The following is a 143,188-nucleotide window of genomic DNA, read 5'->3' on the forward strand; positions in this document are numbered from 1 at the left end:
CAAGGCAAACACCTGTACTGTCTCTTCAGCGCAAGCATTCTTAAAAATGGTGATATATTTCATGAGTTATAATAATTAAGATGTATGAAAATTTCTTTGGCATGATGATCAGCATGTAACAGATTTAACAAGCAGTATTTTAATCTGACCATCCTCATTCCCCTGATACTGAAAGAGCCCCCAGTATGCCATCAGGCTACACTAGCATACAAAGGCTACACTAGCATACAACAGGGATGAATGGCGCCCGCTCGAGCAAATTGATAAACAACAGGATGACAGTGATACAGTGATTTTTAATCTGAATGATACTTTAGAATCTAGTTTTCAGAAACAAAATGAGTCTTCAAGCAGTAGTTGAGTCAGTATATATTTTCAAGAGCTGCTTGTTAATATTTTTCAGAAATTTTGTGAGCTGGTTGTTAGAACACCATTAAAAATTAAATCACTAGGGGCTGGAGCCATAGCACATCAGGGAGGGCATTTGCCTTGCATGCGGTCGACCCGGATTCGATTCCCAGCACCCCATAGTGTCCCCCGAGCACTGCCAGGAGTAATTCTTGAGTGCAGAGCAGGAGTAACCCCTGTGCATCACTGGGTGTGACCCAAAAAGCAAAAAAAAAAAAAAATTAATTACGAGGCCAGAGAGATAGTGCAGGGGCTAAGGTGCTTCCTTTGCATGTGGCTGATGTTGGTTCCATTCCCAGCATCCCATGGTCTCCTGAGCATTGTCAGGGTCAATCCCGGAACCAGAGCTGGGAGTAGCATCTGACCATTGCCAGGTGTGGCCTCACGTTGCTTTCACCCTCCATAAATAGTAAATGATCTATGGCAATGGAGAGATAGTTCAATGGGCTGTTTTGCATGCAGAAGGCTCAGATTTTATCCTTGGCACATGATTCCCTGAGCACAGAGCCTAGAGTAGCCTGAGCACCAACTGGGCATGACACAAAAACAAACAAAAATTATCAAAACTTATAACTGACTGTTGTACTTAAAGATAGCAAATAGTAAATTTTTTTTTTTTTTGCTTTTTTGGGTCACACCTGGCGATGCACAGGGGTTACTCCTGGCTCTGCACTCAGGAATTACCCCTGGCCGTGCTCAGGGGACCATATGGGATGCTGGGAATCGAACCCGAGTCGGCGCGTGCAAGGCAAACACCCTACCTGCTGTGCTATCGCTCCAGCCCCTAAAATTTAATTTTTTAATTGATTTTTTACTATTATCTATGCTCATAAGGTTATATTGTTCTTTTCTCTTTCAGTTTAAGTTCACTAATTCTTTCCTTATGTTCCATGGAGTGCTAAGTCCATCAAAGCCATTCATTTAGTCCTTTCATTTATGGAATTCCTTTTCATCTCTGCTTACATTAGTCATCCTTTCTTGCGTGCTGTCCACCTTTTTAATGTTTTAAGCAACTAGTATTTTAAAATCCATTTGATAATTCAGAATTTCTCTTATGAGTCTATTTTTGAGGCTTGGTTTGTCTCTCCAGATTATATTTTTCACCTTTTAGTATGTTTAATAATTTGTTTTATGGTTATTAAAAGTCAGACATAATGTACTTGGTAGATTGAACAGAGGTTTTATATTTGGCTAGGAGTAAAGCTATGTTTAGTTAATGTTAATAGGTTTCTCACCTTATAGGTTTCTGTAGAGTTCTAAAATAGTATCTGAGCTTGTTTTCAGTTGTAAACCTGTTACCATATAGAAGTCCTACTAATGATACAGGTAAGATGATGGGGGAACTGTTAGGGAAGCCCTATTAAGGTCTCAATTTTTTGTTAACATCTCAATTTTCTAATGAGGCTGCATCCTTGGACTTTCACTTTCACAAATGCTGCTTGGCTTCCCCCCCACCCCCATCCTTAGGTGAAAGAAGGCTGAGAGGATACTGAGTCCCCAGTCCAGTTAATTTTTTTTGGGGGGGAGAGAGAGGGTATCCACAGGAATACTCATAAGTGTTTAGGGACTAATATTAGCTTCATGCTCAGGAGTCACTTTGGGCAGTGCTCAGAGACTCTATGCTATGCCAGGGATTGAATCTGGTCAGCCACATGCAAGGCACATTTACTCCCGTCTGTTAAATATTTTGTCTCCTTTTGGGTTTGGAGTAATAGTATGGCAGGTAGGGTCCTTGCCCTGCATGTGGCAGTCCTAGGTTTGATCCCCAGCACTGCCAGGAGTAATTTCTAAGTGCAGAACCTGGAGTAAACCTTGAACTTTGCCACGTGTGCCTCTCTCCCCTGCCCCCCCCCAAAAAAAAAAAACCCAAGAAAAATATATTGTTTTCTTTGAGAACAGCCCTGGTTAAGAACCGATTGCTGTGTATATTTCAAATGACTACCTTTCCATCTCCCCTACATTAATTTGAGAGGATTTTTCTCCAATAAGATCTGTTGGGCGCACAAGGCAAAAATTCATTGAGATCTGGGGTAGGGGGGATGCTTAGGGAAGGGAGAGGGGGGTTTTAAGACTAGGTTTTGAGGTTTATTTTTCCTTTTTCTGGGTCACACCCAGGATTGCTCAGGGGTTACTCCTGGCTCTGCACTCAGGAATTACTCTTGGTGGTGCTTGGGGGACCATATAGGATGCCAGGGATTGAACCCAGGTCGGCCACGTGCAAGGCAAACGCCCTACCCGCTGTGCTATCACTCCGGCTCCTTGAGGTTTATTTTTCAATCTCTCCATCTAACTCAATTTTAGTCAATTGTCCTTTAAGTATTCCTGTCAGTGGCTGTTCTAGGAGTTCTGCTCTGAGAAACCATTATTCTCTGTTCTGCTTGTCTTTCCCATTTCATGACGATGCTCTGATGGATCTGTAGAGTTTTCAGTTTTTCCAACTTTTTGCTATTGTGAGGACAGCAGGACTTCCAAGGTCTTTACAAGTTGGACCAGGGTGCTTGGGAAGACAGCTCTAAGGGCAGGTATGCATGGAAGTTGGTTTCATCCCCAACAATGCATAGTTGTCCCTTCAGTGTTGCCAGGAGTGACCCTCAAGCATGGAGCTGGAGTAGCTTCTGGGCACTGCCAAGTGTGGCCCCCAAACCAAACAAACACAAGTGAGAGTGAAACGTTAAATCCCTGTTTTTACCTATTTAGAGAAAATACTATGTGATGGTGTGTTTACTTCTTCTTATTTATACAATTAATGTTATACCAGTAGCCTGAATCTAGCACAGTGGAAGAATTCACACTATAGAAATTGGCAAATACTGCAAAAGCTTGTTTTTTTTTGTTTGTTTTATCATTTAGACTTAAGTGATAGAGAATATGTAGATGAAGTTTAAAAGTGTATCTTTTTTTCTTGGTGTTGGGGAATAGAACCTAGGGCCTCAAACATGTACTACAAATGTTCCATCACTGAACTGTATCCTCAGCTCCCCAAAATGTATAATCTTGTAGCTTCTGTCAACAGTATAAAAAATTGAAATATTCTCCCAATATAAAAAGTATCCAACTTGGAGTGAATAGTACAGAGGTTAAGGCATCACATGGTGAGCCTGATTTGATTCTGGAGAAGACTTACAGCCTTTCTGAGCACCACCAGAAGCAATCGATGGGCACAGAGCTAGGATTATGTTCTGAGCATAGCCAGGTGTGGCGCCCGAACAGATATCAAAACAAAATAAAAAATAAAAAAATAAAAGACAATCTGCAAGTGCTGAGAAAATGGTTTCAAGGGCCTAAAAGCGGCTGTCCCCTTGCCCCCCAGAAGACGTATCCAACTTAGCAAAGATGTTGCTTAAGCTATTAATAACACGTCTCCATATCTCTTTTAATGAACATAAAGCAACCAATATTTAAACATTTATATTCATTTGTCAAATAAAGGGTTTTATTTTGTTTTGGCAGGGCCTCTTAAATGCAAAACATTCACTCAGCCACTGAGCTACAGTCCCAGCTCATGTTCTTTTTTTTCAGTGGAGGAAGGAAGAGTTTGGGACACACCTGGAAGTGCTGGAGGAATTGTCCTCTTAGTAGTGGCAATTTTTGGGGACCATGTGCTGCCAGGGACAAAACTGGAGTTGCATACAAGAAAAGTACACCCTGTACACTCTGAGGGCAACTCTCTGGCCCTCAAGAGTTTGAGAAAACTCAAGAAGCCATTCTGGGAGACTCATATGGCTATAGGAACTTACAATGTATTTTACATATGTGCATATATATGTGTGTATATATATATAAATTATATGCAACAAATCCTTTATATAGCAGTAATACCTAACACATATATATGTGTGTGTATATATATATACATATACATATACATACAATTATTTATTGTATTTATTGTGGCTTCGCGGCCGCGCGGCCTCGAGACCTCTTATAGTATAGCTCACTGATGTGCCTAAAGCAGCACACGTGTTTGGTTTTAACATACTTGCTTGTATTCTCTGATATACATTCTCCATCCCTCTGAGAGCTCGGCAAGCTACCGAGTGTATCCCGCCCACATGGAAGAGTCTGGCAAGCTCTCCATGGCATATTCAATATACCAAATACAGTAACAATATCAGCTCTCATTCCCTTGACTCTGAAAGAGCCTCCAATCATTGGGAAAGATGAGTAAGGAGAGGCTGCTAAAATCTCAGGGCTGGGATGAATGGAGACATTATTGGTGCCCACTTGGGCAAATTGATGAACAATGGGATGACAGTGATACAGTGATATAATTATTTATTAATTTACCAGTACACACAATTACAAGCTTTCAGTAGTGTCAACAAATGTGGAGTTAAGGAAAATAATAGCACAACAATTTTTAATATTTTAATTTGGAGACTGTTAATATTGGGAGAGAACTGTTTTAACAATATTCACGAGGCAATGTTTGCTATGGCTGAATTATACCTATATGTACAATGTAAAATAAGATCAACCATGAAGTATATCAATAATATACCCCAAGCAAAACTAGTCTAGTGAATATAAAAACTAGCCTAACAGACGTATTTTACAGAAATAGAGACCTAAGAAAAATTTTAGGGTTAAGATGTGTTAAGATGTCGGGGGCTGGAGTATAGCAGGTAGGGCATTTGCCTTGTACACAGCCGACCCAGATTCGATTCCCAGCATCACATATGGTCCCCTGAGCACCACCAGGAGTAATTCCTGAGTGCATGAGCCAGGAGTAACCCCTGTGCATCGCCAAGTTTGACCCAAAAAGCAAAAAAAAAAAAAAAAAAAAGTGTTCCGATGTTAAGGCTATCTGAAGGCTAACGTTATTTTGACAATAAACATGGATTGAATACTGATGTCACAGGTGTTCTGCCAGGATGCAGAGATGTCATTTAAGATCACACAGCCAGTTGAAAGACTGGCTGACAATTTTGAGGACATATACCAAGTGAAACAGCAAGTTCCAGAATAAAAAACACTGTCTGAGTCCACTTACATGAGGTATCTCAAACTCTCAGAAAGAGAACGTTAGAATTGTTGGAGGGGCTGAAGAGATAGTATAGCAGATCAAGACACTTGTCTTGGAAGTGGCTGACCAGGATTTGATCCCTGGCACCCACCCCTGATGGCTCCCCTAGCTCACCAGAAATTACTCTGGAGCACAGAGCTGGGAGTAAACCCTGAGCACTGCCAGATGTGCCCCCAAAAAACAAACAAAAAGTCAACAAAAAAAATTATCAGGGCTGGGAAGGTAGAAATAGGGTAACTTACAACTGCTTAATGGGCATATGTTTTCAGTTGTGCAAAATTAAAAATTCTACGGTACTATAGCACAGCGGGTAGGGCGTTTGCCGTGCACACGGCCGACCCGGGTTCAAAGATTTCTCCATCTCTCTCGGAAAGCCTGGCAAGCTACCGAGAGTTTCCTGCCCACACGGTGGAGCCTGGCAAGCTACCCGTGGGGTATTCAATATGCCAAAAACAGTAACAAGTCTCACAATGGAGACGTTACTGGTGCCCGCTCAAGCAAATCGATGAACAAAGGGATAATAGTGACAGTGTTACAGAGTAAAATAAAAAATTCTACAGTACTATTGCATAACATTGTGAATGTAATTGACACTAACAAATTATACACTGAAAAACGGTTGAAGGGGTCAGAGCGATATCGTAGCAGGTAGGACTTGCATGCAGCCAATCGGGGTTCGATCCCTGGCATCCCATACTGAGCACCACCAGGAGTAGTAATTCCTGAGTGTAGAGCCAGGAGTAACTCCTGAACCTTACCAGGTGTGGGCCAAAAAGCCCCCAGTCCCCCTCCCCCCACCAAAAAGTCGACAGATTAGGTCAGAGTTGAGCACATCTGGAGCGATAGCACAGTGTGTAGGGCGTTTGCCTTGCATGCAGCTGACCAGGTTCGATTCCCAGCATCCCACATGCCCACATGGTCTCCAGAGCACTGCCAGTAGTAAATCCTGAGTGCAGAGCCAGGTGTAACCACTGGGTGTCACCGAAAAAGAAAGAAAAAAAGAGTCGAGCACATGTTTTGCAAACAGGAGGCCCAGGTTAGATCCGGGGACAAGAAGCTATCACTAAGCCCAGAACCTAAGTAGTTCCCAAGCAATGTCAGATATGGCCTCAAAACCCAACACCCCTTCACTAAGTCAAGAGGTTTAAAAAAAAAAAAAGCTGGAAATAAGTGGGGATGAGTTGACAGTGGGGTGGGCTGGGTACATGGCTCAGTGGTAAAGCACTCATCTAGTCTGTGTGGGTCCTGGGTTTGATTCCCAGCACTGGAAAAAGAAGCCTAAACTGAATCTAGGACTGATTCAAAAAAACATTTAGCAATTAGATTACTGTTGCCTACTTTCAAATAATTTCATGTTCAGCTAAAAATAAAATTCCTTTTTTAGATTTTATCAGGTTTTCTTCTTCTTTATGGCAGGGCAGCAAGTCAGCTTCCTGAAGCCTAAAAATACCAGAAACTTTTCTTGCATTTAGTCAAGATGTTAAATTCAAAATGGAGTAATCAGGAGCCATATAGCACAGTGGGCAGGGTCCAATCCCTGACAACCCATATGATCCCAAGCACTGCCAGGAGTGATTCCTGAGTGCTGGCTGAGCCAGGAGGGAGTAAGCCCTGAGAACTGTTTGGGTGTGGCCCCAAAACCAAGCCACCCTCTCCCTACCCCACCCCGCAGAAAAACCACAGTAATCAACCCAAGAGATTTAATGGAGGGGGTCAGAGGATAGTACAGTGGGTAGAGCGATTGCCTTACACATAGCTGGCCCAGGTTCAATCTCTGGGACTGCCCCTATGAGCCCCCAAACCACCTCAGTGATCCCCTGAGCACAAGGCCAGGAGTAAACCCTGCGCATCTCTGGGTTTGGCCTCAAATCCAACCTCCCTCCCCCAAAAAGATTATATGGAAAACCAAAAACCAGTCAGAAACAGGAAAGAGAGGGAGAAATACTTTTTCTTTTTTTTTTTTTTTTGGTTTTTGGGTCACACCTGGCGATGCACAGGGGTTAATCCTGGCTCTGCACTCAGGAATTACTCCTGGCGGTGCTCAGGGGACCATATGGGATGCTGGGATTTGAACCCGGGTCGGCCGCGTGCAAGGCAAACGCCCTACCCGCTATGCTATCACTCCAGCCCGAGGGAGAAATACTTTTGACAGAAAAAGTGCTCATATATTAAAAGAGAAAGTGTGATGAAAGTTTTGTTTTGGAATAACATCCTGTGGTTCTCAGAGCTTACTCTTGGATCTGTGCTCAGGAATTATTCCTGGTGGCACTCAGAGGAACGTACATAACTGTAAGATTAAACCTGGTTCAGCTTCATGCAAGGCAAACACCTGAAAGCTTTAAATAAGTTTTTTAAAATGCTAAAATGAGGTCATTTATTTCTTAACTTCAATTTTTCTGGGTAAAATGGACCCTCTGGGAGAACCTGGCAGATACTGGTTTTTTTTTCTCTCACATGGGAGAGCCTCACAAGGTCCCCATGGTGTATTAATATGCCAAAACCAGTAACAAGCTGGGTCTCATTCCCCTGACCCTGAAATAGCCTCCAGTACAGCATCGTTGGAAGGATGAGTTGAGAGAGGCTTCTAAAATCTCAGGGCTTGGACGAATGGAGGTGTTACTGAGACCACTCGAGAAATTCGGCGATCAACAGGATGATGATGATAATGATGAAAATGGACCTAGTGCCAACTGTACACAGTATAAGACAGAGAAGAGCCTGAAATGGAGGGAAACCCTGAAATATGAAATAGAATCAATACACTGAACAAACAACTCGAAATATTACACAAGACAGGGAATTTTACTTCAAAGAATTTTAGTATCTTAATCAAGTGAAAGTTTTCCAGAAAAGCAGTAGTATGTGTGAATGGAAAACAAATGGAATTATCATTGACTTTATTATCTATACATGGAAGTGATACAGTGTAGGGCAATCTACACCCACCAAGTGTCTCATTTCGTTTGGGCCTCACCTGGCCAGAGGTTAGTACTTAGCCTGCAGGCTGGCAGGGCCATGAGGTGTCTAGGCTCAAACTCAGAGTCGGCCCCTCAGTTTATCAAAGGCACCTGCTAGCTTTTATTGACTAGTAAGGTCTGACTTGTACTAGGTTAAGAAAGGGGTACAAAATAAGGATTTTTTTTTTTGCTTTGTTTTCAATACAGTGTAATAAATACCAGGATAATTTTGACTAGCTAGGAAAATATGTGCCAGGTACGTTATAAAAGTTTAATGAAATCTTCTCTTAATTCTTCTCACAACAAAACGATACCATTTATCATTTACTTGCAGAAGAGGAATACAAAGTTTAAATAGCTTGCTGGGGCCATCTAGCCCTTGGGCCTGACAGAGGGAGGACGAGGTGCCAATCTGCAGGTGGTAGTTTTCTACACTTAACGGCCAGTTTTATTTAGGCGGAATGCTGGTAACGGAGCAGGGCTGCAATTGTGGTACTGTGCCGATTCGATGGAACGGTGCATCTAAGCGGAACTGTCTGCAACACGGCCAACACTACGCTGATACTGTACGCGAGTGTCGGGGCGCTCTGAAGCGGGCAGTTCACACTGCTACCGACAAAAGAAAAGTCCTACTCTATGTTGAAATTTAAAACAGCCCTACTCTTCGATCACTTTTCCAGCTGGGTTCCGTTTCGTTTTGTTTGGGGTTTGCGCTTGCTGCACTCGGGGATGACTCCGGGGGCTCGGGGCCGTCTGGGGCGCGAGGACGAACCGCGTCGCTGCGTGCGAGGACACCGTCCGGCCCGCTCGCCCGCTGCTCCGGCCCCACGGATTCCGCAGCTGAGCCTCACCTCCCTACTTTGCCCGCCAGGTTCCTCGTCGACCTCACTTGACGATCTCACGCCGCTGCCACAAGAGTGGCAGGACAGCCGGTAGTCGCGCCGCCATAGCGCTCCTCGCGCTTCCCCGCCCAGAGCGCGAAGGCGGAGCGCAGTCCTCGCGGGAAGATGCGGGGATTCGAACAAGGACTTCCCCCCCCGCCCCGCCTCCCGGGGTCACATGACCGGCGCCTGCGCTGAGGCCGCAAGCTCTCTCTGGCCGCCTATTGGTTCTTAGCTCGGCTACGGCTGGCGCGAGGGCCATTCCGGAAGCGCAGCGCTTTAATTCCTGGGCGGAAGCGTGTCACAACCTAGCCGTCCACTCTTAGCGGAAGTTCGTCACGTCGTACTTGCCCCCGCACAGCGGATGTGTGTCGCCGCTTAGGTGACGCTGGGAAGTGCTTGCACCCTTCGCCGCTGCCTTCTGGTTGAAGCAGTATGGAGGGAGAGAGGAAGAACAACAACAAGCGATGGTATTTTACTCGAGAACAGCTGGAAAATAGCCCGTCCCGTCGCTTTGGCCTGGACCCAGATAAAGAACTCAATTATCGCCAGCAGGCGGCTAATCTGCTCCAGGACATGGGACAACGACTTTACGTGTATCCTTGCGGCCTAGGCCCTCGGCCTGGGGATCAGCCCCATCTTGCCCGTGCCTCGCTTTGGGCTGTGTTGGGACCGAGCGGGGAGGACAGCGGGTGTCGGCCGTGTGGGTGGGAGGCCCCGCGGGAGAGCGGCCCGAGGTTCGGTGGCCGCTGAGGGGAGCGACGACGAGTTCATTTCCCGCTTGCGCTGCCGGCCGCCGGCCTTGCCGGGAATTCGTGTCCTTCCCGGCTTTGTTTCAGCCCGGCCTTTGTAGTTCCTTTTCGAGCTGTCGCAGCTACTTCCCGTGTCGAGCTTGAGACTTGGGCATCTCTGCCGTGCCCCAGAGGCTCGTGGAAGGTGCTACGGCGGGCGCTGTCCCGTGAACTTGGTGTGTCAGGGGAGTTTGAGACGTCAGTATCCGAAAGTCTCAGCTAGCCCCAGTTTGCTTCAAAACCTGTAGCTCCCGCTACTTGCTCTCTCATCGGTCGGACTCCTGTTTTTCTCGTCTGTAAAATGGTGTGACACGTTTGGTTCTATGCCCGGCACAGCCTTTGGCCAAGCTCAGATGTTCTAAGAGGAATTTCTTCTGTTTCTACTATTTCGAGTTCTACTGAATTCGAGGAACGGTGTCAGTTTGGATTGTTAGGGAGGTAGCGCTAGAGCTGTTTGTTTTTAAAAACAAACGTTTACCGGGAGGGACCCGTAAAGGTACCCGTGCTAGAGCATTTACGTGCATGTTTGAGGCCCTAAGTTCCGTCCTTCTGCAACACACAATAAGTAGAAACGTTTACAAACTATTAGGATTTTAAGTTACTTTGGGTGCTGGTGTATATATTCCTTTTCTGGTGTTACAGAATGAGGTAGTTAAGTGATTTTTTTTTTCCCCTCTAAGTTTTTTTTTTTTTAAGAAAATAAACTCGTTTTGTAGCAGAGAAAATACTTTTAAAGTTTTTTCCATTCTAGGTGTGAAAAATTATTCTTGGATGAAACTGTTGCTATCTGTACTGTCTCTAATGTTTGTGTTTTGATGTGCTTACCTCAGAAGGGGTGTTCTTTTAGTAGCCAGTATTCTCTTGTTTCCTTGGTATATGATCAGCACTCAATTCAAGCCTTTTTGCTTGAAATTCTCTTTTGTTATATCCGAGCCTTTCCCTTTTTATGTAACGGGCCGTTATTAAGGCCGTTGCTACCCTAGGGCTGCCTTATCTCTCTACATGCTTCCCCCCATTGTCTTCTGAGTCCTTAAAAGTTTACACATTTAAAAGTTTTCTTTGCAGTAAATATAAAACCAGTTCATAGTTATTTATTGCTGTTCAACATGTGAGAAAACTTGGTTGCCAAGAGTAATGGAACAGAGTTAATGCTGAAGTTACATGTTTGAGAGACAAATCTAGGGATCAAAACAAGGAGAACATTGTAAATAGTGTGGATTTACAGTCTGACCTAATGAATCACGAGTACTGTAGGCAAGTGACAGCAAGGTTTACATCTTGTATTGTTTTCTATTTATATTCCATGTTGGTATATAAGCAGAGAAGTTAAGCAAGTAGATACTGAATATGTAATGTACTGAGCTATCAGTATGTTTAATGGTTTGGTGGAAGAAAATAGACCTTTTTAATTCAGGGAGAGGTGAGTATGATTTTCATTGAGGATCTTCTACACTACATTGTCTTTTGGGGAGGCTATAAAAATGGTATTTTTGGAAATTATATGTGTTTTCTTGTTTTGAGGCCTTAACTTGAGCATTTTAGCTCACAATTGACTATCAATACTGCTATAGTTTATATGCATCGATTCTACATGATTCAGTCCTTTACACAGTTTAATCGGATTGTAAGTATAACTTTTCTATGTTGTAATCCTTTTGTGATTGACTTTAATTCATTTTATTTTTCTTGGGGTCGAGGATTAAGGGTGATTTCGGTCACACCTGATAGTGTTCAGGGCTTTCTGCTGGCTCTGTGCTCAGGGGATCAAATGTTATGTTAGGGATTGAACCAGGATCAGCCTTGTTCAAGGCAAACACCTTACCTGCAGTTGTATCTCTCTGTTCCCTCAATCCCTCAGATTTTCTTAAACTTTAGAATTTGGGGTTGTTTTTTTTCATTGTATTATACTACTTTTTGAAAACTTGCCTTCCAGTTTTTCCTGTATTTAGCCATAGTTTAGCACATGATTCAAGTAGATGGCTTACCTAATAGTGTTGAACTCTATTTAAAACATTTTTGTATTCAGCATAATATGTTGAACTGTATTTAACATTTCTGGGTGGGAGAGTAGTGTGAATGGAAAAACTGCTTCATTTGAGTGTTTTTTTTTTTTTTTTTGCTTTTTGGGTCACACCCAGCTATGCTCAGGGGTTACTCCTGGCTTTGCACTCAGGAATTACTCCTGGCGGTGCTTGGGGGACCATATGGGATGCCAGGGATCGAACCCAGGTTGGCCGCGTGCAAGGCAAACGCCCTACCCGCTGTGCTATCACTCCGGCCCCCCATTGAGTGTAATATTTGAACTGATAAATATGATTACAGGAAAACAAATATATATGAGTTCAAGTTTTTTCCCCATAAATCTGGTAAAATTAAAATCACTGGCCTGTTGGAGTGAGAAGGTATATTATGTTATTGTCTGATGGATTACTTTTAAGATAGGGAAAAGAAAATAATAGTACTAGAAAGGGGATTTTTTTTTCTGGACAGAATTGTAAATGGTGCTTTTTTCTTTGCAAAAGTAAGGTAGATAACTTTCTAAGATCCCAACAAAGCTTGATATGCACTCTAAATAAATTTGTGTGTCAAATATTATATTTTGGGGTTTTGTTTTGTTTTGTTGTGCCACACCCAGCAGTGCTTTGGGCTTACCCCTGACTTTCTGCTCAGGGGTCACTCCTGGTGGGTTGCGGGTCAGCAAGGCAAGTGCACTCGACTCGCTAGACTACTGCTTGGGTCCAATATTTTAAAAGTTACGCTTGTGAAGGTAAGTGTTCAGACTATTTTAAGGTGACAGGGTCTTTGTTTATTTGTTCTTGGGTCATACCCACAGTACTTTGGGGTCACTCCTGCCTCAGGACCCAGGATCATTTCCTGGGTCCCGGCACCTTGAGTAGTCTGGGATCAAGGTGCTGTGCACAGAAGCACCTCACTATACTGTTTCTACTGTTTCTCCAGTTCTCGGGATGCTTTTTATAATGAGGCTGCACCCAGCGGTGCTCAGGCCTTACTCCTGATTTTGTGCTCAGGGATCTCCTGGTAGTGCTCAGGCTGTGTGTGGTTTGGGAGATTGCCTTACCCCCTGTACTATTTCACCAGCCCGAACATGATGGAGTTTGAAGTTATGTTTTTTGTTTTTGTTTTTGTTTGCCTTTTGGGTCACACCCAGCGATGCACAGGGGTTACTCCTGGCTCTGCACTCAGGAATCACCCCTGGCGGTGCTCAGGGGACCATATGGGATGCTGGGATTCGAACCTGGATTGGTTATTGCTCCCGCCCCATGAGATTATTTTTTTTCAATGCCCTGGAGAATTAGTCTGTGAAGTTAGAGAAAGCGCTTGTGAGGTATTGACAGACTTTAATATTGAAAATAATTGTCCAGGGGCTGGAGCAATAGCACAGTGGGTAGGGTGTTTGACTTACACGCGGCCGACCCAGGTTCGATTCCCAGCATCTCATATGGTCTCCCAAGCACCGCCAGGAGTAATTCCTGGGTGCAGAGCCAGGAGTAACCCCTGTGCATCACCGGGTGTGACCCAAACAGAAAAAAAAAAAATAATAGTAATAATAATTGTCCAAGAAACCCTTTAAAGTGGGTGAAATATTCCCAATTTTGCTTTTAATTCAGTTTGGTTTTATTTTATCTTTATGTACCTATTTATGCTGTAATGTGTACATCCTTAAGAAGAAATAAGTATTTAATAAAGCTTTCAGATACTCTAGACTAGCAGGTAAAGAATGAGGTAGGGCTGGGGAGATGGTTGAGAGTGGAGTTTTATGCTTTGCATGAGGAAGCCCCTGGTTCTGTTTTTGCTATACATTTCCCCTGAGAACAAGCAGGGAGTAACACTTGAACATCAGCGGGTGTGTTTAAATAAAAGACAGTGAAATTTAAAGAGGAGGTCTATAGTGGTCATACCAATTCTGGAAGTTTTCTCTAATTTTTCATTTTTCTATTATGAAGATTTGAATCCAGATATATTGTCAGTTTTTTCCATGTATATATGTATTCTCTTAACTTTAAGATATTTATGTTTTTCCTTATTTCCTATGTATTAAGTTTGTCAAGAACAGATTAGATGTTCCTATTTATCTTGCAAAGCACCTTCAATATGATCTAGTTAACTAGCCCATGTTGAGATACTCTTGGATGTCTTGACATGTTTCCAAAGTTCAGTGGCTCTTAATTTGTGTTGATTTACTAATAGATTTTAGGCACATTTGAAATTAACATGGGGGGGGGAATCATCCCTTTACTAAGCAAATTCTGAGAGCTTTGTTGCGATGAATTCAAATTCAGACTTCAGAGGATTAAAATACATTGTGTGGCTTTGCTGTCTCCTATCAAGGTCCTGTGAGGGTTTTTTTTTTTTTTTTTCATATTAGTACCAAGAAAGTAATTATTCATGGTAAAAATTTAAGCAATTTGGGGAAGTGGAAAGATAGTGCAGGGTTTTTAAGTCCCTTGTATGCAGCTGACTCGGGTTTGTTCCTTCGCACTATATATGATCCCTTGAACACCATATGTGACCTATAGGCAAGCCAGGTACCCCACCTAGGTTTGATTCCCCAGCACCCCTTTGAGCCCTGCTAGGAGTGATCCCTGAGCACAGAGCCAGGAGTAAGCCCTGAGCAGTGTCAGATGTCACCCAAAAATAATTAAAGCAATACAGAATACATACTTGATGTAAAAAATAAATGCTCCTCTTTATCTTACCTTTCAGAGATAACCATTGACAAACTGTGGCATATTGTATCCCAGTCATTTTCAGCGCTCTCCTCGTATTTATTTCTTCAATATTGGACATCTTATCATGTTACTTTTTTTTAAGATGGTCATGTATTTTCTTGTATGTTGCTATAGCTTATCTTATCAATACTCTTGATGATATTTGGTTTGTTTCTAGTTTATTATAAATTTTATTAATAAGGTGTTGGGAAATAGCTCAGAAAGCTGGAGTTAGGGGGTACCCAAAATTGATAGGTTTGTTTGGTTTGGGGCCATACCCAGCTATGCTCAAGGGATACTTCTGGCTCTCTGCTCAGAGATCTCTCCTGGGGGGTTTGGGGAAACTACTGAATATCAGGGATTGAACCCGGGTCGGCTACATGCCAAGCAAGCACTCTGCTCACTGCACTATCACTCTAGCCCTCCAAAGTTGATTTTTGATTCTTAATTTTGTTGTTCTGTTTACTTGTATCACTTCTTCACATATATATGTGTATATGCATATTATATATTTATGTGTGTATATATATATATATAAAATCTCTGAGTATTTTGCCATTTTTATTTTGCCTTGGGTTTCACACATGGAAAGCTTGAGCACTACCACTGCCACATCCTCAGGTTGAGTTTATTTTTTTTCTGGTGTGGGGGTTGGCCGTCCTCCTGCTCTTTGCTCAGGGATCACTTTTGGTGGTGCTCAGGAGGCTGTATGTGGTGCCAGGATTGACCCTGGTTGGCTGTGTGCAAGGCAAGCTCCTGACTATACTATCTCTCCGGCCCCTCCTAAGCTGGCTTGTAACAATTTCATAACTTCTTTTTTGTTGATTGTTGGTTGGTTTTAGATTTTCAGCATTGCTTGGGGACCATGTGGTGTTGGGGATCAAACCTGTGCCTCTTGCATGCAAAGCATGCCATCCAGTCCTTTGAGCTATCTCTTCGATCTTTTAAGTATTATGTATATGTAGAACAAGTAAGTTCTAAGATCAAGTCATAAGTGTATTTAGTATATTTCTAATATCCTGGAAGGAAAAGAGCTTGCCAGGTATATGTGTATTGTGGTGGGAGGCAGCGTTTTGTTTTTTGGGAAAACTGGGGGGTGGAGGAGGCACATACAAGGCAATAGGGTCTGTGCTCTGTAGACCATGTACTCTGGGGGAATTGAACCCGTGTCTCCCACATGCTATACATGCTCTCAGCCCATTGAGTTATTGCTCTGACTGGGTAAATTTTATTTCTTTAGTGGTCATGTTTAAATAATTTGTTTCCACATCTGCTATGCTCTGGGCTACACCTGGCTCTGAGCCCAGAGGTGATTCCTTCAGGGCTGAGGGACAGTATTGGGATGCTGGAGAAACCCGGGTTGACCGTATGTAAGACAAGCACCCTATCCACTCTCCTATCTCTCCAGCCTGCTTCCACATTTTATTTTATTTATTTATCTGGGTTTGGTTTTGGGGTCACACTTGGCAATGCACAGGGGTTACTCCTGGCTCTGCACTCATGAATTACTCCTGGTGGTGGGTGCTCAAGGGACCATATGGGATGCTGGGAACCGAACCCGGGCCAACTGTGTGCAAGACAAATGCCCTACCTGCTGTGCTATCGATCCAGCCTCCCCGTTTCCACATTTTAAATGCTTGCACTTTTAAAAAAATGCATGTCTTTTCAAAAAGACAAGTGCTTGTATTTTAAAAAATGCTTGTCTTTTAAAAAAGAAAGCCAATTATTAATTACAATTTTGTTTATTATATTTTTGTTTTGATTTAAACATAAAATTAACGATATATGTGCATATTGTTTTTACATATTTTTAAAGTCATGCTCTATTTTAATAGTTTGACTGGGTATATTAGTTAACTTTTAAAAGGCCAAGTGTAATGACTAAGAGGATGGACTGGGGCTGGAGGGATAGATAGTACAGCAGGTAGGGCTCTTGCCTTGCACAACCTGGTTTCAATTCCTAGCAACCTGATGTCCCAGGCAGAGCCAGGAGTAGCTCCTGAGCACCACTGGGTATGGCCCAAAATCCAAACCAAAACAAAACAAAATACAAGAGGAAGGACCTCAAGTATTAAAACTAGATTTGAGTCTTCGTTGCAGTTTGGTTTTGTTCCACTAACATAGACTTCAGATTTCTTTCTCTGTGTTGTTGGGGTAATTTTGTTGTTGTTGTTTGCTTTTGGTCTACATTGGGTGTTGTTGGATACTGCTTACAGCTTAGCACTATGGTACTATGGTACTATGCAGTGCCAGTGGCACACTAGCCCTTAGCTTTCTCTGATGTCAGTAAAAGTCCCTGTCTCATAGAGTAGCTCACAGTTAATTTATATATTACTACTTGTACATAGCAAGTAAATACTACCTGCTTTCCTTCAAAATAGAGAATATCTTAAGATCTTTGGCCTAAGGTCTTTCTTAGTTCACCTTCTGCCAGCCTACTCCTGTTTAGCAATATGGAGTCTCCTCTCTGCCTCCTTCCCACACACTACAGGAAACACCAGTTTTTGCTGTAGACATAAGCTTAGCATCCGTCCTCCATCTCTCTCACCTTCTCCCCTGTTCTGGGCTTTAGGTGTAATGGGGGTTTTAAGATTATTATAAACAGAGCTGGAGCAATAGCACAGCAGGTAGGGCATTTGCCTCGCATGCGTCCGACCCAGGTTTGATTTCCAGCATCCCATATGATTCCCTGAGCATCGCCAGGAGTGATTCCTGAGTGCAGAGCCAGGAGTAACCCCTGTGCGTTTCTAGGTGTGACCCAAAAAGTAAAAAAAAAAAAAAAAAAGAATTATAAACCAGTAAAAGAATTTTAAAAATTATAAAGGGGGGGGCTTGAACCTGCCTTTGATGGGAAAATGAATTTAGTTTGAGATTGATTGCATAAGGAGCAGTGAGTCAGTTACAGAAAATTATATTGAAATAACTTGTGGTCTTTCACTTAATTAGATTCATCTTGTTTATTAGCCATGGTTTGTATGCCATACTCTCAAATTTTTTTATAGCCTCTTGACAGTGCAGTTACAGTCTTTCTCAGTAAAGTAGTTGAAGTGTCCTTGTGGTTGGTAGTTGAAGTATTCTTTTTCTTAACCCCTTTGCCCAAACAGTGACAGATTCATGATGATTTTATAGTGGTACTCTTCTCTCTAGCAATATATATTGTGATATGGTTAAAAAAGGGCAGAAAAAAGATTATGCCCCTGTATAGCTTACTCTTCAAAGCCAGTATTAGTAGTATTTTGGAGTATTTCCCAGTGGATATTTTTATTTGCGTGCAAATATATAAATAGAAAAACCCTGTTAATTTTTCAAAGTAATGCTTATCGATCCCCTCCCTTACTGCTAGTTCCTACTGTAAACTTTATTTCTGATGTTTGACTTACTAACGTTTTCTCTTTGTAAATAATTTTCTGATCTTGGACCACACCCAGTGGTGTTCTGGTTATGCCAGGAAAAGTAGTGTTCGGGGATCGCTTCTAGTGATGCTTGGCGGAGCCATTCAAAGTATTAAGAATTAAACTTGGTCCTCTCTCATGCAGTGTCTGCTCCAGTCCTTTGAGCTATTTCTCTGGTCCATAAAATGAACTTTTTTTGCAGGGAAGAGGAATACTAGGCTGTGCTCAGGGATTACTCTGGGCTCTGTACTTAGGGTCACTCCTGATGATGCTCAAGGGCGATATGCCAGGATTAAGCTGAGGTCAACTGTGTGCATGGCAAGCACTTTAACCCCTATACTATCTGGACCCTAAAATGAACTTTTTAATGTATCCTACTCTTTTATTTTTAGTTTGTTTTTAGGTCACACCCAGTGATGCTCAGGTCTTACTCCTGGCTCTGCACTCAGGAATCACTCCTGGTGGTACTTGGGGCACCATATGGGATGCTGGGGATCGAACCCAGTTCAGCTGCATGCAAAGCAAACACCTTAACCCACTGTACTATCTCTCCATGCCCTAGTATCCTAGTGACGCTTGGCGGAACCATGCAAAGTATTAAAAGTTAAACCTAGTCCTCTCTCATGCAGAGTGTCTGCTCCAACCCTTTGAGCCGTCTCCGGTCCATAAAATGAAAAGAGTATCCTACACTTTTCCTTTTGCTCCTTCTCAGTTAATTTTTCTAAATATTGTTTCAATCTTTTTTAATTGGGGTTTGGAGGTATTGATCCATATCCAGTAGTACACAAGAGCTATTCTTGGCTTTGTGTTCAGGAGTAACTCCTGGCTATGCTTAGGAAACCATGTGTGCTATTGTGGGTTGAAGCTAGAGAGTCATGGCTGTTACTGTCATGTGCAAGATAAGTGCCTTTCTGTACTACCTTCTCTAACCTAAATTTTTATTAAACTCTGCTTTTTTTTTTCTCTAAAATCTGTAGTTGCACTGATTTTTTTCAAATACATATCTTATGTCTTATTTTTGGGCTAGAGTGATAGCACAGCGGGTAGGGCGTTTGCCTTGCATGTGGCTGACCCGGGTTCGATTCTTCCGTTCCTCTCAGAGAGCCTGGCAAGCTACTAAGAGTATCCTGCCTGCATGGCAGAGCCTGGCAAGCTCCCCATGGTGTATTTGATATGCCAAAAACAGTAACAAGTCTCACAGTGGAGATGTTACTGGTGCCCACTCCAGCAAATTGATGAGTAACGGGACTATAGGGCTACAGTGCTACATCTTATTTATAAAATTAGCTTCTTTAGTGTTCAGGATATTTTTATACCCTTATTCCACTTTATCTTCATTCTTTTTTTCCTCTGGCTCTTCTTGCCTTACCTTAAAATCTAGGAATGTGTATGTAACAAGCTCCATATGTAATAGTGGCAGCAATTAGAAAGGAAGTGAGTTGTTACTATGAGATAGATTGTGGAGAAAAACTTAGCAAGGTACATTAAACAGATATTGTAAGAATACAAATCATATTAGAATGCTGCTCAGTACCTGTACCTGTCACTGTCATCCCGTTGCTCATCGATGTATTCGAGCGGGCACCAGTAACGTCTCTCGTTGTGGGACTTATTGTTACTGTTTCTTGCATATCCAATACACCATGGGTAGCTTGCCAGGCTCTGCCGTGCGGGCTCGATACTCTCGCTAGCTTGCCGGGCTCCCCGAGAGGGATGCTCAGTACCTGTAGATATTTTAATTCTGCTTCACATAAAATTACTTACTTTTATGTGTAAGTAATAGTGCTTATTGCTCAGGGTTTATTCCTTTCTCTGGGCTAAAATTATTCCTGGCAGTGCTTGGGGAACCAAATAGGATGCCGGGGATTGAATCCTACCCGCTGTACTGTCGCTCCAGCCCTAACAGTAATCTAATTTTTTAAATTTTACTTTTATAAAGTAGTTTACATTTACATTTAATACTCAAACACCAATCCCACCACCATTACACCTTCCCACCACTTTATTTTGAATGTTTCCATCCTGAACCCCAACCCCTGCCTCAAAGCAGAACCAAAGTAATTTATTTTGTATTGTTCATTATGAGTAAACTGCTGAAAATGCTCCAAAATACTTTCCTTAGGGGACAGTGTATGAAGACTGTTGCATTTCATTCAGGGGCCATTAAGCCTTTCTATAAGAGATTACTAATATGTTGTTAAAGGTTGAGCCCTATGTGCTTGTGTTTGTGTGTGTACATATGTATATATATATATACACACACATATGTAAAAATATATTTCCCTCTAAGATTGGTTGCCTCCTACTTTAAACCCCGTCATATATGGTGCACTACTCTTGGAGTATGAGTGGTGGGAGGTATAAGATGTCTAGGGATGGGTTTACTCATGGGTGAGGCTCTGCCTGAGCGTGAGAGTGGCCGTGAGCATGGCAGTAGTTGAGTTCAATAATTCATTTTTTGAAATACCTGTATGGGGGTGCCCGGAGCGATAGCACAGTGGGTAGGGCGTTTGCCTTGCACGTAGCCGACCCAGGTTCGATCCCCGGCATCCCATGGTCCCCCAAGCACTGCCAGGAGTAATTCCTGAGTGCAAAGCCAGGAGTAACCCCTGAGCATCGCTGGGTGTGACCCCCAAAAAGCAAAATAAAATAAATGAAATACCTGTATGGATTTGCTTTTTCTCCATGTCTCAGTTTAATCCTTTTAGAAAAGAGCCAGAGGGGGGCTGAAGCAATAGCACAGCAGGTAGGGTATTTGCCTTGCACGCGGCCGACCTGGGTTTGATTCCCAGCATCCCATATGGTCCCCTGAGAACTGCCAGGAGTAATTCCTGAGTGCATGAGCCAGGAGTGCATCACCTGAGCATCACCAGTGTGCCCAAAAAGCAAAAAAAGAGAAGAAAAGATAAGAGCCAGAGAGAGAGCTCAGTGGACTGGAGTGCATGTTTTGCATGTAGGCAGCATAGTTTGATCCCTAACATCTCCTGGTCTCCTGAGTACCACCAGAAGCAACCCCTGATCATTGAGCTGGAGTTTCTCTTTCTTGGTTTTTGGCCACATCCCATCCCAGTGCTCCCGGCCAAGGGTCACTCCTAGTGGTTTAGTGGTACTGGAGGAAAGGTGCTGTGTTAAGGATCAAATCTGGGCCTCTTGCATGCCAAGCATGTTTGTCTGGGGCAGGGTGGTTGTGAGGGCTCCCAAGCAGTGCTGAGCGGGGTTCAGGGACCACTCATGTGATTCTTGGCCGTCCAGGCTAGTGATTCATTGTGAGTGTCTGCAGTGTCAGGGCTCACCTGGGCCATTCCGGTGGTGCCCCAGAAATTCAACTAAGGTCTGCTATGTGCACTTATGTGCCTTAACCTCTGTACTGTCTCTCTGGTACCTGCTTAGCTTTTTGTGTTTATTTTTTGGGGCCACATTTGCATGTGCTCAGGGCTTATTTCTGGTGCTGAGCTAGGGATCACTCCTTGTGGGGCTCTGGGGACCACCTGTAGTGCAGGGGATTGAACCTTGGTTGACCACATGAAAGCAACTATCCACTATGGTACCTCTGACTCCTGGCTGTGTACAGGGCTTACTTCTGGTCTGTGTTCTGGAATCACTCCTGGAGGGCTGGCAGGGGGAGGAGGAGGGGAAGGATGCTGGGGATCAAAGCATGGTTGGACAGTGCAAGGGAAACACCCTAACCTCTGGCTGTCTCTCCAGCCCCCTGCTTAGCTTTTAATGAGTATTGGAGAGTTGATTTTTGGAAGTGGATTAGATTAATAGCTGCGGAACTTTATTTAAAATAGAATAAAAAATCATGAGAGGGGGCCGGAGTGATGATACAGTGGGTGGGGTGTTTGCTGACCCAGCTTCGATCCCTGGCATCCGGTATGGTCCCCTGAGCACTGCCAGTAGTAATTCCTAAGCAGAGCCAGGCAGGAGTAACCCCTGAGCATCGCTGAGTGTGACCCAAAAAGCAAAATAGGCCTGTGTTTTATGCAGTTTGTTTTTTCTCCATGCAGTCTGTGGCTCCGGCAGCCTTATTTCTAGCAGCTAAAGTAGAGGAGCAGCCAAAAAAACTGGAACATGTCATCAAGGTAGCTCACGCTTGTCTCCATCCTCAGGAATCACTTCCTGATACCAGGAGTGAGGTAGGTTTTTGATAATACTTATTGGTCTTTCTTGGCTTAAGTCATTATTGATTTTATAAGCTGTTGCTGAGGAAGGGTCGTTACAGAACCTTTTTGGTTTTGTTTCTTCTTTACTAATATAATACATCATAAATTTTGTATCAAAAGTTAATTGATACAAATTCATTGTAATAAAAGAAAAATATAGAAAAATAGATACAACTTACCTAATAAACCATTATTATATGTGACTTCTTTTTTCTGTGCCTGTATACATGTATATATTGGGATTGTAACTTTCGGGTTGGGTTTTTTTTGTATGTGTGTGGGTGGGGGATAGAGTTGGGCCACTCCTAGTGGTGCTCAGGCCTTACCCCTAGCTTTGCACGCAGGAATCACTTCTGGCATAGTTCGGGACTATAGGGTGCCAGAGATCAAACCCATGTCAGCCATATGCAAGACCAATACCTACTTGCTGTACTATCTCTCCAACCCCTAGAAGTTACTTTTAATAATAGGGTTCATTTAACTCTTAAAATTATTAAATATTGGGGCTGGAGAGATAGTATACCAGGTAACACCTATAAGACGCTTGCCTTGCAAGCTTCTGACCTGGGTTTGATCCCCAGCAGCCCATAAGATCCCCCAAGCACTACCAGGAGTAATTCCTGAGCACAAAGCCAGGAGTAACCCCTGAACATCAAGTGTGACCCCAAAATTAAAAAATAATTTTGTTTTTTGGTTTTGTTTTTTGCTTTTTGGGTCACACCTGGCGGTGCTCAGGGATTACTCCTGGCTCCGCACTCAGGAATCACTCCTGGCAATGCTCGGGGGACCATATGGGATGCTGGGAATCGAACCCGGGTTGTCTGCGTGCAAGGCAAATGCCCTACCCACTGTGCTATAACTCCAGCCCTATAAAATAAATAATTTTCTAAATGATTAAATATCATTAATTAGGACTCTTTCACATTAGTTCACATTATTTTTCTAATTATTTTTAAATCACTGTCACTGTCATCCCATTGCTCATCGATTTGTTCGAGCGGGCACCAGTAACGTCTCTCGTTGTGAGACTTATTGTTACTGTTTTTGGCATATCCAATATGCCACAGGTAGCTTGCCAGACTCTGCCGTGCAGGTGCAATACTCTTGGTAGCTTGCCGGGCTCTCCGAGAGTGGCGGAGGAATCGAACATGGGTCGGCTGCGTGAAAGGGGAACGCCCTTCCGCTGTTTTATCGCTCCAGCGATATAAAGTCTTCATTTATTTTTAAATAAAGACTTTAAAATCTAGTGTGCATTTACGTTTATAGCACATTTCAGTTTGAACAAGGTACATTTCAATTGTTCATAGCCATACTTGGATTGTGGCTATAGCAGTATTTCCTGGAGTGGACAGTACTAACACCTCTGATCCCTGAGGAGTGCTTGGGGTAGGCGGAGATGGTAGCTTTGTGAAGATTGTTTTTTGTGGGTATAGCGGGGGCTACTGTTTGGTATAATAAGGTAGACTGTGGAGAGAGGCTGAGTGATTTTCTCTAACATTCCCTCCCTCCTAAGGGGCATTATTAATTAATTAGTGTGGGACCCTCTGGGTTACAGTACTGACTAATCCAAATCTGAGAGAATTTCTGTTTTTGTTTCCTTTGAACTCCTATTGAAAAAAAAAAAGGTATAATATATTTAAATGCTAAAAATGGCCTATTTTAATACTTAGTACAGAAACTTGCAGATGTCTTAATGTTGTTTTTTAAAAATGTATTTTTTGGGCTGGAGTGATAGTACAGCGGTAGGGCATTTGCCTTGCACGTGGCCGACCCAGGTTCAATTTCCAGCCTCCCCTAGGGCCCCCCAAGCGCCACCAGGAGTGATCCTGAGTGCAAAGCCAGGAGTAAGCCCTGTGCATCTCTGGGTGTGACCCAAAAAAGCAAATAAATAAATACATACATACATACATAAATAAAATATATTTTTAGGAGTCCAGAAAGATAGTATTGGACAGGGCAAGTACCTTGCATGCAGTGGGCCTACCTGGGTTCAATTCCTGGCACACCATTTGGTTCCCTAAGCCCAACAGGAGAAATCCCTGAGCACAGAGCCAGGAGTAAACCCTAAAAAAAATCTTTTAAAAAAATGTATTTTTTAGGGGCTAGAGTGATAGTGCAATGGGTAGGGCATTTGCCTTGTATATGGACAACCCGGGTTCCATCCCCAGCATCCCATATGGTCTCCTGAGCACCTCCAGGAGTAATTCCTGAGTGCAGAGTCAGGAGTAACCCCTGAGCATCGGCAGGTGTGACCCAAAAAAAGCTGCCCCCCCCAAAAAAAAAAGGTATTATAGTTTGTGCATCATATGAACTGTAAAGTCTCATCTGATACTTTTCTGTAGCCATTTATGAATAAACTTACTTTTTCATATACTAGTTTAATTTTTATACTTTATTTATTTATTTATTTATTTATTTTTGCTTTTTGGGTCACACCCGGCGATGCACAGGGGTCACTCCTGGCTCATGCACTCAGGAATCACCCCTGGCGGTGCTCAGGGGACCATATGGGATGCTGGGACTCGAACCCGGGTCGGCCGCGTGCAAGGCAAACACCCTACCCGCTGTGCTATCGCTCCAGCCCCCTAATTTTTATACTTTAAAAGAATCTGTATTGAGGGGCCGGAGAGATAGCACAGCGGGTAGGGTGTTTGCCTTGCATGTGGCCGAACTGAGTTCGATTCCCAGCATCCCATATGGTCCCCTGAGCACCGCCAGGGGTGATTCCTGAGTGCAGAGCCAGGAGTAACCCTTGTGCACAGCCAGGTGTGACCCAAAAAGCAAAAAAAAAAAAAAAAAAAAAAGAATCTGTATTGAATAGAAATAAAGGCTGGTGTTGGGCTGGAGTGATAGCACAGCGGGTAGGGCGTTTGCCTTGCACGCGGCCGACCTGGGTTCAATCCCTGGCATCCCATATGGTCCCCCAAGCACTGCCAGGAGTAATTCCTGAGTGCAAAGCCAGGAATAACCCCTGAGCATCGCTGGGTGTGACCCAAAAAGCAAAAAAAAAAAAAGAAAGAAAGAAAGGCTGGTGCATTTTATATCATACCCTACTTTTTGCCTTTGGTTTCCTTGGGAAGGATTGTTTATATTTCTATGTTGTACCTTTTGGAGGATTAACTGATTTTTTTTTTCTACAGGCTTACCTGCAACAAGTTCAAGATCTAGTGATACTAGAAAGTATAATTTTGCAGACTTTAGGTATGTTAAAAATTTTAAATGCCTATAATGGAGTGATCTGGTTTTAACTGGTTTTGTTTTCGTTTTTGTTTTCTCTTCCCCCCTTTGTTGTTATTGTGATGATTGGGGTCTCACACACTTTGTTGTGGTATACCAGAGATCACACACTTCGTTGTGACACTGGACATCATAAATGGCAATGGCAGTACTTCTGGATTGCCTTTATAGAATCATAATTACAAAGCACTCTACTACTGTGTCATCCCTGCGCCCTTATATAATTTTAAACATGTGTTAAGTAGGAAAAATGAAAGAAAATATCTTGGGGAGGTTTTAGCAGGAGGTTGCAGTAAAGTACTCAGAGCTTAATCTGAATACTGTATTATAGAGAGAATTCAGGCATAGCTAACCATTGAAATAACAGTAAGGGTTTGGATTTTGTTTTTCCTTCTATTTCAGGGTTTTGGATTTGCTTTTTAGTTTGACAGTTTAAAATTTCTGTTAGGGGTGTAAACTATCTAAAAAGCTCTTAATGTTTTGGGTTTTGTTTTCTTTCATTGTTGTCTTTGGCCAAGACCCAGTGGTGCTGGAGGTATCTGGGTCTCCTGGTAGCGCTCCTGATAGTGCTGGGGTACCGTGTGGTCTCAGGAACAGAACCCAGGGCTCCTGCATACTTAGCCCTTTAAGCTATGTCTCCAACCCACCACATATTTTTATAGTCTTATTATAGTTTTGGCAATTAGGGTCTGGAGGGATAATACATACATCTGGTATACATTTCCCTGGAGCATGGTAGATCTGGGTTCAATCCCCAGCATACTATATGGTCACCCCAACCCTGGCAGGAGTGATCCCTGAGCACAGAGCCAGGAGTAAGTCCTAAGCCTTGCTGGGTGAGATGCCAAAATAGAAACTAACAAAAAACCTGGTAGTGTTTAAAGCAGCTGTGTAGAAGGTGGAAAAATTCATGTTTATGGCTATTGATGAGTAACCCTAGTGATCTCTTATTATTTTCATCAGAGAGACTGTCTTTAGAAGTTTAACAAATATGGAAAATAAGTTTTTCCCTGGACTAGAATGATAGTATAGTCCCAAGTTTGATTCCTAGCATCCCGAATAGTCGCCCAAACACTGCTAAGAGTAATTCCTGAATGCAGGTCCTGGAGTAACCGCTGAGCACCACTGGTGTGGCCCAAAAACAAACAAAATAATACTCTTCCCCCTAATTCTTTGGCTTTCATTTCTTCTCTAGGTTGGGGAGGATTTCACTAGTTTTTTTGGAAAGTTATTGGTACAGGTACATTTTATTGCATACATATATGCCCTAGTTCCTAAAATTATTTCTGAAGTTAATTCTGCTAATTAACCTTTATTTAAATTTGTGGTAGCCATATTTAGTGGCCAGTGATACTCTTCTGGCAGAATATATTTTTACTATTTAATGTGAAAACCAATTAGATACAGTTTTCAGGAATTGGTTACCCTTCTAAAATAATTTACATAATACAAACTTCTCAGTAGAAGTTTTTTATATCTAAAGAATGTAAGTTTGTATATATACGCATATATCAAATGTTTATAGGCACTGATACTCTTAGTTTTGGTGAAGAATATTTGGAGTTGGATAAGATGATCAGTAATGCAGTTAAGATGATGAAAAGGAATAAACTGGGGTAAGAGGGAGGATACACTTTGAAATGTTTCTTTAAGATTAAGCTTTAGAAATAAATAATCATTTGGGCTAGAGAGAGAGCCCAAAGGACTGGAGTGTTTGCTTTGAATTCTGGAGTTGCTTTGCTGCAGTTTGAATGCCGGGTTCAACCCTTGCACCACATGGTACTCAGGGAAGCACCAGTGGGGGCAGCCGATACTGAGCCAGGTGTAGCTCCTCAGTAGCACCCTTGTGGGCCCCTCAGAAGAAAATGGTAATCATTTGAGGGAATGCTTGCTCAAGCTTCTATTAACCCTGTTTTGTTCGTTTTTATTTTGGGGGCCATACATACCCATCAAATGTGGGTAGGATGTGCTAGGGGATTGAAACTGGGCATCTCACATATAAAGGATAAGCTTGGGGCCGGAGCGATAGTACAGCAAGGAAGGCGTTTGCCTTGCATGCGGCTGACCCAGGTTGTATTCCTGACATCCCATATGGTCCCCCAGCACCACCAGGAGTAATTCCTGAGTAAAGAGCCAGGAGTAACCCCTGAGCATCGCTGTGTGACCCAAAAAAAACAATAAATAAGTAAATTAATAAAGGAAGAGCTCATCCCATTGAACCATTTCTCTGGCCCCTCTGTTCTTAAAGATATGTTGTAGGACAGACTGAGCTTTGCATGCAAGAGGCTCAGATTTAGTTCCCAGCATCACAGAGTACCCCTAAGTACCGAACCAGGACCTCTCAGGACTGCTGTGACCCAAAATAATTTTTTTTTTTTAAATTAAAACATTGGTTGGAGAGAGAGTACCACAGGTAGGGAATTGGCCAGAGAGATAGTACAGCATGGAGAGTGCTTGCCTTGCATGCAGCTGACCTGGTTGTATCCGCAGTGCTGCATATGGTCTTTGGAGTACCACCAGGAATGATCCCTGGAGCACACCCAGGTTTGGAGGCCCAAGCCCCTATGCCCCCCCAAAATTAAAACACTTTTAGAGGTTATTTATTTCTGAGGGTTCTTGAAACAGTATTGTATGTATTAACAGTATCTTGTACCTCAATATGTAAACAGCTTTGGACTTAACATTAGACGAGAGTATTTTTTTGTTTTGTTTTGGCACCATACCTGGTGATGCTCAGGGGTTAATTCTGTCTCTGCACCCAGGAATTACACCTGGCGGGGATCATAGGGGATGCTGGAGATCGAATCCAGCTTGGCTGTGTGCAAGGCAAATACCCTACCTGTTGTACTATATAAATCCAGCCCCAAAATGTGTTGCATTTTAACTCAGCCTCTGAACAGCAATTTTAGGAAAAAAGAATGAGGGGGACCTGGAAGTGACTTGGATAAAAAGAAATACGAAAAGCCTTTAGAATCTTCATCTTTTTAACCATATGCTTTTTTCTTTAAGGTTTTGAACTCACAATTGATCACCCACATACACATGTGGTAAAGTGTACTCAGCTAGTTCGAGGTAAGTAATTCCACTTGGAGTCTGATGTCTTAAAATCTTAAAACATTTCTTTTTTGCATATTTGGACCATACCTTATAGAGTTCAGGGCTTACTCCTAGCTCTGTGCTGAGAAGATTTATTGTATGTGGGGGGATAAACCTGGGTTGGCCAATGCAAAGCCAATACCTTAACCCGCAATAAGATCTCTCTGGCCCAGTTGGTTTAAGGTTTAAGACTATGACTTGCTGTGAACAAATAAAATAGTACAACTTTGAAATAAAGTGAGCGATTCTGATTTAAGGCAGGTTGGTGTCTTTCTTTTTGGGGCCATACCAGAGTAAGTGCTCAGGACTTACTCCTGACTCTGAACTCAGCAGTTACCCCTTGGCAGTTCATGGGGGCACATAGGGGGTGCCAAGGGTCACGTGCAGGGCAAGCACCCTGCCCATTTTACTACTGCTGTAGCCCCTGGTTTTATTGACATTTATCTAGGAAGATGTGAGGGGAGAGAAAGAGAAAGAGGTGAGGCGAGAAAGAGGGGAAGTGTGGGTAAAAGATAACACAGGAAGCAGCATAACAGCAGTGAAAAGCAAATAAATAAGATACCAAAATGTTACGTTTTCCCTTATGTTTTCTCAGGATACTAGGTTCTTATTCTAAAAAACTTGACTATGCAGTTTTTGTTTTTTAAAAGTTTGGTCTTTAATATTTATGGATTAAATGGTGACTAATCAGGAAACTTAGAAATGTTACCTGAGCAGATGGGTTAATAGGTGTACGATGCTGAATACTGAGTCTGAGCATAGAAAATCAGAATCTCAGGTTGTTTATTAAAAATGCTTGTGTCACCGTCTCCAAATACATTGTGTCAGACTCTGAGGAAGATGCTCGAGAATTTAATTTTAAAGTTAACCCTGGTAAGTACCTAATGTACAGAACTAGGTTTGCAAATAGCATAATTATTGTTCCAATTAAAATTTGCTAGTCTTTGTCCTTTGGTAGAATGTGAACAGTAGATGTTGAGGGACCATGGAGTTTTTAAATACGTAAAAATATTTGGTGCAAATTCACAGAATTAATGGCTTTTCCCCTCTTCCCTTTCCCCATTCTCTCTTCTCTCTTTTCTTTTTTTTAGCAAGTAAGGACTTAGCACAGACTTCATACTTCATGGCAACCAACAGGTTTATATTTTAATACTTTTCTTGGTTTGGGATAAAATTTCACTTGGGTTGGAATTATTTTTTGAGGGGGGTCTTTGGGAAGTTGTCAGGTTGGCACTTAGTAAATTAGAACTGAAAGACCCCCATGTGGATCTCTGGTAGTAAATGTTACATTTCTTTGATGAGTGTTGATTTTTCTGTTTTTGGTTTTTTTTTCATGTTTTGCCTTAAATTTTATGGTACCTTTTAATTTACTAAGATGTCATTATTGATAACTTACTTGAATTTGCATGTGATTGATTAAAATATCCAAGAGTATAGTTCTCATTGTTGACAGTGACTACAAATCTAATTTGGAGGATTCTGCAGTTTATAACTTTAAAACTCCTTTTTCTTCCCCCACTCTCAGATAAGTGAATATTTACATGTGTAAGGATTGGGGTTTTTTTCCTTCCCTTTAAGAAAAATACAATTACAACTTGTATTACCAAATAGCTTGTTCATTTTCATTTTCAGTCTATTGATTGTTTGTGGAAACCTAACATACTCCTAATGATTCTCAAGGCTAATTGACTTGTTTTTATGGCCAGATGGCAGACATCTGTTTTAATGGATCATTCATTCAGCATATTCACATTTGACAAAATAATTATTCACTATTTTAATGGGCTTGCAGGAGACTAGGTAAATTTTAGAATATTTTCTTAAATATTTAAGAATTACAAATACCAGAATGTTAACATTTTCCCCTTATGTTTTGGGCTTCTTCTCAGGACAATAGGTTCTTATTCTAAAAAACATGAGTACTCAGTTTTTGTTTTTGTTTTTGTTTTTAATTTTGGTCCTTAGTAATTTATGGATTGAATGGTGACTAATCAGAAAACTTAGAAATGTTACCTGAGCAGATGAATTATTGCGTGTATGATGCTGAATACTGGGTCAGAGCATAGAAAATATCTTGTCCTTCTTGCTTTCCAGTGTTTTTTAAGTTTTTTGTTTTTTGTTTTTTTAAATAATAGAGAGTTTTAACTTTGGGTTCAGAATTGAGAGCTCATGACACTCTCTTGTTTCCTCCCCTCTGATGCCAGCCTGCATTTGACCACATTTAGCCTGCAGTACACACCTCCTGTAGTGGCCTGTGTCTGCATTCATCTGGCTTGCAAGTGGTCCAACTGGGAGATCCCAGTCTCAACTGACGGGAAGCACTGGTGGGAGTATGTTGACGCCACTGTCACCCTGGAACTTTTAGATGGTAAGTTTTAGAGTAAGGGACCCTTAAAAGCACTTGCCTGTCCAGCCAAAGGTTCCTGATGGTTCAGATGAAAACAGTTACTTGAGGTTGTTTTCTTTTATCAGTTCTGCCTGATTTGATTTTTTTTTAATGTCCTTTTTCATTTGTAGAACTGACACATGAATTTCTACAGATTCTGGAGAAAACTCCCAACAGGCTCAAAAGAATTCGCAATTGGAGGGTAAGAATTGTTACGAGGAGCTTGGGAGACAAAACCATTTTTTTTGTTTTTGAAAAACTCATTTGTCTTAGAAACTTCTCTTTCCTCTACTCCTTTCCCTTTAGTTATTGCAGTGTTGAGGATCATTATGGTTCTAGGATTGCACATATGAATTCTGGGATGGTAACAGGAATTGCATCATAGTCAGATGTGGAAGGTACCAGGATCAAATTCATAGCTTCATGTATTCTGGACAGGCACTCTACCACATACATCCTCAGCCCCATCCCTGGATCTCACCATATGTTTTTGAATTGGATTTGTGCTTTATGTTTGGAATTTTCCTTTTTCTGTGTTGCAGTATTCACAATTTCTAATTCATAGCTTGACAACTGGTCAGTGGTCATAAATGCTAGCAGAATTTGTTTTATAAGTATTGCTACTTTTGTGAAATAATTGGTCATCTCATAATAAGTGAAATCTTGTAGCATATGCAAGTTCTCAACATTGAGCCATATCCCTGGGCCGATATTCATCTTTCTATGTCTCATTTATTTCACTTAGTAAACTGTCCTCCAGGTTCACTAGTGAAAATGGCAGGAAGTTTTTGTTTGCTGTTTTGGGGCCATACCTAGCAGCTCAGTGTTTTAGGAGATTATTCTAGATAATCCCCTGAAGTGTCCTTCAGTAGTGTTCAGACCAAATCCTGCCATGCTGCATGCAAAGCATGTACTTTAGCTTTTTGAACTGAAGGTTTATTTATATTTCTTGTTTTGTATTTTTGGGCCTTCCCCAACAGCGCAGAGGGCTTACTTGTGGTTCTGTGTTCAGGGGTCACTTCTGTTATGGCTTGGGAAAACCATATGTAGTGCTGGGGGATCAGACCTAGGTCAGCCACATGAGGACAAATGCTCTACCATCTGTACTATTACTCTGGCCTTGAGCTCTGAATGATTTTCTAGCGTAGAGTTAGTTACAGTAGTAAATTCATTATTGTGGTTATCATTACTGTTCATCCTCCTTTCATCTTAAAAGAGTATATCCACTGAATAATATTTGGACCTCCTGCCCTCAGGTCAGTATTATATTCTGTGTCTTAAAAATACTGACTCTTGGGGCTGGAGCGATAGCACAGCAGGTAGGGCGTTTGTCTTCCACGAGGCCGACCCAGGTTTGATTCCCAGCATCCCATATGGTTCCCTGAACACTGCTAGGGAATAATTCCTGAGTGAGCCAGGAGTAGCCCCTGTGCATAGCTGGGTGTGACCCAAAAAGCAAAAAAAAAAAAAAAAAAAAAAAAAAAAAGTACTGACTCTTCTGGGCTGGAGCAATAGCACATTTGCCTAGCATGCAGCTGACCTGGGTTCGATTCCCAGCATCCCATATGGTCCCCTGAGCACCACCAGGAGTAATTTCCTGAGGGCATGAGCCAGGAATAACCCCTGTGCATTGCTGGGTGTGGCCCAAAATGGGGAGGGGGGAGATACTCTTCTGAGAACCTCAAACAGATGGGATTACTTTGTCTCTTTGTGACTGACTCATTTCACTTAGCACAGTGTCCTCAAGGTTTCCCCATATTGCCTATATTGTGGTCCCAGGGATCAGACTGGGGTCAGCTGCATGCAAGACAAGTGCCTTATCTGTGGTATTGTCTCTTCGACCTTAGAATTTTGTACCTTTCAAAGGCTGAATGTTATTATTTGTATATTCTACATTTGGCTTATATTCATCCATCAAGCTACAGTTAGTTTTTACATTGTCACTAGTGTGAATAATATTTTCATGAACATTGGTACATAAATATTTCTTTGAGACCCTGCTATTGATTCTTTGGGGTATATACCCAGAAGGAGATGATGGATCTAGTTTCGGATCCATTTTTAATTTGTTGAAGAACTTCCACAGTATTTTTCACAGTAGTTGTACAATTCTACATTCTTACCAGTAATGCACAAGAATTATGTTTTCTTTGTGTCCCCACCAACCCCACCAACACTTAAAAAAAAATAGTAACCAGACTAGTGTGTATAAGGTGGTATCTCATTGTAGTTTTAATTTACATTGCCCTAACCATTACTCGTGATAGGTATCTTTTGTGCGCATTGCCATTCCTATCTAGAATGTCCATTCAAATTATTTTGCCTTTAGTTGTGTTTTGGAACACACCTGGTGCTCAGGGCTTACTCCTGGCTCTGTGCTTAGGAATTGTTCCTGGCAGGGCTCCACATACTCCAATGAGGTACTGGGGATTAAACCCAGCCCCTACATACAGCTTTCTTAACATTTTATGAACATATAACTTTATTTATTTATTTTTAAGGCCTTGAATAGCTTTATTGAAATCTGTATAAATAAACATGCACATTTCAAATGTAAACTCAAGTGAACTCAAGTGCAGACAAAATTTTAACCTCTGTCATGCAGGAGGTTAGTTTACATTTAAAAAAAAAGAGAGAGAAAAGAAAGAAAAAAAAAACTCAAAGCAGCTTTTAAAATACCAGGATGAAAAACCAGCTTTAATATCAAGGTATAAAGCAAAGCCATGAGCATATAACTTAAAAAAAAAAAAAATTCCGGGGGCTGGAGCAATAGTACAGCGGGTAGGGCCTTGCACGCAGTGGACCCGGATTCGATTCTCATCATCCCACATGATGAGCACCGCCAGGAGTAATTCCTGAGTGCAGAGCCAGGAGTAACCCCTGTGCATGAGCGAGTGTGAACCAAAAAGGGGGAAAAAAAAGATTTTCTTTGAATTCTTTAAGGGAGTTAAGTCTTTGTCCAGTAGATCTAGATCTGTCAGTTCTTTGTCAGGGACAGTCTCTGTTCTTTATTGATTGATTTATTTATTTACTTTTTTTCCCCCTGTGTGTGTTTACACTAAATATTTGAGTAATGTAGTAACTCTGGAAATTAGAGCCTCCACTCTCCTCCCCAGGTTTGCTGGGATTTTTTGGATAGGGGATGTTAATGTTTTTATTTTTGAGGGACATAGTTTTGTAGGGTGTTTCTGTAATAAGGATTAGCTTGAGGTGAAAACTTAGGGCTTCCTCTTTTCTGAGTTTTTCCTGTACTTCCTAATTTTTGTGATTTCTCCTGTATATCAGATGGGGAACATCCAGCTTGTGGCTTATATATAAAGGCCTTCAAAGTCATGGGTCTGGCCCTAGTAAGTGACAGGACTTGGCCAGGAGAGACACATTATATTCCATGTCAGCTGCTCATGGCTTGTGAATGATGGTTACAAGTAATCCAGATGGCTCTTGGCAGAAAAAGGTTCCCCACCCCTACTTTGTTACTCTAAAGTGCTTTCCCCATCACCTCATGGAAGGGATGCATGAGTTCTGCCAGCTGTGGCTCATAAAATCCCAAAAAGGAATGTCTTACTCTGTAATGTCTGACTTCTTACTCTGTAATGTCTGACTCCTGAAATGGAATAAAGCACCATCTACAGGAAAGAAAGAATACTAGCTTTTGAGTTTTCCTGAAAGTCACTCAGCCAGAGGGGATCGTCTTAAAACAAGGGAGATAGTTGAGTAGACTATCCATCTGCCTCTTTTGTAGTACCTCTATGATTAGAGACAGCAGTCAGCTGTCAGCGTAGATAGCTGACATTTGGAGGATAGAGTGCTTTTTTTTTTTTTTTGCTCATTCTGGCTCCCAATAAGCTGTGGACAGACTACTATCGGTATAATTGCAAAGCTGCTTGCTATGTGACTGAGGTTGGGGTCAGTGGGCAGGTGCTACAGTGCTCAGAGCTGAAATTAACCCTAATTTACTGTCCAAGTTTTACCCTGGAAGCTGCACATAGAATGCAGAGTTATATCAGATGCAATGCATTTCTTGTGGAGGTATTAGAAACAGATTAATAGTACTTCCTACTCTTCCATCTTCTCAGAATCATCCTCTTTCTTTTTTTTTTTTTTTTTTTCTTTTTGGGTCACACCCGGCGATGCACAGGGGTTACTCCTGGCTCATGCACTCAGGAATTACTCCTGGCGGTGCTCAGGGGACCATATGGGATGCTGGGAATCGAACCCGGGTCGGCCGCGTGCAAGGCAAACGCCCTACCCGCTGTGCTATTGCTCCAGCCCCCATCCTCTTTCTTTTTGAAGGTTAGAGTATGTTTTGCTTTTGTGTTATATTATTTTTGTTCAGGGGCTACCTTTGGTTCTGTGCTCAGGAGTCTTTCCTGGCAGTGCTTAGGGGAACATACAATGTCTACGATTGAATCCAGGTCTCCTACATGCAAAGCATACACTCAACCTGTTGAACTTTCTATCCAGCTCTCATAAACTTTTAAATTCATCTGTTGTTGGACTCTTAGATCACTTCATTTTCTTAGGTGTTGCAGATGATGCTGCAGTAAACATGGGAATTCAGGTCTTTCTTTAAAATAAAATTTGTGTGACTTGATTGAGGTTTTATAGTCTTTGAATATTGAAGCTGGAGATAGCTCAAAGGGCTGAGTACATGCTTCGCATGCTGGGGACCTGGATTCTGTTCCCTGAGCACTACCAGGTGTGACAGAAAAAAATATTAAGAAGTAGTTTGTTTGTTTTTTCTTGCTTTTTTGGTTTTTTTTTTCTTGCTTTTTTGGGTCACACCCAGCGATGCACAGGGGTTATTCCCAGCTCTGGCAGTGCTTAGGAGGACCATATGGGATGCTGGGAATCGAACCCAGGTCGGCTGCATGCAAGGCAAACACCCTACCCACTGTGCTATCGCTCCAGCCCCAGAAATAGATGTTTTTTAAAGGCCAGTGTTAATTATAAGACGTTATTTTAGAATAGCTTTATAATATGTCCAAAAATGATATAATTTCAGTGTTTTTTTTTTATTCCATTTTGTAAATTATCTGAAGTTTAGAGATAATTGTTTGCTTCATTCTAGGCATGCCAGGCTGCCAGGAAAACAAAACCAGATGACCGAGGGACAGATGAAAACACCTCAGAACAGACAATTCTCAGTATGATTTCCCAGAGCTCTTCAGACACAACTATTGCAGGTTTAATGAGCATGTCAACTTCTACCACAAGTGCAGTGCCTTCTCTTCCAGCCACTGAAGAGTCATCTGGCAACTTAAGCAATGTAGAGATGTTGCAGAGTGAGCGCTGGCTATCCTCCCAACCTCCGTTTAAACTAGAATCTGCTCAAGGTCATCGGACTAGTGAGAATTTAGCACTTGTAGGAAGTGTTGATCATTCCTTACAACAGGATGGTTCAAATGCGTTTGTTTCCCAAAAGCAAAATAGTAAAAGTGTGCCATCAGCTAAAGTATCATTAAAAGAATACCGTGCAAAGCATGCAGAGGAGTTGGCTGCCCAGAAGAGACAACTGGAGAACATGGAGGCCAATGTGAAGTCACAATATGCATATGCTGCCCAGAGTCTCCTGTCTCACCATGATAGTCATTCTTCTGTCATTCTGAAAATGCCCATAGAAGGCTCAGAAAACCCTGAGCGATCTTTTCTCGAAAAGGCTGATAAAACAGCTCTCAAAATGAGAATCCCAGTGACGAGTGGAGAAAAAACTGTCTCTTCAAAACCAGAGGAGATAAAAATGCGTATTAAAGTCCATACCGCAGCTGACAAGCACAATTCTGTAGATGACAGTGTCACAAAGAGCCGAGAACACAAAGAAAAGCACAAGACTCATCTCTCTAACCATCACCATCATCATAATCACCACTCACACAAGCACTCTCACTCACAGCTGCCAGCCGGTACTGGGAACAAACGTCCAGGTGATCCAAAACATAGTAGCCAGACAAGTACCTTAGCACACAAAACCTATAGCTTGTCCAGTTCTTTCACATCTTCCGGTTCTACTCGTAAAAGGGGTCCTCCTGAAGAGACTGGAGGGGCAGCATTTGATCATCCAGCCAAGATTGCCAAGAGTACTAAATCCTCTTCTATAAATTTCTCCTTTCCTCTTCCTACAATGGCCCAGTTGCCTGGGCATAGCTCAGATACAAGTGGCCTTCCATTTTCACAGTCCAGCTGTAAAACTCGAGTTCCTCATATGAAACTGGATAAAGGCCCTGCTGGGGCCAATGGTCACAACACAACCCAAACTATAGACTACCAAGATACCGTGAATATGCTTCACTCCCTTCTCAGTGCCCAGGGTGTCCAGCCCACCCAGCCCCCTTCATTTGAATTTGTTCATTCTTACAGTGAATATCTGAATCCACGGGCTGCTGGAATGTCTTCCAGATCTGGCAATACAGATAAACCCCGGCTACCACCTTTGCCATCAGAACCTCCTCCACCACTCCCACCACTTCCTAAGTAAGAAAGAAAAAGAAGAGAAAAAATACTTCTTTAAAAAACATAGGGTTTAAAAAAAAAACAAAAGCCAAAAAAAAAAAAAATTCCAGCCCACAAACGAAACCCCACACACACAAAAAAAAACTACTGAGTGAACTAAAAAAGTTACTTCCCTTTTGAAATATGCTGGTGTCACCTTCGTGGACTAGGGAATGAGTTGATAGGGAGAAGTAGGTGGGAGGATGGTAGAAGGCCTTGGTTATTGTATCTGCTGCCTCAGAAATTTAACTATTTTGTTATAGTTTTTATTGGTATTAGAGAGCTGAGTGTTGAAGCTGTGAAGGATTAACAATACTTTCTCTATTGGCCTCTCCACCTCCTTAATAAGTTCATTAGAATTGATAGCTTCCCTCTTCTTGCCAGGACTGAAATATGAGGGCTTGTTTTATCAAAAACAGTTGTGGATCCTTTTGGTTTTTAATATAGAAGAGAGGAAGTATTTAAACGTCAAAATCTTTTAAGAGACTTAAATAATTTAAAGAAAGTAAGTTATCTGTTGAGTTTTTTTTATATATAATTGGGGAGGGGATAGGGATTTTGCTGTGTGTATGAGTTACATAGCAATGACTCCTGGGGGATTGGAGGGGGGTGTTTTGGGGGGTGGGAGGGTAGGCTTTTGGTCATGAGTTCTGAGATAGGCTCCGGCCACTTGAAGTGTTGAGACCTTTAAGTGTGTATGTGTGGGTATGTGTGTTTTTAAGTGTATATGTTTAAAAATCATGTTTTATCTTTTCCTCCCTGTCCCTCACCACCTTCACTTCCCAACAGTTCACTAGAGAGAATGTGGTATGGTTTTAGAACATAAAGGCAGGAAGAGGCATGTATTTGACCTAGTATTTCCCCCTTTGTGTTGTAATCAAATGGTAGCCCTCAATTCTAGTTTGGACAAATGTAGCTGATGTCCTGACCCTGGACTCCATTATAAATCTTCCCTTTTAGCTACTTTTTTCTTTGGATGCAGACAAAGGTGGGGGGTGAGGAAGAGGGATTGGAGATAAGGCCAGCTTCAGCCCTATAGAATCAGGTCTGTTCAAGTTGGGCTTTGGGAAAGTGTTCAAGTGAGAGCAGTCTCAGGGACTCCATATGTGAAAACCGAGACCATATGAGAATAGTTCTGGGAGAAGCCATGGAGCTAAAGGATACTAAAAAAAACAATGAAATTGTGATTTGGAATTTTTAAGATGTATTTTAAATTACATTATGAATGTAAGATTTGCTTTATCTGTACATCTGAAAGGAAACAGCTATATCCTCATATTTACAACATACGATTTCAGAGATTGGAGCTTGTGATTTAATAGTACTGATGCCATGAGGGTGAGCAAGCCAGCCCATAGATACTATTATATCTGAATTTTCCATCATTGGTTTTAGCATCTAGACAGAACTTCCTTGGGAAATTTTTAAGAATTTTTAAAAACATGAGTTGGAATCCTCTTCATGTGGGGCCTGATCATCCCACATTTTAGGAGTGAAATTTTCTATTGAAAAATCTTTGAAAGAACGAGCTAGAAATAATTATAATTATAGGCCATGTTGATTGAAAATGGCAGTGTGCCACAGATAATTTGGTATAATAATCTTTGGTTTGTGACTCTTTTTTGCTATTAAAAAAAAAACTAACGGAAAAGCAATTTGAATTTGTTTCTTGTGATGCAGCCTCCTTCACAAATATTTTTAATGAAATTGGGTTTTTTTTTTTCCATTGGAAGCAATTGGGAAGCCAGAGTTACACATTTGTTGCTGCTTCCCAGGAACAGTTTAGAGAGAAAGCTGAGCATTGGAACTGACATTGCACTAGCTTAATATAGAAAGGAATTTGTAGAATAAACCTCAACGAAGGTGAAGTGTCCTTCTCTGCAATATGTTTCTGTTTAGAGTGCCTGCCATTGCTGCGTAAAATGAGCTCTCTGCTAACCAGTAATACTTTTGACTTGGAATGTCACTCTAGTTTTATAAGTGACATTTTTTTTCTTTGTCTTTGATATTCTTTATATTGTACTAAGTAATTGGTAGATGTGTGGTATGTTTATTATAAATTTGAACTTTGTGTTTGTGTAGATTTAATTTCATGAAATCTGCTTTCCTGACCTTCCAAAAAAAGGTTATTTGGTTGTATCTATATCTTTGTGTAATTGACAATCACTGATTATAAAAATGTCTTTTCCAACTCTCAGTTTTTCTTACCAAATGTCATATTTTCTAATCATATATACCTTCTCACCACAGTGACATACATATCTTCTTGATTCATACCTGCTCTCCATGGCAGTCTATAATTTGTTCTTGAGTACTTTGTCTGGAGTAAACTAGAAAAGGCTTTTATGTCACATAATCTGACCATTGGCATTAGATGATTACTGATAACAGGTGATTTAGCTGCTTTTCTATGTTACTGTCTCCCGATAACTAAAATAACTACAGGATATGCTTTTAGATCGATGTATATGTCTTGAACCTCTTATGTGTGTGAAGCTGCTGCATTGTCTTTGGAGTAACATGTGCCTGTCCACCTAGCATACGTGTTTGTCTGAATTCCATAAACTTAGGTTTCAAAGAGTTCTGTTTCCTCTACCATCACACCTTCAAAGTATAAGAAAAGGGATTTACCTATGTTCCTTTAGTGAATATTATGACTTCTCCCCTTTTTAACCTTTTGCCCACGCCCCTGCCCCATTTCCTTTCTAACCTAGACTATCAAGGATATCCGTGGTAAGCAGGCCTGGAGCCTCAGGTTCTATAAATCTCATTTCTGAAGGTTGCTTGAATCCCATGGTGGCTAAAATAAATACCTGTGGATTGTTCTTGGGATTTTTATATTAGATATTGTATTGCTGTTAGCTGATCTCTAGCGAAAGCATTAATGTAAAGCTAAATTGGTTTTCTGAAGTATCAGTTACCCTTATGGGGTTTAAAAAATATGTAGAAATTAGTCTAGTCTTCCCACTAATGAATCAGTGTTTCCATATCTGAGACACTCAGTTGCCTTAGTTGTTTTTTTTTTATTTTAATGACTTTTAGTGTTTTAATATATCCTTTTTCATACTTCTGTATTACTGACTTCAGTGTTGATAGAAAAGAAATTTTAACTCCAGTAGCAAACAGCAGTGGATTAGGACATAGGAATAAAATCATGGAAACAGTTGGATTTCTTTAAGCCTCTACTACTTAATTCCCCTTACTGAAAATGTGTATCCTTATACATTGCTCCGAACAAAGGCAATTTGGAGGGTCTTTTCTCAGAATGGTTGGATATTAAATATATCTGTTTCCCATCTTTCGGAAACAGATTTTTAAAATACATTTGTTGAGCTCTTTTGATACAGTGCTAGGAAAGAAGAGATTCTAGAGGATCTTGAAATTGGAATAAAAATATTGTCTTGGGTTTGGGAGAATTTAACAGCCTATGCAACCCCATCACAGTGAGCTCTAAGCCCTCTGCTGTTCCACAAAGCTTTCACTGACTTGATACCTCCCAGATTCTTGTGTGCTGCTTGTTAATACCCAGTTTTTAACTGATGATGTAAGAAATGTTCGTCTTGTACCACTGTCAAGTTTTATTTTTGTCTTTGTCCCTCTGTGGATTTTGAGTTTGAAACAAACACGGTACTGTAATCCTACCTGGAAAAGTATGGTCTGGATCAGAATTATTTTTTAGTGAACCCTCTCCATTTTAATGTTTCTAAAGTTTTTAATACGAACTTGTCATTACAAAAGGAAGGGAAAGAAAAAGAATGTGTGCTAAAAGCAGTGTCTGCTCTTCCCCTTTATGAGTGTGTATTCTTGAATGGTTGAATGAAAAGAGAAGAAAGACTTTTGGGTTTTCTCTTGCCATATTAAGCATGGAGAGGGATGCTTGACAGCATACTAATTGAAGCCAGAACAAGTATATATCCATCAAATTATCAGGAACTCTTCAGTGGAAAGCTGAGGATTTAACTGATTAGTGGTTTGATCACATTGGAAATTGGTTCCAAAATGGAAGTACTGGCTGGGTTAAGTGCCCGAAGAAAAGAAAGCAGCAGCCTAACTTAGTGTTACCCTAGGTTTCTAGATTGGAAACTGGCCTTTTGACCCCACCCTAATTTACACATGCTAAACTGTCCGTTTTCTTATCAGACCAAAGAGCAAAGAAAGAAAAAAAAAAGTAGTAAAACACTTTTTCAATTTATGTCACTCAGGTACAATTTTGTGGTGATATTTTTGTCTGTTTTCTTTGTATTGCTCTTAAGAGTCCTTTTTCAGCATATTCTGCTGTTGCCTCTATCTGCCTTGGGGCACCTCAGTTCTGGATGCTAGCTAGCCCTGGGATCTCTACTGCTGTTATGTGAATGATAGGATGTAAGTGACCATTACAGTAAGGGCTCTTTGTAAAAAAAAAAAAAAAATTAAAAATTAAAAAAAATTTTTTTAAGGATGTTGTATACATTTTATAGTCTGGCTATCAGTTTGATATCTTGCTGTCAAGTATGTTTCTCGACCTGTATTTATCCATCCCATCAATAAATATTAATGATAAAACACTCATTGTTATGGATGCTGAGTCTTTTAACTGTCATTTAATTGATATTACAGTTTTAGTATTACAATATGTGCCTTATTACTGCACAAGCTCTTTTGAGAATTGAGTCTGTATGGTCAAATCAGTGAACCTAACTGGATAAAATTATGATGTCATCAGAGAATAAGGAAACCTTATTTTTTTATGAATACCTGGAGTAATGACTAGAAGAAAAAAAAAAACAGTTCTGATGGTATATAATAACATACACCACTTGTCTCACAAGCACTACTAACATTCATACTGTATATATGATTCTGTGAAAAATCAAAAATGTTGATAGAGCTATTGCATTCCTTTTGTTTTAATTTATTTGCTTTTTGGGTCACACCCGGCATTGCACAGGAGTTACTCCTGGCTCATACACTCAGGAATTACTCCTGATGGTGCTCAGGGGACCATATGGGATGCTGGGAATCAAACTTGGGTCGGCTGCGTGCAAGGCAAACGCCCTACCCACTGTGCTATCACACCAGCCCCTATTGTTCCTTTTGGAAGAAACAATGAAGAACATTCTTCATGGTACCTGGGAAAGTTAGTGAATATTAGCCCTGTTTCAGGTCATAACAAAACTAGACATTGGCTAAAAAGGTAGCTCAATGGGACGGACACATGCTTAGTTTGCAGGAAGCCCAAGTTCAATCCCTGGGGCTTGCATGTTCCCCCCCACACACACACTTCAAGCACTGTACCAGGAGTTCCCTGAACAATGCTGGCTGATGACTTCCGGTTTGGGGGGAGGGGGTGTATAAACCTGCAAGTCTTGAAAGGATTTTGTTCCGGGGCCGCAATCCAGAAGTGGTCGGATGCTTCTATCTCTGCTTGGGAATTTCTTCTGGTGGTTCTTGGGGAGCATATGTGCTGGGAATCCAACCTGAGCCTCCTGAGTGCAAGTTATGTGCTTTTTGCCTATTGAGCTATCTCTAAAGCTGAGGAACCGATTTTTAGGGTAAAATACTAAAAAAAAAAAAAAAATAGTTCAGTGCTCTAAAAGCAAGATCAATTTAGCAGAATGATAAAACACTTCTAGAAAAAAGTGTTCTTGAGTTCTGCTAAATTCTTTGTTTTTAAAATAAGACAAATTGGAGTGGGGAGGCACACCTGGCATGGTGCTCTGCTCGGGGTCACTCCTGACAGATTTGGGAGGCCTTATGGGTGCCGGGAATTGAACCCAGGTCAGCTGTGCACAAGGCCCTACCCACTGTACTATCTGGACACTAGGTTAACTCCTTTCTGGAAAAGGAGTTGTTTTAGGCATTCTTGCTTTATTTATTCATTTTTACAGAAATTAGTACCTACTACATGCTGTGTACTGTTCAGTAAAGCAGTAAGTAAAACAAGCATTCTATCCTCAATTTATATTGTGTGTAATGAAGACAAAACTGTTAGATCATGGCTTCTTGAAACTTTATTCCTTTTTGGTTTTTTTTTTCTTTTTGCTTTTTGGATCTCACCTGGAGATGCACAGGGGTTACTCCTGGCTCTGCACTCAGGAATCACCCCTGGCAGTGCTCAGGGGACCATATGGGATGCTGGGACTCAACCCGGGTCGGCCTCATGCAAGGCAAACGCCCTACCCGCTGTGCTATTGCTCCAGCCCCACTTTATTCTTTTTTGCCTGCAAATTTTTTATGCAGTCTCATACAGGTTATAAAATAGGAAGACGAATAAAACATTTACTGATAATCATAAACTATTTTGTATAGGTTATGTGATCTCCATATGGGGATAAGTACTTTTGAGATCTGCAGAGATACTATAGATCAGGAGAGAATGAACAGCTGTGTGTGTAAGCACTGTTGAAATTGGAAATAGGATGGGTAGGAATGGTCTCATGAAACTGCAGTTCAGACTTGAAGGAGGTAAGAAATAGGGTTGAGAAAGGGTGATTCCAAGCAAACAGCAAAGGTTCTGAGTTGAAACTAAGCTTACATGTTTTGAGACGTAAGTTTGAGAAAGCCAATGTAGTGAGTATGGGAATAATGAGGAAAGTGGAACATGATGCAGAGGGAACATGATGTATAGGGGGTAGGGTCTTGCTTTGCACACAACCAAGCCTAGTTTGATTCTTACCGTGTGATCCCCCCAAGCACTGCCAGGAATGATCCTAGAGCACTTACTTCCAGGTGTGGCCCAAAAGTCAAAATGAAAAAAAGTTCATTTGAGAGTCAGAGAATACAGCAGGTAGGGTGCTTGCCTTGCCTGCACCCAACCGGCTCTGATTCCCCAGCACCCCATCAGGAATAGTCCCTTAGCACAGAGTCAGGGATAAACCCTGAGCACAGCCAGGTGTGGCCTCAAAACAAAAATTTTCATTTGGGCTGCTCTGTTGAGAATGGATTTTAGGAGTCTCAGAATAGAGACAGTGTAAGAAATGAGAGTGGCTTGGACTACATTCAAAGTGTTGAGGGTAAATTATGTATCAAAGTTGAAACTATAGAGTCTCTTACAAGGTCGAAGAAAAATTCAAGGATGACTCCCTGTTTGGGGCCTTAACTGAATGAGTTTTCACATTACTCTAACCTTACTCGGTAGTCAACAAAGTGCTTGGTGGATTAAAAACAGCTATCTAGGCCCAGGGGCATAGGTCAAAGGAATAGAGCATATGATTTGCATGGTAGAGACCTAAGTTCAGTCTATGGTACCACTTAGTTAGTTCCCTTAGCATTGCTGGTATCACCAGTGCTGCACAGCCATTAGACTAACAATTAGGCTAAGTATTACCCTGGACCTATTGAGTACTCCCTCCCCTGCTAAAAGAACAACAAAACTTAGCTATCTACTTTTTTTTTTTTAGTAATTTTTATTGAATCACTGTGAGATAAACCCTTACAAAATCTGTTCATGATTAGGTTTCAGTCATACAGTGTTCCAACACTCATCCTTCCACCAGTGTGCATTTTCCGCTACCACTGTTTCCAATTTTCCTCCCTTCACCCCCACCCCTCTCCCTGACATACACACACATACTTTGTTAAACAACATAAAGAATTTGCCAATGTTTTGATACTTTAATGTCAGCTACTTTCCAAACTAAGTTCTAAAATTATTTTTGTGTCAACCAAGATCTTAAATCCTTTAAGCAGATCTTTGTTTCATTCCTACCCAGCCCCTAATGCATCTTTTTGTTGCTCACTGTAGTAATTTTTAAATTTTGTTATCACATCTGATTGCAGATTCTGATTCCTGATAATGTGAATGCCTGCATGTAGCTTTGAGTTTGCTTTATTATTGGGGGGTGGGGGAGAGGAAGGGTTTGTGGCTAGGAGGAATGGGGCAGAAGGACCACACCCAGCAGTGCTCAGGACTTACTCCTGGCTCTGCACTCAGGATCTCTCTCTCTTTTTCTTTTTTATTAGTGAATCACCATGAGGTACAGTTACAGACTTAAGAAACTTTTGTGCTTGCGCTTCAGTCATACAATGGTGGAGTACCCATCGCTCCACTAGTGCCCATTCTCCACCACCAATGGTTCCAGTATCCCTCCCACCACCCCCACCTCGTACCTTCCACCCCACCCTGCCTCTGTGGCAGGGCATTCCCTTTTGCTCTCTCCTTTTGGGTGTTGTGGTTTGCAATAGAGGTATTAAGTGGCCATCATGTTCAATCTATAGTCTACTTCCAGCCCGCATCTCCCATCCAGAGTGGGCCCTCCTAGCACCCTTTATTTGATGGTCCTTTCTCTATCTGAGCTGCCTTTTCCCCCAGTATGCGAGGCAGGCTTCTAGGCTGTTGAGTAATCCTCCTGGTACTTATCTCTACTATCCTTGGGTGTTAGTCCCTCATTCTGTTACTTTATATTCCACAAATTGCACTCAGGGTCTCTTGAGAGGTCATATGCTATGCTAAGGATTGAACCCAGGTCAGCCACATACAAGGCCTTACCTTGCTATACTCTCTGACCTTTTGTGTTTATTATCTTATTTGGGCCACACTTGACAGTGCTCAGGACTTACTCCTGGCTCTGTTCAGAGATCACTCATGATGGGCTCAGAGGTCTATATGGGTGCCAAGGTTGGAATCTGGCTCGGCAGAGTACAAGGCAAGCACCCTACATGCTGTATTCTCTCTAACCCCTGAGTTTTAGTGTTTAGTATTTTAGTTACAGTGTATGTTTGGGTTACATCAGTGGTGCTAGGGGTTACTCCTGACTGCACTCAAGAATTAGTCCTGGAATTACTTGGGGATGCTAGGAATTAAACTCAGGACAGCAAGGCAGGTACCCTACTCACCGTACTATTACTACTGTCCTTAAAAAATTTTTGAGGGGGAGGGGCTGGAGCACAGCGGGTAGGGCGTTTGCCTTGCACGCGGCTGACCCGGGTTTGATTCCCAGCATCCCATATGGTCCCATGAGCACCACCAGTGGTAATTCCTGAGTGCAGAGACAGGAATAACCCCTGTGCATCTCCAGGTGTGACCCAAAAAAGCAAAAAAAAAAAAAAAAGTTGAGGGGGAGTCACCCCTAGCAGTACTTGGGGGTTACTCCTGGCTCTGGGCTCAGGATCACTCCTGGCAGGGCTTGGAGAGCATAGGGGTGCCAGGGATCAAACCACATTCTAGGTCAGCCACATGCTAGGCAGAAGGTGTACCTGCTCTGGCCCTCAAGTTTTAGTGTTATTTATTTATTTATTTATTTTATTTACAGTTTTTATTTGGCGGTTTTGAAGGGAAGGAGGGGAGAGAAAGTGGGAGAGAGTGGAGAGTAACATGCTCAAGAGAGAACCCGGGCTTCTCCAAGGGTGGAGAGAGTCCCTATACACACATTCCAGCATTAGACATGAAAGCATGAAAGTCCCCATCTCAAGAGGGGAGATGCTGGCGACACAGGCTCAGCCACCACGTGCTCAACCACATGGGCAGAAGCAACACATGGGCTCCAGCAGCATATGCGCGCCTTTAGTGTTTTTTAAAATACCCCTCCTATGAGTTGGAGTTTGCTTTCTATATGGTTGATGCTGATACTATGTACTCTAGTCATAGTGTCAAACTGCTCTAGAATGTTCAAGGGAGCAGGGTTGGGATAGAGGAGATACGGGCACCATCATTACTTTTCAAGGACACAAGTTCTGTCCCTGTGGCTCTAGCGGCGCCAGCACAGATATGCTTGAGCCTCTGTCCTGGTGGATATGAGTGACCTGTGAGTCACTGAGGGCTGTTAACCCCCCCCCCCCACACACACACCCAAATAAAAAACACATCATTATCTTGTTCTCTCTGTATATCTGCCTGGTACTGCTAAATAAATACTTGTTGAATGAACGAACTTCAGGAAAGGACCTTTCTTTTATAGTTACCGAAACTCGTGGAATGGTACCCACCTCTGACTGCCCATCCCTCTTGTGCTGGGGATGAGCCCCGCGTCTTGCAAATGCCTCACCACTGAACTCCATCCCAGTCAGATCCTTATAAAGTTTTATTTTGATTTTTTTAATTTTAATTTTACTTGGATTTGGGACCACACGCGGCAGTGCTCGGGGTTTACTCCTGGCTCTGCACTCAGGCCGGGCGAGGAAGGAGACCAGAGGAGGGTTTTGCCCCTTGGCGGGCCACTGCACTATGGCCCGGTGGGACACTCAAGACTCACCCTCTCCCCACTAACCGAGTGTGAGCCATCCTGTCCTCATTGTCGTCGTTCTGTTTTCACGGCTTGTGGGCCACGTCTGCCGGTGCCGGGTGCTTGGGGAGCTGGGCTGGAACCGGGGCTCCCTGGGCGCCAAACGCCTGCTCCAGCCCGCAGGCCCCTCCCCGGCGCTGCTCCTTTGCCCACAGACGAGCCGGTCCCACCAACTCCGCAAATACTCCCGAAATGTTCCAGCAAACGTTTCGCTCACAAAAGGAAACGAAACCACTTCCTTGTGTGAACAGTAAAACCGTGTGCACCGTGAATCTCTGGCTCATCAAAGCACCCGCTGTGTAGGGCTGGTGAGGCAGCGGCGGCCAGAAAATGAGTCACGGCGAGACCGACACGCCGCCTCAGAGCCTCAGCGGGCGAGCGCGGCTTCCCCCCCCTCCCCCGCCACTCAGCGCGCATTTCCGCAGGGCCCCGCCCCCCAGCCCGGATTGGTAGTCGGCAGGCTAAGGGCCAATGGCGACCTAGCGCCGTCGGCGCAGTATCCAATCAGCGCTGGAGGCCTCGGCAGGCTGCGGGGTTGAGTTGGAAGCAGCCAGAGGGCAAGCGACGCGGCGCAGCGGCGGAGGTAAGATGGCTGCGGCGCTCGCTCTTCGCCTTTGCAGTTAGGCTGCTGCTTCGCCCTTCCTGCCCCTTTGGAAACCGCTGCACTGCCTCAATTGGCGTCGGGGTCGCTCTCCTCCAATATGTTCCTAGGTGGCAGATTTTCCGGTACTCGGAGACTCAGGACAAAATGGCGCTTGCACGGGCCGCCGAGGACTGGCGGGGCCCAGCTGTGAGGTCTGAGGCGGGCCGGGACAAAGGCGGCGTGCCGGGAGGCGGGCTGCGGCGTGGCGTCCCCCGCCATGCCGCGGCCGTGCGAGTCCGGGAGACACTCGGGACGTGGCGGGCCGGGGGCGGGGCGGCCGAGGCAGACGCCGCGGGAGGACGGGAGAGCCTCGGGCGTGACCTGGAGGCGCCCGGATACCGCCAGGCAGGCTCTTCCGAGGAGGGTAAGGAGTTGTGCCGTCTCTGTGTGACCCCGTAGGTTCTGGTATGAACAGGATCCGGATCCACGTCCTGCCGACCAACCGGGGGAGAGTCACCCCAGTGCCCAGGCCCCAGGAGCCGCTGTCCTGCTCGTTTACGCATCGCCCATGCTCGCAGCCGCGTCTGGAGGGCCAGGAGTTCTGCATTAAGCACATCCTCGAAGACAGGAATGCACCCTTCAAGCAGTGCAGTTACATATCGACCAAGAATGGAAAACGATGTCCCAGTGCAGCCCCAAAGCCCGAGAAGAAAGATGGGTATATATGTGTATATGTGCATACATGCGAGCCGGTGTTGCCGCTGAGGGGGAGAATGGGCTTGGCTGGGCTCTTGGCATCCTGTGAAAGGGGGCTGGGGGCGCGGGGTTGGGTATATCTTTGGAAAGTTGAAAAAAGAACACTGGAATACTGTTTTGTCTTGGGCCACATTTTTTCATTTCTTTGGGTCTGATACACTTATCTGTTCAAAGAATATTCTAATCATGCTTAGACCTGTGGTCTGGGGTTCTTAATTTTTCTGCCATTCCGCAGCCTGTTTAATATACAGAATTATAATATGTGTGTATATTTGGGGGCAAAGCTTTATTATATGTAAAACAGCAAGGCTAGTTCTGCGTAAAATTATTTTTTCCACGTATTGCCTAAAGTGTATTAACAACAAAAGTTAAATGTAGTTGCTTTCTAGAACCAGTTTTGAGGAATGAAAGCGAATTGCTTTGATTTGTTGTGAGATGATGTCAGCATTTAAATTGGAGTAGTTTGATGGATGCAGCGTATGCCACCTGCATCTCCTTTTAGTAATACTAAGTTGATTTTGGGCCACTTGAATTACTCTGCCTCAGTAGCCTTTCTTATTTGTAAAATGAAAAGTCTTTTTTTGTTTTTGTTTGTTTTTGGCTTACTTCTGGCTCTGCATTCAAGGATCACTCCTGGTGGGATTTAGAGGATTATACTGGGTGCCAGGTATTGACTTAGGGTCCTAGTGCCTTATCTGTTCTACTCTTCACAGCTCATTTTAATTTCTTTTAAATGATCTAGAGATTAGTAACTTAAAACTGTTGAATTCTTAGAGCTGTCTGAAAAAAGATGTTAACATTTTTCTCCATAGGGTGTCCTTCTGCGCTGAACATGCTCGCAGGAATGCCTTGGCACTTCATGCTCAGATGAAGAAAACTAATCCAGGGCCCATGGGTGAAACACTCTTGTGCCAGCTGAGTTCATATGCTAAGACAGAGCTGGGGTCTCAGACTCCAGAAAGTAGTCGTAGCGAAGCAAGCCGAATTTTGGGTAAGAATCTTCTGCTTTAGAATGATAAAAAGAGAAAGAAAGTTAAAAGAAAAAAACTATTTAAACATTATGCCTTAAGATGAATGCATTTGATAATACAGTACTTTGTGACAGTTTGGTGAGCTCTCCAGGATTACTAGGTTCATTTTGAAAGTATATAACTATTGAGCTTATTCCTTAATTGTTTTATATTTATATTGTTAGGGTAAGAAGTTATTTTGAGGTAGCTTTTCTTTTGAGGATATAATTCATGAGTAATCTTAACTGTGTTAACATTTTTCTAATATAAATGTTAAGGTTTGGGCTGACATGTTAATTGAGTTTTGAGTGTTGGTGGGGTGACAGGTGGAAAGTCTTACCGGCATTTTCTCCCTTGCCTCAGATGAAGATAGCTGGAGTGATGGGGACCAGGAGCCCATTACTGTGGATCAGACATGGAGAGGTGATCCTGACAGTGAAGCTGATAGCATAGACAGTGATCAAGAAGATCCCCTAAAGTAAGTTATAACTGCACATAAGACTTTTAAGTATTTTTGTAATTATTCTGTGGCAATAGAGTGCTACGTACTGCTAATTATTAACCTAGAAGTGTTGAAAATAGCATAGTCACTGTGACCCATAACAAGCTTTTTATTTATTTAGCCATACCGGTGATGCTCATGGACATCGTAGAGATCTGTGCTCTAGCACTCAGGAGACAGTGCAGTACAGGGCATTGGATTTGAGGCTCCTACATGCAAACCATGCATTCTAGTCCTTTGAGCCATCGTACTGACAGTCTTTGATATATTAAAGTGCCATCATGGTTTATTACCACCTTGCTTCCAGGCAGGATTTGATGTTTTTTTATGGGTTGGGGGAAAATTTTTTTGCAGTTTGTTTTATTTTTCCCATTTGAAATGTTATTTAAACACTGATTTACAAAGTTGTCATAACACATCCTTTCAGTTATTCAGTATTCCAACACCAATCCCACCACCAATGTGACCTTCCCTCCACCAGTGTTTCAACATACCTACCCTCCAGCTTGCCCCATTAGCAGGCACAAAATAATTTTCTTTATATTGCTTGTTTCAGCTTATATCTCAATGGTCTGAGGATTTTCTGAATGTTAGTTGTCTTCCATACTATTGTTTTTACAAATTGAGCTTACTGGTCTTCTACACAACTATCCCATCTAATTTTCTGTGTTCCTGCTGGACTGTCCACGCTATGAACTTTTGAGATATCATTCCAGCAGCTTGTCTCTAGGAAGATTCAGCACCATAGTGCTTCAGACCTACCTGGTTCTGCACAGCTGTTCTTGGGGTCTGGAGCTAAACTATTTAAATGCCAGCTAAAGTGGGTATAGGCTGGTAGAGCGCTAGACCCTCCAACAGGGCAGGGACTCAGCCTGCCCCATCCTGTTAAGCTCCAGTAATTTGGCCCTGAAGATAGGGCCTACCAGGTTTGGCCTACAGCAGCTCCTCGCTTAAGAAATTAATCTTAGGGGCTGGAGAGATAGCACAGCGGGTAGGGCGTTTGCCTTGCACGCGGCCGACCCGGGTTCAAATCCCAGCATCCCATATGGTCCCCTGAGCACAGCCAGGGGTAATTCCTGAGTGCAGAGCCAGGAGTAACCCCTGTGCATCGCCAGGTGTGACCCAAAAAGCAAAAAAAAAAAAAAAAAAAAAAAAAAATTAATCTTAGACATTCTATACATGATGAAGTACAGGGAAGAAAGTAGGAAGCTTCCTGGACATAGGGCTGGGAGGGCTTTGGGAAATCTTAGGATAGAGAAGAAAAAATGGATGAATATGTTCTTGGATTTAATTCTGGAACAATAATTGTATTTAAGTAAAACGTTTTGCAAAATTAATGTTTTATGGACGTTTAAAAGAAAAATCAAGGGTGCTAGAGCAATAGTACAGCGGGTAGAGCGTTTGCCTTGCACACGGCCAATCCGGGTTCGATTCCCAGCATCCCATATGGTTCCCCGAGCACCGCCAGGAGTAATTCCTGAGTTCAAAGCCAGAAGTAACCCTTGTGCATTGCTGGGTGTGACCCAAAAAGATAAAAGAAAAATCAAAACATATTCAATAATTTCCTTTGGTTTCATGCCTAAGAAAGAGAAAAAATTAGAAACCCAGTAGTGAGTAATTGGCCTAATTTTATCTTACTGAGTAGGGTTCTGTTCTTCACTTATCCTGTGATTGATCACCTTGGAGTTCTAGAACATTGCTACCACACAGACTCATGTTTCTTTATCTCATGGTTTGGATTTAAATTATGTTTTGGTGATGTGGTGGGGAGGCAAGAGAGATAGTACAGTGGATCAGGCACTTGCCTTGCACTTGCTGAGAAGAGTTCGAGCCCCTGTACCCCATATGGTCACCTAAGCCCGCCAGGAGTGCTCCCTGAGTGCAGAGCCAAGAAAGAGTAAGCCCAGAGCATTGCTGGGTGTAGCTTCCCCCACCTGCCGATCCCTACCACCACTACCCCAAAAAAAGTGAATTTTTTTTTTTTTATCACTTCTCAGACAGTTTATGTAGAGGTACTAAGTTTTGTGTTGACTGTCGGACTTGAATTCTCAAAATAGCTTTTTCTTGATTTCCTTTGATATTGAGGGTTCTAAAAGGTCATAATTCACAGGGTTACATTTCATGAGTAGAATATTTTAACCTATTTCTCCTTATATTCTTGGTGATGTGTTCATTTTGTTGAGTTTTTATACTACATTCCTCTGTTCCCTTCTGACTTGCAAAGTCTCATTTGATAGATCTACTGTGAATCTTATGGAATTTTCTTTGTAAATTCTTTATTGATCTTAGTGCTTTCAATATTCTGTCTCTGTCTTTGGAATTTTTTATTTTGAGTACAATGTGGCTTGGAGTTTTCCTAGTTGGGTCTCTCTCTCTTTTTTTTTTTTTTCCCCTTTTTGGGTCACACCCAGCAATGCACAGGGCTTTCTCCTGGCTCATGCACTCAGGAATCACTCCTGGCTGTGCTTGGGGGATTATATGGGATGCTGGGAATCAAACCCGGGTTCGCCGAGTGCAAGGCAAACTCCCTACCTGCTGTGCTATTGCTCCAGAGCCTTGGGTCTCTTTTTGATGGCACCCTTCTGGTCTCTTACATCTCAGTGTGTGTAATTCCCAAGTGTAGGAAATTCCTGTGGCAGAGCCTGTCAAGCTACCCGTGGTGTATTCCATATGCCAAAAACAGTAACAGTAATGGATCTCATTCCCCTGGCCCTGAAAGAGCCTCCAATATGGCAGCGTTAGGAAAGACAAATAAGGAAAGGCTGCTAAAATCTCAGGAGTGGGACGAATGGAGACGTTACTGGCACCCACTCGAGTACAATTGATGAACAAGGGGATGACAAGTGACACAGTAACTTCTCCTTAATAATCTTGGTCTAGGGACCAGCGTGACAGTACAGCAAGTTGGGTACTTACCATGCATGCAGCCAACCCAGGTTCCATCCCCAGCACCCCAGATGGTCCCCTGAGTTTGCTAGAAATGATCCCACAGAGCCAGAAGTAACTCCTGAGCATTCCCAGCCATAGTACAAGGTTTTTTGTTTTGGTGTCACACTCGACAATTCTCAGGGGTTACTCCTATCTCTGCACTCAGGAATTAGTCCTGGTGGTGCTTGGGGAGGGACCAAATGGGATGCTGCAGATTGAAGCTGGGTTGACTCGTGTCCTACCCACTGTATTATCTAACGACTTAGCATATATGATTTCTATTTTAGAAAGGGCTCTTTGTGCTGTGTATGACTTCATATCATTAGAGATTATATCCTAAGAATTAAAATTGTCCAAATTTTCCTATTTTGTTGATATAGTTGCTTCAAAGTAGCCATTTATTTTGTAAAAAGTAATGTTTAAGAGCTTGCTTGCAGCAGTATTTAACATTTGTGAAGTTTTAGTTAGAGTTTATTTAAAGAGTTGGGGAGATAGCTCAAAGGACTGGAATGTATGCTTTGCATGCAGGAGCCCTAGCTCTGATTGGATCTCAGCATCATTGAGCTTCAGAAACAAAAATTTGTGGGGGTTAGGGGCTGGATCCATAACACAGCGGGTAGGGTGTTTGCCTTGCACTCGGCCAACCGGGGATCAATTCCCAGCATCCTACATGGTCCCCCGAGCACCTCCAGGAGTAATCACTGAGTATTGCCGGGTGCGACCCAGAAAGCAAAAATTTAAAAATAAAATAAGGTAAAATCTTAAAAAAAGAGAAATTTGGGAAGGGACTAGAGAGATAGTATAGCTGGAAGGGTGCTTTCCTTGCATGTGACCGACCCAGGCTTGATCCTTGGTGTCCAGTATGGTCCCCAAGCACCATCAGGAGTAATTCTTGAGCATTGCCAGATGTGGCCCAAACCCAAACACCTTTACTTACACACACACACACACACAATCTAAATATTTACTTTTTCTTTTTAAAGCTAAGTTTTTGAAATATGACTTCTGTAAATATCTGGAACTCATTTTCGATAAAATTCATTTCAGTTCTTGAGTCCCTTTTTTTTTTGGGTCACACCCGGCAATGCTCAGGGGCTACTCCTGGCTCTGCATCTCAGGAATTACTCCTGGCAGTGCTTGGGGGACCATATGGGATGCTGGGACTCGATCTGGGTCTGCCACGTGCAAGGCAAATGCCCTACAGCTGTGCTATTGCTGTGCTATTGCTCCACCCCCCTCTTGAGTCCTTTTTGATTGTTTTTGTGAAGTCACACCTGGACTTCTTACTCTGTGGCCCAAAAAGCAAACAAACTAGAAATTGAAACAAAGTATCTCTGACAGAATAAATTGAAATCCCCTACACACATCCCAGCATTAGACAGGAAAGCATGAAAGTCCACATCAAAAGAGGGGAGATGCAGGTGACACGTGCTCATGCACCATATGTGCTCGGCCACCTGGGTACATACAAGTAGCACATGGCCTCCGGCAGCATATACACCATATTTGGGTTCTTTTTTTTTTTTTTTATCTTATTGAATCACCGTGAAAAAAATACGAAGCTTTCAGGTTTAAGTCTCAGTCATATAATGATTAAACCCCATCTTCATGAGTGCACATGTTCCACCACCAAGAACCCCAATATACCCCCTCCCACCCACCCCCCACCTAAGTAGCTAATGATTTTCACTTTATTCTCTCTATACTTTGAATACATTCAATATTTCAATAGAGAATTCACTATTATTGTTTGGAATTTTCCCCCAACAATCAGGCCTGATGAAAAGGCATCATTTAATAATTTCATTGCTGAGATTGAAGACTATGAGCTCTTAGGTTTTGGATTTCTGATATTTTAGCTCAGTTCACAATCTAGATGCATTTCTGTAAGAAGCCACTTTGGGTGCCAAAATGGGTTAAAAGACCTCTTGGATCATAGTCTTTAGGAGCAGAGGGTTTGTCCATATTTGGGTTCTTTTTTTTTTTTTTTTTTGCTTTTTAGGTCACACCTGGCAGTGCACAGGGGTTACTCCTGGCTCATGCACTCAGGAATCACTCCTGGCGGTGCTCAGGGGACCATTGGGATGCTGGGAATCGAACCCGGGTCGACTGCATGCAAGGCAAACGCCCTACCCGCTGTGCTATCGCTCCAGCCCTCATATTTGGGTTCTTGATTTCTTATTTTTACTTAAGGAAACTTTGCAGCTGTATATTTTCTTTCTCTCTCTCTTTTTTTTTTTCTTTTCTTTTTGAGTCATACCCGGCGATGCACAGGGGTTATTCCTGGCTCTGTACTCAGGAATTACCCCTGGCAGTGCTCAGGGGACCATATGGGATTCTGGGAATCGAACCCGGGTCGACTGCATGCAAGGCAAACGCCCTACCCGCTGTGCTATCACTCCAGCCCCTGTAGCTGTATATTTTCTAGATATAGTTATACCTTCTTTTTGGATCATACATGGCAGTGCTTAAGAAATCTGATTCCTTGTAGGGATCAAATCCATGCCTGTGGCGTACAAAGGACATATTTAGCCTGGTAATGCTCAGTGATCCCTGGTGATATTCATATGACTGTGTATGATGGTCAAACTCCAGTGTCTGCTGCTTGACAAGCAAGTGCTTTACCTCCTATACTATGGTCTCCCTGCCTCTGAAGAACATTTTTTGATACATTACTTGGTTTCAGTCCTAAAGCAAATTATTGTGTGTTTCATTTACTTTTTGTTGGGACTGGCAGGGCAGGGCAGGGCAGAAGGGGTTGCTTGCCACACCTGTATGTATGAAGGTTTACTCCCAGCTTTATGCTTTGCAGGTCATTCCTTATAGTGCTTGGGAGACCATATATGATGGTTATCAAACCTGGACCTCACACATGAAAGCTCAGCCCATTGAAGTAATCTCTGGCTCAGTGGCTACTTTTTAAATACAATTTTGGATTTAAAATTTTGAGAACTGGTCTGCAGAACTGTGTGACAATGGTAGATAGAAAGGGACATTGGTGGAGGGTGAAAACAAATAACAAAATTAGTTTGAGGGCCATAAAATTAGTTTGAGGGCCAAAAATTAGTAGAGCACTTTGTAAGTGTGAGACCTTGGTTCAATCTTCAGTATTGCAAATGCAAAATTAAAATGTGTTTGAAAGTGCCTGCCATTGAGGCAGGAGGCGATGGGAGGGAACTTGGGAACACTGGTACTGGGAAATGTACATTGGTGGAGGGATGGGTGTTGGAATACTTGTATGACTGAAATCCATTATGAACAGCTTTATAATGATCCATCTCATAGTGATTCAATTAAAATAAAATGCATTTGAGTAGGTAGTTTGTGTGTTGTTGCCTTTTAAATGAAATAGTTAGGGGCTGGAGAGATGGTACAGAAGGAAGGTGCTTGCCTTGTGTGTGGCTGACCCGGGTTCAGTACCTGGGCACCACATGGTCCCCTGAGCACGGACAAGGGTGACCCAAACACCCTTCCATAAAAATTGGGACAAGTTCGTCTGTCTGCCTGTCTCCCTCCCTCCCTCTCACCCTTTCCCTCTCCCTGTCCCCCTTTCCCTCTCCCACTCTCTTTCGCTCGCTCTCTCTTTTTCTTTGGGGGGGCGGAGGGGGGAGTCATACCCAATGATGCTCAGGGGTTACTTCTGGTTCTGCACTCAGGAATTACTCCTGGTGGTTCTTGGGGGACCATGTGTGGTTCCGGGGATTGAACCCAGGTCACCAGTGTGCAAGGCAAATTCCCTACCCGCTGTACTGTCGCGCTGATCCACAGAATTGGTGACAAGTCTTAATAAAGCCAATATGAATCTATATCTTTGGCAGTTTAAGACTTAATCTGGGCCTTGATATTTTGAGAATATTGTCAAGAAAAGGAGTCGTGGGCAGTGACTAACATGTTGTGACCAGAGTTTGAGTGCCCATATCATCTCCAATATAGGGTAGATATTGGTTGTATTCAGTTTTGGTGGGTGTATTCTCAGGGATGCTCAGGTAACATGTGTGATGCCAGGAGGCTTACTGTAGATCTCCTGCATGCTAGGCAAGTTCCCCCCCCCTTTTTTGGGGGGGAATCACTCCTGGCAATGCTCTGGTTGGTTACTCCTGGCCATGCTTGGGACCATATGGAATGCTGGGGATCAAATTCATGTTGGCCGAGTTCAAGGCAAGGACCCTACCTGCTATACTATCTGTGTACTTCTATTGCATTTGTTTTTATTAAAATATTTTTGGGGCGGCAGTTGAATCCAGAGTTCCATTTTACTAGGTACAGGTTCTGCTACTCAATTATATCTCAAGTGAGGATAATGTTTTCTTGGGGACCACATCTGGTGTTTGGTGGGAACTAGACATGAGTTGCTAGGTCTTGCGTCCAATATACAACTTGCAATTCTTTTTTTTTTTTTTTTTTTTTTGCTTTTTGGGTCACACCCAGCAATGCACAGGGGTTACTCCTGGCTTTGCACTCAGGAATTACCCCTGGCCGTGCTCAGGGAACCATATGGGATGCTGGGATTTGAACCCGGGTCGGCCGTGTGCAAGGCAAACGCCATACCCACTGTGCTATCTCTCCAGCCCCTACAACTTGCAATTCTTGCCTTTTGTGCTATCTCCCTGACCCTGGATTAGCCTTGCAATGTGGTTGACCAGGTTTAATCCTTGGCACCACCAGTATGGCCCAAAGGCTAAAAAAAAAGCTTTCTGATCATTGTCTTAATTAAAACATTAAGATACTTCTGCTTTATTATCCTGGTGTTTGAACTGCCCTGACAGGTGATTGGGGTGTGGGGGGGTGCATTAAATGGATTGAGAATATAACTCAGTAAAAAATTTCATGTAACTCTTTAAGCAGTACCAAAAACTGGGGGAAATAATAAAAATTTCTCCCCTTCATATCATGTGATTTATACATTAGTGTCCATTTTAAAGATTTTCTTCTTCAGTATTTAGGCCATATCCTACAGTGCTCAGAGGACCATATAAAGTGCTGGGAATTGAGCTTGGGTTAACTTCATTTAAGACTATCTCTGACCCTGTCATTTTGGTTTTTTCATGACTTGAATGGTTATAATTGTGAAAACATTGTTTAATGAATTGGTAGTATTTGTACTGACTGTGTTCAAATAGGGAAAAAGTCTAACTTCTATCCTTTTTTCCTTTAGGCTTGGGTCTATTAATGTGCGCTTTTTTGATTTTGGGTTAGTCTTGGGCCACACCCACCTGTGTTCAGGTGACTGACTCTGTGCTCGGATAACTCCTGGTAGGACATGAGGGACCATATGTAGTAGTAGGAATCCAACCAGGACTGGTCGCATGCAAGGCAAGCACATGCCTGCTGTACTATTTTTCACTCCTAATGTGCTTTGTTTATGCTTTGCTGAGCTGTTTATTGTGTTCTAGACATGCAGGTGTCTACACAGCAGAAGAAGTGGCCCTAATTATGCGGGAGAAGCTTATTCGTTTGCAGTCCTTATACATTGACCAGTTTAAACGACTTCAGCATCTGCTCAAAGAGAAGAAACGACGTTACCTACATAACCGCAAAATAGAACATGAAGCTCTAGGCAAGTTTAATGCTAGTACCAACAAGGTTTGAATTCAGTATGTAGATTTGGAAGAAATTAGATTTATTTCTGTGTTAATTCTTGGCATGATAAATATTAAGTATTTGTTTGTTAATGGGGAAAGTCATCCTTGAAGTAACTTTCCTTTATTTATTTTTTTTGTTTTGAGTCTACAGTTATCTCCCTTGTGCCAGGAAGTAACATCTTGACTATTGCTACTCTCTAGGTAGTAGTCTCCTGACTGGCCCAGAAGGACTTTTGGCCAAAGAACGGGAGAACCTAAAGCGACTCAAGTGTCTTCGACGTTATCGTCAGCGCTATGGAGCAGAAGCTTTATTACATAGGCAGCTGAAGGAACGCAGAATGCTCGCCACAGATGGTGCTTCCCAGCAGGTAATTTCTGTATTTCCTCCTGAAACATATAAATATGCTATATATGCTTGCTTTAAATTTACAAAGTTAAGGTGAACTTCTAAAAACTTTTGTTGGTTTTGAATCTAACTTACTGGTCATGGGATATATTGAAAATAACTTTATTTTAGGGTCAGAGAAATAGATGGTACTGGCATTAAGTACTTGTCTTCAATGCAGCTGACCCTTATCAGATCTGGTATATGTATATGGTTCTCCTGAGTGATCCTGAGCACAAAGCTGGGTATGGCCCAGAAACAAAACCAAAAAGAAATTAGAATGTTTATCTGGAAATATGGAGACATGAGTTCTAGATATCTTTACCTTCTGAGTTTATGTTTTGTTTTGTTTTGCTTTGGGGCCATGCCCTGTTGTGCTCAGGGCTTACTTCTGGCTCTGCATTCAGGGATCACTCCTGTTGGTTCTGGCGATAGAATCACGATTACCTGTGCGCAAGGCAAGCAGCCTATTCCATGGTAAAATCTTCTGGCCCCTCTTCTAACAGTTTTGATAACAGACCATTTAACCTCTTTGATGACTTCCCTGTGCCTCTATTCTCATGTGCAAAATAAGGAGAGTTTGCTATTGATTTCTAATTGGTTTAGTTCAGAAATTCTTTGTCTCAAGACTTAGATGCTTAGAGAAATATTTTAGAAGGTAGGGGGATTGACAGGATTATGGGATCGATGAATGTCAGGATGTAGTATTTAAAGGAAACAGTTAAATAATTTTCACTGTTTCTCAAGTCCTTCATCCCTGATTCAATAAGAGAAATTCTGTTTTTATCTTTTGTTTGTTGAGGCTTCACATATATGGTTATAATTCTCAAAGTCAAAATAGTGTAAAACTGATTACTCGGTGTTTGTTGACTTTCTGTTTGAACATTTGTTTTCCTTTTGTGTAGCCTTAAGAAAGTCTTAAATGTTACACCTGAGTGTTCTCATAACTGCCTCTTGTTCCATTCTTTTGTTGATTTGCTTTGACTTACATAATTTTTCCCTTTCAGGCCCATACCACTCGTTCCAGTCAGAGGTGCTTGGCCTTTGTGGATGATGTTCGTTGTTCCAATCAGTCTCTTCCAATGACCAGACACTGCCTTACCCGTATCTTTTTACTTTGCTTAATTTGATCTTAAAGTAACAGCTATAAGGAGCCTGGTAGTTTGCTAATTAAAGGTCTTTGTTCTTCTTTGATCCTGAGTCAAGTTTGCTAAAGCTGTTGGTTTCAAGCAGGAGCCTAAAGAATTATTTATCTTGGGGCAGGAGAGATAGTACAGTGAGTAAGGCACTTGTCTTGCACATAGGCAACCTGAGTTCAATCCCCACACCCCATATGGTCCCCCAGCCTGTCAGGAGTAAACCCTAAGCATTGCTGGGTGTGCCTTCTTTCCCCCCCCCCCAAGGAAAAAGAAATATCTTATTGCCTGTTTCAGAATTTTGGAAATACAGTGGTCAGTTTGTTAAAATGTCTGGGGGCTAAAGCGATATGATAGCACAGCCGGTAGAGAGTTTGCCTTGCACGCAGCCAACCCAGGTTTGATTCCTAGCATCCCATATGGTCCCCTAAGCACCGCCAGGAGTAATTCCTGAGTGCAGAGCCAGGAGTAACCCCTGTGCATTGCTGGGTGTGACCCAAAAAGGAAAAAAAGGAAAAAAAAAAAAAAGTCTGATTAGAGATAGGTGTGAGTTTAAAATTTGTAGTCAGTAGTGAAATTTCAAAACAGAAACCATGATTTATCTTGTTCATTAGAATTATAATGCTGCTAAATATCTTCATTACAAAAATTATTCTGGGGGGTTTCCATCCCAAAAGAATAGGATGATTCTGAATTATGGATTTTCTTTGTATATTATCCCTTTTTTTTTTTCTTTTTGGGGTGACACCCAGCGATGCACAGGGTTTACTCCTGGCTCGTGCACTCAGGAATTAACTCCTGACAGTGCTCAGGGGACCATATGGTATGCTGGGAATCGAACCCGGGTTGGCCACGAGCAAGGCAAACGCCCTACCTGCTGTGCTATCGCTCCAGCCCCTATGTATTGTCCTTTTTAATGTAATCAAAATACTAATTTAGTTGCATATTTTAAACTTCACTCAAATTGGTAACTATGGCATGATTCCCCACACCTTCAATGAATTGACTTTTGGATTATAGCATCTTTTGACTGGGATTACATTTATTAATTAGGCTATAAAACTTGTTTACTGGATCATGAGAGTTCATTGGTAGTTACTTGCATAGCAAAAGTACTTAAATATGATATCTTTATTATATAAAAGGCTAAATTTTATTGGCCTTTCAAGAGGTACAGCTACTTCTTTGTTTGGGCGACACTTGATATTGCTCACGGCTTATTCCTGGCTTTGCACTTGGGATCACTCCTGGTGGAGTTTGGGGGACCATCTGGGTTGCCAGGGGTTGAACTCAGTTGGCTACGTGCAAGGTAAAATGCCCTATCTGCTGTACTACCTGTCTTTGCCTGAGATACAACTAATGAAAGTGAAATGCTTCTTTATTTTTATTTTTTAAGTGTTTTGAGTTATTTATTTTTAGCCACACATCCAGTGTTTCTCTGGGACTGCCCTTGGCCTCAGCGCTTGCAAGTTGCTCCAGGAACTGCTGGTGGGGATCATGAGGTGCTAGGGATTGAATTTGGGTCTCCCCCATTTAAAGCAGGTGCTCTAGCTCTCCCTGGCTAAAGTCAGTTCATTTAATAGAGGAGAACCATTTATTAGTATTTTGAAGGGAAAGATGACTTTTTAATTTAATTTGGTCATAGAATATAGCAGGTTGAGTGCTTTTTTGAAAGTGGGAGGCCCGGATTTGATTCCCAGTCTCCCCAGCCACTGCCAGGAGAACCTCTAAGTACTGTTGGGGGTGTGGCTTAAAACCCACCCAAGATGTTTTGCTTAAAGTAAACATCTAATAAGGCATTATTAGTAATACATTGTAAAATGCTTATACAGAGTAATTAAAAGCTGCCTAAACCCTAATCGGCAAAGGTTACCTGTTATTTTAAAAAGTACAGAGTAGTTGAAAGTGTCTTCATTATGCTTAAATGAATACAAATAAGACCTTTTCTTTTCTTTTGGATAATTTTTGGAGGTGGAGAGGGTTGGCCACTCTGGATGGTTCTCAGAGCTGACTCTGCATTTAAGGATCACTCCTGGAAGGGAACAAACCTGGGTTGACTACATGCAAAACAAGCACTCTACCCAGTTATACTGTTGCTCTGACCCTGAAATACGATCTTTTAAAATTTATAAATTGAGGGTCAGGAGTAATAGCATAGCGGGTAGGGTCAAACACCCTACCTTGTATGTGGCTGACCTGGGGTCAATTTCCAGCTTCTCATATGGTCCCCCAAGAACCGCCAGGAGTCATTCCTGAGTGCAGAGCCGGGAATAACCCATTAGCATCGCCGGGTGTGACCAAAAAGGAAAAAATAATAGGAATAAAATGTATAAATTGATACTTCAATGTGATATTAAATGATTAAGAATAGCACAGCGGGTAGGGCGTTTGCCTTGCACGTGGCCAACCCGGGTTCAAACCCCAGCATCCCATATGGTCCCCTGAGCACCACCAGTAGTAATTCCTGAGTGAAGAGCCAGGAGTAACCCCTGTGCATCGCTGAGTGTGACCCAAAAAAAAAAAAAAACATGGGAAGGGGGCTGGAGTGATAGCACAGCAGGTAGGGCATTTGCCTTGCATGCGACCAACCCAGGTTTGATTCCTAGCATCCCATATGGTTCCCCGAGCACCGCCAGGAGTAATTCCTTAGTGCAGAGCCAGGAGTAACCCTGTGCATCGCCAGGTATGACCCAAAAAGCAAAAATTAATTAATTAATTAATTAATTAAAACGTGGGAAGGGAGAGAGAAGTAAAGTGGAAACAGGCTTTTCCAAAGTGTAGATAAGCAAACAAAAGATCAGAGATAAGAACAAGATAATGTTTAACGGCGAACGCAGACATTAAACACTTTAAAAAATTAAAACAAATTTAATTCCAAAATGACATGGGAAAATAAAAAATAAAATTTATAAAATTACATGGAACTCATGGAATACTGGGAGGTATTGTAACAGATGTGACTGACTGATTTTAGATGTCGGGAGTATGAATGTCTTTTTCCTCTGGGTTTTTATTTTTCCTATAAAATATTTGAACTTATAAGGCAAACCTCAATATAGATATTATGGAATATTTCAGACTAAGTATATCCCAAAATATTGCCCGCACGCCTGGCTGTCTTCCCCGGGGCTCCTCGGAGGGGATGGGCTCCAGCTTCTCTCCCCACCCCAAGCAGAACTCCCAGTGGCCTAAGACCACCGGAACCTAGCTGCAGCCATGCTGGAGGCCCCTCTCCACACGTTCCGATAGGCCTCATGCATGATGGTACCGGCAGAGGAACCCAGGTGTGTGTAATCCCATCAACGGCCAACATCCAGACTTAAGAGCAAGCTCTCAGAAGCGCATGGCTGCTTTGTGGCGGCGCGATATCTTGTAGCCTACTTCTCCCTCTGGGAGAAACTGGGAATCCTCTGAGAGTTTCCTGCCCACATGGGACAGCCTTGCAAGCTTCCCATGGTGTATTCATATGCAAAATCCAGTAACAAGCTGGATCTCATTCTCCTGACCCTGAAGAGCCCCCAGTGCAGAGCCCCCAGTGCAACATTGTTGGGAGGGCCGAGTTGAGATAGACTTCTAAGATCTCAGTGAAAGAACGAAATGAGATGTTACTGAGCCCACTTGAGAAATCGGTGATTAACGGGATATTGTGACCGTGATATCACAAAAAACTTACTAGAGTATTAATTTTTTTTTCTTTTTGGGTCACACCTGGCGATGCACAGGGGTCACTCCTGGCTCTGCACTCAGGAACTACTCCTGGCGGTGCTCAGGGGACCATATGGGATGCTGGGAATCGAACCCGGGTCGGCCGCATGCAAGATAAACGCCGTACCCACTGTGCTATCACTCCAGCCCCCAAGAGTATTAATACATTTTAAAAGCAAAGTTGAAGTATATTAGAAAAAAATTTTTTTTCCTTAATGCTCTTTTCTGTTTCCCTCCATAGTTGCCAAAGTCACTTACCCTTCCTTAAGTCCTTATCCCAGAGAAAGCTGTCATTGGTGACCTGTTAGCTCTTTACTCTGGTCTAATGGAGACAGCACTGCATTGAAAGTGAAGGACCCAGGCTTTAGTTGTAGATCAACTGTTCCCCTTCTGTTTTCTGTTGCCCCCATCTGAAAGGAAAGGGGGTGGAAGGTAATGGAGTAGGGATACATTCCTCCTCACCTCACTCCAGGATATTATGTTAAATAACAGATTTGTGGATGACTTGAAAAAGTTGTTAAAAAGCCATTTAATAAATTAATTGCCTTTGTTTTGGAGCCACACCCAACTTTGGGGTCATTTCTGTGGTGCTCAGGAGACCATGCAGTGCCAGGGATCAAGTCTGGCATATCTGTTTTCTTTATGTTTATTTGGCCATTTGTTTTTATTTGATAAATAGTTCTTTGATTTGAACTATTGCTCCTTCACAGTTTCAGCCCGAAGCTGGGGCATTGTGGAAGACAGTCGCTTACTGACATCTAGTGGATAGAGACCAGGAGTGCTGCTAAACATCTCAATGCACAGACGGTGCTGCTGTTAATAAAGCCAGGATTGTGAAATCCTGCTGTAGAGTGCAGCAGTTTCTAAGAAAGGATAGAAAAACTGTCTTTATTCAAAGAAGTTTGGTTTGGGTTAAGAAATCACATTGTATGTTAATTAGCTTTTTGTGTTTTGTGTTTTGAATCTCCCTGGTGCTTGGAAGGCAGCACATGGCCCAAGAGGAACCTGGGATTCTAAAGCACATGCTGGAGGCAGGCGTGGTCTCTGGTCCTTTAAGCTATCACCCCAGCCTTTACGTTAAGTTTTTTAGCTTTAAGAACTTAAAATGTTGAGATTAAAGCTTATAATTGGGACCGGAGTGATAGTAAAACGGATTAGGATGTTTGCCTTGCATGTGGCCTACCCGAGTTCAGTTCCCAGTATCCCATATGGTCCCCTCAGCACCGCCAGGAGTAATTTCTGAGTGCAGAGCCAGGAGTAACCCCTGAGCATCGCCAGGTGTGACCCAAAAAGCAAAAAAAATTTACTCATGATTTTTTGTTTCTGGATTTAATTTATAGGAAAGTGGGCTTTCTGGCTTAAAAATAAGTTCAAATTTGAAATATAGATCTATTCCCATCAGGAAAATAACCATGTAGTTATAATTTCAAGAAATAACACTTAATTGTATTTTACACAATCATTTAAATTGGATTTTTGCTATTTATTTTTTTAATCTAACAGTGAGTAATTTGGTTTATTTTATGGTAGAGTTCTTTGCCTGTTCCAAATTAAATGCGCTTTTCTGCTTCTGTCCTTAACAGAAGTTGTTAAAAGTTTCTCTAGCCCTCTTTGAGTACTTTCTTTCCTTGAGGAAGTACTCTTCATCTGTCCTCTCTGTCTTTCTCTTTGAAACCATGACAGTACTCCTGCACCACCTCACAAAATTCCACAGGTTTTTGTAAGCTTTTTGCCTGCTTAGCAGAGCAGAAATAACTGACTTTGGAAGGAATTGGAAATGCCTCTCCATAAGCATTCTTGTCATGACATGTTTCCTAAGAATAGGTGTCAATTCCTAGGATTTTTTTCATTGCAGTTTGCTTGTTTGCTTAGCATGTTTGTAATGTTTTGTGCATGACCCTCGTAAGGAGAACAAGATGGGTCACAATCACGAAATCCCGTTAATCATTGATTTCTCGAGCGGGCTCAGTAACCTCTCCATTCGTCCTTTCCCTGAGATCTTAGAAGTCTCTCTGACTCAGCCCTCCCAATGATGTCACAGTGGAGGCTCTTTCAGGGTCAGGGGAATGGGATCCAGCTTGTTACCGGATTTAGCATATAAATACACCATGGGAAGCTTGCAAGGCTGTCCCATGTGGGCAGGAAACTCTCAGAAGCTTACCAGTTTCTCCCAGAGGGAGAAGTAGGCTACAAGATATCGCGCTGCCACAAAGCAGCCATGCGCTTCTGGGAGCTTGCTTTTAAGTCTCTGGATGTTGGCCGTTGATGGGATTACACACACCTGGGTTCCTCTGCCGGTACCTTCATGTGTGAGGCCCGTCCGAACGTGTGGAGAGAGGCCTCGAGCATGGCTGTAGCTAGGTTCCGGTGGTATTCAGCCACCGGGAGCTCTGCTCGGGGTGGAGAGGGAAGCTGGAGCCCATCCCCTCCAAGGGGCCCCGGGGAAGACAGCCAGGCATGCGGGCAAGAGACTCTCAACAAGATGGGTATCTTCTAATATAAATGACTAGAATTATGAAGAGGTTGGGAACTGGTTTTAAATTACTGGTAGCACTAGAGTTATGCTAGTAAGTAGCATCTTATTTTTAGGAATAACTTGAGAATTGATACCTACATTTAGTTTCCTATCAATTGTAGCCACTTCTTGAGTCCAGAACTTGAGTTGTATATGGCAGACAGCTGTTCTATGTTGTACCTTTTATAGATACTTGATTTCCCTTAACCATTTTTCTACAGATATTTGTCAGGATACAAATCAGGTTCTCTTCAAATGCTGCCAGGGATCTGAAGAAGTACCCTGCAACAAACCAGTTCCTGTAAGCCTTTCTGAGGATCCTTGCTGTCCACTGCATTTCCAGTTGCCTCCTCAGATGTATAAGCCCGAGCAGGTACTGTCTGTGCCAGACGATCTGGATGCCGGCCCCATGGATCTGTACTTGAGTGCTGCTGAGCTTCAGCCCACTGAGAGCTTACCTCTGGAGTTCAGTGATGTAAGTTAGAGAAGCTCTGCTGTGGCAAGGCCTTATGTGGTAATGGTGAGAATAGGTTGGTCTTTTTGTGGCTCTGCGGGTTAATAATACTTTTGATATTATAAATAAGTGTGCATGATTGTATTTATGTATTGACATGTTCATTTAGGGTCAGTATAAGTTTTCATGTGTGTATCTGTGTGTGTCCATCCTTCTGTTCCCGCGGGTGGGGTGGGTTTGGGGCCATACCTGACAGTGTTGAGAGGCTGTTCCTGACTCTGCTCAGCACTGATTTGGGAAATGTATGTAGTGCTTGGAATTGAACCAAGGTTGGCCACATGATGCAGCACCTTAACTCCTGTACTATCTCCCCAGAAGTTTTATTTGGAGCACACCTGGCAGTGGTTTGGGGCTATTCCTAACTCTGCTCAGGAGTGTCCTGAGTGTTCAGCATGTATGTGTACCAGAGATTTGAATGGGAGTTGCAGGATGCAAGGCAAGCACTTTAACCTCTGTACTCCGGCCCCCTACCCCAACAGAGAAATTGTGGTTTTCCTTTGTTTGGTTTTGTTGTGAGGTTTTTTGTTTTTGTTTGTTTTTGAGGGAATCTTAAGGGGATTGACAGTGTAAAACTTGTGTTTTGGCTCTATAGTCAAGTGTTTTGTTTTTGATGTTTCTATACAAACACACAGGTTAATGTGTCCCTCAAGAATTAATTGACAAAGTATTATATGCCTTGTATGCTACCTGGCAATTTTTAGCTTGTTTTTTTATTCATCCCTGCCCATAGTTATGGATTTATTTGTATCTTAGCTCTGTCGGCTGGAGCAATAGTACAGCAGTTAGGGAGCTGACCTTGCAAGCCCCTGACCTGAGTTTGATCTCCAGAATCCCAGATGCTCCCCCAACCACCACCAGGAGTAATTCCTGAGTGCAGACCTGGAGTATCCCCTCAGGACAATCAGCCTTACCCTTGTATTGGCTTTAGGGATCAGTTGACATTTTTTTTTCTGTCCTAGCACTTTGCTTGATCTTGATCCTTCTGAAGATTTTCCTTATTCTGTATCACTGTATCAATGTCATCCCGTTGCTCATTAACTTACTCGAGCAGGCACCAGTAACATTTCTATTACATTCATCCCTGAGATTTTAGCAGCCTTTCCTTACTCGTCTTTCCCAACAATTGGAGGCTCTTTCAGGGTCAAGAGAATAAGACCTGTCATTACTATTTTTGGCGTATCGAATATGCCATGGGTAGCTTGCCAGGCTCTGCCGTATGGGCAGGATACTCTCGGTAGCTTGCCGGGCTCTCCAAGAGGTATGTATATATCTTTTACTGTATTTGGGATATAAATACACCATGGCCTCTCCCGTGCGGGCATTTCCTTATTCTGAAAATAGATTTTTTTAATTTGATGATAAAGTTAACAAGAATGTAGCTGTACTATTTTTGTTTGCAGTGCCAGGAATTGGATTCAGGGCTCACACATAGAAGGCACAAACTCATAATTGAACCACCTCACTGGTCTAGTCATGCCACTTTTGTGGGATTGGGGCCTTTGCTCCTAATGATATCTAGCCTACTGCTTAAGCCCGCTCATGTAGTGCTCTTGCACTCTGCACTGCTAAGACTTTAGTGCCACATTTACTGATACTGGAACCTTCTAAAGTTATACCCAGCAATGCAGGCCATGCAGTGGTAGGGATTGAAGCAGGGTTAATACATGAAGAGTATGTGTCTCTGACCCACATGCTAGCTTCTGGACCCTCAGTATTACCTTCTTTTGAGGGAGGGTGGGGCCACACCCAACAGTGCTCCAGCTGCTCCTAGGTCAGTGCTCGGGAGGCCATAGATGATGCCGAGAGATTTAACAAGATTGACTGCATTCCAGGCAAGTGCCTTAACCTCCATATTGTTTCTCCGACCCTTCAACCATAACATTTTTTTGACTCACAGATTCAAATAGGAAATAAATTGATAAAAAATAATGTTAATAGGGCCAGGGAAGGCCAGGCATTTAGTACACAGGTTAAGCACTTGCCTTGCATACTGCTGGCCCAGGTTCATATCCCTGACACCACATGACCCCTCAAACATCTTTGGATACATCCCTGGAGGTCCTGAAGAAGCATTATGAGCTGGCCTAGATATTTCTGTTATCCTGCTTTCTAGGGGTGATGGACTCTGTAGTAGTGCTGAGAACCTGGGACCTGAACTCTGCAGTGCTTAGGGGCTATCGGGCAGTACTCCTGAAGTTGGTGGCAGGTGAAGGGTAGCGTAGAGTGCCAGGAATTGAACTGACTGCCTGTGAATTACATGCCCTGTCACTTGAATCATATTCCAGACTATAATTGCTTTGTTTTGGTTCTGAACCACAGCTGGCAAGCATCCTACTGATGGTACTAACACTCTGGCCCCTATAATTGCTTTTTAGTTTCTTTCACAAAAATTCTTACATTGAGAACCAGAAAAGGACCTTAGTGATTATGTGCTTCCAAACCTTTTCAATCATAGTGTAGTATGAAACTATGTTAATGGATAGTACTCTCTTTATGGCAGAATTGTATCCAGATTCCTTCACTTTATATCTTTAAAAAAAAAAAAAAAGCCAGAGTAGATGCTGACTTACTTTGTTTTTGTTTTTTTTGCTTTGCTTTTTGGGTCACACTTGGCGATGCACAGGGGTTATGCCTGGCTCATGCGCTCAGGAACTACTCCTCACGGTGCTCAGGGAACCATATGGAATGCTGGGAATCGAACCCGGATCGCCTGCGTTCAAGGCAAACGCCCTACCTGTTGTGCTATCGCTCCAGCCCCTAACTTACTTTGTTTTAAATTTAATCTTAGATTTGTTTTAAATCTATTAATATGAGCAACTGTGTAGTACCTAGTAAGGAACTATAAAACACTTGATCAAATTTATTACATAATAATGTACTTAAGATGGGGGTTTCTTTATTAACATTTGATTGTTAATTGTTAAAGCCCAATTTCTGCTTTGACAGTTTTGCTTTCTCTTATTTATCCTTATTTTATATGATGTCTTTTTTGTTACTGTTCCTGTTTCAGTTTTTGTTGCTTTTCCTTATGGGTCACACCCAGGAGTGCTGAGGGCTTACTCTGGGCTCTGTACTCAGGAATTACTCCCGGGGGTACTCAGGAATTACTCTTTGTCTTACACACAATCAATCTGGGTTCCATCCTCCAGCACCCCATATCGTCTCCTGAGCACAGAGCCAGGAATAAGCCATGAGCACTGATGGATGTGGCCTAGGTATTTCCCCTGTAGCCCACCCCACATATCTCCCCCCCCCCAAAATTAATTCATTACCCTCATATGTGGTGTGAATTTTTTTTTAAAGAATGTATGAAAAGAAATCTTGTATTTCAGTCTAGTGGGTTTTCACAATTTTTTTGTTATTAGGGATATAAAACTAATCAGCTTTTCATATTTTTAAAATTTTGTTTATGTATAATCTTTCATGTTTTGTTATTAGCAGTTGCTTTTGGTAGTTTACCTATGGAATAGCTTGGTATTAATATGGGTTAAAATCAGCTTTTTTTTTTTTTTTTTTTTGGTTTTTGGTTTTTGGGTCACACCCGGCGATGCACAGGAGTTACTCCTGGCTCTTCACTCAGGAATTACCCCTGGCGGTGCTCAGGGGACCATATGGGATGCTGGGATTAGAACCCGGGTCGGCCGCGTGCAAGGCAAACGCCCTACCCGCTGTGCTATCGCTCCAGCCCCAGCTAATGTTCTGTTTTTAATTTTTTTTTTTTTTTGCTTTTTGGGTCACACCTGGCGATGCACAGGGGTTACTCCTGGCTCTGCACTCAGGAATCACCCCTGGCTGTGCTCAGGGGACCATATGGGATGCTGGGATTCGAACCCGGGTCGGCCGCGTGCAAGGCAAACGCCCTACCCGCTGTGCTATCGCTCCAGCCCCTAATGTTCTATTTTTAAAAAGAGCAGTTGAATTGTGTTAGGTTAGGAATCAAAATTAACTCATTTGTGATAGGGACTTAAAACAGGTTTGTGGGCCAGGTGACAGTGTGTAGGGCATTTGCTTTGCATTCTGTCAACCCCAGTTCAATCCCCACTTCCTGAGCACTGCCAGGAGTAAATCCTGAGTGTAAAACCAGGAGTAATCCCTGAGCATTTCCACGCATATTCCCCCAAAACAAACCACCCACAGGTTTTGTTTTTGTTTCCTTTATTTTGATGTCAGGGGTCGAAATCAGGCAAATGTTTCTTCTATCATTGAGTTACATTTTGGGCTCCTAAATAGTATTTTTTTTAAACTGCAGTGATCACCACTGCTTATATCCAGAACTTTCCTCTTAGCCAGAGACACAGAGATAGTGTGGGGTTAAGATGCTTGCTTTGCATGTTGCCAATCATGATTCAGTTCCTGGCACATATGAATACTGAGTACTGCCAGGTATGACCCAAAAACCCAAACAGAAACTATGACTTGATTTCTCCCTCTGTTCATGCCTCTGGTAATCACTATTGTACTTTTGCCTCTATATTTTTCTACTTAAAAGTATGCTTTTTAGTAGAAACATAGGAGACTCTCAATACCCAAAGACAATGGAAACGAAGACCAGGAGAACTAGTCCTTATTAGAAAGCTTGCCACAATACAGGGAGCGTGGTTAAATCCGAGAAGAGACCACTGTGACAATGACTGTGGGAAGTGATCACTCTGGACAAGAGTACTGAGTACTGAAGAGATATGGTGATATGCATGATATCCTTTCAGTAACAGTATTGCAGACCACAGTACCAAAAGGGAAAAAGCGTTCCATAAAGGGATGGAAACTAGAGACATTAGTAGAGAGAAGTAGAAGTGGTGAAGGGGTGGGTGCTCAAACATTGTACATCTCAAACTCAATCATGAACAGCTTTGTAATTTTGTATTCCCATGGTGATTGAGTGGTTTTTTTTTTTTTAATGAATATGCTTTTAAAAGCCATTCTAGTACTCTGCTTTCTGCTTGATAGCAAGAAAAAAAAATCCCTTCTGTCAGAATGGAACATCCTCTTTCTTTTAATTATTAAAGGTAGACAAGGTAAAGAAAAGGAGTCATACTTTGAAGTTTCCTGAAACTTCAGCTTCCTGTTTCTGATAGATTTCTTTTTTCTTTTTCCAGGACTTGGATGTTGTAGGTGATGGCATGCAGTGTCCTCCTTCACCCTTGTTGTTTGATCCTTCACTAAACCTTGATGATCATTCAGTCAAAGAAATTGCTGAAGCCCCAATGGATATTTTGGCAAGTGAAGAAATAATCCTAGCTGGGCTTCCCTCATATAATGACCAGCCGGGCAGAGGGTTCCCCACTGCCTAGCATATACTCCCAGGGAGTTAGGGTATCATCACAAATAGACTAAAGGTGTCCCAGAAGGCTTTGGCTCAGTGACTATAAGGAAGGTACTTCTAAGAAATTTCTTTCTTCACACCATTGCCTTAATTCTCAGATAGTTCCTTTAACAGAAACATCTGTGTGTCAGAAAACAGAATACAGGGGCTGGAGCGATAGCACAGTGTGTCAGGTGTTTACCTTGCAGGCAACTAACCCAGTTTCGATCCCCAGCATCTCATATGGTCCCCAAGCAACACCAGGAATAATTCCTGAGTGTAAAACCATGAGTAACCCCTGAACCCTGAGCATCACCGGGTGTGATCCAAAAAGCAAAAAAAAAAAACCAAAAAAAAAACCCCATAAGTTTATTTAACTAGGAATTTCTAAGACAAGAGATATAGCTAAAGCTTTCCCCTTTATTTATTTATTTATTTGTTTATTTTCATTTTGGCGTCACACCCAGCTATGCTCAGGGGTTACTCCTGGCTCATGCACTCAGGAATTACTCCTGGCAGTGCTCAGGGTACCAGATGGGATGCTGGGAATCGAACCTGGGTTGGCCAGGTGCAAGGCAAACTGCCCTACCTGCTGTCAAGCTTTCCTTTTAAAAAAAAAAAAAAAGGCATAGCTCAGCCCTGGAATTGTTTCATAGTAGAATAAAGACAAGTAATGAAGATTTTTATCCTTTTTTTATGAGGTTGGCTGGGGAGGTTGTCAGTGGCCCTGACTGAAGATCAGTAGTTACACTCTAGCTGCTGATTTCAAACAAGGGCCCAAAGAACTGTCTTCCTGTGATCTGTTGGCTGTTCTGGAAGCTCACCAAGAATGGCTGTTTCATTTGGAAGATACAACCCATTCCTTCTTCTATTGGAAAACCTCACGAATAACTTCTGGCTAAAGGAACCAAATTAAATTTTTTTAAGCACATCAGCTAGCCAGAGTTGATTTGTTTCTGCTGTCTTATTGTTACTGTGAGTGGGCATTGATAAGTCAGATTCCTGCATTAGACCACAAACAACGACTTTGTAACCATAGTTTCTGTTTCTTTTACCAGGACCCGGTGCACATGACTGGAGACGGCTGTAGATCTCGGAGTTCTGAGGAAGGCTCTGTGCCATTGCCTAAAAGTGGAGTTGTCACTACAAATGGAAAGCCAGAATCCACTTCTGTCAGCTGATAGTTTGTTTGGGGGAACCATTTGGCTTTGAAGGAAATTGATGCCCCATTCTTTAAGCAAGTGTTTCTGGCCCTTTGACTAGTCAACAGCGCAGACCATGTGTTTCTTCTGAGCTACTGAACACTTTAGTCAAACATAAAGTCAGATCTTGGGGAAGGGGACCAATAGTGTCTAAAAGCTTGGGTGTCTTATTCTGGCATGAAAAAGATGATTCTACAGAGACGTTTTTGTTACAAGACTTGGAAAATTGGAGGAGAAATCCATGAAGGTGGTAGTTGGGAACTGTACCTTTGGATGTTGAATCAATGTCCATCTCTTTCTAATGGACTACATATTACCCTTATTTCTCACATAGTTGGGTGATTGGAACCCCCTTCCACAAATTAACTCTGACTTGTAAATCTCTGAGAAATTAGCCCATAGGACTGGGCCATCTACTTAGCCATCCAAGTTGTTTCTGATCTCTGAACATATCCGTAGTGGCTATCTTATGTAAGATATAATTAAAAAGTTACTGTATATAGTTTATATTAAATGTTATGAAAATGTAAATCATTTGAATGCATGTTTGTATTTAAGAATATTTGGGTCCTTAGCCCTCTGGAATGGGAAAACAGGCTAGATACATTTTTCTCCCAAGGATATATGTTTCCAATAACATTGGTTTTTTGGTTTTGTTCTTTGGTGCTGGAGATTGAACACAGGGCTTCACAAATTCAAGGCAAGTGCTTTACTACTGGTTTACAGCCTGGCCTTTTCAGAAATTTATTTTGTTTTTGGTTTGAAAGATAAGAACCTGTAGAAGTTGGAGCTGGAGCAATAGTACAGCAGGTAGGGTGCTTGTTTTGCACGCTGCTGACCAGGGTTCAATCTCCAGCATCCAATACTGCCTCTGGTTTCCCCCAGTACTGCCAGGAGTAACCCCTGAGGTATAACCCCCAAACGAAAAATCCTGTAGAGATAAATGAAAAGGGACTGCATTAAAGCCTGTCAGTTACAAATTTTATCCTCTCCACGCCCTAGTTCCACTTACAGACCTCACTAACCCACCCCCTGACCTGACTATCTTTGTCACAATGATTATCATCTTCAGATTCTCTAGGGGAAGGAATCTACTTATTAGAGTATTGGTATCTGATCACATAGACATAAATTGTGCTAAAATTCATTTTGATTGTGAGATAAGATGGCATTAATAAATTGAAGTCCATGGGACCAGAGTGATTGTACAGTGGGTAGGGCACTTGTTTTGCATGCAGCTGTCCTTGGTTCAATTCTCAGCACTCCATATGGTCCCCTGAGCCTGCCAGGAATGAGTCGAGCACAGAGCCAGGGATAAGCCCTGAGCATCATTGTGTGTGGCCTCTCAAAAAAAGATGATAAATTTGAAATTAAGATTAAGATACATGCTGCAAGATGGGCAGATAGCCTAGAGGTTGAGGCATTCTCTTTGCATGTGGCTATCCCATTCAGTGTTTATGGTCTCATGAGCACTGCTGGTTAAGGACTTAAAACATTGGAAGAATATTTTGGGTCATCCAAATGAGCTCAATCTAATGTGAACGGATTTTTTGTTGTTTGTGGCCCCACCTGGCAATGATTTACTCCACATGGTGCTGGGAGACCAGGTGGTACAGAGTTCAGCTTGGATCAAAGCCTAAGCTCCAGCCCTTTGAGTTATCTCCCAGTTCACTATCTCAAAGCAGAAAATCTCCAGTCTGTCTCCAGAGAGAAACAATACGAGGATTCACTGTTCTGAGATGTCTCTGTTAAAGATGGTCCCATGGGGCTGGAGCAATAGCACAGCGGGTAGGGTGTTAACCTTGCACGCAGCCGACCTGAGTTTGATTCCCAGCATCCCATATGGTCCCCTGAGCACCTGAATGCAGAGCCAGGAGTAACCCCTGTGCATGGCTGGGTGTGACCGGAAAAAAAAAAAGATGGTCCCAGCTGACTGAATCTTAGCAGAACCTGAATGAACAGGAAGCATATCCTGCATGTGCTCTGATTTGAACCTAGATCTATATTGATCTGATATAAAACACAGATCATACATTTATGTTATTTGAAGTAACTATGGACTGGAGCGATAGCACAGTGGGTAGGGCATTTGCCTTGCACGTGGTCAACCCGGGTTTGATTTCTCTGCCTCTCTCAGAGAGCCCAGCAAGCTACCGAGAATATCTCGCCCGCATGGCAGAGCCTGGCAAGCTACCCGTGGCGTATTCGATATATCAAAAACTAACAAGTTTCACGATGGAGATGTTACTGGTGCCCGCTCCAGCAAATCAGTGAGCAACAGGATGACAGTGATAATGATACAGTGAAGTAACAATGAGGTAATTGGTTGTGCATTAACAGAAAACTAGCTTCCAAGTTGATGATGGATTTTTATTCTGTTGCCCTACTACCTGTTCCATCAGTTATCTTGCCCCCCCCAAAAAAAGAGAGAGATCAGCTGGCTTTGCACTCAGGAATTACTCCTGGAGATGCTCAGGGGAACATGGGATGCTGGGAATCGAACCTGGGTCAGCCGCGTGCAAAGCAAATGCCCTACCCGCTGTGCTATAGGTCCAGTCCCAGTTTCTAGAATTTTAATGTGCCACATGGCAACCTCTATCTGATTCAACTATATCCCCTAACAAGAATACACAGCTTTTTTTTTTGGTCGAGGGAGGGGGAGGCTGTCTCAGTCCACTGTAGTTACTTACGGCTGTGCTCAGGAGACCATCTGCAGTGCCTAGGCTCAAACTAACACCTCATGCAAAGTATGTGCTCAGCCTCTTCAGCTCTTTCACACTGCACCCATTTTTTTTTAAATTGTGGTTTTGGGGCCACACCCAATGGTCATCAGGGGTTGCTCCCTGGCTCTGCTCAGGAATCGCTCTAGGTGGCCTTTGGGGACAATATGGACTGCTGGGGATCAAATCCAAGTAGACTGCTTGCAAGGGTATAGTAATTATATAGTTCACACCAAAAAATTACTAGAGCACTGGCCCTGCACCCACTTTTTTTAAATTTATTTTTTAATTAGTGAATCACTGTGAGGGTACAGTTAACAGATTTACACATTTTTGTGCTTGTGTTTCCCTCATACAATGTTAGAGAACCCATCCCTCCACCAATGCCCATTCTCCACCACCAATCAACCGAGTATCCCTCCTACCCCCCAGTCCCATCTCCCCTCATCCCACCCTGCCTCTGTGGCAGGGTATTCCCTTTTGTTCTCTCTCTCCAATTGGGTGTTGTGGTTTGCAACAGGGGTGTTTAGGAGCCATTGTGTTCAGTCTCTAGTCTACTTTCAGCACACATCTCCCTTCCTGCTGTGTGGTCTCCAACCTTGATGTTCCCTTCTCTATCTGAGCTGCCTTTTCCCCAGAATGTGAGGCCAGCTTTCAAGCCATGGAGCCAACCTCCTGGTACTTATTTCTACTCTTCTTGGGTGCTAGTCTCCTACTTTGTTATTTTATATTCCACAGATGAGTGCAATCTTTCTATGTCTGTCTCTTTCTGACTCATTTCACTTAGCATGATATTTTCCATGTTGACCCACTTACATGCAAAGTTCATGACTTCGTTTTTTCTAACAGCTGCATAGTATTCCATTGTGTAGATGTACCAAAGTTTCTTTATTTTTTTTTAACTTTTTATTAAATCACCATGTGGAAAGTTACAAAGTTCTCAGGTTTATGTCTCAGTTATACAATATTCAAACACCCGTCCCTTCACCAGTGCCCATATTCCACCACCAAAAACCCCAGTATACCCTCCGCAACCCACCCCCCCTACTGTATAACTAATGAATTTCACTTCATTTTCTCTTTATCTTGATTACATTCCATAATTCAACACAAAACTCACTATAGTTGTTGGAGTTTCCACCCAAGAGAGACAGACCTACTACCAAGGAAGCATTTGATAATTAGTTTTCCATTGCTGGAAATGAAGAGATATGTAGCCCCACTGCTACAAGTACATAACTCTTTTTTTTTCCTTTTTTCCTTTTCCCTTTTTTTTTCCTCCCTCATCCCCCTTCCCGCGCCTCATAGTATGGTGTACGCCACGCCGCGTCGGCCAGCGTGGGGCTTTTGCTTAGTTCACAGTCCAGAGAGGTGGCTGCTACATTAATAACCTTCAACATTTCAACAAAAACCTACTGTTATTATTTGGAGTTTCCCCCCCAAGTCAGACCTGTTCAAAAGGAACCATTTCACATTGCTGACAATTATAAATGTTGTCGTGCGGACGCTGCCGAGTCCGCGCGGTTTTGGATTTCTGCATAAAGTCCAGGGAAAATTCTGCCAGAAATTGCATAGCCCAGCTCACAGTCCCAGTGCATTGCTGTAAGAAGTCTCTGGAATCAAAGTCTTTAGGCGCAGAGGGCCCGCTTCACGCTCAGCGCCTCCGGATTTATCTGGGCCAAGGGCGTGCCGGTTACGCCCCCTTCCCATGAGTTCCTGGGAGCCCCAAAAGTAAAAACCGAATACCTCTGGGTTTGGGGTCTTAGAAGATGGCGCCTGCCACGTGGGTGCTGCCAACCCGCCGTTTTCCGTGCAGGAAGACAGGGTGGGGAGGAAAAAAATCCACCCCCTGGCAGCACAGAGTTGTAGCCCAGTTCGCAGTCCCAGTGCATTGCTATTCGATGCTGCGCTGGATGCCCGAATGTGTTAGATCTCTGGAATCAAAGTCTTTAGGCGCAGAGGGTCCCCCAAAGTTTCTTTAACCAGTCATCTGTTCTAGGGCACTCGGTTTTTTTTCCAGATTCTGGGTATTGTAAACAGTACTGCGATGAACGTATAAGTGCGGATGTCATTTCGACTATACTTTTTTGCTTCTCTGGGATATATTCCCAGAAGTGGTATTGCTGGGTCAAATGGGAGCTCAATTTCTAATTTTTTGAGAAGCGTCCATATTGTTTTCCAAAAGGGCTGAACCAGTTGGCCTTCCCACCAGCAGTGTAGAAGAGTCCCTTTCTCCCCAGATCCTTTCCAACAGCGGTTGCTTTGTTCTTTTGGATTTGTGCCAGTCTCTGTGGTGTGAGGTGGTATCTCACGGTTGTTTTGATCTGCATCTCCCTGCTGATTAGTGATGTAGAGCACTTTTTCATGTGCCTTTTGCCCATTCGTATCTCTTCCTTGGGAAAGTTTCTGTTCATTTCTTCTCCCCATTTTCTGATGGGGTTGTGTAAAAAACTAAAGAGCGCCGAGGGGGCGCGAGCACTCGCGGGCTCTCCGGGCGGCTCTGTCTCACCGCCTGCGTCCAGTGCCCCAGAACCACTGTGTGTGCCGTTAGTCGAGGGCAGGCGACGGAAGGAAGAAGGAAGAAGGCCAAACTGGTTGCTCGATCCGTTTATTTCATTCTCTCCCTCCGCTTCTCTCCCGCTCTCCTGGGTCTCTCCCCGTGGATCTGCCCCGTGGATCTGGCTCGTGGATCTGGCCCCCCAACCCACTCTTACAGCCTAGTTAAATCTCCACAGCATGAGGGGGTTGGGGCATACACATAGGTGTGGTCCCCATCAATAGGGTAAGGTTCCTTTCCCTTAGGGGATGCTTCTCCTAGGACTTAATTCTCTTTCAGCAGGAGGATCCACCCAAGGGCGGAGTCCCATGAATGTGTTTCTCTTCTCCTCAGCCAGCAAACATATAAGAATTCATAATATTAATTATTTTGTATGGACACAATAAGAGATGCATTAAAGCTTATAGAATTGCTCTCCTGGGGCCATCTCAATCTCAGACTACAGTGCTCAGGCCAGATCAGTCTTTCCTATCCCTGGCAGGGTCCCAGTCTCATAATTACTATTGGATCATGACAGCATTTGTCTATGATCAAGCTCTTAACTTATAGTTAAGAATTAGGCACTTTGGCCAGGCCCATCTCGATGCCAGGGTAGCACATAACTCACCGCTTGCCCTGGATCCTTCCTGTCCCACGTCGGGGACCCTACTTTGGGGTGCTAGGAACTGAGGGCAACTGAGGCTTAAGTGGAGAAAGCAGAAGCCCGGGAGGGAATATTCGAGGCCAATTAATTCCCAAGTTATAAAAACATAATATTGTCTTCTTGTGTCTATACAAAACAGTCATAGCTTTAAAGTAAATTATTCAAAAGGCACAAGAAGAAGAGAAAGGCAATATTAACTTATATAATATAAAGTCAGTATCCTAGGAAGGTCTGACCTTGCAAATTAGCAGAATCGGATTAAGGGAAAGCTGAGGATTAACTCTTTTGGGGAAGAGAGCATGGAGAAGTGATTATAGCTAAACAAAGGGATGGGAGAGATTCGGGAACACCTTGATGGGTGTGACTGGGGTAAGCCTAAACTCTGGGTAAAACCGGGACAAGCTACTTGTGGCAAGGAGGGAAAGGACAAAGTAATGTCATCCTACAGGGTTGGATGTTTTCTTCTTGTAGAGTTCAACCAGTGTGCACCCACTTTTAACACCAGAACTTTTAACTTCACAGAACCTAAAGTTATGGAGTAGAAATAAGGTTATGGAGTGGAAGCTTTGCAGAACCTAAAGTTATGGAGTGGAAATCCAGTAAACCTTTGGATTATTCTGCAACCATTTCTTGATTCTGAACATTAATTTTTCCCAATGGGAAAAATTAGAGATCTGATTAGTGCACGTGCTACGTTATGAAAAATGACACCCATCCTTGCAAAGGATTTTCAAGCTGATATTTGTAAATAATTTTCAGTTATACCTTCAATAGGCTGTCAAGAGATATCGCATATGTGACATGACCAATTGATCCCTCCTATTGTGCAATAGTTAAGTGGAAGTTCATGCTGCTGGCTAAGGTTTTGTGAATAGGAAAGACAAAATCCATATCAGAAATTTACCTCTGAGGGGACTGGAGAGAAAGCACAGCGGGTAGGGCGTTTGCCTTGCACTCGGTCGACCCGGGTTCAAATCCCAGCATCCCATATGGTCCCCTGAGCACGGCCAGGGGTAATTCCTGAGTGCAGAGTCAGGAGTAACCCCTGTGCATCGCCAGGTGTGACCCAAAAAGCAAAAAAAAAAAAAAAAAAAAAATTTACCTGTGAGGCTCACACTTCTCGGATAGAAAAGACCTGATTTATACTTACTACCAAGAAGATGTTCTGTATAGAAGTGCTGCTCTCTGCTGGTTAAGACATTTGAAAGGGACAGTACCTAGTTGGTAAGAGTTGTTGGTTTGTAGGTATGTCATAGCTTCATCTCCTTCATTTATGTGTCCTCTTTCTAAGGAAGGCTGCCCTCAAAGCCACCCATAAATCTTTATGTACCTTCTTCCCCAACTAATCTCACGATGCCCACCTTCGCTCAACTGATAACCTTCCTCTATGCAGGACTTTAGATTTATGGATAAGTGATGGGCTTTGACTCAAGTAGTAGAATATATATGTCACAAACAGAGGCCTGGAGTCACAAACCGATCCCTAATACTGTAAAACCAAAAAGTTAAAATCAAGTTTCTGGGTATTATTAACTCATATGTCGAGCAATCCTGGAAAGAACTGATTGTTTTTCCCAGTGCAGAGTCTCTTGAATAGGGAAGGACTAAAGGATTCATTATAATATATGTTGGTCATAGTGGTACGAGCAGCTGGCTGATTCTCCTCAGTTCTAAATCTGTAAGCTGGCTCAGGTAAGGGGATTGGACCATGGGTTACAATTTCCTATTAGGGTGGCCACTATTTTTATGCCCATCTGGGATTGTTCTGAAGACCTTCGTAGCTCCCCATCCAATTTGTCCTTAGGACGTTGTATTTTCTTAGCCATCAAAGTAAAGTTGAGAGAGCAAGAGAGAGAAGAAAAGTGTCTGCCATGGAGGCAGACTGGGTGGGGGTGGGAGGGGAACTGTAGACCTTGATCATAGGAATTTCGAACTGCGGTGTTGGAACATTGTATGACTGAAACCCAACTGTGAACAACTTAAACTTTGTAACTATCACAGTGATTTAAAAAAAAAAAAACATTCCCACTTTGCTCAAAAAAGTAGCTTCTGAACACCACCAGGTGTGCCTCACCCTCAAAAAAAAAAAAAAAATGACGAGAACTAGAGAGGAATCGGGACAAAGAGTACATGGAAAGCAGTCAGGAGTAGAAGAGACCCTGACAAGTGAACAAACTGAATGTTGGAAGAGAGATTGCTGGCCTGAGGAAGAGCCTCTTAGGGAGATCAGAGAGCCTATCTTTACTCTAGTACCACGCTGATCATTATAGTTTAGTTCGTCACTATAAATACAGTTCTCAGTTTCTTAGTTTCTTATTTTATAATATGACTGATTATTCTGGGTCTCTTCTGATTCCATATAAACTTTTTTTTCCATACAAACTTTATTACTGAATGTTGTCTGAATTTGAATGGGAATTACATTGAACCTCTATAATTGTGGAAACAATCTGTGTTGGGGGGATGTGATGGAAAATGAACTCTCATTCACCTCTGGTGAGAATGTAGTCTGGTACAACGCCTGTGGAGAGCAGTATGGAGAGTCATCAGTAAACTTACAGTTAATTGAGCTGCCATCTGACCCAGCAATTCCACTTTTGGGTATCTATCGCCAGGACCAAAAAAAATATTAATTCAAAAGGACATGTGCATCATTTTGAAAATATTAATTCAAAAGGACATGTGCATCAACATTCATTATAGCACTTAGTACAATAGCTAAGATATGGAATCAACCTGGGATTCCAGTGATGTATAAGCAGATTATGAGGATGTGGTATATATACACAATGGAATACTATGCTGCTGCAAGGAACAATAACAATCATGCAATTTGCTGCAACCTGGTCGAAACTGGAAAACATGTTGAGTGAAGTAAGCCAGAAGAATAAAGACAAATACAGGATAATCTCACTTACCTGTGATACATAGAATAATTGGGCAAGGAAATGCAATGTTTTAAAATGCAGGTGCCTAGATCACACTTGACCCCAGAGTATATGGAGGAAGAAGAGGAGGAGGACACAGAAGAAAAGCAACTGAGGAGGGAGGGAAGTAAGATGAGAAAGAGAAGCAGCAGGGTACAGGGGTACACTGGGCTACACTGAGAATGTGGGGGAGGAATATAGCTATGTATCCAAACCACAGGCTCAACAACACTGGAAACGTGATATCCAAACGACAACCACCAAACTTTTCGATGTGTCTGTCAGTTTTCAGGCTAGTGGGTGAGTGGGGGACAGCTGGGGGGGAAATGGGAAGCCTGATGGAGGGACGTTGACACTGATGGTGGGACTGGTGCTAGAACATTACATATCTAACACTCAACTATCAATAACTTTGTAAATCACATTCTTTAAATTAGAAAAAAATCCTGGGATGAGCCCCGACACTACACGATGTTCCTGTCCTACCAGCCCCATGAAGCTGCCATCAGGCTGTGCCTGGAGTCCACTTGTTCTGCCCGGCAGGGAAATGCCAGCCAGTATCTCCAGGATCCATGGACTCAGGCTGGACTGAGCAATTGCTCTTTGCAGGAAAGTCAGTCCTAAGCCTCACCAGGGCTTTTCAGGCCATCTCATTTCCCTAACAGAGACAAATTTCAGGAGGAGACAAATAGTTAAGTCAAATGAGGTAACAGAAATGAAGGGAGAGAAGGAGAGCAGTAAAGATTTGTTCTCAAGAGAGAACTGCGCTTTCCCCTGGAGATCTCTCCGGCCCGCGGAGAGACAGCAGTGGAAAGCGCTCCTAATTGGGTGGGTTCTGTGAGCGGTTCCGACCTGAAATAAAACTAGTGAGGATAATAAATAGGGGGCCCAAGACGACACATGCCGATCAAGGGCAACTTTATTAACTGCCACGCTGGTTTTATACTTTTCTTAGCAGGGGGTTGGTACATAAGTTGTCAATCATCAGGGAAGTGTCTTCTCAGACCAAATAAGGAAAGGTTCGGGGTGTATTAGGTGGGCTTACAACATTCTTCAAGAGTAGATTGAGAAATAGTGGGGAGGGGAAGGCAAGGGTCTATCTGGCAGGAGCATCTGGCAGGAGGAATGCACAAGGTAGAGGAAGGTATTCTACTTAATGGCTTTATGGGGTCTCTCAGTTAACTGCCCTGGGCTACTTTTACCTCTTGAGTTTGGCTATTTCCTTTGTCACAAGGGCACCTGTGCCTCAGGTCAAGCAAAGCTGGTAATGGAATTTTCTGGTTTGTCCAGGGTAAAGGTTTCGGGGTCCTTTTTTGTTCAGGGTCCTGAGCAGTCCCCAACAGAGAACATGGGCCTCTCCAGAGTGGAAAGATTCCTAAGGAGCATTTTGGAAAAGGTTAAGTGTGGATATTTTCCATATCTGCCTTAACCAGAATTCTTTACACAGTAGGAGTCCTAAGGAAAAGCACTGAACTTCTGAGATCCATTCTCAGTTCCTGTCTCAGGCTTTGTTCTCGAATTCCTGAGGGCTTCTCCTCTCAGAGACCTGGAATTGGGCCTGAAACTGCATCTCAGTGGCTTTCTGGGATGAGAAGGGTCTTTTGCGTCAGAGACCTTCAGGCCTTCAGGCTGGTTTTGATTGTAGACACTGTCCTCCCAGTGTATTTCACGAACCACCCCTGCCACCCCATCTTACGGCCTAAACTACTTTCAGTGATGCCATTTTCATTAAAGGCATTGCAAGATCTTCCTCAAACATTCAAACCTTAAAAATACAGAAAGAAGAAAAGTGCCTGCCATAGAGGGAGGTTGGGGAGAAGGGGACAGGAGGGAAACTGGGGACACTGGTGGCAGTATATGTACACTGGTGAAGGGACTGGTGTTGGAACATTATATGACTGAAACCCAATCATGAACAACTTTGTAACTGTGATGCAGGCAGTTAGACAGAAAGGGCCCATGGCAATGGAATTCCTAGGGTGTAATAAAACCAAAAGCTCACCGCTGCAGAGAGCCCACCTTGTGAGCTCAGGCCTGATAAAACTTTCACCTGGAACCAGTAACAGACCCAGAGCAGGCTGGACCCCACCTCTCAGAGAAGCTCCAGTGGGAATAAAAGACCAGGAAAGGAATTCCAAAGAAGACCGTTGACCACTACAAACTAACCTGGGTAGAAGGCCCATGTAGGGGTAGGCTGGAGAACCTTGAACAAAGAAAGAGTGCACATATGCTCACTGAGCCCATGAGCTGCTTGTGTCCAGGTGGCTGAGCACATGTGGTACCCCAGGACATGTGTCGCCCGCATCTTCCCCTCTTGAGATGTGTACTTTGATGCTTTCATATCTAATTCTGGGACATGTGTAGGGGCTCTCTCCGCCCTTGCAGATGCTGCATTCTCTCTCTCTCTCTCTCTCTCTCTCTCTCTCTCTCTCTCTCTCTCTCTCTCTCTCTCTCTCTCTCTCTCTCTCTCTCTTTTCTTGCTTTTTGGGTCAGTCACACCTGGCTGGCGATGCTCAGGGTGGGAAAACAAGGGAATCAAAATAAAATATTGTGGTGGGGATGGGAGAAGAGTGGGGGATGTAATCATGCTCCCAGTGAACCCTGGGTGCCACAGACTAGATCAAATTGGTCCATTTGCAAGGACAACAAGAGGAGATGGGAGTTGGTGTTTGTCTGGGATGGACCATGTTCCAAGCACAGGCCAATGCTTTCCTGGCTGGGCTTGTCCCACAGTCCCGTCACATGCCCCATTACGTCAGTACTCTCCTCGTGACCATGGCAGGAGAGACCTCCCCTTTCTGAGCAGAGGCCCCCAAGGCAAGGGAGCAGTCTCAGGTGGACGGAGCGGGAACAAGGCACGTGGGGCTGAGCAAGGCCTTTCATTTCAGGTAAAGCTCATGGCATCTTGTCTAGAAGGGTGGAAGCCCTTCATGGGAACAACCCCCACCCCAAGCCCCCAGTCCAGGAAGAGACTAATGTGGTCCAGAGTCCCTACCCGCATGGGGTTCACTTACTTAAGGCAAAGAAGTTCTCCAGGTGAGGTTGTAGCTCTGGACAGACAGAGAATCTGAACTTCTGACGCTTATATTTAACTATTGGGAGATCAGAGTTGTCAGATCTGGGAGGCCTGTCCCCAGGGTCCCAGGGCACACAGCCCTGAAAAGCAGGGTCCTTGGCCAGAGAGGAAAGGAAAACAGACTCTAAGAGTCCACATTCCCAGTGATTAAAGTCATGGCAAACACACTTTTTTTTTGGGGGGTCATACCCAGTGAGCACACTCCTGGCTCATGCACTCAGGAGTTACTCCTGGCAATGGGACCATATGGGATGCTGGGAATCGAACCGGGGTCAGCCACATGCAAGGCTAACGCCCTACCTGCTGCACTATCGCTCCAGCCCCTGCATTCTCTCTGGAGCATGTTATTCTCACTTTCTTTCCCTCCTTCCCCTTCCTTAAAAACCTCCAAATAAAATCTGTTTTTACTTCATTGATCATCTACTCCTGAAACTCTTTTCTGCGAGGTAAGACAAGAACTCCACACCTGGGAAAGACCTAGGACTGGCTTTCCTCCCCTGCAAACCCTCTCTCCAACCTGAGTCTGTGACTCCCAAGAAATCGGCTGGCGGGATCAACTCCCGTGCAGAGAAAACCAAGTCAGATGCAGCTTGACAGCCACTTGGCGGGGCTGGGCTCTGGCCCGAGCTGTGCAGAGGCTCCTCACAGACTTCATCAGGCCGAGTCTTCCCAGCCGGTCCTGGAGTGGCTGAGGCCCATTGGGAGAAAGTAGGCCCTGAGGGCTGCATATAACTTTAGATTATCTATTAAGACTTGCAATAATATGTACCAGCCACAAAATGTGTCACTACGTGTCACGGAACAAGCTTCAGGAAACTCTCAGGGCCAAGTAGAAACCATAGGCTGGACTTCCCTAGCACGGGGCCCTACTTCACATGACTTATTAGCACTGGGGGGCCAGAAAAGAGTTTCTCAGACGCTCCAGCGTGGTTCCTTACATTAGGTAATTACTGGTGAGCACACTCTGGATACGGACAGTGAAAGGCTGGGACAGAGGAGATCCCAGCCCCTCAGGCACCTCGTGCTACTTCGGGCAGGAGAGGGACGGGTGATGATCTCAGCCCCCGCCCTGGGCACACCTGACTGGATCTCCATATTCAAACCTCAGTCCTCTCAGAAGGAGACCCCCAAGCGCCCACCACCCCATGCTACTCAGCTGTCAAGGGGCGAGCACGGAGGTGCTGATGGTAATGGCGGTGTCTGTCCTGCCATCCTTAGTCCAGTCCATCCCCATCTGCCAGACGAGCGCCGTTCTGGAGTGTACATTCTACACCACACCCGCGGCATTCTCCAGCTGGCTCGGGACTCTCTGCTCCTTTGCTACCTTTTTTTCCTTAACTTTATAGCGCCGTTAGGTCCCTCTTCGTGAACAATGTCCTGGGCCTCTTCTTTTTTAATTCTTCCACGCAAGATTAAAGACAAGCTGGTGGAATCTCTGGGAAGTGAAGCGGGGAGGGGTCAGCGATTCGAAGCTGGCTCCATCTCTGAAGAAGCCTTCCCCGAACTGTCACGAGGAGGTATCCTCGCGGTCATCCCTTCTCTACTGCATCCTGCAGATGGTCACACAGTGCTTGTTTTCATTCCTTCTCTTGTACGAACGTCTGCCCCTGAGCCAGCCTGCTGTTTGCTATGCCAATTTCTGTCTTTGACTCTATCTCTACCTGAGGAAGGGTTTGAAACGTCCCATCTGGGGTAGATGTCCTCCTAACAATACTCTCTGATTTATTTTATTTGCAGTAAACCTTTACAATTCTTGTTTATTCCTTATAGTCAGACTAAGGTTGTCTTATTGTGGATGGGGGTGGTGAGGTCTTGATAACACTTTAAAATTTCCCTACTTCCTTGAACAAGTCAATTAGTTTACAGAACACCTTCGCATCCATTATCCCGAGGGAGCCTTCCTGTGAGGAAGCTGGTCAGATTTCACCTCGACTTGAACCTGGTGTCCTGGATCTACCTCACATTTTCGCCCTGACCTTGCATGACAGCAAAACTCTCTTCCTGCAAATATCGCCAACTGTGCCGTGGCGCTGGGGTGGCTGTGTCCAAATCTCTCTGCCGTGGTTTAAGCAGCCTGAAGCCAGAACGCTTCTGTGAGTGCCAGGGTGCAGGGCCCAGCTTGAAGATGCTCTTAATCAGAGTTCCCCTGGCACCCAGCACCCCCCACCCCCACACCAGCCAGTCTGCTGATCAGCCTCGGCCTTCTTTAGTTCCACGGGTGTGCAAAAGAAAAAGGCAACTGTAGGGGTGTAGCTGTCCAAGTAGACTGAGGACTATCACATCACAAAGAGCCTTGAGGACCACGACCATATTTCATAGGTCAGGCTCTGCCCAGCCAGCCTCTCTGCCCTCTTCAGCAGGGCGGCCTGCACAGTTGTGTGCTGCAGGTTAAGCTCGGATGCTGGAACAGTGAAGCAGGTCAGCGTCTTTCCTCGCTCAGATCGGCCCAGAGACCCTGTAACCAGACCTCAAACCCTGCTGAGACGCCTGTGAGAAGAGGCGGCAGTGTGTGCCTTGGCCTCAATTCTGCGTGGGCTCTCCTGGGAAGGACCCGGTGCAACTCAAAGGGAGGGTCAGGAGGGCCCGGGCTAGGACAGTGGTTAAGGTGCAAACATGTCACAGGGCTGAGCCTGATGTGACCCCAGGCATAGCACATTCCCCCAGGCAATTCCAGTCTAGCTCAGAGACTTGCCAGCAGAGTTGGTGTGGCCCTGGACACCACAAGGTCCCGGCACATCTTGGGTCCTTGCATTGAATTTCTTGCTTGGCTGATAATCACCAAAAGGGTCCCACTCAGTAGGCTCCTAGGAGCGACATCCACTCTCCACCAGAGAATAAAGCAAAACATTATTTTTTTTTTATTTTGCAGTGAAATAAAAACAGATTTTTAGTTGGGGGTTTTGAGGAAGGGAAGCAGGGAGAGAAGGGGAGGAGTTACATACCTAAGAGAGAACATGGGCTTCTCCAAAGGCAGAGAGAGCCCCAATATACATCTCAAGAGGGGAGATGGAGGGACTTGAGCAATAGCAGAGCGGGTAGGGCATTTGCCTTGCACGTGGCTGACCCGGGTTCGATTCCCAGAATCCCATATGGTCCCCCAAGCACCGGCAGGAGTAATTCCTGAGTGCAGAGCCAGGAGTCAGCCCTGAGCATCGCCGGGTGTGACCCCCCCAAAAAAAGCAAAAAAAAAAAAAGAGGGGAGATGGAGTTGACACATGTGCTTGAGCACCACATGTGCTCAGCCATGTGGACACAAGCAGCACATGGGCTCAGGCAGCATATGTGCCAAGCAAGAAATTTTTTTTTTAATTTTTTTAATTGAATCACCGTGAGAACAGTTACAGAGATTTCAGGTTTAAGTCTCAGTCATACAATGATCAAACACCCATCCCTTCACCAGTGCACATGTTCCACCACCAAGAACCCCAGTATACCCCCATCCCACCCCCCACCCTGGTTGTGTGGCAGATGATTTTCACTTTACTCTCTATATATTTTGATTACATTCAACGTTTTGACAGAAAGCCCACTATTATTATTGGAATTTTCCCCCAACGAACAGACATGCCGAAAAGGCATCATTTGATAATTTGTTTTCTATTGCTGATAATGAAGAGCATATGATTTTTGGATTTCTGGTATTTTAGTAATTAAGTCCAGAGTGATTTCTGCCAGAAGCTGCTTGGTTCTGAAGTTGGTTTGTGTGCCTCTGGGATTATGGCTGTTCAGGAGTGGAGGAGCCATTCGTGGGCAGCCACTTGGGGTCTTGTCTGGGCAGGGAGCAGTGCCGGTACCACCCCCATCCAGAGATTTCCTGCACCCCGTCACTGCAAACTCGTACCTTTGTCTAATGAGCTCTGAAAGATGGCGGTCACCATGCCGCCATCACCAAAAAGAAAGGCCAAGGGACAAAAAACTTTCCCCTCCTGGGGCAGCATGGGGCCATAGCTTAGTTCACAGTCTAGAGGCATTTCTGCAAGAAGCCGCTGGGTTCTAAAATTGGTTTGTGGCCTCTGGGGCTCTCTCTGTAGTTTTGGGCATTATATTTTGCTTGGATATTCAACACCACCATTCAAGCCTGCCTTCTAGGGACAGATGCTAGATCATCTATTTTCCATTGCTCACTTTGTATATCAAGTCTGGAGAAATAGTTCTGGTCTCCACATACCAGAGCCACGCTTGTAGAAGCTCATGTTCACCGGGATTCCATCTGGAGAAGGCAGGGAGACGCACCTCCTCCATCTGGGGCACCCTGGTGATATCGGCTCGGTTTGGGGCCCGGAGCATCCTCCTGTGTTGCAGTGCCCGCCAGCCAGGATTCTTCCCAAGCAAGAAATTCTTGATTCTCGGTACGCCTTCTCCAGATGGAGCCCCGGCGACAATGAGCAGCAAATAACATGGCTCCGGAATTCGGGAATGGGACAGCTCCGAACTGCAGGGGGGGCACTGGAGTGGGACTGCGCCAGCCCAGCCAGGTTCCAGGTGGCCCCGGTCGCCGGAAGTCACGCCCTCGACCCACCCTCGGCGCCATCTTGCCACATCCAACAGAGAAGAATACGGGCGTTCCGGTGAGCAACGCGGCTGGAGACTGCTCCGGGCCCCCAGACCGGGCCAGCAATACTGGGGAGCCAGATGGAGGAGGTACAGCCGGTACGCCTTCTCCAGATGGAGCCCCAGCGACAATGAGCAGCAACTAACATGACTCTGGGATGCGGGATTGTGACCTTTTCTGAAAAATGAAAACATACAATCTATTTATGCCATCCAACATGTCTGACTGTTGGAGGAAAACCTCCAAATAATGATAGTGAGATCCCTGTTGAAAATTGAATGTAATCAAAGTAAGGAAAGAGTAAAGTGAAAAATGTCTGCCACACAGGCAGCGGGGTAGTGGGAGGGGGGTGTGAGGGGGTTTGGTGATGGATCAAATCTGAAAACTTTGTAACTCTCACAGTGATTCAATAAAAAATTTAAAAAAAAAAAGAAATTCTTGATTCTACCCGGACCCAAATGGTATTTGCCAAAGAACTTTGGTATCATCAATAGTACCTTAAATTCACGATAAAAACCTAAATCTCGGGCCGGAGCGATAGCACAGCGGGTAGGGCGTTTGCCTTGCACATGGCCGACCCGGGTTCGATCCCCGGCATCCCATATGGTCCCCCAAGCACCTTCAGGAGTGGTTCCTGAGTGCAAAGCCAGGAGTAACCCCTGAGCATCGCTGGGTGTGACCCAAAAAGAAAAAAAAAACCTAAAATCTCTCTCTAATCACCATATACACAAGCACTTTGTAAAAGTTCGTTATCGGGGCTGGAGCAATAGCACAGCGGATAGGGTGTTTGCCTTGCACGCGGCCAACCCGGGTTCGATTCCCAGCATCCCATATGGTCCCCTGAGCACCGCCAGGGGTAATTCCTGAGTGCAAAGCCAGGAGTAACCCCTGTGCATCGCTGGATGTGACCCAAAAAGAAAAAAAAAAGTTCGTTATCTATTTAAGAAAACTTTTTTGGTTTGTCTTGGGGTCACACTCCATTCCACAGCCCTGAGGAAGCTCAGGGCTTCCTCCTGGTTCTGCACTCACATATCATTCCTGGGGTGGCTTTGGGGACCATATGGGGTGCTGGGGACTGAACTCCAGTAGTAGGCCACCTGCACTCCAAGAGCCCTGCCTGCTGTACTATCACTCCAGCTACTGAAATATTTTGTTTTGCTCATAAAGCCTGTGTGCTCCCTTGAACACATATCTTGCTTACTTGTCCATTTCTAAGCTCCCATGTTCTCTTGGGAACACATTTCCCCTTTCTTCACTCCCCTCACATCTAAGTATCATCATCATCATCATCATCATCCCATTGATCGTCGAATTTCTTGAGGGGTCTCAGTAATGTCTCCATTCATCCAAGCCCTGAGATTTTAGAAGCCTCTCTCTACTCATCCTTCCAACAATGCCGCATTGGAGGTTCTTTCAGGGTCAGGGGAATGAGACCCAGCTTTAAATTACATCTAAGTAATTTTCAATTAAAAAAAATTTTGGTTCACCACAAAAAACCATTAAAGAATCATGATTTAGAAAGTTAGCATGGGTGCTGGAGCAATAGTGCAAGCCGCCCACCTGGGTTTGATCTTGGGACCCACACAGTCCCCTGCACCCTGCCAGAAATCTGAGCACGGCCGGGTGTGGCCCCCACACAAAATACATACAAAAATTTACTTCTCAATTGAGTTGTAGACGGTGTTCTGGACCCAATCACACTACCAGTGTCGATTTCCCACCAGTGACCCCCCCAGGTCCTCTCCCAGCCCACCCTACCCCCTACACAAAGCATTTTTAATAACTTCAAAATTCCATGCCTGATTTTGTTCCTTGCTGTAGCCCAAGTGCATGCATTCCATACTCTTCAGTATTTCTAGTTTTCCTTTCTCTCTCTCTTTTTTTTTTTGTAACATCTGGCGATGCACAGGGGTTACTCCTGGCTCATGCATGCAGGAATCACTCCTGGCGGTGCTCAGGGGACCATGTGAGATGCTGGGAATCAAACCCGTCTGAGTTTTTCTTTGCTAGACCCAATGGTGTTCAAGGACTATCCCAGCTTAGTTCTGGGGGAGTCTCTCCTGGTGATGCTCAGGTGAAGTCGATGTAGTACCAGGAATCAAATCCAGGCTTCCTGTATGTATACATGTCATATAAATTCCTTGCTCAGACTGAATACAAATCCTCAAACAGAAAGTCTAGTGGGTAAGGTGCTTGCCTTGACCATGGCTGACTGTAGGATAACATTGGGTTTGTCCTTTCAGCCTTGCTGCAGGGAACTTAGGTTTATCGGGTTACACCTATCACAGTGCTACCGAGTCACTCCCGTTCCTTGGTTTATCAGTAAACTCTTCTCTGCACCCTCCTTCCCAACCAGTTAATCACCTTTTCCCTAATCAGATTCTGTTAGCTTAAAAGACCAGATCCTTCTAAGGACACTGAACTTGTAAGTTGTCTTTTGCATAGTTTATCTTAAAGCAATGTCCTTTCTGTATGGACACAGGAAGACTGTTAATATTATGCTCTTATGACTTGGGAGTTGATTGACTCTGAATAATATTTACTCCTGGGCATCTGCTTTCTTGACTCAGTTGCCCTTAGTTCCTAGCACCCCAAAAGCAGGGCCCAGACGAGGGACTGAATGGACCCAGGGCATTAAAATGGGCCAGGCCAAAGCGCCACAATACTCAACTCTAAGTTGAGAGCATGTTGTCATGATCCAAACAGTGATAACTAGATTTGGACCCTGCTAGGGTGAGGAATGATTAATCTGGCCTGAGTGCTGTAGTCTGAGTTTGTGGCAAAATGTTGCCAGGAGAGCTGCCTTGCAAGCCTCAATGTATCTCTTGCTATGTCCATCCAAAAATAACTAGTATTAAGATGTTAATAACTGTTTGGACTAAGGAAAGGAAAAAAACTTTAAGAGTCAGGAAGGGCTTTGGAATGCCCTGCCCTCAGGAAGGGCTTTTTTTTTTTTTTTGCTTTTTGGGTCACACCCAGCGATGCTCAGGGGTTACTCCTGGCTTTGCACTCAGGAATTACTCCTGGCGGTGCTTGGGGGACCATATGGGATGCGGGAATCAAACCCAGATCAGCCGCGTGCAAGGCAAATGCCCTACCTGCTGTGCTATCGCTCCAGCCCCTCTGAGAACTTTTAACTCTGCCCTGTTTTCAGGAATAATATTGAAGAACATCAGTCTGCCTCAGATAAAAGATAATGTACAACTAATACAAAATGTTTCCACCTAACACCTGGTTTCTGATCCCAGGGCAAGAGAGAGGTAGGATGGGGGAATCCTTCAGGACATTCCTATCACCGTAAGACAATTCTTACCATTGTGTTACAGGTAAAAGAAGTGTCGAACAGGCGAGCCAAAGCACACCTTCATTGTCATGTTACTATTTTAGTTCTTTTGGCCACACCGGCAATGCTCAGGGTAAGTCCTGGCTCTGTACTTCGGGAACCACGCCTGGGTGCTGGGGTCAGACCCAAGTTGGTTCACAGCAAGCCAAGTGCCCTACCTGCTCTGGTCCCTATCCTGTCCTGAGAGCAATGTAAATGAGCCATTACTGATGTTAGTCCGAGTTTAGGAGCAGTGACACTACAGCTAAGTTCAAGGCACAGTCTGCTGAAAATCAATTTACAGGTTTTTGATGCAACAGGATATTTTATTTTTTTTGCCACGCCAGATGTGCTCAGGTTTTACTCCCAGCCCTCCACTTGGTGACCACTCCGATGGGCTCATGGGATCTTCTGGGGATCAAACCGGATTAGCTGAACGCAGGGCAAGCACTAGGACTGGCCAAGGGGCGAAACCCTCTGGGGCTACTTGTGCGTCCAGACAGGGAGTAACTCCTATTTTTGGCACATGCTGTCACCAACTGGTCACCTTTCAGACAGACTGGAGGCTGAAGCTCCAGGAGCTGGGGAGTGCAGGAGCCTGTGACCAGAGAAAGGGGAACGGAACCGACGGGAAGCTGGGCGACATGGTTAAGGTGTCTTGTACATGGTGCTACCCCCCACTTTCCAGTGTCCCTGCTGCATGAGAGCCACCAGCCACGGCAGGGACCTGGTGTTGGATCTCTTCAACAAGCTGGTCCCTTATTGCACCCACAAGGTGCAAAGGTCAGAGGCAGCTGAAGGTGGTGTGGGCCCACCCTGCCCCCTGCTTCCTGTTTTTAAGCCTCAAGGGGCTGGGAGCACTGCCACCCACCAGCTCCCCGCACCCCTCCTCCTCTCCTTTCCAGGTATTTCCAGGAAGAGGCCAGCGAGGGACCAGGCGCCTTGGGTCAAATATCAGACTCCATCCCACCTCTGCACGCCCCCAGCAGCCCCCAGAAGAGGGAGGACTGAAAACCCCAGGGCTCAGCCCCTCCCGGGTTCAGGCTACAGTCTTCACACCTCATAAGGGAACCCGGCAGGAACAGCTCCCAGCCTCCCGGTCCCTGCTGCCCCAGGAGGGGCGCTCGGCCCGGGTCCTGCTCGCAGATACCATGCTGACCGATGCTGCGAGGACTGGGAAACCCACAGCGCACTGAATGGAGGGACGTGGCTGAGCAGAGCACAGCCTCATGGCCTCCTCTGGGCATCTTCCTCTGGGGGCGGGGCGAGGAGCGGGAGGGGTCAGCAGGGGCAGCTGCTGCCAATGGAGAGTTTTCACACAGGAGAACTGTCAAGGTGACAGACAAGGGGTTTGTAAAAGTGGTCACGTTGCATGTCTAAGGGCCTTGGTGTAACTGCCGGTGCCCAGGGAGGTGTCTGGGGGCTGCTCGAGTGGCTGGGGGAGGCTGAGTCAGCCGGGAGAGGAACCCAGGAGAGCTGCCGAGGGGTCCCAGGTGGCTGCCGGGGGGAGACGAGGCTTCACCACAGCTCCCAGGGCTTAGAGGTAGCTTGAGGGGGAAAATTCCCAAACAGGACACAGGGGCTGGACGTGGGGACTGGCCCTGGTTTCCAGGAGAGGGTGCAAGGTCTTGAGAAACTTTTTTAGTGAGAAAAGGAGAAGGGGGGAGGCAGGCCGGGTTGAGGAGGCGAGTGTGGAGAGACGCTGGGCCCTGCCACATGGGCAGGGACCCCATTCCATGGGAAAATGCCGGGACACTGTCTCTCGAGCTTTTTTGTCATCTCAGCTGGGGTCCCGGCTGCCCCCGATTCCAGAGCGGACCGGGCTGGAGACCGGAGACTCTCCTGGGGCTTCCCTCGTGAAACAGACCCACAACAATCAGGCGGCGGTGCGCCGAGGCTCGGGGGGACCAGCCTTCTCACGGTGGAACTGGGGAGACAGGAGGAGGGTGAGGCCCCATCGCTCGGGGCAGAGGCTCTCACAGCGGGGCAAAGGCAGCACTGACCTTCCGCAGGGAAGCGAGGGCACGGCCAAAGCTGCCCATGACCTCCACGCGCTCCCGGATCCAGGCCGGCAGCTTTGCCAGCACCGAGGGGCGGCCGTAGCGCTGGTCCAGGAGCACGATGCTGGCGAAATCTTTCTGGTGCCGGATGGCTCTGCCTGCGGGGTCGGGCAGGGGTGCAGAGTGAACGGGCCTTGCACACAGGACAATTTCAGCGCAACCCTTTCCTTTCCTCAATCCTGCGCCACCAGAGGTGGTGAGTAAGCCCTCCTGCCCCCCGTCCCCCTACTCCCGTCACCGTTCCGGCCCTGGGCTTACCTACAGACTGGTTGACAGCCTTCATGCAGAGATTCTCCACCAAAGCCTTCCCAGGAGGGGGCTGCCCGGGGGTCCTGGGCTGGAACGGGCAAAGGAAACAGGCCCTCAGAGCTGTTCTCACCTTCCGCCTATTCTGAGGACTGGACATTGCTGGGCTTTGAGGCAAGACCAGCAGGCTCGACGGGCACCGTCTGGTACCCCGGGAGAAAGGCAGGCTGGCACGGGGATGCCCGAGGCCCAGGGAGCCGCCCCTCCCCCGCCCGCCGGAACCCCTTGAGTGCTCACAAGCGCCTGGTCCAGGTAAGCCATCTTCTCCTGTAGCTCCGGAGACTTGATGTTGGGGTAGGGCATGCCCACCATGACCACACACCTAGGGAAGACATGGACACCAGCAGCAGGTGGGCAGCCGGGCCCTCCCCAACCCCTCCCCAGAGAAGGTCTGTCCGCTGGACCACTGCAGGCAGCCATGGTCTGCGCATTTCCCAGCCCGCCTCAGGCCCCAACACGGAGCCATCCATGCCCTTCCCACGCGGCAGATGTGAGCAGCAGCGGGCACTCAGGTGACTGACCGCGGGCAGTGTACCGCTGCCCACCACTTACCGGCCCAGGTCGTCGGAGAAGTTGATGCCTTCGCTCATCTTGCCCCCGACCACGGCGAGCAGCAGCGCCCCGGTCACCTGGCCGCTCTCCCGGCTGCAGCTCTGCGAGAAACCGCCCGCTGCGGGGTTAGTGGGGACAGTGTGGACCCCCGCTAGCCGAGGCCTGCCAGGCTCACCTGGATGCACCGGGAGTACTCTGTCAGCACCTGCTCCACCTGGCTCGCGCTCTTGGGTTCCTGGAATATCTGAAGGCAAACCCAGCGAGGGCTCTCAGGTAGGCTCCAGGCAGCACCAACGCCCCCACCCCATCCTCCAGCCAGGGCTCTGGGGAAGCCTGAGCAGTGAACAGGGATTAGACATTGATGGTGGTGAGGGGCGCAGGGTGGGGTACAGCCAGGGGGCTGGGAGAAGCCCCACACAAGGCCCGACAGTCTGATCTGTTTTGCACAGGGAGCAGCCAAGTGCGGTGTTCACAGGTGTGTGATGTGGTTCCGTGGCCACTCACCTTCTTCCTGGCAGCCAGGCGACCCAACAGCCCATTCTCCTGCCAGTGGGCATGGACCTGGCGCTGGTACTCATAGGAGGGGAAGAAACAGACCAGCCCTCCGGGGACCACGGTGCACAGATTGCAGAGAATGCGGCCTGTCTCCAGCATCTGAGGGACATGAGGGGCCCCATGAGACTCCCCACCTGCCCACAGTGATGGGCTCAGGGAGGCAGGCAGAGCCAGCGGTGCCTTCGGGGTGAAGCCACCACTGAAATGCCCTGCAGAGGTCACCCAGTGATGCTCCAGTGGCCGGAAGCGTCTGTGACAGACACAGGGCTAAGAGCCCCTGGACTCCCCTCAGTCCTCCCCTCCCTGATGCAATGTACAGGCGGACTGAAAAGCAGCCGTGACCAACTGGGCATTGGAAACCAGGCAAGACCAACACCTGGTCAGAGCTGGGCTGCTATGGCCCAATGACAGGAGGTAGAATCTGTGTCTGTGTGTGTGTGTGTTTGTGGGGGGTGGGATGCTGGAATTAAGGGACAGGGATTAAAGTGCTTTCTTTGCATGCAGTTACATACATTTAACCAGGGTCAACCCTGGCTAGATCCCTGGCACTGCATATGGTCAGGAGTCCCTGAGTGCAGAGCCAGGAATAGCTTCTGGGCACTGCTGGAGCCCCCCAGAAGGAAGGAATGGGGGGAGGCGGAAGCACAGTTTGTGCCTGAGAAACACGCCCAGGCCACCCCTGGCCCCCACCGCCCCCACAGGAAGGCAAGCTGGCTCTCCGAACCATCTGAGGCAGCTCTCTCCTCTGGTACGTGAACTCTAGCTGCTGGCCAGTGGGTCCCGTGCAGAGGACGAGGGGCAGGATGTTGTCTGGAGGAATCACGTGACCTGGTGAGACCCAGTAGGAGGCTGTTCCCAAAGGCAGAGTCATAAAAGAACACTCCCAACTCTCGTCTCCGACAGAGAAAACACCCCTTGCAGACCAGGACCACCAGTGTAGTTCTCACCCACCCCTACCGTTCCCACCCCATCCCTGCTGTGATGGTGGGGCGCAGGGCAGGACAGCAGAGTACTCGGCCCACAAAGGCTCAGCCTCACACAAACACTGGGCCAGGGGCCTGTGGGGGGCCACAACGGGTACCCCTGGAGGCTCACCACAGGAGAACTCCACCACGCGCTCTGGTCCCACCCCTGCACACGCCAGCAGCTGCTCCCGGAAGTCGGACACCTGTCAAAAGGTCGCACGTCACTGGGCGCCTCGTCTCCCGGAGATGCTCGGCAAGGGCAACACTCCACAGGGCCATGGACCTGCGGTCTGAGCCGGGTGGGGGAGAGCGGGCCGAGGCAAGAAGGAACCAGAGAACAGCTAGCGGGACAGAGGTCTGGGCTGGGAGGCAGCAAGTTCATGAGGAAAGAAAGGAGCAAGGAAAGGCTGATAGTTTTAAATAACAAGTTTTGCTTTTGTTTTGTTTTTGGGCCATACCCGGGGTTATTCCTAGCTCTGCACTCAGCAATCACACCTGGCAGTACTTGGGGGACCACATGGGATGCCGGGGATTGAACCTGGGTTGGCTGTACTTACACAAGGCAAGCACTGTACTACTGCTATACCTGCTGTACTGTTGCTCTGGCCCCTAGATAACAAGGTTGCAAATAAAAAATAGGACCAGAGGGACTGTGTGGTGGGTAAGGAACTTGCCCTGCATGCAGTCAACCTGGTTCCATCCCTGGCCTAGCCAAGGAGTGATCCCTGAACGAGGGAAGTTCAGACATTTGCTTCTTTTTTGTCAACAAATATAAAGACATATCGGGAAGGCAGATTAGTGGGTGAAAGGAGGAAGAGGGGCCTGGTCAAACCTTTCTGAATATATCTCAGGGCACTTTAATTCTGGTCCAAACAGGTTTTACTTCTTTAAAAAATATTAGTGAGGGGCTGGAGCAACAGCACAGCGGGTAGGGTGTTTGCCTTGCACGTGGCCAACCCGGGTTCAATTCCCAGCATCCCATATGGTCCCTGAGCACTGCCAGGAGTAATTCCTGAGTGCACGAGCCAGGAATAATCCCTGTGCATCGCCGGGTGTGGAAAAAAAAAATCAGTGAAAAAAAGCACACAAGCAAACTCTAATATGCAAATCAACGGAAACAAAGAAGCCTCTCGGCCATCTTGGAGACTTACAGTCCAGGCCCAGGAGAAGCCTGACATGAGTGAGCCTACACCTCCGTGCCACTCTCCTGGCTGGGATAAACTCTCAGAGCAAACACTGGGAGCTCCCATCAGTAACTTTTTTTTTATTAAATGTTTGGACTTCACCAGGATGCGTTCAGGGCTTACTCCTGGCTCTATGCCCAGGAATTACTGTGACTGAGGGACCTTATGGGGTGTCAGGGATCAAACCTGGTTCCACTATGTTCAAGGCAAACGCCTTGACCGTTGTACTACCTCTCCAGCCCCTCTATCAGGAGATTTAACATCAGAAACCATGTGACATACTTTGTGACTGAGCAAAAAATTGTAATAAAATGAGACAAACCCCCCAAAGTTCGGTTTAAGAGAAGATGTAATATGTGAGGTCACGTAAACGGACCAACTCTTGGTGCAATGTGTACTCGTGTGTTCTGAAGACATGATCTAGGTCTGCGACAAGTGGCCGAGAAACAGCATCACCTGGCACCAGGTGTGGGTCCTCAATATCAGCCCCACCTCAAAAACACACAGTATACTAGGGCCTCCTGGACAAATGACTTATTTCGTATCTTGCGCTGACAACATCTCAGGTGTGAGCCTGGGGTATACCACTATGCACCCTGACCACTGCAGCCATGATAAAAAGACAGAGAAACATGAGGGATCCCCTCGTAAATGAAGCTTGATATGAACCTGAGAAACAAGCCCGGGGCCAGTGAGATAGCCCGTGGTCAGTGCTGCACCTCCTGCCAAGGGCAAGGTGGCCTTCAGTGCACACCATGCTTGAGACCCACCCCCTGCACCACTGGTAGGGCCCCGGGGACCCGGCAGTAGTGACTCCGTCTGAGGTTCGGGGCCCACAGGGGAGCCACGAGCCCTCGTCCCGCCCCACGTCGACCGAAAGAAACCAAAGGCTGTATCTGGGGCCTTACCGGCTGCATGGTGCCCCCTGCGATGACCACAGCCCGGCATTCCTTCACCACCTGGGCAAAGTGCACGGCGGGGTTCAGGAGCAGGAATTTGAGAGTGCTCTGACCAAGGTTGCCTGAGGGACAGAGAGGGGCACCTGGGGCGGACACTGACTTTCTTTCGCCGTGAAGCCGGGGCTGCCCGGTGGCACCTGGGCGGACGGTCTCCTAAGCGAGATCCCTTTCTTCCCGATGACTGAGCCACCTTTGTCACCCCTCTAGACCCTTGAAGGAGCTGGGCCCGAGAAGGACAAGGGCCCAAGGACACAGCTCATAGGTGCTGGGGTCAGTGCTCAGCCCTACCCTCTCGTTCCCTCGCCCGAGTCACCCAACACCCCAGCACCCTGCAGCCCGCCCCACCTGCCCCTCCATCTCACCCAGCAACGTGCCCGCAAGCCTGGCTCCTGCCACTCCTGGGAGTACCTTGGCGACTGATGATGATCCTGCCGTCCTGGTTGGCGCTGGTGAGAGCTTCCAGGAAGCCTTCGATGTGCATCAGGGGGGAAGCAGGCCGGGGCGGTGCGGCCTCCTCCTCCAGGCAGGCAGCAGGCGCTGCAGACACAAGGTAGGCAGAGCACAGCAGCCATGTGGGACCAGGTCACACTCCCAGACATGACAGAAAAGGCGGGCAGTGAAGTACCACCTCACCCCACCCGTCTCCCAACACACCTGCTGTCATCCCCTGCTGCAGGCTCTGCAGGAAATGCTGAAAGCCTGCAAGCCGGGGTGGCTCCCTGGAAGGGGTGAGGACCGCTCCGAACCTCTCTGTGAAGCCAAAGAGCTGGGACAGGGGTGACGGGACAGCCGTGAGTGGGAGAGAAGCTGGTCCAGGCCGTCGGGCACGCCCCCCTCCCAGAGCAAAGTGTCCCACAGGAGAAAGGGAAGGGCAAAGCAGAGAGAGGCTTGGCTCACCCCCCCACCCCCGCCCCGGCCTCTTGTGGAGTCAGCACCTTTCTGCTGATCTTGCTCTTCTCACAGTAGCGCCGCACCTGCAAGGCAAGCCCGCTGTCGGCACGAGTCGGCTTCTAGAACCCCACGGGCACCACTCAGTCCGAGGAGGCCAGCACCTCCCGCGGCCACAGGGTCAGCTGCCTTTTGAGACCCTCTTCTGCCCCCACCCCTTGCAGGCCAGTGACTAACATGTGTCTGCGTGGCTCCAAGCCCTGCGGCTGACAGGCGTGTCCACTTTCCTTAAGAGACAACACCTGCTGGGCCTGGGCGCAGAGGCAGGACGGGGGTGGAGCTGTGCTGTCGGCGGCCTGTGGGTGAGTGTGAGACGGTGCGGATGCAGGGGAGGCTCCACGCTGAGCCTCATGTGCACAAGACCCAAGTTCAAGTCCCACAGGGTCCCTGAGTACTGCCAGGCATGACACAAAGACCCCAGCGCCGAAAAGAGGGAGAAAGGAAAAGAAAAATAACAAGGTGACAATAGAACCCTACCTTAAAGAGATTGATGTTGTCCACTTGGCTCTGAAAGAGGAAGTCGTTGATGGTCTTCAGCTCAGTGCCTGAGGGAGGGCAAATGGGGGCTCTGGGCTGCTGGTTCAGAACACGCAGCTCCCAGCTTCTAGGGCGACTCGGGAAGGATCCCCCCAGCCGAGGCCAGAGGCCAGAGTCCTACCTGGCTGTGCGAGGCTCTGCATGTTGGGATTCTGGTTAACATTCCCTGGAACAAAGAATTCATACAGGTTAGGGGCCGGAAAGACAGTCCAGCGGGCAGGGCGCTTCCTTGCATGCAGTTGACCTGGATTCGACCCCTGGCATCCCTGATGGTCCCCAAAGTCTGACAAGATTGATTCCTGAGTGCAGAGCCAGGAGTAAACCTGAGAACTGCTGGGTGTGGCCCCCAAAACAACAAAACAAAAATTCATGCAGATTAAGAGGGTGGGACTCTGGCCCGTCTCCTCCCACACCACATGTCACCTGTCAGGTGAGAGCAATCTTGTGGCAACGGGGTTCCCAGCTCACCTCACAGAACCTGGGGGGCAGGCGTCCTGCAGCCTGAGTCTGACCCCCTCCTCCCAGGGGCAGGGACGGGGGGGGGGGCTCACCCCTCTTTAGGCAGATATGGTGGCCAGTGGCAAAGCAACCAGAAATTAAGCCAAAACACCAACACAAGAGAAAAATGCCCCAGAACCACCGGGCAGCTGGGACCTGCATCGGGAACTCGACTCTGCATAGGCCAGGCCACCCCTCTCCCAGCCTCAGGGCGCCTGGCACTTCCCTCCCGGGTGCACTCAGGCCGGGCTGTGGTCAGCGAACACTTCCCACTTCTACCTACAGTGGTACCCAACGGTGCCCGGCCAAGGAGCCTTGCCCTCGGCTCTCCCGCCAGGCACCAGTGGGAATCACCGCCACCACCACTACCGTGTGTGGGGCAGGCGTCTTGCAAAGTGCCAAGGATGCAGCCAGGGGAAAGGAACTGATACTAAAGGTCTCTAAGGCCTCAGCTATGCCAGAGCAAGGACCAAGAGGCTAGACTGATAGTACAGAGGGGAGGGCGCTTGACTCGAATGTGGTTGACCTGGGTTCAATCCCTGGCACCGCATATAGTCCCCCAAGTCCCACCAGGAGTGATCCCTGAGTGCAGAGCTAGGAGTAACCCCTGGGGATGGTAGTGTGTGGCCTAACCCCCCACTCCCACCCCCACACACAAAGAAAAAAAAAAAGAAAACCCTTTTTTTTTTTTGGCTTTTTGGGTCATATCTGGCGATGCACAGGAGTTACTCCTGGATCTGCACTCAGGAATCACTCCTGGAGGTACTCAGGGGGACCATATAGGATGCTGGGAATCGAACCCGTGTCTGCTGCGTGCAAGGCAAACGCCCTACCCACTGTGCTATCGCTCCAGCCCCCAAAAAGAAAAAACTTTTTAAAATTAATGGCCCAAACAAATCTTGAGGTCACAGAGACTCCTGGGGTCCTGAGGGGCTCCAGGGAATCCAGCCCAGTGAGCCCCTCAGAACCAAGGCGTGACAGGCGCAGACTCCTCACCGCCCAAGATGGCCACAAACTTCTCCAGCAAGTAGAGGATCTGCTTGATGTACATCAGGTTCTTGGCCTTCAAAAGCTTCCTGAGGGGAAACACAACGCACAGCGGCGGTAACACTCCCAGCCCGCTCTGAGACCTTTGTCTGCTACCCTTCAGCTGGGTCAGAAGCTACCTGCTCACCCGAGCTTCTGGGGTAGCCGTGTGCCCTGAGAATCCAGCCAATAAGGGGTGAGAGCTGGGAGGTGAGCAGTATGTGGGTGCACCTTTGGTCAGGCCGAGATCAGAGACGGAACCCAAGCGCTTCCTCCCAGAGGCAAAGGCAGCGGCCGAGGGAGGGTCCTCCCCGCCCCGGCAGAGGCTCACCGGTATCGGTCCAGGTACTGCAGCAGCTGCGAGTGGGCCTGGCAGAGCTGCGGAGAGAGCGGATGAAGGTGTGAAGGCAGAGTCGGCTCAGGCAAGCACCTGCGGGTGCCCTGGCATCGAGATCACACCAGGGAGACAGCAGGAAGCTGTCAGGGTGAGCTCAGGGCTTGGGACAGGGGAAAAGCAGGTTTTTCCAGGCCCTTCAGTGGGAGTGAGCGCCCACGGCAGTGTCCATGGAAGGGCAGGCTAAAAGCAACAGATGGACTCTCGGGTGTCAATCTTCCTGCTGGTTCATGCCGGGAGCTATCTCAGAGCGACCGTCACCTCTGGGGCCCAGTCACTCGGGCACTGGTCACTGAATGTAGCGAGGCAGCAGGAGCCGAGAGACAGGCAGGTCAGACACCGGCCATCAAACACTGCCGAGCCCTGACCCTCTGCGCTCCAGCGTGAAGGATTCCCACCCCCACGAACAAGCAGCGGGAAGGCCGAGAAGCCGTACCCTGGTCTAGCGCCTTTCAGAAATGCTGACCACTCCCCAATGAGTCCTTCAAAGCACCCACAGCAGCAACATCCAAAGAACAAAGGATGCCAGCCCCCAGCACAATCCCAGCTGGAGGCGCCCGGGGCTGGGAGACTCTGACAGACCAGTGTGAGCACCGCAGGAGCACGAGCTGCGTCCTGGGTTGGGTCCCCACACCGGCCCCAGGCTCTGCCGGGAAGTGTCGGCATGACAGGGCAGCCTGCCCAGCCCTGTCTCCAGAGGGATCCACTGCCAAGACCCAGAGAAGCGACCGGGTCCCTGTGTGCCCCCTGCCGCCCACCCAGCCTCGCTGACCCACCTGGCAACCGCTGACCTCGACGCTGTGGATGTTGCTGATGGTGTCGATGAGGTTGTGCGCCTCGTCGATGATCACCACCTGGCCCTGCAGCCGGACGCCCGCAGCCTGCCGGGTGCCTGCGTGCAGCAGCATCTGGTAGGGCAGCACCACCAGCTGCAGGGCAGAGGACAGCGCTGAGGGATGAACCCCTCCCAGCGGCCCGGCCGGACACCCAGAATGCCAGAGGGTTTCCAGAGTCCCCAGAGGGAAGTGTGGAGGGACGCGGCTACAGTAGTTAGGCTGGAGACCGTGCGAGGCCTTTCCTTGCTCATGGCTGACCCAGAGGGTCCCCTGAGCACCAGCAGGAGTGATTCCTGGGCACAGAGCCAGGAGTAAGCCCAGAGCACTTGCGGGTGTGACCAAAACCAAAAACCAAAATCAAACAAACGACGTCAGCAAAAATACAAAAAAACAAAGCACAAAGAAAGCTCAAGTTCTGCATGCAGCTGACCCCAGTTCTATCCCCAGCAACTGACCCAGAAGCACACGTGGTTCCCCTACCAGGAGGGATCACAAGCAGAGCTAGGATTAAGCCCTGACTACTAAACAAAATAAAGAGCCTGCAAATCTGAGGAGTCACTCTTGATTGCACACGTGTCCAGGCACAGGCTTGCGCCGTGACAGAAGCCAGGAAGGGGCCAGCAATCGAGCTGTGAGGGAAGGTTTCTGACTCCTCGGGGTGCACGCCCTCAGAGCTCCACTCGATGGGCTTCTCACTGCCACGGGGAATCCCCACCAGAGGTGCCTGCGCCTCTAACAACTGACCCAGGGCTTGTCTTCAGTACGGGCTCATGACGTGAGGAAACTGCATGAGGGGGCTGGAGAGACGGCATTGCCGGTAGGGCGCTGGCCTCGCAGCCCACCTGGGTCCACTCCCCAGCATCCCATTTGGTACCCCAACCCTTCCAGGAGTGATTCCTGAGTGCAGAGCCAGGAGTTATCCCCAAGCACCACCAGGTTTGGCCCAAAAAGAAAAAAAAGGGGCTGGAGGGAGGCTGCATGAGAATAGCCAGATCAGTTCTTTTTTTTTTTATTGAAAAAATTTTTTATTATTGAACCACCGTGAGATAGTTACAAGCTTTCATGTTTGAATTTCAATCATGCAATGATCAAACACCCATCCCTCCACCAATGGACATTCTCCACTACCAATGTCCCCAGTATATCCCCTCTTTCCAACCCTCCCCCGGCCTCCATGGCAAACAATTTCCCCCATACTCTCTACTTTTGGGCATTACGGTTTGCAATATAGAGAGAGGCTATCACATTTGGTCCTTTATCTACTTTCAACACACATCTCCCATCCTGAACGATCCCTCCAACCATCATTGACACAGTGACCCCTTCTATATCCCAGCTGCTTTCTCCCCCCGTTCATGAGGCAGGCTTCCAACACTGGAGCACTCTTCCTGGCCCTTGTCTCTACTGTCCTTGCATGTCAGTCTCATGTTATTCTATACTCCACAGATAAGTGCAGTCCTTCTATGTCTGTCCCTCTCTTTCTGACTCATTTCCCTTAGCAGGATGCTCTCCATGTCCACCAGATCAGTTCTGACCCCCCAACTACACCATTGTGGCTGGTCCAAGCAGCAGTTTTGTTTCAAGACCAGCTTCAAGTCCAGACACACGTGGCAGTTTCTGAAAAGCTTCTGGACACTACCCTGTCACTGAGCCCCACCATCCACGTCCCAGTGTCTGTTCTGGCCACTCACGGGGCTGCACTAAGAACAGACACTCCTTCATGCCTCTGACCCACTGTTCCCGGTAATGCCGACTTCCCGCAGCCACAGCACCGAGAGCCAGGGTTACCCTGTGCCATGTGCTAGGGAGAGGAGGGCATGTCTCCAGTGGTCAGGACATTAGCCTGATACGCAGACATCCTGCCTGCCCACACCCGCGGCTCACCTGGGCTGCGGGAACGGCGTACCGGCTCCCGTAATAGGGACAGGCGTGGGCCTCCTTCCCCAGGGCCACCAGCTGCTCAATGTCCCTCACCGCCACCAGGACCTCGTCCCGGAGGAGCTGCAGTTGCTCCCGGCTGTGGAAGGGGCATGAGGCCTGCTGCTCCCGCCGCCGCCGCTTTGGCTTCTCTTCCTCCACGTGGCTCAGCTTCTCTGAGGGGCACAGGGGACAGGCTGAGAACAGAAACTGCAGGGACGGGAGCTGGTTCCGCAGAAGTCAGACCCTTGTCAGGGGCCAGGCCTGGCCTGGGGTCCTAAGGGGCTGCCAGCTCCTCAGTCTCTAGGATGAGCCTCTCAAAGAGCCCCCTGCTCCCGCCACGTCAGGGCTGCGTGGAGACACTGAGCCAGAAGGAAGAGCACTTTTTCCCATCGAGAGCAGAGGAATGACTGCGACAGCCCTGCCTCATTTCCACCGTCGGCGTGTCTTTCCCGACGGCCCTGGCCCACACTCCCTGTGCCCTCTCCTCCCGACAGTCCCGGGTGCCCAGTCTCAGCTGCAAGGCAGTACCTGGTGGGCGTCTCTGCATCTCCAGGCAGCGGTCATTGATGAGCAGCCCCGAGCCCAGGGCTCTCACGTCCTCATTGACGCAAAGGTTCTGGCCCAACAGAAGCAGCAAAGGTGGTGCTGGCTGAATCATCTACGGGATTCTCACTGGGGGCCCCGCCCAGCCTCTCCCATGTCCCCCCAAGGTCCAAAAAGGCCAACTCTTCCGCCGCCTGGCCTTCCAGGCACCCCTCACCTTCCTGTACCAAGAAGAGGAATACGGGACCAGGGAGGAAGGGTGGACAGGCCCTGCGCTGAGACAATCTGCCTCAGTTTACCTGCCGAGAGCCAAGGGAGACCAGCCGGGTGTCCTTGCCAAAGGGGCTCTTCTGAACCTCCTGCACAAACTGGGCCAGCTGCGAGTGGGTCCGACTGCAGTAATAAATCTGCTTGGGGGAGAAGGTGCGGGCTCAGAAGAGAGACGGGCACATCTCCACAACATTCTGCAAATGCAGGACACGGGCTGAACAGGCGGAGGGACAGGGACAGCGGCTACAAGACTGTCCAGAAAGTGGAAAAGGGAAAACGGAAATCAAATACCCCCGTCCCCGCCCCAGTCTCGCTGTCCTCCCTACTCCCAGGGATTGGGGCTCATTCTGCAACCACACCCACCCACGAGACCGACGCTCACCTTCATGACATGCTCCTCCTCCAGGTCATCGTCCTCCTCGTCGACTCTGAGAATGGCGAGAGCACAGCCCCTTGCTACTCGGCTCATGGCCCCGCCCGCACGCTGGGACTGGTCGGGCACCAGGAGGTGGCTTCCTCCCCCGAGGCCAACCACAGAGGGCTGAGTTCAGAGCCCCAGAGGAGACAGAGGACTCATCCCGCGAGCAGGTTCCTCCAAAGCTGTGACCACTCGGCACCACGCTGACCCCAACCCCTCCTCCCGCTGATAAGGAAGGGGGTGCCCCAGCTGCTCACCGGAAACCCCTCCCCAACCAGTCGCCTGCTGCCACACCACGCCATGGCACTCAGATCCCCGAGAATGGACTCTTGGGCACACGCCTGTCCTTGCTTGAAAGGCTCCCCCCACCTCCAACTAGCCTGGAGGTTTCAATACAAAATTCCCAATTAAACGTGACATCCATATCCTTACTAGGGGCCCACAAAACCCTTTCATAGGTAGGTTTTACACACAGGAGCAGCCCATGCCTTTTCCTTGATTCCCTTCAAATAATAATTTATTACTTAACGTGTGTGTGTGTGTGTGTGTGTGTGTGTGTGTGTGTGTGTGTGTATGTGTGTGTTTAGGCCATATGTGGGGATTCGTGGTGCTCGGGGCTTAGTCCTGGCTCAGTGCTCAGGGATCACTCCTGGCAGGGCTCAGGGAATCATACATGGTGCTGGGTACTGAACCTGGGTCAACTGTGTGTAAGGCATGTGCCCAACTTGCTGTACTTCTCCAGCCCCTGAACGATTATTTTGGCAGGAGTAGTGAGGGTAGTCACAGATCTGCCAACACAATGAAAATCATAGATCTCCTCTATTGTTTAAAATACCTGTATACCAAGCACAAGGTCAGCTCTGGGAAATTTGATTAATTAATTATTTTTTCTTTTTGGGTCACACCCGGCAATGCACAGGGGTTACTCCTGGCTCTACACTCAGGAATTACTCCTGGCGGTGCTCGGGGGACCATTTGGGATGCTGGGAATCGAACTCGGGTCAGCCGTGTGCAAGGCAAATGCCTATCTGCTATGCTATCACTCCAGCCCCTGGGAAATTAAATTTAAAGGTTTCATTTCTCGGGCTGGAGAAATAGAAGAGGGAGTAAGGCGCTTGCCTTGCATGCAGCTGCCCCTGGTTTGAGTCCCAGCACCACATACAATCCCCTTCATTATCAGAAGTGAACTGCGAGCAGAGCCAAGAGGAAGCCCCACACATGGCCAGGTGTGGCCCACCTACCTTCCCAACAAAAACAAAATGTATGGGATGCGGTGCAGTCAGCAGTAGGAGGGAAGCTTATAGCTACAAACACATTGATCAGGAAAATAGCAGGAGGGGCAGGAGAGACAGTCCAGCACTTGGACGCTTGCCTTGTGCGGGCAACTTGGCTTAGATCCCTGGCACCCCATATTGTCCCTGCGTCCTACCCGGAGTGATCCATGAGAGCAGAGCCCTGAGCACAGCTGAGTATGCCCCCCCACACACACACACACAAAAGGATGATTTTAAATAAAGAACCTAAAGCGAACAAAGAAATAACCCCTCACTCATTTATAAGGTCAGCATTACTGACACTAGTGAAAGACACCACTAGAAAACTATAGTCAACATCACCGGTCAATATAGATGTAAAAATTCTAAACAAAATATCAGCAAACTGAATTCAACAGCACACTCAGAGGATCATACACCATGATCAAGCAGGACTTCTCCCCAGGTTGTAAGAAAGGTTCAACAAACAACAAATCAGTAAATTGGATACATCACATTAAGGAAAAGAAAGAAAATTCTTACCATCTCAAGAAATACAGAAAGAGCATCTGACAGAAAGCTGGCAGACTTCACAGCTTTCTGATGATTTAAAACCCTCTCAACAAATTGTGCATAGAAGAAAATTACAGAATAGAATTCATACATGGTAAGAGAATAGATTAGAATTCTATTCAGAATAGAATTCACATATATGTCTCCAGCTAGCACCATATTCAGCAAGGAAAGGTTGAAAATATCCTTGAAGATCAAGAACAAGGCCTGACCTTCTCATTCAACAGCACTGGAAGGTCTATTTAGGATAGTCAGGCAAGACATGAGTAGAAAGGATCCAAATCAGAAAAGAGGAAACAGATGACTGCTGGGAAATGACATAATCTTGGAGAACACTTAAAGACTGTGAAAAACGGAATAGAGAAATTTAACAGTAAGCTGGGAGGACACAAAGTTATGTATACAAGCCAGTTGCATTTCTATAACTGACAATGAACTATCTGAAAAAGGAATGAAGAAAACTATCCAATCATAATACTAGCAAATAAAGCAAAATAATAAAGAAAACAATCAACCCATGGGGAACAAAACGTGTATACTGGAAAGTCTTCTATACTAAGCTCGTGCACAGCAGAAACGCTGGGCCCAGGGTGGTGGCTGACACTGGTGGGCCAAGCAGCACTGCATCCTGGGTCCCCAGCACTAAACCCCAGCGACCTGGTTGGTTGAGACTTGTTAGCAGTGACCCCGAGGATCCCTGAGCACCTCCTGGAAAGGCCCCAAAACACAAACAAAAAAACCCAGACATTACTAAAGATACAAATGGAGAAACCCCCTGGGGGCAGGAGTACGGAGGCTAGAGTGCTTGTCTTGCAAAGGGCAACCTGGGTTTGATCCTCAACGCCCCACAGAGCCCCCTGGACCTCACCAGGAGTGATCTCTGAGCTCAGGGGTGGGAATGAGCCCCGAGCACCGCAAAGTGCGGCAGAATACAAGAGATACCCCATGTTCCTGGGTAAGAAAAGTTAAACTATCTCCTTACTACCTATAGCCATACCTAAATATTCCTAGTAATTCCCATCAAGTTTCTAATAGCATTTTTTTTTTTTTTTTTTGCTTTTTGGGTCACACCTGGCGATGCACAGGGGTCACTCCTGGCTCTGCACTCAGGAATTACCCCTGGCGGTGCTCAGGGGACCATATGGGATGCTGGGAATTGAACCTGGGTCGGCCGCGTGCAAGGCAAACGCCCTACCCGCTGTGCTATCTCTCCAGCCCTGCATTTTTTTTTTTTTTTTTTTTGCTTTTTGGGTCACACCCAGCGATGTACAGGGGTTACTCCTGGCTCTGCACTCAGGAATCACTCCTGGCGATGCTCAGGGGACCCTATGGGATGCTGGGAATCGAACCCGGGTCGGCCGCGTGCAAGGCAAACGCCCTACCCGCTGTGCTATTGCTCCAGTCCCCTCTAATAGCATTTTTAATAGAAATAGAAAACACATTTAAAAAAAAAAAATCCTGCTGGGGCTGGAGCGATAGCACAGCAGGTAGGGCATTTACCTTGCACGTGGCCAACCCAGGTTCGAATCCCAGCATCCCATATGGTCCCCTGAGCACTGCCAGGAGTGATTCCTGAGTGCAGAGCCAGGAGTAACACCTGAGCATCACCGGGTGTGACCCAAAAAGAAAAAAAAAATCCTGCTGAGCCACAAAGAACCCAACTAGTCAAAGCATGGTGACATGGTGAGAAAGTGCAGTGGGTCTGAATCAGCTGAGTGTGGAGCCAGGATCACCCGGCACTGCATGCTCTCCGGAGCACTGCGGAAAACAAAGGACTTTGTTCAGGGGCTACTCACGATTTTCCAAGCATGAAGCATACTAGGTCTGATCCCAAAACTAGGAAAATATCATGGTACTGCCACAGAAAGAAACTAAGCGGGGAACAGGGCACTGAGTGAGCCCAGGCGTATTGGGCATTTAACTGAAGGCACAGAAGCCAGTGATTGATTCCGACAGGAAGGCCGACCCTTCAGTACACGGGCTGGGCAAACTATTCAGCCACGTGCAAAAGAATGAAACTGATGATTCCTGTACCATAGCCCCTCACCCCCCAAACTCAAGGGGTTAGAGGTTAATCTCGTTCACTCACATTTTGCATTTACATTCATGCAAACTCTCCGGGGAAATGTCCCATCTCTCGTTTGGCTCCACAGCCACGGTGTCTGGAGCAGACACGCCAAGGGGACTTAGGAAATGAAAGCACAAGGACAGAGGACCTTGACTTTGAGTTCAGGCCTCAGCAGCCTCTAGTCTAACCAGGAGGCTGAGGAGTCATCAGCTGCAGGTGTGGTGATGGAATGTTTTATGCATGAACCCCTGCTATTATCAATATTGTAAATCATGGTGCTTCAAATAAAATGTTTAAAAACCTTAAAAAAAAAAAGTCATCAGTAAGAAACTGATACATCCAGTTCAACAGATACCTTGTGCTGAGACAAAAACTTAGGCGAAGGGGCTGCCTGATGGCCGGCGTCCTGAACTGACCAAGGCGTACCCGGCGTACCCAGAGCTGGGAGCAGCACTTCTCACTGGGGGAGCTACAGACCACGGACACAAAACTAGGGGGAAGCAGCAGGCGAGGGGCCACAGTCACAGGACGGAGCCCGAGCTGGAGCGAGAGTGCTGGCCCTTCTCTTCCCACACCTGGCCTTGGACCCTGACCTGTCAGAGCACTTCCCACACAGGGAGGAACACACAGACACTGCTGTGAGGGTACCGAGGAAACAGGAACACAGCCTGGCCGGGGAGGGGGGTGGGGTACCGGGAAGCTGCCGGCTCTGGCCCGAGCGGGGAGGCTGCAGGCAGTGCTTACCCCCTCGCTCCTCCTCTTGCCCCTCGCTCCTCGTCGCTCTCGTACTCGGCGAGGACCAGCTCCTCCTCCCCCGCGGCCTGCTCTTGCCCAGGCCCTGTGCCCCCGGCCAGCAGCTCCCTGCTGAGCTGCAGGAGACGCTCCGTTTCGTCCTCTTCCTGCCTCTGCGCAGGGGTGGGTGGGGGAGAGAGAAAGGCATCTTGGCCGCTAGTCCCGCAAGGTGGCTGCCGACACAGGTGCACACACAGCCTCGGCCTCACGGCTTCCCCACACGGGCCCTTGGGCTGAGGTAACCAGCCAGTGTGGCAGGAGAGGCCCAGGGGGCAGCCCCAGCCCGCCCGCTCCCAGCCCGCCCCTCCAGGGCCCTCACCGCGCGCCTGGCCGCATGCTGCAGCTGAGCACTGTGGCGGAGCAGCTGCAGGCGCTCTCCTCGCTTCTTTCTCCGGGCCTGCTCCTCCTGCGGGGGGCGTCAGAGGAAGGCCCTGCTGGAACCGCCCAACTGGGTCTTCCTGTAACCCAGTGCCTGCCCAGAACCATCGTACCCTGTCACCAGAGAGGGTCCCCAACAGGCTAGTCTCACGGGCACCCAGCAAGTCTGTGCACCCCCGGCCACTTGCCACATGTGCCCTGAAGGGCCGGGAGCAACAGCACCACGCTGGCACCCACACTCCTGCGGACTCCGATGCATCAGCACAGCTGCGGACGCTGTGGGAAGCCCATCCTGCAGAGAGTGTGCGCTGCTGAGTCGCGCTGCGCTGACCGCACACTGGATTCCCTCCCAGGCAGAGGAAACGGAAACGCCCAACCAAACGGCCAACCCTGCAGAATGTCTGCTGACGTCAGCTTACAAGGTGGCAGAAGGCATGGCACCCAGCGGTCAGGGAGCTGACAGGAGAGTCCAGGGCTCCGGAGAGCACAGCAATGCAAGAGCTGCCTCGGGTCAGCCCCAGCGCCCAGCCCGGTCCCCTTCTCTACTCACCACTCCCCTGCGCGTGACCCAGGCCCTCACCTTGAGCCGGTCTACCAGATCCCTTTCTTCTTTCTTCTGCACAAACTGAGTGACCCAGTCGGGCTCTCCAGCTGGCCGTGGGACGGGGGGGCTGTCTTGGCAGGAGACAGGTGGGGGTTGGTCCTTCTCGTCACGGAAGAGGTCGGTTCCCATCTGAAGGACACGGGACTCCTCCAGACTTTTCTTCTGCTCAAAGTCTCGGAGCCATGAGAGGGCCCCACAGATAAGGCTCAAAGATTTTCCCTATGGGAGGAAACACTGTTAGAATTAAAGAACAAAACAACCTTCCCAAATGTTCCAGTGAGGAAGCCAGGCAATGGAGGCTTAAGAAATCTGGGCATACGGGACCCCGCACCAGGCTGTTTCACTTGGGGCGCCCCAGAGTGGGGGCGGGTGAGAGCCCTCCCCGCCCCAAGGGACCCAGCCCTGGCAGCCAAAAAACTGCACTACCCAACTGCCGCCACGCTCAAGGCCGCTCCCCACGCGCTCAGGTCGAGCCTCACGCACGAGTGAACCTATTCCTGGACACATCATAAGACACTCCCTCCCCATTCTCTAAGAGTACCACACCACATGTGATGGGGTTCAAGTAGCAGGCAACCAATCAGAGAGAAATATATATATACATATGCATATATATATTTTTTCAAGTATATATATATATGAAAGTTCTCATCACTCAACCTTTAACAACATGTTTGTGATATCCTAAAGAAGGTCTTAATGGCCCCTGCCAAAACACAACAATCTTCACAATATTTCCTCTATGGGTATTTTTTGTAGCATTCTCAGTAGTTTTTCATAATAAACACTGTCATCCCATTGCTCATCGATTTGCTCAAGCGGGCACCAGTAACATCTCCATCTTGATAACAAACAATACAAAATATATTATTTCGGTTGTGTTTTGGGACAGGCATTGGGGCTCGAGATGGAAACATCCCAAATATGGTGGTGGGAAGGTGTAATAGTGATGAAATTGGTGTTTGAACATTAAATGTAATCAAATGTTGTGAACTACCTTATAAGATGAAATTAAAAAAAAAAAAGAAATCTGGGCATGGGAAGAGAGCGCAACCTGGGGGTCTGCACAAGGGAGACACTCAGGTTGGTCACCAGCATACAGACCCCTCCCAGCACCGGCAGGGGTGACCCCAGGCCCGATCTCTGAACAGCTGTTAGCACTGACAGATTAGCCAAAAACCAAAATTTCAAAGAACGAAAAAAGAGAAAACTCCAATTACCTACATACACTAAGACCACTCTGGGAAAAGAAGGAAACCAGTAAGAGAACAGTCATGAAAAAACAGGAAAAAGAAATCCAATATTCCCACACCTCCCCACACTGCCCACCCCAGCCTACCTCTACAGCTGGCACTTCCCTCTCCCCACCTCCCGCCCTCTTTTGGGACATTATGGTTTGCAATACAGGTACTAGAAGGTTATCATGTCTGTCCCTTTACTCAGCTCTTGTCTGGAGTGATCATTTCTAACCATCACTGTCACAGTGGTCCTTTCTCTGTCCTAATTGCACTCTCCCCACCCCTACAATTTGTGGCAAGCTTTGACTGAAATCCCATCATGAACAACTTTGTAACTGTATTTCACAGTGGTTCAATTAAAAATAAAAGAAGAAACAGGGGGCCTGAGCGATAGCACAGCGGGTAGGGCGTTTGCCTTGCACGAGGCCGACCCGGGTTCGATCCTTGGCATCCCATATGGTCCCCCAAGCACTGCCAGGAGTAATTCCTGAGTGCAAAGCCAGAAGTAACCCCTGAGCATTGCTGGGTGTGACCCAAAAAAAAAGCAAAAAAAAAAAAAAAAAAAGAAGAAACAGGAGAAAGAGTGGCAAAGCTACCCCAGCATCGGCATAGAAATGGGATAGTCTAGAAAGCATAAAAGCATGGTCTTGATGCAAGCGGTTATGACTTAAGAGACAGGACCCTCATGGGGAAGGTCAAACTGAAATGGCCTGAGGATTTGGTCTGGGATTCATGGTAAAGTGTTGCTGAACCTCTTTACCTCTGTAAATGATCAATCCCACCTATGTGCAGGCCTATACCTCGAGCGCCCTCAGATGTTCTATATGTATGCTAAAACCTCTGCGTGAAATAGGCCATTCTGGCGCATATGCTGCCTGAGCCCACGTGCTGCTTGTGCCATGTGGCCGAGCACATGTGTCGCCTGCATCTCCCCCCTTGAGATGTGTACTTTCATGCTTTCGTGTCCAGTGCTAGGATGTGTGTAGAGCTCTCTCCACCCTTGGAGAAGCCCGCGTTCTCTCTTGAGCGCGTTATTCTTACTATTCTCTCTCCCACTTATCCTTCCTCCTTCCCTCAGAAACTTCTAAATAAAATCTGTTACTTCAAAAAAAAAAAAAAAAGAAAGAAATAGGCCATTCTGACCGTCAGTCTGTGGTCCCCTGTCTGTTCCTGGGGAGGCCAGGAAAGGAGAGAATAGCACATGAAAGATTAGGATCTTTTACTTTTCTTGTTTTTGTGTTTTCGGGCCGCACTTGGCTGTGCTCAGGATCACTCCTGGAGGACTCGGGAAACTATATGGGATGCTGGAGAGAACCTGGGTTGGCGTGTGCCAAGATAAGTGCCCTACCCACTGTACTATCACTCCGGCCATCCAGTTTAGGGTCTTTTAGATGCGGAGGGCAACAGAGGCAAAAATAGGACAAGAAATTGTCGTGATTTTTCTCCATACTTTAGGGTTGCCTGTTGACCGGCTGTGTGAAATATCCCAGCCTCTGCTCGTAATGCACCTGTGAATTTCTGAAATGCTTCCTAACTGTCCTTAATGTCTCTGTCGATGGCTCAGGTGTTGGGAAACAGGCTGGGGGAGCGATAACGTACCAAATAACTGGCTGGCCTGTGTGCTCACTCGAGGCTGCCCAGGGGACCCTAAAACTTGCAAGTTTCATGTGTTGTTTTCTCGTTCTCTAAGGCCCACCCATGCTGGACAGAGTCAAGGGTGCCAAACCAATTTGCTTTATTATGCTGAATTCCACTGTGCCTGCAGAAATGTCTCTCAGAAATGCCCAGCAACAGCCTTATTTCAAGATGTTATTCAAGTTTTCTTCAACAGTTCTAAGAATTAAAAGTACCTGCTCAGGGGCCAGAGAGAGAGTGCAGAAGGGTGGAAACACACGTGTGCAGGGAGGCCTACGGCACTCAGCCCCCAGCACCATCAAAAACAGCCCCCCACTCGGAGCCAGGAGTAAACCGAGCACCACCAGGTACGGCCCCAAAACAAAAATAAAAACGTGGTCTATATACACAATAGAAGATGACTCGGCAACAAGGAAAGATGAATTTCTGAAGTCTGCTGCTCCCTATATGCAACTGGACGTGTCATGCTGAGCAGAGTGAGTCAAACACCAGGGGAGCCTTTTCTTTTCTTTTTTTTTATTCCCTCCCCCCCTCCCCCCACCCCAAGGGAGCCTTTTCATACAGTATAAAGAAAGAGGGAAGCGAACAAAGGCCAATAACAGGGGCTGGAGTGATAGCACAGCGGGTAGGACGTTTGCCTTGCACGCGGCCAACCCGGGTTCGAATCCCAGCATCCCATAGGGTCCCCTGAGCACTGCCAGGGGTAATTCCTGAGTGCATGAGCCAGGAATGACCCCTGTGCATTGTCAGGTGTGACCCAAAAAGCAAAAAAAAAAAAAAAAAAAAAAAAGGCCAATAACAGACCCTGAGAGTCGGCCTAGAGAGCCGAGTCTGCTTCACAGGGGCAGGGGCAGTGAGAAGGAATGTACGACAGTGATGAGTGTGGTGTGGCAGCTCTGCATCCCTGAAACATGAATATTAGCCACGTTGTACATCATGACACCTATATAAATTATTTAAATAAAGTGAAAAATACAATGATGCATGGTGACAAAAAGTAACTAGAGTTAATGTAATCCTTTTGCATATATGCAAATATTACACTATGATGAAACTGATATTGTTAAACTTCAATTTTAGCTCATAACAAAATGACCAAAAATAAGAGATGGGGGAGGGTTTTCAGGGAAATATTCAAAGGGCTAGAGCAACCCAGAACACTGAGTAGCCCCTGAATACCACCAGCTGGTCTAAATCTTTCTGGGTATTTTTGCTCCTTATCTTAGTCTCCCTGTTGGCAAAACCAAAGAAGCCCACTCAAGAAATCAAATCAGATAAACCTATCTTTAAAATGAGCTTCATTATTGGGGCCGGAGCGATAGCACAGCCGGTAGGGCGTTTGCCTTGCACGTGGCGGACCCGGGTTCGATCCCCGGCATCCCATATGGTCCCCCAAGCACCGCCAGGAGTAATTCCTGAGTGCCAGAGCCAGGAGTAACCCCTGAGCATCGCTGGGTGTGACCCAAAAAGCAAAAAAAAAAAAAAAAAAAATGAGCTTCATTATTCCTGAATTATGTTTCTTTGATTTGTTTGTCTTACCGGGGTTTGCAAGGGGTACTGACATCTGGCTGTGCTCAGGGCTTACTCTTGACTCTATACTCAGGGACCATATGTGGTGCTGGGGATCAAACCCAGGTTGGCCACATGCTAGGCAAATGCCTTTCTCACTGTCCCACCTCTCTGGCCCCAGGATCATATTTAAAAAATTTTTTTCTTGAAAAAGGAAGCCTCAGTTTTCCCCTTGCCAGTGAGAGACGAAGCCACAGTTTCTTCTCTCCAGATGTTCCATATCTCCCCATCAACCTGACACACGTTCCAGCCACAAGGCTCTGTCTCAGCATCCATGGGGCTTCCCAGGAACATAAAACTCTGCCCTGGACTCTAGGCTGACAGGGAAACTAAGATAATGGGCAATCCTGGAGTCTATATATATATATATATATATAACTAAGTTACCTGGAGTCTAGGCTGATGGGTAAACTGAGGTAATTGGCAATTAGGCCTGGAAGATTTGTTTCCCTTCGCCAGTGAAGGTAGCCACTTTCTTCAAGGCAGCTTCCCCTTGCCACCTTCCCCCAGGTGACCTGACAAACTTCACTCTCAAAGTCCTTCCCCAGCTGTCACAGAGATGTTCAGGACCATAAAACTCTTGTCCTGGAGCCTAGGCCGACAGGGAGACTAACATAAGGGGCAAAAATGCCCAGAAAGATTTAGACTAGCTGGACATCATTGGAATTTTTCTGGCACCTTTTGCAAACACTTGCCAACCAATCAGGGATGCCGGGAGCCCTTAAAACGGCCTTCACGAAACTCCTCTGCTCTAACTTAGTCCCATACTAAGTTCCTCCCCGCTTGGGGAGCTCCTTTTCTTTTCTCTTCTACTTTCCAATAAACTTTTCTACTTTCCAACTCTGAGTCTGAGATCTCTTCTTCATTCAAAGTTAGGTACAAAAAAATTGGGATTGGGATCCCTGACTGGATCCCTCAATCACTCAGTCATCTAGTTTCTGGAAAAGACAAAGGAATCAAAGTGTCTGTTTTCAATATCAAAGCCCAGAGAAATCTGCTATCTCAGTGCTATGGACGATGGTTTTCTGGTTCATGCAAATTCCCATCTGACAGTTTTTCTCAGACCCTGGGATGGAGGTGAGCAATAAAACATAGGACTCACAGAGTTAATAGTGATGGAACTACTAGGCCAAGCTTGAAGCACAAGCTCACACTTACAGTGCCAGTAGGACTCTCAAAGATTCCAATCTTGCCCGCCTCCAGCACGTGGTACATTTCCGTCATGAAGTCTTTCTGGATGGAGTAGGGAGTGAAGGGGAAAGGGAAATGGATGCCACCAGTGTCCTTGTCTTCATTGGCCATGACCCTGAGGGAAAAATACAAATGAATTCTTCTCAAATGAGCCCGGAACTTCTGGCCTGAAATATTTCCCAAGTGCAGTTTCAAAACTCGTGATGCTTTGTGGGGCTGCAGCGATAGGATAATGTGTAGGGCACTTGCCTTGCTCACAGCCAACCCGGGTTTGATACCCTGCAAACAAATCCCTCTAAAAGAGCAGCCATTCACCGCAGGCCAGGCCAATCCAGTAGTCAGGAGGCCTCTACCCTTTAGTCTGAACATCCTATATCACAGAAAATTTAGTTTTAGTTCTAAATCCCAAGAGAACAATCTGGTCAATCTCTTCTCATGTTAATACTGAATGGCTGCAGGGCCGGAACGACATTACAGTGGGGAAGGCGCCTGCTTTGCATATGGCCGACCGGGACTGATCACATATGACTGAGCACTGCTGTGTCATGCCCCAACATATAAACCACAGAAGACTGGAAGACTACAGACAGTGGGGAGGGCCCTCGCCTGTCACCTTGGACCTCGCTTTCTCCTCCTCCAGCCCAATCCTAAACCCCAACATTCGTGAGTCCTGGAGATTCACAACCAGCTTGCCTCGATAAACCTCTGCCTGCACAGCTGCCCCGTCGTGTCAGACAGACCCCTACCCACACACAGAGACAAACACAATCTTGCAATGTCAATGTCACTCTTTTGACCATTAACCTCGTATTTCCTTTTGTTGTAATCTTAGTTCTGATCCTTGTATTTATTCTCCTTCCTAAGAGAATATAAACTTCATTAAAAAGCAAAATTCTAGGGGGCTGGAGTGATAGCACAGTGGGTAGGGCGCCTGTCTTGCACTCGGCCAACCCGGGTTTGAATCCCAGCATTCCATATGGTCCCCCGAGCACCGCCAGGAGTAATTCTTGAGTGCATGAGCCAGGAGTGACCCCTGTGCATCGCTGGGCATGACCCAAAAAGCAGAAAAAAAAAAAGCAAAATTCTAGTCTATCTTACTCTCTGCCTCTAGCACACAAAATCAATACCTTTGCAGTTTTCCAATCAAAATTTGAAATGGGTGTTAGACAAATTAATTTAATGTGGGGCTGTAGATGAGATTTTGGTTCTGTGGAGTTGTGGGCAAAAGAAGTTCCACAGTAATATAAAACATCATAACATGAGACTAAAACCCAAGGATAGTAGACAGGGCCAGGAAGATTGCTCCATGGTTCGAAACCTGCCTCACAAGCAGGGAGAGAAAGCAGCTGAGATAGAGAAGGGATCACTAGGTCAATGATGGTTGGAGGGATCGCTCGGGATGGGAGATGTGTGCTGAAGATAGATAAAGAACCAAACATGATGGCCTCTCAGTATTTGTATTGCAAATCATAATACCTATAAGTAGAGAGAGAGTAAGAGGGAAATTGTGTACCATAGAGGCAGGGGGAGGGTGGGATGTGAGGAGGGAGGGATTCTGGGGACACTGGTGGTGGAAGAATGGGTGTTCGATCATTGTATGACTGAAACTCAAACATGAAAGTTTGTAACTGTAGCTCACAGTGATTCAATAAATATAATTAATTAAAAGAAAAATATAAGAGATCCCACAGTATCAGTGTGTGTTAGCAAACGGCCACTTCATTAACAGTTTCAAAGTGTGTTGCTCTGATTCTCAATGATCCTGTTTAGTCAGTATTTTTTGTTTTTGAGCCACACCCGAGAGTGCTCAGGACTTACTCCTGGCTCTGTGCTCAGGGATCACTCCTGGTGTGCATGGGAGGACCCTATGTGGTGCTGTGACTGAACCCAGGTCAGCCATGTGCAATACCCTACCTGCTGGACTGAGAATCGCTCTGGCCCCAGGCCGTACTTTTATTCCTTTCATTTTGTAGATGAAGAAACCAAGAAGTAGCAAGGTTAAGAGACTTGCCTGTGATCATTCACTTGGTGAATCCAAGATTTGTATACACATCTGTCAGATCTCAAAGTCCATAAACTTTAATTTTCATCATTTTTTTTTCTTTTTGGGTCATACCCAGCGATGCTCAGGGGTTACTCCTGGCTTTACACTCAGGAATTATTCCTGGCGGTGCTTGGGGGACCATATGGGATGCCAAGGATCGAACCCGGGTCGGCCGCGTGCAAAGCAAATGCCCTACCCACTGTGCTATCGCTCCGGCCCCTAATTTTCTTTTTTTTTTTTCCTTTTTTTTTTTTCTCTCCATTCTCCTTTATTCCATAAACACCTAGTTACAAGTTGCACAAAACGAAAATGTCAGGCGGAGAGGGTGGCGGGGCAGGCTTCTGTGATGGGCCGGGCCGAGGAATCCGTCCTCTCCTTCCACACACGGCCCTGGACGTGGGAGCTGAGGACAGGGTGGGCCGGGGCCCAGGGCGGCCGAGGGGGGAGGGCGGAGGCAGCCCTGACAGCCCAGGGTCCCCCCAGACCCCTGCCAAGGCGGGGTCGGGGGTCGCCTGGGGAAGGTGAGGCAGGCCAGAGGCGGGTAAGCAGCAAAATGAAAAGTCAAATTAGTGGATACAGGAGAAGGGGAGTTCTCTCGTGGGAAGGGGGTGGTGAGGGGCAGAGTGGGGCGGGGGGCAGCGAAGGCCCTCCTCCGGCCCCCCAGGGAGGGCGGCGGCCCCTAATTTTCATCACTGACTCCCATCAGGTTAAATAGGATGGAAAAATGGACTTGGTCCCCAAACTTTAGAATGACAACACAAACTATATGGAACAAGAGCAGTCACTACTTCCTTTCCCTGGGAATGACAAACATTGATCTCATTATTTTAGTAGCATTTTAGTAGCAATACGAGTTAAATCCTAAATAAAAGAGTTTTTGACAAATGCAGGAATGATTCACCAAACACCATCAAAGAATTTTGGTGAGACTTTTCCTAAGACGTTAGCTCCTCAACAATTCCCATGAATTCCCACACAAGTTCCCCTTGAATTCTCCACCAGCACTGAGTGCCTCTAATGTAGATATTAGTTCAAAAGTGTTCACTTTCTTCGGTTCACTCATCATTTGCTCAGATATAAACTATTCAGCTATAGACTGCACTGTGCCACCAATTGCAAATTCATTTTCTAATTCTCAGTGTGAATCTCCTTTCAGGGACAGATCTCTTAGGAGGTGATGAAGATTAAATGAGTTTCCAGGAGTGAAGTTCAAATCGTCTAAGAACTGGTGGCCTGTTCTGAGGAGGGAGGAAGAGAGGGCCTCTTTTCCCAGCAAATGGGACACAGAGGGGCTTGCAAGTCACTAAGTAGCGCCCCTCAAGTAATCAGATAGGTTGGCACTTTGACTGCACCCTTCCCAGTCTCTACAAGTAAGAAAAATCAGGTGTGTTCATTCAGTCACCCAGGCTATGCTGTACTGTTGGGCAATCAGGGAGGTGCACGGTGTCCCATTGTCATGCTCCTAAGATGCTCTCGCATACAAACCAGAGCGGCCATGCAGCCCAAAAGAACAAGTTTTTTTGCAACTCCTGCGAATCCAGAGACACAGACTTGTTGCCAGACCTGAGGTGACACCTGATGCTGAGCCCTCCCGAGTTTTCACCTTCTCTGACTTGTTTCCCTCCCAGCTCTATCCTCAGAGCTCTCCGCTATAGGAAAAGGTGTTACTTATTAGCTTTAACTTTCCCCAACAACCTGATCAGTTCCACACATCCCATTCCTTTTGACTGAACCCTGTGCCATCTCGATTTCCAGAGGGGCAGGAAGGCAGAGTGTCCCTGAGCGTGTTTCCCACGTGTAAAGGAGAAATACGAACAGTGGTATAATCTTTAAGTGGCAGATTTAGTAACCCCATACCACATAATAGAAATAGTAAATCAGAAAAGTCATAGGCTCAATCCACACTTTGCATGAGCGGCCCAGCGTCTCCTCTGAGCACCTCCGGATGTGACCCAAAAAATAAATAAAAAATAAACGTCATGAAAACCTAAGCAGAGGCCGTCAAATTGCAGTGCCTATAGCATTAATGATAGGGAGGGGCGGCTTGGGCCACACCCGGCGGGGCTCTGGGATTACGCGTCAAGGACCACTCCTGGCGGTGCACGAGGGACCAATATCGGGCTGCCACGTGCAAGCCCCAGCCACTGGACTACCCGCCTTGGCCTGCGTTCAGGGTTATTTAGCATCCCCGCCTTCCACTACTTTCCCGCCCTAGTTGCTCTCGCTGACCTGACATTGGCTTCCGGCCTGCCAATCACACACACATGCCCCACCCCTTCAAGACGCTTTCCCGCCAGCGCCAGGCCAGTTTGCACACAAGGCCTTCCTCGGAGTTTCCACCCACCCAAGCTGTCCTTTTTCATCTGGCTTCATTCCTCCTCTCTGTCTCCTCACTCACTCGCTGCCGTCAGAAGTCAACTTCGTGGAATTTGAACTGGCCGCTCTCGCTGCAAGACTGCCCCGACAAGCGCCGGCAGCCACGCCCCGCCTCGCGCACGCGCACGCTGCCCTTCCTCGCCCCCGCCCCCCGCGCGAGCCGCTGCGCTTGCGCTCTGGGTCCCGGGGTGGGGCTTATTCCTGGCGCGGGGAATACAGAACACAACCGCTCTAGCGTCAGTTCAACGCTGCAGTCAGTTCAAAACTGAAGTTAGGGGGAAGTTAGGGGGCCTATCCCTGGCGCCTTTGCCCTCCTGGGTTGTTCGATAAACAAAGGTCTTTGGGGCTTAATCTAATCAGCCGCATTTCCTGAGCACATCTGAGATGCTGCGGTGTTTGGACGAAAGATTTTCTTTTTTTGCTTTTTTGGGGACATACCCGGCGATGCTCAGGGGTTACTCCTGTCTCTGCACTCAGGAATTACTCCTGGCGGTGCTCGGGGGACCCTGTGGGATACCGAAGATCGAACCCGGGTCAGCCTTGTACAAGGCAAAACGCCCTACCCGCTGTGCTGTGGCTCCGGCCCATGGACGAAAGGTGTTACAGTTACACAGCGCACGAGGATTTAGACAACGAGGAGCCAACAGCAGATGTTACTCTGAGAAAGCTGCGCCTCTAGTGAAGAGTTTAAAACGGGGAAATTAGACATCAGTCTGTTACAAGAGTATAGTTCTAACAGGTCGAGTGGGCAGAGGGGAAATTTCTTAAAATGTAAATTCTTTCAAATTACTTCAAATGTCATTAATTTCCCCCTATTCAATTTAAGAGAAATTCCAAAGGCTGTTTCTTCTCAGAGGAAGCCGCAGAATTATTTATCTGATTTCTTTCTGGGTAGCTTGAAACACTGAAAATTCTTTTACCAAAATGCAGAAACGATTTCTTTCTGTTAACAATGGGCTCTGTTTTTGCGTGTGAATTTTATTTTACTTTTGAGGATCCTAAGAGTTTCTGAATTGTTCTTTAAAAATTGTTCTCTATGAGGGGCCGGAGCGATAGCACAGCGGGTAGGGCATTTGCCTTGCACGCGGCCGACCCAGGTTCGATCCCCGGCATCCCATATGGTCCCCCAAGCACCGCCAGGAGTAGTTCCTGAGTGCAGAGCCAGGAGTAACCCCTGAGCATCGCTGGGTGTGACCCAAAAAGCAAAAAAAAAAAAAAATTGTTCTCTATGAGGGCGATGGGGAACTTGGATCTCTGCTTAGGAGACTTGCTTGGGTACTGACTAGTTGACTCTGTAACTGCCTTCTGGTCAGCAGAGGTAGAGACAAGGCTAATTTTGTTTTCTCAGGGCATATGGGACCAGCCTTAATGCCACTGAAGTCCATGCAGTTCCAAACCTCTCAAGACTGGGGTAAGGGGTCCCAAAATGAAATTTCAGTTCTCACCTACATTTTGGTTTCTGTTAACCATAGAATTTAAGATTTGTGCGGGCCGAATATAGAGACTGAACACAATGGCCACTCAAACCTTTATTGCAAACCACAACACCTAATCAGAGAGAGAGAACAAAAGGGAATACCCTGCCATAGTGGCAGTGTGGGGTGGGGGGAGACGGGACTGAGGAGAGGGGGAGGGATGTTGGGTTTACTGGTGGTGGAGAATGGGCACTCGTGAAGGGATGGGTTATCGAACTTTGTAAGGGAGAAACATGAGCACAAAAATGTATAAATCTGTAACTATACCCTCACGTTGACTCACTAATTAAAAATAAACTAAAAAAAAAAGAATTTAAGATTTGTGAATCTGTTGTTTAACCTAAAATGCACTTTAAGATCAAAGTGGTGAAAATAAGGAGAAAAGGAGGGGTGACAAATGAGGACAAAGGGAGCCCATGTGAACTTTTCTCATAAGGCATACCTGAAACTCAAAAGACTACTATAACTGCAATATTAACTTCATTCAAAATTGTGGGACAGGGACTGGAACTATTGTACAGTGGGTAGGGCGTCTGCCTTGCATGCAGTGGACCGGGATTCGATCCCCAGCATCCCATATGGTCCCCCGAGCACTACTAGGAGTAATTCCTGAGCGCAGAGCCAAGAGTAAACCCTGAGCACCGCCTGGTGTGACCCCCCCAAAAAAAAGCAAAAAAAAAAAAACCAATAAAACCAGTCCTCCCCAATTTTCTCTTAGAAATTATAAAACAAATCTCTTTGACACTTAACTTGCCTCTCCTGAATTATATCCACTCTGCCATTCCCAAATAAACTCACTTTGCTAGTAAAATAACTGGTCTTTTAAAAAAATAAAATTGTGGGACCAAGTGTTGGGGATGAAGCTCCTGGTATAGTACTTGCCTTACATGTGTGAGGTTCTGGGGCTTGATTCCTAGTAGTGGAAAATAAAAAAAAATTGTCACTTACGGGCCAAAGAGGTATCTCAACTGGTCAAACACATGCTTGCACACAGGAGATCTGGAGTTCACCCCCAGTTCTGTACGGTTTCCAAACCATCTGCAGCAGCCCCAACTATTGGTTCAAGTGGCCAAAACCAAACTGTTCTCAAAAAAAAAATTTTTTTTTAATTGAAAAGGGCCAGGGAGATAATTCACAGGGGTAAAGCACACAACTCTTAGATCCTTGTATCACTGTCATCCCGATGTTCAATTTACTCGAGCGGGCACCAGTAACGTCTGTATTATACTCGGGCCTGAGATTTTAGCAGCCTGTCCTTACTCGTCTTTCCCAATGATTGGAGGCCATTCAGGGTCAGGGGAATGGGACCTATTGTTACTGTTTTTGGCATATTAAATACGCCACAGGTAGCTTGCCAGGCTCTGCCGTGCGGGCAGGATACTCTCCGGGCTCTCCGAGAGGTATACATATATCTTTTACTGTATTTTGGGATATGAATACACCATGGGGAGCTTGCAAGGCTCTCCTGTAAGGGCAATAGACTCTTGGTAGCTTCTCAGGTTCTTCAAGAGGGAGAACAGGGCTGTTATATGTCGTTCTGGGAGCTTGGTTTTATAGTCTCTGGATGTTGGCCATTGGTGGGATTACATGGCGCTGGGGGCAGTTTGTGGGTGTGGCTGCCAAGCTACTGGAAAATGGGAGGTCTGCTTGGAGAAGGTCTAGTCCCAATCCGAGCAGGCTTGGAGATCTCAGCTCCAGGTCCCGCACACCTGGGTTCCTCTGCCAGTCCCTTCATGCTTGAGGCTTGTCCGAATGTGTGGAGAGTGGCCTTGAGCATGGCTGTGGCTGGGTTTCGAGGTCTTCAACTGTCAAGGCTCTGCTTGGGGCAGGGAGGGAAAGGTAACCTGTCCCCTTCGAGGGGCCTAGACAGCTAGGTGCGGGGGGGGCAAGAGACTCTGAATCGCTCTCTTCCAGGAGCTTGGTCTTATTTATAGTCTCTGGATGTTGGCCATTGGTGGGATTACACGGCACCGGGGCAGTTTGTGGGTGTGGATAGATCCTTGTACCCTCCCCAAATACTGTCTTTTGTAGCCCTGGTGGTCCCTGAGCACCACAGAAGAGACAAAACTGAAAGACAGGCAGAGAGGGAGCGGAGCACGGGAGGCTGAGGACCTGGATTTCACCACTGGCACCACTGTCCCTTGAACACCACTGGGAGCAACCCCTGGGTACTGCCTACAGTAACCAAAAACCAGATGCAAAAAGATGTATTTGTTGAGACTGGAGAGAACTCAAGAGCTGAGTGCATGTTTTACATGTGGGAGACCCTGGTTCCATCCCTGGTCCCGCTCCTAAACACAGCCAGAAAAAGTGTCTCTAAACATTGTGAACATGGCCAAAAAACAGTAAAAAGTGTGTGTGTGTGGGGGTATTTGTTAATGACAAATGAAAACTTTAAAATATTCTCAATATTAGGGCCAGCAGGAATAATCCCTGAGCATAGCCAGAAGTGGCTCAATTTTTTTTTTTAACAAAGGTTTTTTTGGGGTTTTTTTTATCACTTTTGGGCTGAAGTGAATCTTATCAAAGTCTCCTTAGTTACCTGTAATTTGCAAAGAAAGCTGTCACCTTCTAACTTGGGTCATCCTCTGCTCCATGGAAATACTGGGAGGAGCTGATCCATACCAACTTTTCTAAAAATAAGTATCACGTGGGTCTTTTCCCACATCCTGCAATGCATTTAGTTCTGACACTACGTGGTGGCAGTCTCAGGTCCCACAGGTCACTCAGGACTTGCTCTTCATGGAACCAATGTCTGTCTTGCTTGTCTCTGCTACTTGTTTCTTTCCACTCTGGAGAAGCCTGTATTCCCTCTTGAACACAGTTTCCCTCTTTCTCTCCTCTCACATTTTTGTTTCCTTTTGTTTTGCAGCCACACTGGCAGTGCTCAGGGCAGACTTGGCTCTATGTTAAGGGATCACTCCTGGTGGGATTCGGGAGACTGTACTGGTGCCAGGTCAGTCTTGTGCAAGTCAAGAGCCCAACCAGATGTCCTACTGTTCTGGTCCCTCTGCTTACAACTTTCTAGGCAAGTTTGGTTCAATAAACACTACCTTGCTTCACTAAAAAATTTTTTTAAAAATTAAACAATGGTTCACTCCAAAGTTCTACAAAATTCCTCCCACACAGACATAGAAGGACTGCACTCATTTGTGGAGTATAGAATAACATCACATGAGACTGACACCCAAGGACAGTAGATACAAGGGCCAGGGGGATTGCCCCATAGCTGGAAGCCTGCTTCATGAGTGGAGGGGAGAAGGCAGATGGAATAGAGAAGGGGTCACTAAGAAAATGATGGCTGGAGGAACCAGTAGGGATGGGAGATGCATGCCGAAAGTAGATCATGGACCAAACATGATGACCTCTCAGTATCTGTGCTGCAAGCCATAATGCCCAAAAGTAGAGAGTATGGGGACTATTTGTCTGCCCTGGAGGCAGGGGCAGGGTGGGAAGAAGGGGGTATACCGGGGATATTGGTGGTGGGGAATGTGCACTGGTGGAGGGATGGGTTTTGATCATTGTGAGATTGTAACCCAAACATGAAAGCTTGTAACTATCTCACGGTGATTCAATAAAATTTAAAAAATAAAAAATTTAAAAAGAAAATTCCTCCCACTCCAACCCCATTCATCCCCTGATCCCAAGTCCCCATTGGCCCAGCAATCCATGATACTCCTAATCTACCAGGCTCTGGAGGGGAGGTACAGGGTCAACTGGTTTTCCAGAGAGGCTCACAGAACTCAAGAAGACATTCTACTCATTGAATCATGAATTTATTCAATTTGTTGTCAAAAGCTGAAATTAAGGAGTGGCCCGATCAAAAAGCTACAAAGAGCAAAGGGGACAGAGCTTCCTGCAAACCATCTCATTGTTATGCAAAGACATCTCTAACTCTCCTCACCTAGAGAAATCAAGGATTTTAGCAGTTCTGTGCTAGGGATAAGAGGTAGATGAATTATCATTTCACTGTGTGGGGGTCTGTCCTCCAAAAGTGTATAGAATCTAAAAAGGAAAAGGGGTTAGGGCTAGGGAGATGACTCAAAGGGTTGATGTGCATACTTTCTATGTGGAAGGCCCAGATTTGATACTGGAGCCAAGAGTAGCCCTGAGCACCACACATGTGTCCCCCCCCTGCCCTCACCCCAAAAGAGGAGTTTCATTGGCAAAGAACAAACTTAACCACGTAACTCAGCACAGGTAGCAGAGCAAGCTGGCGAGAGGTTGGGGGATATGTTTCATTCCTGGCAGAGTTCTAGTGTCATAACAGAATACCAAATATGTATGGTATTTTTTTCAGGAACCTCACGCATATTTATGAAGGGGATATACTGTGGACATACATAACATGTAAGAAATCTAACCAGCTTTCTTGAGTGAGAAAGGGCTGGAACTATTGTTATTCTATGTAATCGCACCCCACCTTCAGGCTTTAGTGACATCTGAACATATATATGCTAGCATTGCAGACACATGAATTTTATCCAACATATGATGAGGGAAATAAATCTTGAAAACCTGGTACCATGCTATTCTGGGACTCTAGTACTCTCAACTTTGACACACATGACCCCCAAGCTCCACTAGGAGCTGCTAGGTGTGGCCCCAAAACAAACAAATTGAAGCAAAATGGAATTAAAACAGATACCACAGAAATTCAAAACAATGTCTCAGATTACTAAGAAAAAAGTTTGTGCTGTTAATATGAAGAACCTAGGAGGAATGGATAAATCTGGGCAATCCCATAAACTTCCAAGATTGTTTCAAAATGAAACTAAACAAATCTCCACAAAAATAAAGGTGCAGACCCAGATGGGTTCATGAATGATTTTGTCCAAATCTTCAAAGACCTACTTCCTGTTCTCAAAGTCAAAGAAATAGGAATTCTCCAAAACAGCTTCTCTGAGGCCAAATATCATCCCAAAGAAGTAAAAAACACTGAAAAAAAGTTATTTCCTGATGAACTGAGATGCAATGATCCATGACACAGTCTTAGCAAATCAAATTCAACAAAATATTGCAAAATCATGCACCACGATCAAGTGGGATTTGTCCCAGGGATCTGAAGATTGCTTAATATACATTGCTCAATGTGATACTACATATTAATACCAGGAATGATAAAAATTGCATGATCATATTAATAGATATGGAGAAAGTATTTAAGATCCAAAACCCATTTATGATTTAAAAAAAAAAACAGCTCTCAATACAATGGAGATAGAAGGAATTTTCCTCAGTATGTTGAAGGCCATTTACTGCAAACCCCAACTAACATTATACTAAATGGTGAAAAACTAAAAGTCTTTAAAATAAGGCACAAGACAAGGATGTCCATTAACACCACTATGACTCAGCATAATAGTTTCTGCTATAGCACTCGACAAGAAAGACCTATTACCTTTTGGATCCTGCTGCGGAGCCAGCACGATGGAAGAGCCCAAGGAAGCGCCCTTGGACTCCAAGCTGCCCACTGAACTAATTCCGGCACGGGACCAGAGACCCCACGGCGCTGAAACAGTGGGAACCGGGCATCCCCCAATTCTTTTAACCTCTCTCTCTCTCAACTCCTTCTGAACACAGCGCAGGGTCCGCGGTTTTCCTGAGCGCAAAATGGAGACACCGAGCCTCTCTCTAGGTTTCTCCATCTTATGAGCACCATATAAGGGTAAAAGTTTGTAGTGATGTTATTTCTGGTTGTACTTTCCCTGGACTTTATACACAAACCCAAAACCGCGCGGCCGCTAGCGCGGCCGCACGACCTAATGTCATCTTAGCATCAGCAATATGTAATGGTTCCTCCTTAACAGGTCGGACTTTTGTGGGAGATCCTATCAAGAATAGTCTGTTGCTGAAATATTGAAGGCAATCAAAGTGGTAGCCATCTCTCTAGACTGAACTAAGCTATATCCCCACGCCGGCTGAGAAGAAATACCCTTCTTTCTCGGGAAGAAACGCGGCGTGGTGTCAAACATAGTGTGATGTCCATTAAGCAAACAGACCTGGTGGCGTGGGAATGGGATATAAGGGGAAAATTATGTACATGGAACAGTGGGACGCTGGTGGAATCTCGAGCCGGAGCCGATACCAGCGCGAGACCTTCGGTTCCAGAAACTGCTTGCAGACACTCTACTAGTCTATCAACTAAGCCAGAGCCCCACGCCTGCTGATGACGGGAAATAACCATCCTTTTCGGTTTTTTTTTCCCTTGTCAGGCAGCGTGGCGATTACTAAACAGGCGTGAACTCGGTGGCGCGGGGCAAGGGGGAAAAAGAAAAGTTAGGTAACAAACAGCGGGACTTAATATCTCTATATTCTTAGCAGTGGAGAACTATCAAATGCCTCCTTGGCAATAGGACTGCTTTTCTTTTTTGGGGGAAACCCCAACAACGGTAGTGAGTTATGTGTTGAAACATGGAATGTAATCGAGATAAGGCGTAAACGAAGTGAAACATCACTAACAAGGGTGGGGACTGGGGAGGTGGGAGGGGGCGGCAGGTATACTGGGGGGGTTGGTGATGGAAGATGGGCACTGGTGAAGGGAAGGGTGTTTGAGAATTGTATAACCGACATAATCCTGAGAACTATGTAACCCTCCACATGGTGATTCAATAAAATTTAAAAAAAAAAAAAAAAGAAAGACCTATTAAAGTGATTCCAATTGGATGGGGCCAGAGGTGTAGGGCACCTGCTATTTAGGGTATATGCCTGGCATGCACCTGACCCATGTTTGAATCCCGCTACCATATAATCCCCTGAGCACTGCAGTGCTGAATGATACCCCAACTATCTGAGCACTGACAGGTGTGGCCCTGGAGGCGCCCAGGACCAGGCCTGAGTATACACCACCACTGCCCAGCTCTGAGCAGCATTAGGGGCCTGGCACTGGTCACATGGTCCAGTTGGTGAAGAGCCAGTGGTGAGGCCCCCAGTCCTCTTGAGCACAGTTCTGAAAATGATTTAAATAAAGAATTCAAATTGGTAAAGAAGAATACAAACTATCACTTTTCACAGATGACATATTCAACTTAGATACCCTAAATACTCCATGCCCCCCCAAATGAGAAAACAATCACCAAGTAACAAATCTACCCACAGAAAGGTGGCAGACAACAAAATCCATAATCTAAAATCAGTGTCATTTCCATATACAAGCTGTGAAATAGAAAAGAAGAAAATAAAAATTCTATTCACAGCTGTGCCTAAAAGAATCAACTATCTGGAGATCATAACAAAGGAAATGAGGGGCTGGAGAGATAGTACGGATGATAAAGCCAACCCAGGTTCAATCCCTGACACCAGAGACAGTTCCCTAAACCTTGCCAGAAATCATCCCTAAGCATAAAGTCAGAAGTAAGCCCTGACCATAGAATCAGTGTTACCCAAAATATACAACCCATAAATCACCAATCAACAGAAGACACAATGAAATGGAAACACATCCTCTGATTGGAAGAAATCACATTGCTTAAATGACCATCCTACCTTACAGATTTAACACATTAGGACAGAGACCAGGTACTGCTAAAATGTAGATAGAGGAATAAAACTCTCCAAATAGCCAAATACATCCTGGGAATAAAAGAACACCCCCAACTTTATACCATAGAGCAATTATAATAACAAATGTGTGGCACTGGACTAAAGGCAGATTGTCAGACCAGCAGAATAGACTTGAGAGCCTAGAGACAGATATAGAGATGGCTAATCTTTGACAAAGGCACTAGATGAATGAAACAGGGTCCTCCAAAATTGTTCTGGGAAAACCAGTTAGCCACATGCAAAAAATAGAAATCCCTATCCTACCTCATACCACCCACAGAAATGAATTCAAATGGAGCAAGGAGCTCAATATTAGACCTGAATGCAGAAAATATATCGGGAAAAACAAAGGCAGAATTCCCCCACAATATTGACTCTTGAAGTTTCTACAATGACTTAATGGTTTTAGCTGAGGAAACAAGAAAAAAAAAAAGTACCACATCAGATTAAGAAATATCTGCACAGTAAAGGAAAGGATGAGTACAGGCAAAAGATACCCTGTTGACAGGGAGAAAATATTTACTCATCATGTGCCTGACAAAAGACAAACATGCAGGATTTATAAAGTGGATCACAAAGCTTAGCGACATAAAAAGACATCCCCATTAAAAAGTAGAAGCTAAGTAGACAATTCCTCAAAGATATTCAGGCGCACAGTTCATATATGACAAAGTGCTTGTTATCACTTAATGGGGAAATGCATATCAAAATAACAATGAGTTAACACCTCACACCAGCTAGGCTGACATACAAGAGTAGAAAGAACCAGTGCTGGCTAGGATGGGGGTGGGGAGGTGAAACCCACATTTCACTGTTGGTGAGAATGCCATCTGGTTCAGCCTCTATGAAAGACAGTATGGAAATTTCTCAAAAGTTTTAAGAAACGAGCTGTCAGATGACTCAGTGATTCCAGTCCTTGGGATTAACTCCCAAGGGGCTGAAAATCTTTTCATCCAAAGAGAATAACACTCCTACATTCAGTACAATGCAATATATTCATAACAGCCCCAACAACTCAAGTGTCCAAGACCAGATGACTGGATCATGAAACTATAGTAGATAAATACAATGGACAACTACTAGGCTATAAGAAAAGATGAGGGGCTGGAGCAATAGCACAGCAGGTAGGGTGTTTGCCTTGCACGTGGCCGACCTGGGTTCGATTCCCAGCATCCCCTATGGTCCCCTCAGCACTACCAGGAGTAATTCCTGAGTACAGAGCCAGGAGTAACCCCTGTGTATCACCAGGTGTGACCCAAAAAGCAAAAAAAAAAAAAAAAAAGAAAAGAGGGGCCAGAGCGATAGCACAGCGGGTAGGGCGTTTGCCTTGCACGCGGCCGACCTGGGTTCGATCCCCGGCATCCCATATGGTCCCCCAAGCACTGCCAGGAGCAATTCCTGAGTGCAAAGCCAGGAGTAACCCCTGAGCATCGCTGGGTGTGACCCAAAAAGCAAAAAAAAAAAAAAAAAAGAAAAGAAAAGAAAAAAAAGACGAAATAATGCAAGTTGCTGCCTCATGGAAGGGCCTGGAGAGTATCATATTGAATTAAATTAGCCAGAAGGAGAGTGAAAGGTACAGAATAATCTCACTCATATGTGACATACAAAAAGCCATAGTAAGGAAGTAGTAAATGTCCAAAGGCAACAGAACCTGAGAATTGGTCTACAGAACTGAACTGACCACTAGGGTGTAGAGGGCTGGTAGGGAAGGCTAGGGCCACAAAGACAATAGTGATGGGGGAAAGTGGACACCCCAGGGGAGGGTGTGGTCTTGGAATGTTGTACCCTCCCCAAAACAGTATTATAAATCACAGTGCTTTTGAATTATATTAATGATATTAATAATAATATGATAATAAAGCTTCCAAATGTAGGGAGCAAGAACTTACAGATCTGCCAAAAAAAAAAAAAAAGAGGCTGAAACATACTTGCCTGAGACTTGCATTTCGGAGGCTGTGCCAGCCCCTCTCTGGCCGAAGCCCACTGGCTACTGGCTGACAGCGGTGGCCAGTGGAGACTAGGCAGTGGGGTCTTGACCTTAAGTCACTTTTCTCTTTGCTGGCAAACTAAGTCATATTCCTGATGAGGTTCCTCTACCATTTTATGTACGTCACTTACTGTGTATTCACAAAATAAATATTCAAGCTCAGCACTCTCTCCGCCGCCTGTGTTCAGTGGTCTGGGGCCGCTTCTTCCACCCTGACAGCCCATGGCAATGGGCAGACGAAGGAGGAAACGAAGGCCAGGCTGGTTGGTGATCAGTTGCAATTTAATCCAATCTCATCTCCCCCTGCTTCCTTCCAATCTCACTTACTTCTGGATTCCTCCTCCTCATGCCCACTCTTACAGCCTTAGTTATAGCCCCAAATCATGAGGGGTTGATATAGCAATTACACATAGGTGTGATTATATGATCAACAGATGTAAAGTCCTTCCCTCAGGGGAAGCTTTTTCTAGCGACATATTCTCATCCAGCAAGGTGACCTACCTAAGGGCAAAATACCATCAAGGGGTGCATTTCTCCTTTCCTTAGTCCAATAACCATTTCAACATTCATTTTAATTCTACTTCTTAATAATATTAGTCATTTTATATAGACACATAAGAGATACATTAAGCTTCTAGGGTGGCTCTCCTGGGGACTCCCTGCTACAGATGCCACCTGCAGTCCTCAGGCCAGCTTAGTCCTTCCTAACCCAGCAGGTCCTTATCCAGTTGTTTCTCTTTGGATAATAACAGAACTTGCCCAGGACTGTGCTTTTAACTTATAGTTAAATATTATGGTGCTTGGCCTGTCCCATTTATTTTCTTCTTATTCTTTATGTTTTTGCTTTTTGGGTCACACCCGGTGTTGCACAGGGGTTACTCCTGGCTCTGCACTCAGGAATTACTCCTGGCAATGCCTGGGGGATCATATGGGATATTGGGAATCGAACCCGGGTAGGCTGCATGCAAAGCAAATGCCCTAACTGCTGTGCTATCACTCCAGCTATCGGTCCAGCTCTTCTTTTTTTTTTTTACATGTAGGAATACTGCTGTTTATTCAGCCATTGATTAAGCTGATTGAATTGGGCATGAACTCCACATTACTTTTTTTTTTATTATTCAGAATGTTAACATTGTATTTTATTATTTCATTATTACTTTTGGGCTGGAGTGATAGCACAGTGGGTAGGGCATTTGCCTTTCACGTGACCAACCCAGGTTCAATTCCTCTATCCCTCTCGGAGAGCCCGGCAAGCTACCAAGAGTATCTCGCCCACACGGCAGTCTGGCAAACTACCTGTGGCATATTCGATATGCCAAAAACAGTAACAAGTCTCACAATGGAGACATTACTAGTGCCTGCTCAAGCAAATCGATGAGCAACGGGATGACAGTGATACGGACAGTGATTATTATTATTTTTAATCACCTTGAGATAGTTGCAAAGCTTTTTTGTTTGAGCTTTAGTCATACAATGATCGATCACCCAACCCTCCACCAGTGCACATCTTCCACCACTAAGAGCCCCGGTTTCTCCCCATCCCACCCCTCCCCCTGCCTCTATGGCAGACAATCTCCCCCCATACTCTTTTGTATTGCTTGTTATGAATAGCATAAGATGTCGTGCTGCCACAGGAGCAGCCTTGTGCTCCGGGAACTCCAAAATCCTAGATAATTAGGGTCTGGAGAAATCTCTGCAAAGAGCTGCTAGGTTCAGATTCTTTTGTGTGTCTCTGGATCCTGGCCCTTAAAGAGCTTAAGTAGCAGCCAGAGGCAGTTTGTGGGCGCGACCTCCAGGGTCCCAAGGGGACGGGGCTGGGGGAGTGAGAAGGACTGGCCCATCCCCTATCCCTTGAGGCCTGGAGTTTGCCATCACTGAACCAGAGTACTTGTACTCTCATTGGGTTCTGGAAGTTGGTGGCCGCCAGGGATTTTAGGGGGCAGGTGGAGGAACGATGCCTGCCCCTGTCTGAGGCACCCTGGTGAAGTTGGCCTGGCTTAAAGTCCAGAGGCTTTAAGCAGAGAGCTGCTCATTTCGGAGATTCTTCTGTGTGTCTCTGGATCATCGTCGTTAAGGAGCTTAAGTAGCAGCTGGAGGCAGTTTGTGGACGTGACTTGCAGGGTCCCATCTGGGGATGGGAGAGGGTGGAGGTGGGTGGAAGGATGACGCCTGCCCCCATCTGAGGCACCCCAGTGAAGTTGGCCTGGCTTAGAGTCCGGAGGCATCTCTGCAGGTAGCTGCTCCGTTTGGAGATTCCTTTGTGTGTCTCTGGATCATGGCCCTTGTTTCCATCTTTTCCAGAGAAATAAACTATTGGCATATGTCCTGCAGGGCACACCCGCTCACCCTGCAGCATGCTGTGCCACTGGCCCCAACTGCGGCTTCTGATCTCTTTCAAGATTTATGGGTCTCTGAAATAAGGCCAATAAGTGAGCTTGTATAGCTGAGTTGGAGGTGTTTTGTGGGTGTGGCTCCCACATACCTAACTTTTGGCCATTTAATTTCTTGGTAAACTTGGCCCCAAGTTGTTGGGTCTGGCCAAAGGCACAGAAGACATTTTGGGGTATCAGGAAGTCTGAAGGCACCATCAGGCTGCTGATGCACTCACGCCACAGGTACAGGTTGACCTGCTGGCAGCAACATACTACTGCTGTCCTGTTTTGATACCAGGGACCCTGCTTTTGGGTGCTAGGAATTAAGGGCATCTGAGGCTTAAGCTGAGAAAATAAGACAGATGCCCAGGAGTAAATGTTATTTGGAGTCAATTAACTCCCAAGTTACAAAAGCATACCATTAACTGTCTTCCTGTGTCTATGCAAAAAGGACATTACTCTAAAGTAAACTTTGAAAAGGACATAAAGAGAAAGGCAATATTTCACTTACAAATACAAAATTCAGAGTCCTTAGAAGAATCAGACCTTACAAGTCACAACAGGGTCTAATTTGGGGATATAGGTGATTAACCGATAGGGGAAGCATAGCACAGAGAAGAGGTTAAAGATAAACACAGAGGAACGGGAGTGCCTCTGGAACACTGTGATGGGTGTAACTCAATAAATCTAAGCTCCCTGTGGCGAGGGAGAAAGGACAAACTAATGTTATCCTACAACTTAGGTCCACTGTTTTCCTCAACTATACATGCCCACCATTTCTTCTCATGCTATACATGTATTTGGTGGAAAAGTCCTAAATATACATATATAGTCTACATAGTCTGCTGCATCACCTGCCTCAAGACTGCATGAAGCCAGACCAGCCCTGGTTCCTCACTTTGAAGATTACTCTAAGCTTATGATGATAGATATCTTTCCCTACTTAACATGTTCTCTTCCCAGCAGAGCCCCTTTTTTTGATTCAGTTGCAACTATTCCTTTGGAATGACAAGGGGAAGGGCAAAACATGACAGTGGAACCAACATAAAGTGAATTCAGTCATAAAATGACAAGCAGCTTGAAAATGGGCAATAATTTGAATGTTCATTTTGCTCCTTTGACCTTATCCCTCTTAAAATGACTATTAAGTAGGTATTATTAATGTTAATGCATTTATCCAGAAGAAAAGTGACTGTTAATTTCCCAGGCCTCAAAACTGATAGCAGAGCCAGCATCTGCAAGTGACGGTGGAGAAGTCCCTGTCCATCCTCTGTCTCCTAGGAAAGTGGACAGGGAGGCAGTAGCACAGCAATGGCTAGAGGTGAAGCAGGAAGGAGCAAAGCAAAACCTAACATAATTAATTCATTTATTTACTTTTAAATTGTTGTATTTAAATTGTTGTTAGGTTAGGCGGGTCTGAGGCCCTGAGAAAAGAAGGTGGGAGAAATTATTGTTCACAAAGGATCACAACCCATCCTCAGATCTTGTGACCAAGAGCAGTTTGCTCAGCCTCCTTTTATTTGCCAGCTTATTATAATCATCAACAGCGTAGGAGGAATCAAAACAAAGAAACAGAGGAAAAGAAAACATGGTCAGTTACAGGAAGCGAAACATGGTCAGTTACACTGTCCCAGATGGAAACATGTGGGCACTAGGCTTCATAGGTCACGACTGCCTCACACCTGGGGTCTGTGATAAACAGGAGAGGATGTTTGTGTCTAAAGGTTAGCTAGGCCTGTGATACGTGAGAAGAGAAAGCTCTTACGGTGGGAACTTGCTGGTCACCGAGAGTCAGTTTTGCTTTTTCCATATCAATCGGACCCTCAGTGCAACATGGGGTCCTGGTTCTGCTTCCTGCTTGCAGGACCAAGTCCAAGGACTCATCTTCATGATCTGATTGGGCACCAACATCTCCCCATTTTTGTTTAAAATGAAATATAAGACACAGAATGGCCAGTAACAACACCCATTCTCACAAATCTTCCCAACAATACCTTAATGCTGTTTTGAGAAAACTCAAACCATCAGAAATAATCCTTAGCCAAATTTTTGGAGACCCCAGAGTAGGAAGGTGAGCCCTAAATGTACTTTAGAGTTCTATTCTTCTCGATGTAATATTTTATGCATTAACAAGTTATTTCTAACCTTTTCCCCGCAGAAATTCTTTCTCCTTATATAGTACAGGGTTTACACAAAATCAAGTAGTATTCCAGTCCCAGTTCAAAGACATTTTTGTCAATGGAGACTAACTAGTATCCAAGCAAAACAACACTTTAAGCAACAGCCAATTCAGCCTGCAGTTCAGCAGTCCATAATGTTTCAAATTTCTCATGCCATTTCTGGACAATCAGCAACCGTCTCAGTAGTTGTCACTGTGATGATTCTTTGTTGTAGTGAGCAAACTCGGGAATCTCTTGGTCTGTTGAGAGAGGCGGATGAGTAGCTGATGAAGAAATATCATCAGACTCTCGTCCCATTATCAGACTCTCGTCCCGTGGTTGAGGAAGAATCACCAGCATCCAGACACCTACTTGGGCCCTATAAAAATAGAAGCTTCCTCCTTCTTAGACTTCATCATCATCATCATCATCCCATTGATCGTTGATTTTTTCGAGCAGTCTCAGTAATGTCTCCATTCGTCCTAGCCCTGAGATTTTAGAAGCTTCTCATTACTCGTCCTTCCCAACAGTGCCACATTGGAGGCTCTTTCAGGATCAGGGGAATGAGACCCATCATTGTTTTGGCATATGAATACGCCACAGGGAGTTTTTGCCAACTGGGCAGGAAACTCTCGGTAGCTTGCTAGGTTCTCCGAGAGGGAGAACTAGGCTATAATATGTCGCTTCCTGGAGCTTGGTTTTATAGTCTCTGGATGTTGGCCATTGGTGGGATTACACGGCACCAGGGGCAGTTTCTGGGTGCGACTGCCGAGCTACTGGAAAATAGAGGATCTGGGTGGAAGAGGCCCAGTCCCGATTTGAGCTGGCTTGGAGATCTCAGCCCTGGCTCCCACACACCTGGGTTCCTCTGCCGGTTCCTTCACGATGCCTTAATGAAATCCACATGGAACACTACCCAACATTACATAAGGAAGAGGCACGCAAGCTAAGGACAGGGTGGGGTAAATTTCTTGTTAAATTACATTAGTAATACTAGTGCCATTCTTTGGCCATCCTGCCAAGATACATCCTTTAGTAAAAGCCCAATAAATTTTTTGAGGAGAGGCACTTACCTGTAATGTCAGGAGAGATATGATGGCTAAAAAAGAGCTTCAGGAGCTTTCTCCATGTTAATGTTATGTGATACCTCTTCAGTACGGCTGGTCAGGGCTTTTATGTTCCCCCATGTGGGGATTGCGGCTTGCATGTTGTTGGAAGCTATCTCCGCCAAGGAGGTCCGTTCTGGTCCAGAGCCTTATGGCTGACCCGGAGTCTATCCCATCCTGCAGTCTTTCCACTAGCCGTCTCTTGTTGTGATTCATTGAGAAGCTTCAGTCTTTTGGTGGGAAACCAAAAATGACCCTTATCTGTGGAAATAAAAGCAAAAACCTCACCCCCACATTTCCACCTGGCCTGGTATCCAATTCCCAGAGACTGGGTCCCTATAAAAAACTTTACATCTCTGAATAATTTTATCTGAATTATTTCTGATTATATTGGAACTTGTTTCTTCTGAGTTATTTTGAACTTCCCAATGTTTTTCTGCAGCTGTTGTGTTATCAGAGCAGTTCAAAAAATGTAAATAGTGCTCTGGATAACTGCTGTTTGGGAGAGTCGGTATATACTCCTCCTTTTTGTTTAAGTATCTGTAAGTGAGCGATTTGCCCATTCAATAATGGCTTGTCCTATACTATAACTGATTTTGGAATAATGGCCAAATTAGGCAGGCCCATCTGTAAAGGGACCATTGGTTCCATGCAGTCATTAACTTTTCTTAGATCAATTAACATTCACCATTTACCAGTCTTTTTCGTAATTATACAGGTGAATTCCAGGGACTAGAGCTAGAAAAAGTATGTCCCAAATCAAACTGCTTTGTGATCAATTCATACAAAGCCGCAAGTTTTTCTTTTGTCAAGTGCCACTGCTCAACCCAAACAGGCTGAAGCTGTTTCCAGACTATAGGGAAAATTGTTTTTCAAACATCAGAATTTTTTTGAAATTCAACCAGTACCCATTTGCTATGGTCCTAATCAAATCAACAGAAGCATTAAGTTCCATAGAGATAAAATATACAGTTTAACAACGTCATGTTTAATTTTGTTCCGTGTTAAAAACCTTGATTTCCAATTATCTAGGAGCACTGCAATAGGAGTCCGAATGTTAGATCAATTCTGCAGGTATAATTTTAAAACTTCTTAATAAGTTTGCTAATCACTGTCTCATGACAAATGGGTCAGCTTTGTCTTTTCCATATCAATCAGACTTTCAAGCTTAAGCTCGCCCACTTAGTGCGATGTAGGGTCCTGGTTCTGCTTCCTGCTTGCATCATCTTCATGATCTGGTTTGGCACCAACATAAATAGGCATACTGCTATTTATTCACCCATTGATTAAGCTGATTGAATTGGGCATGAACTCCACATTACATTTTTTAAAATTCTATTCTGAATGGTTTTTTTTTTTTTTTTTTTTTTTGCTTTTTGGGTCATACCTGGTGATGCACAGGGATTACTCCTGGCTCTGCACTCAGGAATCACTCCTGGTGGTGCTCAGGGGACCATATGGGACGCTGGGAATCGAACCCGGGTCGGCCGCATGCAAGGCAAACGCCCTGTCCGCTGTGCTATTGCTCCAGCCCCCATGGCAGGGTTTTTGAATGTTAACTTTATTATTTTATTGAGAGCTGGAGTGATAGCACAGCAAGTTTGCCTTTCCACCCCTCTTGGAGAGCCCGGCAAGCTACCGAGTATCTCACCCGTATGGCAGAGCCTGGCAAGCTACTGTGGTGTATTCAATATGCCAAAAACAGTAACAACAAGTCTCACAATGGAGATAACTGGTGCCCGCTCGAGCAAATTGATGAGCAACAGAATGACAATGATACAGTGATACAGTGATATTATTTTATTATTATTCCTCCCCTTTATTTTTAGATTCACCATGAGATACAGCTACAAAGCCTTCATGTTTGAGCTTCCATCATAATAATCACCAAACACCCATCCCTTCACCAGTGCACACTTTCCACCACCAAAATCCCCAGTATTCCCCCCTCCCCCCATTCCAAACCTTCCCCTGCTTGTGTGGCAGACAATTTCCCCCATACTCTCTCTTTACTTTGGTTATATTCAGAGGCATTTCTCTCTGGGATGGGGGTCTGTCTCCGGAGCAAACCTGTTCTTCCTAAAGCAACTGGAATATACCTGTCTGCCTTAGATATGCAGAAACCTCCATGTCTCCCAGATGCTCTGAAAATGCCTGCCTGCCGTTATGGCCTCTTGGTGACCAAGTGAGCCGACTGCTCTTTGAAGATGCCATCGCAACCTCTGTCTTCCCTGTTGCTACACACATCCTCGTGACCCTTGGGTGATCGTCCTGGTGCTTGTCCCCAGCACTGAGGCTGTGACACCTCAGCAGCCTACCTATACCTGTTGTCACTCCAAGTGTTCATGATTTCTATCCTGTCAACTCAGAACATACCTGCTGATAAAATGACATCCAGAAAGTCTTGTGGATGTGCCCAAGATCAACAGAAAGACACTCTCATCAAAAGGTCACAAGGAGACAGACCAGGTCTTCCTCATTCTCACTGCTTCTCCATTTCCAGACCCCCAATCAGGCTCCAATTTTCCTCCTCCTGTTTTTTTGACCTGTATTTCTTCTCCTCAGAGTCCCCATGATCCTTGGGCTACCTCCTTATCCCATGACCAGCAAAATACCTGGGATAAAGGAATACCCGTCTATTTGTGGAATGACTGAATGAAAGGACGACTGGAGAAACGGAAGGGGGGGATGGATAGAAGGAAGGATGGAGTAAGGAAAAAGGAACAAATGGATGTGAATGATTGAGTGGGTAGGTGCAGATTTAGTATTCCCTATTACTTCCCTATTACCACAAGATGGAGCAGGAATTTCTGTGGGGAGATGAACTGAGTGGTTAAGAAAGAATAAATGAAATAGTGCAAGCTCTAGGCAACCAACCTCCAGTCCACACTATGTGCTCACCATCAGTATTTCAGAGGAAGAGGGAAAACAAGTATTTAGGGAAGCATTAAGACAAATGCAATGAAGGAATGTTACATTTGGACTCAGTCTGAAAACATTTTCAGTTTACATGCACACATACACACACACCTGTGATATAGCAAGGTGATGAGTAGACTACCTCATCCCAGCCCTGACTGAGACAGGTATCACAGGTAGACTGTGTATAGAGTGAGGCTCAAAACTGGGTGTAAGGAAAAACAGAGGGTCAGGAATGGTGATGGATTCATGACTTCATAACAA

The 143,188-nt window shown here is 45.6% G+C and overlaps 3 protein-coding genes and 1 non-coding gene across 5 annotated transcripts; 3 read left to right on the top strand and 1 right to left on the bottom strand.

Annotated features, from left to right (window-relative positions):
• The first annotated feature begins 9,650 nt into the window (after window positions 1-9,650).
• On the top strand, window positions 9,651-38,142 carry CCNT1 (cyclin T1). Its single transcript, XM_004616708.2, has 9 exons — window positions 9,651-9,868; window positions 11,606-11,687; window positions 22,193-22,321; window positions 25,489-25,549; window positions 28,595-28,657; window positions 29,773-29,818; window positions 30,886-31,049; window positions 31,199-31,269; window positions 36,139-38,142. Exons 1-9 carry the CDS (start codon window positions 9,708-9,710, stop codon window positions 37,540-37,542), a joined length of 2,181 nt encoding a protein of 726 aa, XP_004616765.1. The 5' UTR covers window positions 9,651-9,707; the 3' UTR covers window positions 37,543-38,142.
• Window positions 38,143-48,281: 10,139 nt separating this feature from the next.
• Window positions 48,282-75,069, top strand: KANSL2 (KAT8 regulatory NSL complex subunit 2). Of its 2 annotated transcripts, none has more exons than XM_055127885.1 (10): window positions 48,282-48,338; window positions 48,798-49,056; window positions 49,907-50,085; window positions 50,468-50,582; window positions 58,928-59,095; window positions 59,322-59,484; window positions 60,509-60,605; window positions 67,079-67,332; window positions 72,468-72,587; window positions 73,732-75,069. In XM_055127885.1, the coding sequence occupies exons 2-10, from the start codon at window positions 48,806-48,808 to the stop codon at window positions 73,852-73,854; spliced, it is 1,470 nt and encodes a 489-aa protein (XP_054983860.1). In that variant the 5' UTR covers window positions 48,282-48,338; window positions 48,798-48,805; the 3' UTR covers window positions 73,855-75,069. The 2 variants fall into 2 exon arrangements, with proteins under 2 accessions (XP_054983860.1, XP_004616764.1); XM_004616707.2 differs by lacking the exon at window positions 48,282-48,338 and adding an exon at window positions 48,345-48,550.
• Window positions 73,395-73,530, top strand: LOC129403030 (small nucleolar RNA SNORA2/SNORA34 family). The gene has a single exon (XR_008629020.1). It is a non-coding gene; the product is annotated as a small nucleolar RNA SNORA2/SNORA34 family (small nucleolar RNA).
• Window positions 75,070-94,081: 19,012 nt separating the features above from the next.
• Window positions 94,082-123,461, bottom strand: DDX11 (DEAD/H-box helicase 11). Its single transcript, XM_004616916.2, has 27 exons — window positions 123,333-123,461; window positions 118,912-119,059; window positions 113,288-113,530; window positions 112,649-112,735; window positions 112,282-112,442; window positions 107,608-107,653; window positions 107,255-107,362; window positions 106,941-107,028; window positions 106,377-106,585; window positions 104,433-104,585; window positions 103,594-103,640; window positions 103,233-103,312; window positions 101,860-101,904; window positions 101,679-101,746; window positions 101,189-101,227; window positions 100,908-101,019; window positions 100,662-100,790; window positions 100,203-100,315; window positions 98,241-98,313; window positions 97,870-97,973; window positions 97,095-97,244; window positions 96,766-96,834; window positions 96,591-96,691; window positions 96,276-96,360; window positions 95,991-96,069; window positions 95,676-95,830; window positions 94,082-95,599 (listed from the first exon to the last, which is right to left on the bottom strand). The coding sequence occupies exons 1-27, from the start codon at window positions 123,359-123,361 to the stop codon at window positions 95,549-95,551; spliced, it is 2,772 nt and encodes a 923-aa protein (XP_004616973.2). The 5' UTR covers window positions 123,362-123,461; the 3' UTR covers window positions 94,082-95,548.
• Between the last annotated feature and the right edge of the window lie 19,727 nt (window positions 123,462-143,188).

The sequence above is a fragment of the Sorex araneus genome, chromosome 2, assembly GCF_027595985.1.
Source record: "Sorex araneus isolate mSorAra2 chromosome 2, mSorAra2.pri, whole genome shotgun sequence".
NCBI lineage: Eukaryota > Metazoa > Chordata > Mammalia > Eulipotyphla > Soricidae > Sorex > Sorex araneus.

Bases quoted from the DNA above. Each gene is read 5' to 3' on its own strand.
- CCNT1 (XM_004616708.2), top strand. From the start codon at position 9,708: ATGGAGGGAGAGAGGAAGAACAACAACAAGCGATGGTATTTTACTCGA. The intron at 22,322-25,488 runs GTAGGTTTTTGA...TTTTTTCTACAG, and splicing joins TTCCTGATACCAGGAGTGAG to GCTTACCTGCAACAAGTTCA. The intron at 31,050-31,198 runs GTAAGTTTTAGA...TTTCATTTGTAG, and splicing joins CACCCTGGAACTTTTAGATG to AACTGACACATGAATTTCTA.
- KANSL2 (XM_055127885.1), top strand. From the start codon at position 48,806: ATGAACAGGATCCGGATCCACGTCCTGCCGACCAACCGGGGGAGAGTC. The intron at 50,086-50,467 runs GTAAGAATCTTC...CCCTTGCCTCAG, and splicing joins CGAAGCAAGCCGAATTTTGG to ATGAAGATAGCTGGAGTGAT. The intron at 72,588-73,731 runs GCAAGTGAAGAA...TTCTTTTACCAG, and splicing joins AAGCCCCAATGGATATTTTG to GACCCGGTGCACATGACTGG.
- DDX11 (XM_004616916.2), bottom strand. From the start codon at position 123,361: ATGAAGCCAGATGAAAAAGGACAGCTTGG. The intron at 107,029-107,254 runs GTAAACTGAGGC...CTGTTGGGCCAG, and splicing joins TCTCCCTTGGCTCTCGGCAG to AACCTTTGCGTCAATGAGGA. The intron at 101,905-103,232 runs GTGAGGAGTCTG...TCTTTGTTCCAG, and splicing joins GTTTGTGGCCATCTTGGGCG to GGAATGTTAACCAGAATCCC.